Source organism: Chlorocebus sabaeus, chromosome 7, assembly GCF_047675955.1.
Source record: "Chlorocebus sabaeus isolate Y175 chromosome 7, mChlSab1.0.hap1, whole genome shotgun sequence".
Lineage (NCBI taxonomy): Eukaryota > Metazoa > Chordata > Mammalia > Primates > Cercopithecidae > Chlorocebus > Chlorocebus sabaeus.
Genome location: NC_132910.1, coordinates 55,105,933 through 55,250,111, shown reverse-complemented (window position 1 = coordinate 55,250,111; position 144,179 = coordinate 55,105,933). Strand labels below are relative to the sequence as shown.

At 35.0% G+C, this 144,179-nt stretch overlaps 1 protein-coding gene and 1 pseudogene across 1 annotated transcript; one reads left to right on the top strand and one right to left on the bottom strand.

Moving 5' to 3' along the window:
• The first annotated feature begins 28,524 nt into the window (after window positions 1-28,524).
• On the top strand, window positions 28,525-129,430 carry TACR3 (tachykinin receptor 3). Its single transcript, XM_007999433.3, has 5 exons — window positions 28,525-29,436; window positions 72,519-72,707; window positions 74,556-74,706; window positions 125,510-125,706; window positions 127,202-129,430. The coding sequence occupies exons 1-5, from the start codon at window positions 28,889-28,891 to the stop codon at window positions 127,506-127,508; spliced, it is 1,392 nt and encodes a 463-aa protein (XP_007997624.2). The 5' UTR covers window positions 28,525-28,888; the 3' UTR covers window positions 127,509-129,430.
• A 12,979-nt stretch (window positions 129,431-142,409) lies between these two features.
• Window positions 142,410-144,179, bottom strand: part of DDX3P3 (DEAD-box helicase 3 pseudogene 3) — a 1,989-nt pseudogene continuing 219 nt past the window's right edge.

Below are 144,179 nucleotides of genomic sequence, written 5' to 3'. Positions count from 1 at the left end.
AGGCGCTAACTACAATAAGAGCTATAACACAAAAATATCTTTTAAAATACCGTGCAAATTGGAGAGATAAGGTTGGTAATAACTAATGCTAAGGATAATGTGCATTCTGAGATCATAGACTCTAATTTCAAGAACACTTATTGTTATTTCTTTTCTTCACAATTTGACAGATGGGTCCCTCCAGTGTAGCTATTCTAGCAAGTTAGTATGTATATGATTTTGTTTAATATACTACTTAGTTCCAATTTTATGGATCAAAGAATATTTTAAAATTAGAGTTTAAAAATTATTCAAATGAATAAAATTTTTATATATTCAGTTCATTGAAGAGTATATTGAAGACTTTCTTTTGATTCACATTCAAATATCAATTTAAACACAAAACATATATTTAAATCACACTTTTTCCACATATTTTCTGTTGTGCTTTGAAGGAAAATATCAGAATATAAACTATGTATAAACAATTTATATGTACAGGTTCCTTTGAACTTGTTCAACCTCTCATAGAGAAGAAAGGCAACATTAAAAGGGATAAACATGATATGAGGAAGAAATTCAAGTTCTGATAGCAGTGGCTTAATAAGCGATTAAAAAAATAAAACATAGAATAATGTTCAAGGATTTTGTTTTGAAGTGCTGGTTAATTTAGCTTTTATATTGTATACTGTATCTCCCATATTCCTAATGCTGAAGAGATTAAGTTATAGAGCTCACTGTCTACCCTCAGAAAGATTATAAGCATATTCTTAAACTTATATTTTATGCTTCATTTATAAATGTACTATTGAGGTAGATGTTAAGGTATTCTGAGAGCAAAACTATCATAACAAGTAGGTCTCCCTTCTCTGTGCTCTCTCCATGTCATCTTTCTTTCCTGAACCACACACTTTCTGAGGCCTTCAGAGTGCTTTGTTCAGGTAGGCTAAGGTCTCTCGGAGTTTCTACTGAGAATAAGTGCAATACTAATCTATGGGAAGGGGTGGTTGTATCTGGAGACCACTTTGGGAGAGAAATACATGGCAAAGCCACAGTTCGCTATCTGAACATGAATATGGTCTGAGATCTGCAGGTGTCCTTGGGAATAGAATCATATCAGGAAGCTCAACTATGCCTAGTCTAGCCCTAAGAAGCCAATTAGCAGTTGGAAGGAGTTACTGTGATGTTCCCGCTCCTCAGAATGGAAAAATAGGAAATAATCTTTTTCCTAGTGCCTCAGAGAAATCCAGTTGCCACAGGGAGAAAAAGGTAAGTAAAAACAAGAATATTCAGCAAAGTAGATCTGATGTAGGAGGCAAATATGTGTACTTAAAAAGATTTAAGAAAAATCTATGGATTGAAAAAAGTCAACCCATCCAAAATAAAAAACCCAAAAGACATAATTTAAGTGTTAATTCAGTGCACAAGTTAATCTAGAAGATGGGAACGTTAAAAGTTGAGTTAGCAGCTTGGGAAATCAAGATGAAGAAATAGCAGTATCATAAAATAAAAGTATGAAGAAATAGACACAAAAAAAATGAGAGTTTGGGTAATACATTAATGACATCTAAAGTACAAATAGTAGATAAATATTAATAAAAATAAGAGGTACACATACAGAGAGGTGAAAATTAAGAATAAAAAAATTTCCTTGAGATAGAGAAAATAGACTTGCAGATTGAAAATACTTGGACTAAATTCATGAGAAAAGTCATATCCAGTTATGTCATTTCTAGCTATAAAAATTATTTGACTGTAAAAAAAAGTTAACAGAAATAAAAATCTTATCCACAAAAAAATTAACCAAAAGAAAAAAAAAATCAAATTGACATTTGGATTCTTTACTTATCATAGTGGCAGTTAAAATAGATAACTGACTACCATCTACAGACTGTTATGAATGTAGAATGCAAACATGAGATAAGATGGAGGAGATGGAGAGAAAATAAAATTGTGGTGAAATAATTTTACAATATTTATAAAGCTAGATCAAAATATTCAAAGATAAATAGTGTGCACTAAAATTGCTAAATTATGTTTCTTAAAACAGAGCTATTGTAAACAGTGCTGCAACACACACAGGAATGCCTAAGTATCCAGCAACAGATGATTGGGTAAAGAAAATGTGGTACATATATACAATGGAGTACTACTGAGCCATAAAAAGGAATGAGATCCAGTGATTTGCAACATGGATGGAACTAGAGACTATGTTAAGTGAAGTAAGTGAAATAAGAATGACAAATACCACACCTTCTCACTTATTTGTGGGATGCAAAAATCAGAACTATTGAGCTCATGGACATAGAGAATAGAAGGATGGTTTCTAGAGGCTGGGAAGCATAGTGGGGAGCTGAGGCTGGGGGGAGGTGAAGATGGTTAATGGGTACAAAAAAGTTAGAATGAATAAGACATACTATTTTATAGCACAACAAGGTTACTAGAGTCAATAGTAACTTCAATGCACATTTTAAAGTAACCTCGAGTTTGTAACTTAAAGGATAAATGTTTGAGGAGATGGATACCCCAATTCTCCATGATATACTTATTACACATTGTATGCCTATATCAAAATATCTCATGTACCCCATATATACACACCTACTACATATCCACAAAAATTAAAAATAAAAGAATTTTTTTAAAAAACAAACAGCTATTCTTCAGGGAATATTTAGATTAAATAAAAGATAAAAATTACTAAACTACCTCAAACAAGAAGTTGGAGTGATGCCAAAGAGGGGAGAGTAAATTATAAAAGATCTAATACTGAGGGTGAAAAGGAGAGAATGAGGAGACAAAGACTGCATCACACCTATAGTCCAGTGACAGTGCCAGTCCCCACATAGCTTCCTAGATGACAGAAAGATGATCAGATATATGTGTCACCAAACACCAGGGGTTCAATGTAAGTCTCCTTGCTCACCACAGAGAAAACCAATTACTGAGACGATGTATATTGCTAAGAAATAAAGTTTTATTATATTTCCAGTGACATAAGCCAAACAGACAGGAGTCCAACCTCAAATCCATCCCCACTCTTCAACCAAGTTAGGTGTTTTTATAGCAGGGAAGGAAAACAGGAGGAGCAGGGTGAAGAGTTGATCAACAGGCAGCAGATGATCAATTGTAGGGTCAAGCACCTTATTGCAACTATTTGTCGTAAGACAGGAATTAGTAGGGTGAAAGGAAGAGAAATTGGTCAAACAGACTACAGGCACATCTCATTGAGTGTAGTGATCTAAAAGTCTAAGCTCCTTGATATCATACAGAAGGCCTGATGGTCAGTTTCCTGAAAAAAAGATGTAAGGTTAAAATTGGGCTGGTTTCCATCTCCCCTTTTATTTATCAATTTCTCTATCATGGCGAATAAGGTCATCAACTTTTTTGCCTGCTTCATGCTGAGGATGGGTGTCATGGGATAATGAGACTTACCTAGGGTCCTTGTCTGAGTTCTAAATATCAATTTAAGGCCATTTAAGGATTCACAAGACCATGGCTATCCCCTGGAGGAGTCCCAGAGGAGCAGGTTTTACCCAAGTGGTGAATCCATGGCTTAAAACTGCCTAACTTGACAGATGAGTTGGTGATCAGCAGCACCTAAAAGGGGCTGACCCTGTCGTTGCAGATGACCTTCAGCCTGGTGCATTTCCAGGTCTTCAGCAGGACTTGGTCCCCAGGTTTCAGAGTGAAGAGGCACATCCATAGGGAACTGGAGCCTTTTGGAAGCAAACTCAGAGAGACTAATTAATGTGTTTCATAGTTGTTTTATATATAATCTAGCTTGTTTCAGAGGAAGAAAAATCCTTAAGTGATAGCTAGTCCAAGAGACAGAGAAATGATCTCTCATACAACATTTTAAAGGGGTTAAGAGCCAACCCACTTCTGGGTGCTACTCATTCTCAGCAGGGCAAGAGGCAAGACTTTTACATGTAAGATTTGTCTCTTGGCATATTCTAGAAATATTTCTTTAATGTCTTATTCATTCTTTTAGTCTTTCCAAGAGACTAAAATCTCCAAGATGAATGTAGTTTTTAATTAATACTCAATAGCTATGATAACTCTGGAGTTACTTGAGTTATAAAAGTGTCTCCATTATCACCTTGGAGACAGGAATAATCTCCTTCATTAAAGGCTTTACTTTGATGGCTTCAGTAGCTTTCTCAGTCCTGATAGGGTAAGCCTCAACCAGGCCTGTGGAGGTCGAGTCAGTTGTTGTATCTAATCCCAAAGAAAGGGGGTGTAATGAGGCATGTTTGACCTCTTATCCCATCATGGCTGGGAACTCAGTTTTAAGGTTTTTCTGGGGTTCCCTTGGCCACAAGTAGGTCCACTCAGTCAGTGGCAGGGGGGACCCAGGATTTTATTTTTACTTTGTATTTCCCCCTCTTGGCCAAGATTTGCCAGAGGCATCAATGACTAAGCATTTATTTTGTCCCATATCATTGCCAGGTGGTGTGGCTCCCTCCCCCGGGTCGATCCTGTCTCTTAGTAGAACCACTGTGGCCAAAGGACTTATCCCAATTAAATGTCCTAGGTCAGACAAGAATGGAGATGGGCAGGTACTTATTAACCCTTAAAACCTTTTAAGCAACATAAAAGCCAAAACACATAATACAAAAAGTAAGTTTATAGAATTGAATTCTGGTCTTAGATACTGACTTGTAGCAATTATCTATACAAAACATAAGCATTTTGTTAGACTCATTGGAGTTAAGGAACTTAGATAGGCAAACTTCCTTAATTTGTCAGCTGTTTAGGCACTTGTGTGCCCATCCTTGATTTGGAGGGTCTGAACTAATTTTATCCCTCAAAATCAGCACTTAAGATCTTCCATGATAACCTCTTCCGATGGGCCTAGAGGGATTGAAAAGTTTTAGTTTCTGGCTCTGTGTCTCATGAAAGTAGTTTGATTGTCATCTTCTCCTGGACTTGAAGAAGAGGCTTTGGCTGGTGTCAGTGTTCAAGATTTAGCAGGAGTTAGTGCCATTTTTCAGACCCAGGAATTAAATCCTATAACAACACAAGGATTAGTTGATAAGATGTTTATCAAAGATGTTGAAAGCCTCAAAACATTTGCTCAAAACAGAATCACATGTCATTATAATATTCATTTAACCAAAGTAATAATCAAAAGACTGTAAGAGCAATACAGAAATAAAATTATAGTGAAAGGGCCCTCTATTGATAATGTGTGAGTAGAAACTTATCTTACAGCAAAGTAGTCTATCTACAATATAAATGATCAAGTATAATATATGCACTTATGCTAAGAACCAAAGCCAATGTTCGATGAATGTTTAGACATAACATTTAGAAATTAGTGGTATAGTTTACTAATACTACAGCAAGTCCTGTTATTCTAATATGTCACAAATTGAACACTAGTTTCATATCTAGTAGTTATTGCCTGCAGCATATCAAACCACTGTATTAAAGTGGTTAGGTTACTCTTTGCTTATGTCCAATTGCTAGCATTCTAGTAACAGAACTGTGCTTTTATTTTTGGCCAGAAGCATTAAAGCTCTTATGGCTGTCTGTATTACCAAAAGTAAACCAAACCAATCCATTTTTAAGTGGCTAGTACGCTCTATCATTTATTGACAAAAGTAGCTTATGTTTTAAATGAACAGAAAATAATGAATTGTTAGAAATTATTAGGAAACAAAATGACTATTCAGAGAACCAAATAAAAGTCTTCCACTGGAAACTAAACAGTTACTTTATGTATGTATACGCAAGTAAAACTGAAAGAAGAGCAAATAAATGTGAATTAAAAGCAAAAAACAAAGTCAACCTTAAATTTTCTTCTCCTTAATTTACCTTTGAAGCTAGTGTTACCCAGAACTTTACACACATACACACACATGCACACACACACACAAACACACTAAAGATTAAAGATTAGTATCTTTAAGTCTACCAACACCATCATACATTTTGCGCAATTAAGATAATCACTTTAGGCACATAACCAGTAAGTACCTTAGTGTTAACACTATTTGTAGAATAGCGAATATCATGTGAAACAAAGAAATGCAAGCATTTGTGAAATTTGGCTCCATGCTAAATCTGGGTTCAAGCTCAACTATTTTAAAGAATTACCAAACTGCCAATGTATTTCTTTACAATGTCTACGTCACCTTCATTTTTAACTATGAAAAATATTGTTAGCCAAATTTCTCCAGTTTTCTATTAATATTTTGTTAACTTTTTAAATGGTTTATTTTCCCTGTATGTGCATGAAGAAAAACATACAGAAAAACAAACAAAAAAAACTACGTATGACTTATGCAGACCATCTATAACATGTTTGGGTCTTCAGTTCTGTCCTGAATTTTCTCTTCATTTTTCTTTAAGATAAGAATTTACCAAGATTCTTATCCTTTCTCCTACAAAATTATTCTCCTTTCTTTATAACCTTCCTTACCAAAAATACATCTTCATATATCGATAACTTTCTTCATCTCTCTCCCCTACTTACTGGTTCCTTTCTAGCTTATTTCACAAATAACCTTTCAAAGTCCACTGTTTAAATTTGCCTTTAGTAAATTCTCAATGAGACAAAGTTATTCTTTCAATAAAAACACATTTTTTGGCACATTTTATTTACAGGATTATGTATAAACTATGATTCTTAGTCTCAGTGACCTTAAATTTCAGTGAAGACCTGGGAAGTGAGAAATTCTGAACTATCAATCTCATATTAGCATTTTATAGATGAGAATATTGCACAATTTTTGAAAACATGTTTCCCCATGTCACGATCCTTTCTTAAATGGAAATGACCTAAACATTCACTAAGCATCAAAAAATAACTACAAGTTTAAATTATAAAAGTTCACATACAAACATTTCCCATCTGCATGTACTCAATTTTTCACTTTTTAACAGTTTATCTAGATTACTTCTGAGAACAGATATTAGACAAAGCTAGTCATCATTTCAAGTTGTTTCCTTGTTAACCATTTTTATAGCCTGTGAATATCAGGTGGTCACCTAAGTATCAACCTTAAAGTTAAAGGTATTTTCACCAATAACTCAGAAGATTCAGCTGTTTCTATGAAATCAACAACATTAGTCTTATTGTCAAAAGATAGCACAAAGATCATTTTATTCCTGGCTGAGTTTACAGTCTTAGAACCTTTGGGGCCAAACCCTGACATCTTAAAATATCCAACAGAGAGAGATATAAAGTCCAGATAAAAAAATATTCAGATAATTCTGAAGACAATTCTATTTTTATTTTACCAATTATCTTAAAGCCAGCTTGTTTAAAGATATACTTAACTCATATGAGAAAAATACTTGTGCATATTTAATCTATGTGCACTCTTTTATTTGTAAGCCAATTTGGTGCCTTATGAAAACAACACATAACACCCAAACATATATGTACACACACAAAGCTCAAGTAGATTTTACCTTGGAACTCTAGCCATGAGATACTAACACAAACTCATTGGTTTATGAAAGTGTTCACCTGGCTAAACTTTATTTGCCTTGATAGATAATCAAATGAAGGCTGTGAACCAGAATTTCAGGTAAAGTTGTTTCCATGGAAATTTGACTTTTTTCAAGGCGAAACCTCCCCAGACTCCAAAGAACACTGGAGCCAAACAGCACCACAGAAGAACATCACCTACTAATCAGGTCTGGCCCTGCTCAGAACAGCAGCATATGATCTGGACACATGGAACTCCAACTTGCTTTTCCATTCAACAGCAAAATGAAGACGGTATTACAATTCAAAGACCTTCCAAGATTAGATGACACCGGATTTGTTCGGGGTGGTATGGCCTAGCCATGGCAATAAGCTACGTTCAGATCAACCCTGAAGATAGGTTGGATTTCTAGCCCAGCCAGCACTGTCAGAGAAAACTCCAACCCCCCACGACTATGCTGACACAAACACAAAAACAATCAACAAAATGCAATCCAACTGCTGCAGCAACAAACAAGCCCTGAGAGTGTCCACACTGAAATGGTCGGGGTGCTTCCTCTCTCTGTTCGTTAGGCTTGTTCAACTTGCAAACAGAAATTCCTTTAAAAGTTCCCAAGTTTTTGGGAACAGCAGATCCCATTGTCTGGGCTCACAAAAGACACTCACCTATCTAGATGTAGATGTTCTTCCGAGGCAATCAGGAATGTTGCTGGGGTCCTCAGCGGCAGGCACAAAGAGAGGCAGAAACACACCTCTGGCCAAAAATGATTGGGCCAGTTTCAACTCAATCAGCAATATTATAATACATAGAATGAAACATATAATAAATAATACTTACACATTAAATACAATAATATGCATTCTATTATATATAATTTGTCATGCATCACATGACTACATAACATGTATATCTATTTAAAATATGCATACATATAGTTTTGTGTACACATATATATGTGAGGAGTTACTTTATGGAAGAGAAAAACAATTTTATTCAATCATGCTTAAGTACACAAAATAATAATAGTAATGAATATATATGTCTGGATGGACATAGTGTTTATAAAAGCCTAGCATTTAAGCCATGTTATGTCTATTGCCATTCCATAAATGCAGTCATTGAAAATTTCAAATAGATACAAATTTCTCATATGTAAGGAGATGTGGTCTGTTGGACTGTGAACTGTGAAATAAACTCTTACATTAAAAACAGCTTCCAAATGGCTATTATAAACCAAACATTTTTAGTTATAATATTCAAGCTGCAATAGGAATCTCATTGTCTAAGTGTTTGCTAGATTTGGTATCAAATTCAGAGTGATGGTCACTGCCCTTATCTATTACTTTTCTTCTACACAGTTATAACATTTTTTTTTAAATCTTATTTTCCTACCTAATGCCCAGTGTTACAAAAGAATGAATGATGATGACAAAATTTTCCTTTGTGAGACCATGTTAATTTAATATTTAAGTTTTATTTTTTAAATTATATTTTAAGTTCTGGGATACATGTGCAGAACATGTAGGTTTGTTACATAGGTATACGCATGGCATGGTGGTTTGCTGCACCAATCAATCCATCATCTATATTAGATATTTCTCCTAATGCTATCCCTCCCCTAGCCCCCCAGCCCCTGACAGGACCCAGTGTGTGATGTTCCCTTCCCTGTGTCCTTGTGTTCTCATTGTTCAACTCCCACTTATGAGTGAGAATATACAGTGTTTGGTTTTCTGTTCCTGTGTTAGCTTGCTGAGAACGATGGTTTCCAGCTTCATCCATGTCCTGCAAAGGACATGAACTCACCCTTTTTTATGGCTACATAGTATTCCATGGTATATATTGTGCCACAGTTTCTTTATTCAGTTTATGAACAGACACTTCTCAAAAGAAGACATTTATGCGGCCGGCAAACATATGAAAAAATGCTCATCATCCCTGGCCATTAGAGAAATGCAAATCAAAAACACAATGAGATACCATCTCATGCCAGTTAGAATGGCACTCATTAAAAAGTGAGGCAACAACAGATGCTGTAGAGGATATGAAGAAATAGGAACACTTTTACACGTCAGTGGGAGTATAAATTAGTTCAACCATTATGGAAGACAGTGTGGCGATTCCTCAAGGATCTAGAACCAGAAATACCATTTGACTCAGCAATCCCATTACTGGGTATATACCCAAATGATTATATTTAAGGTTTTAAAATCAAGCACGTACTCACTGTTTTTCCTTGTATAAGTATCTGCAAGCTAAACAGTGATGGCAAAGGAAGTATCTCTTAGAAAGAAGGTATTAATATTGTTTCTCTCTATTGTTTCTGGCACAGCATAAGCGAAGCAATATTTACAAATATTTATTCAAGTTTTTGGGAAGAAGTAGAAAACTTCTTGGCAACTTACATTCATTTAAATAAGTGCATTTATTTTAGCTCAATTCTAAGAATCTTTTCCTGAAAGTTAAATTTTTTATTGAAAAATCTATAAGTAGTAGAAATAGTATAAATTTGAGTAGATAATTATATCATCCACCAATGGGAGAATAAATACATATGATATAGTTATAGCACTGTGGAAATTTCTACACACAATAAATAGAAAAATATTAAATTTTTGTGAGAAACTAAAAAATACTGGCTCTCTAATTGAAAAACAGCAAATCGCAGAGTGAAATATACAGCATAGATCCCATTTTTCAGGAAAATTAAAATGTATGGGAAAGACTATATAAGTGAATATATATTTGTAATTCATTGCAAGAACATACAGAAAGATGTGAAATTATCTCACAGATAGTGAGATGGGCAAGATGGGGGGACAGGAATATTACGGATATGATTTCCTCTGACAAATTTAAAGGAACTATTAAACAATAGAGAAAAAAATAGAGTACATAAAAGTGATAATATACTTAGCACTAAGTTTAATAAAATGTTTTATTTTTCCTATTATCCTTCTTCAGTAGGATACAGTTCATCGAAGTAGTTTTATGTATATTCCTAAATGCATGTCTACTTAAGCCAACTGAACATTTGAAATCATGATAAATTTTTTAAAAATTATTTGGCAAATCAGAAAGTCAAAGAAATGTATTAATATAATCAATAACGTAGAGGAGTAAAGAATTAGCTTCAGCAACAATATAGGCAATGTGAGATTATATATATATACACATATATATAGCTTTAAAAAACTGTCATGACTTAAGAGGAAGTTCCTTTAAATGACTATTTTTTTTTCTGTTAGCTACTGTTGATCTATTTTAGCCACATTTTGGTGAAGTGATGTGGAGAGATTAGTTTTATATTTAACAAGTACAATAAAATCATAAATGTTATACTCTACAATACAAACATTTATATTACTTTCACGAATGTAGCAGAAAACATTTGTTATTGCCTATTTGTGCTCAGTAATCTTCCAAAATATTTTTTCTGGAGAATATTTAAGCAGAAAGAAGCTATACATATGAAAACCAGGGGGAATTGTAACTCTTTTTTAAAAGAAAGCTGCTGCAGGGCATATTGGATCATACCTATAGTCCTAGCAACTAGGGAACCTGAGGGAGACAAATCATTTGAAGTCAGGAGTTCCAGATCAGCCTGGGCAACACAGTGAAACATTGTCTTAAAAAAAAAAAAAAAAGTGTGTATTTATATATTTTAAAAGGGTTGTTTTGTTTTGTTTTAATTAGCCAGGTGTGATGGTGCCTGCCTGCAGTCCTAGCTACTTGAGAGGCTGAGGTGGGAAGATCACTTGAGGCCAGAGTTTAAGGCTACAGTGAGCTATGATCATGCCACTGCACTCCAGCCTGGGTCACAGAGCAAGACCTGTCTCTAAAATCAAAAAGAGAGATAAAGAGAGATATAATTGTAGGATGTTTAAAGAAAAGCCCTGCCAAAACAAGTCTGTTAATTTTTCTAACATCATTCAATAACTTTCATAGACATTTAAATATTTATGTAATTGTTTTATGTAATCATTTAAAACAATTTATTGTTTATTTTCCTAAATGTACATAGCATTTTCATTTTTAAGCATTATTGCTGCCAAAATTTGAAATTCTAATTAACTGGCTAAAATAAACATGTTAGGTTTTTAGATCTGGTTTATAAATACACACATGAGAATTATTCATTAACATTTTATTGTGGAAATGGTTTCATATATACAAAAATAGAGAGAATTGTATCACAAATTCCCACGGACCAGTTTTAATATTTACCAACCTTCTAATTTATCTGGAATATTCACAAAATCACAAACTATGTCATTTAACTAGTAGATTCTTCAGTGTATATTTCTGATATAAATCTTTTTTATATATCACAACCATGCCACTATCATACCTGGTAAAATGTACAACTCTTTAATATTACCCACTATAGAGCCCATATTCAAGTCAATTGTCTCAAATATAACTTAATTTATCTAAATATTTAGAAAAGCCCACACATTGCACACAGTTGTTACGATTCTAAAATTTTTATTATTCTGTATTAGTCTCCTCATCCCTCTCCCTCAATCATCTCTTTTTATTGCACTCCTTTGTTTGAGAACTCAAGTAATTTGGTATGTATTAAGTTCTGGAATGTTAGCATTAAAAACACATTTTTCTTTATCATATTCAGAGTTCTTTTGGATCATGTTTAACAATTGCTTCCTTTGGACCTCATACTTGCAATCCAGGTTCCACAATAATCATGAACAAACAATTTTCTCATTGTCATCTTAAACATTTAGCTTGTTTGCATAATTTAATATACTTTTTGCTTACAACCACACCTAATAACAGTTTTTTATAATTGCTTAAGTGTCCAAAGTAATTATTAAGAAGATTATGCATAAATAGATGACAGGAACAATATTATTTAATATCATTTATGTTCATAATTGTCTGTGGCCTTTATACTTTGGTGGGATATAAAATCTTTGCTTCCTTGAATATCTTAAATAAATTGCTCCACTGTATTCCATTATAAAATGTTATTTTCAAGAAACCTTGTACCTATTTGCTTTTCCCCTTAATAAGTAACTTAATTTTTTCCCTGGATGATTTTTTTAAAATCTTTGACTAGAGTAGTTTCAGTGGTTTATACCTTAGCATTGCTCAGTATTAGTCGAAATTCCCTTATAACATTGTACTCTTTCAATACATAGGTTTAAGTAACATTTTGTTTCAGAAATATTTTCTTTAAATCGTAATTGTTAATCTTTGTTCTATTTCATCTAATTGTTTTTTACTTCAGGGAGGGCAAACATATTGTATTGGATCATCTTCGCCTGTCTCCTTTTTCTAATTTTCTCTTGAAGATTTATTTCTTTTATCACTTTTAACTTCATTTTCATTCAGAGATATTGTCATGGGTAATATTTCACAATAACTCCTCCCTTTGAAACTCATAAATGTGATCCAGTTCCCATAATGAAGAATCAGGGACAAAAAGGAAAAAGAAATGTTAGAAATAGGGGAAAAAATCATGTATGTTTCTACACCATCCCTCACGCTCTGTTTTCTATTTTCCCCACTGTGTCTCAACAATCTGTCCAATTATGAACTTCCTTTATATTTGCATATATTAAGGTTTAACACATTATTCAATTGCACAAGCCATTCCTTTAGTCCTTTATCACCTCTCAGTATAGGAAGCAGCTGCTTCAATTGTCCATTTCAATTTTTTATTTTCCCTTTATTTTGTGGGTAATAAAGTGTGATGTTTCTCAGTCCATTCCCATTGCATCTGCAATAAAATGTGCTCCTTGATCAAATGCAATGTAAGCTGAAGGTTCATTTTGAACTATCTTCTGCTGTAGGCATTTAACGGTTTTTTAGAGGCATTTCTTTTTCAGTTCATGGGTGCATAAATCCAAATCTAGATTGAGTGTTGAACCTGATCAAGGCCATTTGGTGTCCACCTAGCATCATGGGTAATGGGTCAATGTAATCCCCCTACAAGCTATGAGTCAGTCTGGATCTGCTCCAGACTTCTCAATCTCTGATGGTGCTGTTGACAAACAAGGCAATTGTTAGTAATATCATGAGCTTCTGAGAGAGACAGTATGAAACAATTTTTTTTTCTGTCAATAGTTTATTGCTTCATGCCTCCATGGCCATTCATCTCGTGTATCCAAAAGACCACTTTCAAAGAGCCAACATGAGCATTCACTTCTTGGTTTCAGTCCCTCTTTTGCATTTGGATGGAGTTGTCTTGATTCTCTTGATGGGCATCAATATGCCTCATATTGTTTTCTTAAATCCTTAAATTTGTCTGTAATCTAGCACCTGACACTGAGGTTCCTTTTATCTTCCAATTGTCTCCAGCTCATTTTCTAAATATATTACTAGTTTATTGGCTATTGCCTTTAAATAGTAAAAACTCATACCATATCATTATTTCTATAATTATGTTTTATCTGATGCCATAAGGAATGCCCCTTACTTTTGCCTATTAAGTGAGTTGATCATTTCCCTTTTTTTTTTTTTTTTTTTACATATAATCATCAACTAGTCACGGTACTGATGTTTTTGAGATTGAGTAGCACCGCTACACTCTTGAGACAACATCTGTAAATGATGTTGTATTTTTAGTGTCCCCAAATAATTAATTATTGGAAGGATCCCGTTTAGCCAGGTTGTTAGGTAAATCCTCAGGAAGACTCAAAGAAAGACCCAAAGACATAGCAACTACATGTTCACTTGTTATTGCTACCTTTATTAGTAGGAATTGTTGCACATTCTTGAATATACCATTTCCGTTTAATGAGGAAAACCGGTGTATAGTACTTCTCTCCCAGTTGCAATGATAGTATAATATAACCCAAGCCATGATGAGCATTTCAGGCCTCAAAATAACTGTATGCCATTCAGCAACAGAAACACTTTAAATTAAAACCCAATAATCAGCTAACCTTTCAAATGATATGTACCTTGAAGATATATCACATTATTTCCTAGTCCAAAATCCCAGTAGTTGCTGCTGGTTGTCAGTCACAGACTTTTTCCAGATTCCAGTCAATGTGGCTACACAATGCAGGCACTTCCAAAATCATTTAACTCTGCTGGTTGTGAGGCCATAACAAGCTTGATTGCATTCTGGCGTTTTGAAGCACAAAGGAAGCCTGTTCTGCTCAGAGCTCCATTCAAAATTATTGCTTTTCCTGGTAACTTTATAAATACAGGGTAGTAACATTCCCAGATGTGATGTGTTTTCTCCAGAAACTAAAAAACAAAATCACTCTCTCTGCCTTTTGTTTTATTTTGGCATCTGTCAGAGACAATAACTTATTTTTTGTTGTCTGAAGAACATCTCCAGTTGTTCCTGTGCAAGTGGGGCCTAGGATATCTTCTATTTGCTATAAGCATTGTACTTTAGTCAGGTTGATCATCCTCTGGTGGTCATATGATTATCAAACATTTGTAATTCCTTCCTAGCTTGGTCTCAAATTGAGATAGCAACATGGCATCAGTATAATGGATAACAGGGTTTTTTTATTTCAACTGAATCAAATCTAAGTCTCTTTACAGATTTTGGTATAAGTAGAAGAATTTGTATATTCTTGTGGAGCATAATAAATGTGCACTAGAGGCCATTCCACATGAATAAAAATTGAATTTGCCTTCTTTTTAAAATGTAGATGGAAAGGAAAGCATTACCTAAATCAATAATCAAATACCAATTTTCTGTACCTTGCTCCACAAACATGAATTGTTGGTATCCTATTGTGCACAGCTAATGCTATGTGAAACATCACTACAGTTTTCTATAAACTATAAACTCTAGAATCCATCAACTTTTCTTACCATTCATATTGAACAAGGAATTGGTGAGTACTGATATCTGCATCAAATAGACCTTCAATTAAAATGAAATTTCTGTATGCCCTCCATGTATTCTATATTGCTTTAAATGAACCACTGAGTAGGCTTAGGTAATTGTAAAGATTTCAATCTAGCATGCCCAATTAAAACAGGATGAAAAAAAGACGTGCACATTCTTTTTCCAAAACTTTGGGCAAGGAAAGCTTTTTTCCATTTGGATATCACATTTATTTCAATAATATATTCTAGTAAGCATGCGGCAATGACCATAACTTTCATTCATAAATTTCTACCTTGAGCCATACATTTACCTGAAAGCCGTAATACAATCAAATTGCCACAGCCTGCTGATTCATTACATAACTTTTTAACTTTTTCTTAGCGATTTTAGGTAGGACAGTACGTTGAGCACCTGTGTCCAGCAGTGCTATTTAAGTGTCTTCACTAATCCCAGGCCGTTTTACCTATACAAATGCAAATGACTCCATGTCAGTTCTTAATGATTCTATTGCTCTGTCTCTGAGAAATACGGATTAAGTGATCTTTACAGTTTCTCCAAAAAGGAGACTTCTGCATACTTTGAGCTAACTTTTTCTCTCCATTAATTTTATTTCTTCAGCCATCCAAAGAAATGATTTATGCAGATGAAGCAATTAGTTTCTTCTAAGCTCAGGGAGATCAATAGAGTCTATAAACCATTGTCTGAAGCATTAGCTCTATAAATAAACTGCATCTTTTTATCAGTTTTCTCTCTAAGATTTCAGAAAGACAGTCTTGTTTACAGGACAGCAGATGATATTTTTTAATGGTCAGGTAACAAAATGTAGCAACCAAGAAAGGGCCAGTGGTAAACATTGCAAAGACTAGGATCAGAAATTTTTATTTTAATAATGATTTATTCAAGATTTTTTTCTTCAAAATAGTTTTACTTGCCCTCCCCTAACATATCAATAAGTCTATTAGTCTAGTACTTCCAGCAGAATAATTTTAAACCTCTGAATAAAGGATTAATACCTGCTAGATGGAGTAAAAGACACTGAGCTTGGATGAAGAGTCTGCCATGTAAAGTGGAAACTGTAGGCATGATTGTCCAAGGTCATATATATTTAGTATATATAAAATGAAACCCCACTTGTCTCACCACCACTGGAACTCAGAAAGATGGTACAAACAAGAGTAGATGCAGTTTTGTGTCACCCCAGCATCATTGTAGTCCTGGTAATTGATGCCAACAGGGGAAAATTTGCTAGGGACAGAAAGCAACATGCCCACTTTCTCTGTGGTTGGGGAATGGTGGTAGCAGTAGCAGAAAGGAAACAGGGCAGTGAAGCACAGCGTAAAGATCTTTTATAACAGTTCACCAGTGCAAATATCAATGTATGTACACACATACATGCATATATGGTTATTATGGTATAAATTATACATTTGTTCTACTTTACTAATATATCATGTAAATTTTTAAGATATGCACCAGTAATATAGAACATGTAGAAGATAGCAAAAATAATGAAAGAGTTCCAATATGTTCTTCCACATCCTAGTGACTCCTCTCCAGCACTACATGGAGTATCTATACGTCACTGGAGACCAGTGTTATAAGGAGGAGAGGCTAAGGTTAGACTCACTTATATTCAATTAGATGAAATAATTCCCAGCTTTTAAAAGCTTTATAAATGTAACTATCCATGTAGACTTTTAACATTTTATTTTTTCAGCATTTTCAAATTTTCATATGGTTTTATTTTACATAAACCATTTTTGAAGCCCTAAAATAATTTTAAATCTAGAGGTTCAACTAACCTGGGAATTTAGTTTTTCCACAGAAAACCTCAAAAATGAGGTCATGAGGGCTGTTTCAAAATTAATACAATTCTCTCATACCTCATTACTAAACGAAAACCAATTTACTCTATAGATTGGAAAACAGATTTTTCTTAAAATAAACCTATTAAATTAAGACTGCAATTTCTGTTGAGAGGGAGATGGAGGACAAGGGAGAAAGAAGAGAAAGAGACTGCTTGCCCTTGATCACATAATTATGTAAACCCTAGACTATATTACCATTAGGTATTTGGCTATAGTTTACTAGAAATCTTTCATCTTTTTCTATTAAGCAATTTGATTCCTATTAGAAATCTGATTTTCGGGTTACTAAGGAAGCCATCAAAGGAAATACCCTCATAGGTGTTTTGTTTATAATATGGAACATAAGAACCCATTTCCTCACAATCAGTGATGATATTCAGAATACCTAATTAGTATGGAATATAAATTAAATATACATTGAAATAGAAATAATTTTTTAAAGTATTATCTTTTATTTTCCATTTTGTTGATATTTTAGAAACTGTTGGTGGTTTTTTTGTTTGTTTCATCCTGTTCTACCCTGTGTGATGATTCAACATAGAAAAACCACATTGGCCTCTTCCAGTGAATTCTCAATTAAATTGATGCCAGTGAGCATGGTGTTTAAGACTATAGCCCCTGCTGTTGAAATACCTAAATTTTAATCCTGGCTCTGCCAATTAAGGTTCAAATTACTTCTGTGTTATTCAGTTTTCTCATTCACAAAAAAGAAATATTAGTAATAATTATGCACAGGCATTTCTAATATGTCATTATAAATTTTTCTGAAAGACTTCCATCCCAGAAAATACATTTTTAAAAAAGGGGCATATGGGGAAAATAGGATTAAGGACACCTCTCAAAATGTATGCAACTTAGTGATAAGAGCACTGACAATAATTATGATTAGTACTTGGGGAGATGTTTAGCATGATTGGAGACAGCCTCAGCAGATAATAAAAATGCACCAACTTCCCAGTAAGAAGGTCATCATTCCCTAATTTCCAATCATAGGTGCACTAGCACCTATAGGTGCTTCAGTATCAGATGTTATCTTTTTAGTTAAACTTGTGTGTGTGTGTATATATATATCTACACCTTTTTTTTTTTACTTTTAGCAGAGACGGAGTTTCACCATGTTGGCCACGTTGGTCTTGAACTCACCCACCTCAACCTCCCAAAGTGTTGGGATTACAGGTGTGAGCCATCACGCCCAGCTTAAATTTTATCTATTTTCTATTTAACATAATGTTACTCTTCTAGAACTTATGCAATGATCATAATATTTAAATGAAAAAATATACCAACCACAAATGAGTCATATGTAAGGAAGATATCAGCACCTTCAGTGCACACTAATTTCTAATTCTTCTTTCAAATGATAGCAAATTAATATGTAGCACAGAAAGTATACACCAATCATAGAATCCTACAATTTTAGGGATTAACTTGATTTAATTAGCATCTGAGGAGCTCTTATTTCAAGGAATGAAAACAAACTGAATAATTCCATTCCCCAACCTCCCTACATAAACCAGCAGTTCTTACATTTGGTGTTATATACTTTAATGAGTTTTGAAAAATTAATTTTTCTCTCAATTACATCACCTGTACCTATTGAATCAATATGGAAAATCCCATTGTTTGCATATAATCAACTACCACCCTATAGTTACTTGAACAGAATTGTGTCTTATGAAAAAAGCAAAAAAAAACAAAAACAAAAACAAAAACAAAAACAAAAAAACCTAGTTACTGGGAATTGAGAGATCGAAAGAAAAGGAAGACAGGAGAGAGAGAAATAATTTACATTGTACAGATAATATCCTTCTCATTTCCCTTCTCATTACCTTGATTTGTCCTAGAGAGGAGGAAATTGGAGACAAAACTCTCAATTGGTCATTCATAGTGTAAAGATCTTTACACTCTCATAGTGTAAAGACTTTTCATAACTAAGCATGATTCTAGTGTTTTAAATGTGCATTTTTATACAAGCTGAACTCAAAATACAATATAATCTTTATCTTGAGTTGAGCTGCAGAAGCAACAATACATTCCAAAGTTTTAAGACCAGCTATTTCATTCTTTAGGAAATATGCCATGTGCACAAACTATATTTTATGGTGGATATAAAGGACTTTCAAGGGAAACTTTTGTGATATGACGTGCTCTTGCACAGAGGCTATACAAAATGCTCCCCATGAAATTTGTGACTATGTTTTGTGTTGGTGTTTAGAACAATGTGGTCAGGATGTCAATCAATCACCTTGGAGTCAGCACAGTGGCTCATACCTAGCCCTTGCTCATGGGCTCTATCTTTAAATTATAGCTTCTCCAGTTCTCCCTTTGTTGGCTGGGTTTTAATTCCAAGGAAATTATCTGATGTTTGTTTGTTTGTTTGCTTGTTGGAGTATTTTTTTATTATCTTCTAGGAAACATTCATCACTGCTATAAGACCTGATTCCTTGCATATTTGAAGATGTCTTTCTGTTATCTTTATATTGGAACATAAGTTTAATCAATGGATAAAAATTCCTTGCAACACATTATTTCCCTAAGAAGTTTGAAGAATTTCTCAACTGTCTTCCAATGGATATTGTTGTTTTACAAAACCAAGGCCATATTAATTTATTAAACTTATGAGTAATTTGATATTTTTAACCTGTTACTCATAAAATTATTTCCTTATCCAAAGACCTACTATCCTTGTTTGAATATATATTGACTTTATTCTTTTGAGTAAATTTTGATTGTGACATTATTAATCTTTCTGAATCTAGATTTAGCTTTTCTTTTATAGGAACAGTTTCTTTTCATTCATATATCGCCATTGAGCTGGGGAGTAGGGGATAGGGCCACGGTATTTTAATATATTGAAAGTCAGCCATTTTTTTAATTAAGTATTGTTCTCGTTGCTGTAAGTTTTTGTTAGTTTCCAGAATTCTAAAAGCTGATTCTGATAACTTTTGTCCATTTATTGCTTTTGTGAAGGGATAGAATTTTGGAATTCCCTACTCCATTTTTGATGACATGACTCTCTTATATTGTATTTTCGTGTAATTTTTCTCATGACATTTATTTGATTCCTTTTAGAAACTCTATGAATGTGTTGGATCACTTATTCTATGGCTATAATTTCCTTTATAATCTTGTTATTTCATTTTTTGTTTGATTCCTTTCAGACCTATCCTTCATGTTCTGTTTCACGTAATAGAAATTTTTTATTTCTGCATCTAATATGATTTTATTTTTATAATATTTTTTATTCTTTGGGTTTCATGTAATTGACTATTTCTTTAAATTTCTTTAGTTTTCATTCACTAATTTTATTGGCATTTTAAAGTACTTATTATTTTTCTGACATTTCTTTATCATGTCTCTTTTTTCTTTTGTATAAAATCTTTACATAGGTTTCAGTGATTTTTTAAATTGATTTTTGTTTATCTTTGAATGTGTGTGGATGCAAATTGTTCTTTCTGGCCAGCTATTTCCCAAAACAAAAGCCTAAATTTTGGTCTTGGTGATAGGAGTCCGGGTATAGTTCTGTTGTTCTGTTACCACTGAACACTTTCTGATGAATGTCTCCTCTGGCGTGTGAACTTCTCATGCCTTATAATGAAGCTCCCACCTTTTAATTTTTATGTAATAAGTTGTCTCTCAAATTTCTTTGGCTCTCTAGATCAGCAACTGCAAAACTGACAACTAAATTTTACCTTTACTCTAAATCATCACAGAATCTATTCTGGTGAAATGGCTTCAATTCCAATGTCTTCATTTAATTTTATTTCTCTTGCCACCTTTTGTTGTTACGTAGGACTCACAAATGTTCACACAGTCCTTTGGAGCAATCATATAATTAGAGTCTAAGTGCTATGGTTTGAGTTTGTCTCTACCAAAACTCAGATTGAAATTTGATCCCAAATGCAGTGATATTGGGAGATGGGACCTAGTGGGAGGTGTTTGGGTGAAGGGCATGGGTATCTTATGAATGGTTTGGTAGTGAGTTGGTTCTTGCTGTCCAAAACTGGATTAGTTCTCATAGAAGTGTTCCTGCAAAGAGTGGTTATTCTACAGCCAGGGCTTCAGCCCCTAGGATTTTCTTTCTCTGCATGTTTCCACTTCCCCTTTTACCTTCTCTGTCATGTTATGACACAGCACAAACTTGCCAGAAACCAGGGCTATGCCCTTGAAGTTTTAGCCTGGAGAATTGTGAGCTAAATAAATCTCTTTTCTTTATAAATTAGTCTAGGGCATTCTGTTAGGGCAACATAAAACAGACTAAGACACTTAGCAGAAAATGATTGATTCAACTCCTTTGAGTATCCCATTTATTAGGAAAACTATGAACTCTACCAATTTATTCCCACTTGGCAGCTATCCCCCTTGGCATTAATTCAATTTGATTGGATGAGCCAATGCTGCTCTGTTTATTGTAATCTGGAGTTGAAATTACCCACAGGTTCCACTGAAGTTTTCTTTTGTATTTGTACATATTTTTATTGTTTTGTGTTTGTTTATTTGTTTGTTTCAGACAGAAAAGCAGAATGATGACATCTTTGAACCATCAATTTTAACTAGAAAATGTTCATGCTTTACTATTTGACAGTTTTTTGTTTGCTCCATTTGTTCGGTTTTGTTTTGTTTTTCTCTTGAAGATGAGTTGATTGGGGTAGAGCTATTTGAGAAAAGAATAATGTATTAAATTGTATTTAGTTGTAGTTCTAACTTTTTATGTGATTTGTTTGCCAACCTTTACATGGTTTGCTTGCTTGTTTTCTTAGAAAGATTGTTTGATAGTGTGACTAAGATCCTAGACTCTGGTACCAGATTCTGGGTACAACTGTGCCTTCCACTATTTCCTAGATATTACGTGTAACTTCAGATAACTTCTTTAATCTCTTTTGCCTCATTTCCTAATCCAAAAATGAGAATAATAATAATATCATTTGTTTAGGACACTTAGGACATATAAATAGGTTAATTAATGTAAAGAACATGCTTGGAAGTCTAGAACATACAAGTTGCTTTATGAACATACAAGTTGCTATTATTTTTATAAAATCATTTTCTATACTTAGGGACTAAAACTAATATAGAAATTATAAATTCAGTTCCCATTTAGTAAACATTTTATACAAAAGATATATGGTTAAATATAAATATCACAATTTTACTGAGGATGAAATGGAGCCTAAGAGAAGATAGGGTCAGTAAATTAAAAAGAGTGAGAGTTTCCAGTAAACCTTAATCAATCAGTTTCCAAAGCTTATGCTCCTCACAGTTTCCCAGGAACAGTCAAAAATAAATAATAAAAGATGAGATGTTTATTGGTTGATTCACTTCCTCAAAGCCACAACTTACTAAACTGTAGAACACTAATTTGATAATTAGTATGTAATGTCTGATTTTGTTAAAATGTCTTTTGATATTTTTGGAGCTATTACAGTAATATCATTTATATGTCATCAGATTCAATTAGCTAGTCAGTTTACTAGCTGACTAATAATCAGTTAGTAAACAATACCAAAGCATTATAAATCTTCATGTGTGATTTTTGTTTAGTAGACCACATCTTCTCAACCATAGTAAAAAGGATATTTCTTTCAACTAGCCGTTCAGATTCAAAAAACATTTTCCATTTGTCCCCTTCTTTCTCACCACCAAGGAGTTTCTAAGCCAGGTCATTTTTCTTTTTACAATTTATTTATTTTTTTTTTTTTTGTATTTCACTTTAAAAGATTTAAAAACAATATAAATGTAGAAACACAGAAATGTGTACAGATAAAAAATCAAAGTCATGAACACAATGGTAACACTGATATATATCAATGGAGTCTTTAAACATAAAAGTAATTTATTTGTTATGTAATTGAGGCCAGGGTGAAACCTCCACAGACCCAGAGGACAAAGCATCAAGCCAACAATGATAATTCTCAGGCCCTGATATTAATAATTTTTTCCTCATGGGTTGCAAACTTGTTTTAGACCAGTGATCCCTTGATTCCTTTCATTATCTCCCTTTTGGAATAGGAATGTCTATCTTATGCCTGTTCCATCACTTATTTTGGCAAAAGATAACTTGTTTCCTAGTTTCAGAGGCCTGTGCATCAAGAGCAATTTTGCCCAAGGATGGACAATACCCAGAGTCTCATGCATATCTCATTTAGATGATGAGACTGGGGAATTTTTGAGTGGATATTTAAATAAAATTTTGGACCTAGAGTTCGTAGTGGAGAATGGGTTAAGATTTTGGGGGATGTTGGGTAGTGTGAATATACTTTGCACATGGGAAAGACATGAATTTTGAGGAGCCAGAGGGTGGACAGTTGTGGGAAGAATTGTGTTCCCCCTACCGCCAAAACTATGTTCTAATACTAGCACCCAGTACCTGTGAATGTGACCATATTTGGAAATAGGATTTTGAACAAGAAATCAAGTTGAAATTAGATTTGGAGTTGTCCCTAATCACATGTCTGCTGTCCTTAAAAGAAGAAGAAATGTACACACAGAGAAACATACAGGAATGATAATTTGAAGGACACAGGGAAAACACCACGTAATAACAGAGGTAGAGGTTGGAATGATGCATCTATAAACTAAGGAACCCCAAAGACTGCCAGCAACCAACAGAAACTAGGAGAAGGGAATAGAAGATGTCCTCCCTCAGAGACTCCACAAGGACTAACCTTGCCCATGACTTGATTTCAGACTTCTAGCCTCACAAACGGTGAAAAATAAATTTCTGTTGTTTTAAAATACTTGGTTTGTAGTATTTTGTTATGATACATCTGGGAAAGTAATGCAAATGTCAAATTATACTGCTACAGAAAGATCAAGAAAGTTAAGGAGGGGAAGTGACTATCTGGTTTCGCATGCAGGTAATTGATAGGAGAGTACATTAACTGAAGAGTATAACATTTAATACCTAAAAATTTCATTTTGAGTAAAGGAAAGAAAATATTGAATTTACATATGTCATTAAAGTAGCTCATCTAGGAAAGTAATAGGAGGTAAAAGTGGTAATTATAAGGGAATGTAGTCAAGAAAGGTTCTTTTAATGTAGATTCTTAGATATGTTTCATTACTAAAGAAAAAGGGAAAAAAGAATGAGATGTTGAAGAGAGGGAAAAAGAGGAATGACTGAAAGAAAAAGTAGCACAGATCAAAGAACAGGTTTTAGGATGGGAAAAACCACTGTAATTGAGACAATAACAAACAATGAAAAGATGGCTAAAAATTCTTGGCTGATGATTTTTAATTTTGCAGATACATTGGAGACAACATCACTTGCTGAGTATGAGAAGGAAGGTGTAGAAGAAAGAGATTTGAAGACATGATGGGAATACTGGAAATAGGAAGTGATTTCAACTCCACATGGAAAGAGTGTCTGATGAAGTACAAGAATTTTTAAGGAGGACCTGTCAGCATAATTAAGTGGAGGTACATTAATTGATTGGTTGCCAGCAATGCTCAGTAGCTTGATTGTAGGACCTCAAAACTCAAAGGGTGAATGGACTGAATAAAATTGCAAAACTAAACTGATGAAATAACAAAGGAAAGAAGTATAATATAAGGGTAAAAGGGCTAGACTATGATGATCTGAAATCGGCAAGGAAGAAAAAAGTATCTCAACATGGTAGGAAACAATGAACATACTAACACTAAAAATGTGAGAGAACTGTCAAGTAGAAGATTGCTGTCAGAGACAGAAATCTGGAATTTTGACAAGCTCTTCATCCCCAAAATAACTCCTCCACTGGCCAGCAACACAATCTGAAATTTTACCCTATTATGTTTATCTTTGGGAGGCCTGTTATAATAAAAATTCAAGTATGAAATATACCACACTAAGTGCCCTGGAGAGAGAAAAAAATAATCAACACATGACAAGTATCCATTCTCTTCATAATAGTTAACAAATAACTAAGGCATATTGCCAGTAGGTATTCTAAGCAAAATATGGGGAAGAAATAAGGGTTAGAAGTAATATAATTTTCTAAATATAATACTTCGTAATGAAATAGACAAACTTATTGATCATTAGGAATGAATAGTAAGCAATAGTTAGCATTAGGAATAAATAGTAATAGTAAGCATACAAATGATCATAATTTGTATTATACTTATGTAGTTATCTAAAACCTGTTAACATCTTCTCTCAAGTTGTATATCATGGTTGACTCATACATCCTCATACATTTGCATAAGTGCACGCTCATACCCACTGCCAAGTTTTAAATGCCAGAATGTAGGATACTACTCTAACAATCATTTTCTGATGTTCTACCATTTCTTTTGCCTTCTCCGCTCCTTCCCTCAGTACTCTAAGGCTAAGATTTTGGATATCTTATAGTAAGAGAAAAAGCATGAAGAATAATTAGGAAATCAACTGAATAGGTTCAGATAGGAGCAGGATTCAGAACCTAGGCTACAACAAGCAGATATTCCACCAAATTGTCTTAGTCAGAAAATCTCATCTTGAGGTATGATCTCCTCAACGTTCTAATTCTCTAAGGCGTACACTTAAGTTTTTCTTTTTGAAAGACTTTTTCACACACAATTTTTTTTAATTGGATATTGAGGATGACTGTACTTTTACTTTTTATTTATTTAAAATATTTTCAAAATTTTATTTTTTTATTAACAAATAATAATTTTACATATTCATGGGGTACATATTTTGCTATGTACATATTTTGATACGTACAATGTATAGTGATCAGATAAGGGTAATTAGCGTGTCCATCTCAAACATTTACAAGAGAAGTTGGCACAATCCAGAATCCAGTGGGCACCACATTCTCTTACACAGTTAAACACTCCCATTTTTCTCTGTACCTTCCTATTTCTGTTTCTGTACCTACCTTAATGTGAAAAAATACTGCTAGACTCTAGGCTTCATGAGAATAGAATTCATATATAACCGCTTCATTGCTATACTCCCAGTACCTGGCATAGCACCTGGAAAGAAGTACACTAATACATAGCTAAGAAATGATAGACAATGAATTATCACTGATCCCTCTTGGGTCAAGGAAGATTCTCTGTAGATAAGGCAAACTGAGAAGGAAAGCCATGTCCTGAATCCCTCCCTTCCTCTGAAAGGAATAAATTTTTAAACTTCTTTCATTATATCTATTTCTAATTCCATCATTATCCTTTTTTTTCTTGTAATATCCCCTTTACTTTGTACAAACCCAATGAAGGCAAAACTGAAAAATTAAAATGTTAGTTGTAAGTATTATAAGGAAAGCAACAGTAAAATGAGTGTATTTCTACACAACTAAGTAATTTTTCAACTTTAAAAATCTGATCAAAACATGCTTAATTAGCAAATCACCACATAACCTGTTTTGTAATCTTGAGTAAGCAGGTGTGTCATACAGAGATATATTTTTTAATGTGTTTTTAATTGCATTGGGAAAGGAAGAGGCTTTCATTTGTAACTCAAGTAATTTCTAGATGATGAATTAGAAAAATGAAGTAATCTTTCAAAAGAAAATGGTTAAACAACTGGAATTAGTAAGCAGAAAGTGCTAATCTTATTGACTTTGTCTATGATTTATCACATGTTATTACAGGCCTCTCAGAAGAAAAGGGAAATAACATTTGATAATTAATCATGGTCAGCATGCATTTATTTTGGAGCAGGATTGTGTCAAGGTTGTGATAATAACTATCAGGTTGCTTAAAATTATTTTTATACGCTAGCCACTTAGTCGTAATAACTGTAAGAAGGAAAATCTATTCATCACTAGGCACCTTAAGTCCATTTGTCCAATCATCACAGCAGGTTCTTTGAAGAGTATATTTTAAACTAGAAAGCTAAAGAATGCAGAAGGGCCAGGTACAGTGGCTCATGCCTGTAATCCCAGCATTTTTGGAGGTCCAGCCCTTTGGGAGGCTGAGCTGGGAAGACTGTTTAAGGCCAGGAGTTGGAGACCAGGCTAAGCAATATGGCAAGACCATGTCGCAACAACAACAAAAAAAAATTTAAAATAGCTGGGTGTGGTGGCACTGGTGGCACATGCCTGTAGTCCTAGATACCTAGCTACTCAGGAAGCTGAGGAGGGGAAGGATCGCTTGAGCCAGGAGTTGAAGGCTGCAGTGAGCTATGAATGCACCACTGCATTCCAGCCTGGGTGACAGAACTAGGAAGAAAAAGAAAAGAAAAGAAAAAAGGAGAAAATGTACAAATCACAAGTTACCTTCTCTTGTTAAACTTGTTGATCAAATCCGTTTCACCTAAACATGTTTAGATGTAACACACAATGATAACTAGAGGGAAGGGGGTTTCCTCTGGCCTGCTGTTGTTGAAGGAAGTCTGTAGAAACTATCCTGTAATTATTCTGTAAGTGAGATTTCTTTAAAAGCTCATTTTTAAATGACAAAAGAGAGGTTCAAACAGTTTAAGTATATCCAGTAGGTTGCTAAATGTATGTTTAACCCTAAATTTATACACAAGCCCCTAGGATGCTAACAAAGGAGTTTGGACTCTGCAACCTCTTGATAAATTTTGTGAGACTGGTCAAAGCACAGACTATGTCCTTCCAGCTTGCACTCCACCGAGCACTTTAGTTACCTATTCTCAAACAAAGCTCAGAAATCAGGTCCTGCCCGTCTTCCCGGAAAACCCAGGTATGTATTCAGTTACGGTATTCTCATCAGTGTGTCCTCATGGTCAAGCCCTGAAAACTAAGGCACCATATGTTCAGAACCCTGTAACCAAGAGAGTGTATTCACAGTGCTTATTAGATACGTTCAACCCAGGGAAATGTAGAGATCTGTCTCGTTGTCATGTTTCAAGAAAATATACTCCTTGGGATTTGTGATTTACCCTCAGTGTGCTATGACATTCCATCCTGAGCAGAATCCTCCAGGAGAATCTGGAGTCTCCAACTGCCTGCTGGGAACGGGGTCAAAGGGACGGATTTCTAGTGATAGAGATACAGGAAGAGGGAAAATGGGTGGATATGGAAAGTGGGAGCGAGATGAAAAGGGATCTGAGACGAGAGAATATGAACACCAGAGCAGAAAGTTGAATGAAATTCAAAACTCAGAGACACCTAAAAACGTTTGCGGCTGACTGTGCCCACAGCCTGCAGCAGTCTACACTCATGCACACTCCGAAAAATCAGCAGAATCTTGCCCTTGCCTCATGGGTGAATGGTTCATTTGTGCAGGAAGGAACAGCCCCCAATACGTGTTTGAGAACAGGGACCTCAGCAAAATATCCTGAAGTTAAAAGGAGGCAAAACAATCTTGGAAAGATTTTGATTACAACTGAGGGAGTGCAGCCCTCCCTGCGCGGGTCAGCTTGCCAAGCTCCAGCTGCTTGTAGCGAATGAATGAAATGCAAAGGGCGGGATGGAGGGAGGGAGTGCAATTACAGCCAGCGAAGGGGATAGTCAGCTCCGCAGACCCCGCAACGTCACCGAAGCGTGGGACTCCAGGAGAGTATAAAGCGCGCCTGCAGCGCAGGATGCTCAGTTCTCCCGTCTGTGCCGGGCAGCTGGCGCCCTCGCTAGGTGTGGTGTGACGCGATAACCCTTAATCTCGGGAGGATCTCATTCTTTCTGCCTGCCAGAGCCGCAAGTTCCTCTGAGAAAGTGCGACTCTTGCCCCCTAGCACCTACTGCATCCTCTAACCAGCAGGGATTGCAGTATCTTTCAGCTTCCAGTCTTATCTGAACACCCCGGCACCAAAGTGACCAGAAGGCAGAGAAGAACTTCAGAGGAGTCTTGTCTTGGGCTGCTCGTGGGTGAGTGGGAAGATCCGTGACTGCAGATCGGTGGCGATGGCCACTCTCCCAGCAGCAGAAACCTGGATAGACGGCGGTGGAGGCATGGGTGCAGACACCGTGAACCTGACTGCCTCGCTAGCTGCCGGGGCTGCCACGGGGGCAGTTGAGACTGGGTGGCTGCAACTGCTGGACCAAGCTGGCAACCTCTCCTCCTCCCCCTCCGCACTGGGACTGCCTGTGGCTTCCCCCGCGCCCTCCCAGCCCCGGGCCAACCTCACCAACCAGTTCGTGCAGCCGTCCTGGCGCATCGCGCTCTGGTCCCTGGCGTATGGTGTGGTGGTGGCAGTGGCAGTTTTTGGAAATCTCATCGTCATCTGGATCATCCTGGCCCACAAGCGCATGAGGACTGTCACCAACTACTTCCTTGTGAACCTGGCTTTCTCCGACGCCTCCATGGCCGCCTTCAACACGTTGGTCAATTTCATCTACGCGCTTCATAGCGAGTGGTACTTTGGCGCCAACTACTGCCGCTTCCAGAACTTCTTTCCTATCACAGCTGTCTTCGCCAGTATCTACTCCATGACCGCCATTGCGGTGGACAGGTGAGGAGAGGACAGACAGAGAGGAAAGAGGGAGAAGGGAAAGAAAAGAGTTGGGTGGTGGGATAAGATTACAAAGGAAATGGTAACGTAATGGGGTCTACAAAAGTAAAGAGACTAAGAATTTTTGCTGAAAGGAGGACCCTAACCCATTTGTAGCCCTCGAGTGACTGAACAAGTTTCTGCTTCCGTGGCTTCCGACACTCAAGCCCTAAATCATTGAGCCTTACTAAGGATATCTAGAGGGACTGAAGAAGGTGAATGAGGGAGAGGTTAAAATGCCATTCCAAGTAGGGCAAACTTAGCCAGAAAACTTTAAGTACCAGCAAACTTTCTCAAATGACTTTTGAACAAAATTTATGTCATCTGTAAAGTGCACTTTTTGGCCTTCCTTCTCGCTGTCGGTCACTATTCTGGGCAGAGAAATGGTAAATGAGTCGCCTCTCCACCCTTCCTTCTTCTATCTGTTCCCCATCCTCATCCTTCCCTGTTCCCTAGTCTTGCCCCAAGGCCAGCACTGGTTTGGTCTCCCAATCACCGAGAACTAGTAAAGGCCACACACACTCTCCCAAAACTACTCTAATCTAGCAGTTTCCACCACATCTCTGATTAGATTTGATTTCCAGTAATCTGCAGAGGCTATGAACTGAGTAAACCCTGTGTCTGCAAGTGTGTAACCAAATTTTTAAAAACTGTGTGCACTTGCCTTCTCATATTGAACATTATGAAGTATAGGTATTTGTGGAAATACAATGGTGAATCCCTACCTGTTACTGAAGGCTGGCTGCACATTAATTCAACTATGTGGTGAAAATGAACCACAGCAGTTGATTTAAGTCTCAGCTTTGTGAAAGGCAGTTGCATGGAGGATACATGAGGGTGATCTCACTTTAACTTGAAGTCTCAATGCTCTTATTCATGCAAAGATAATTTTCAAACATTAACAAAACTATATCAAAATAAAAGGGAGATAGATATTAATTCTTATGACATTTCAGCTGCCATTATAATTTTAAAAATAAGAAAAAAAACAGATTATCTCCATAAGTTCATCTAAGTTCATCCTCCGTGTTTACTATTTTGAAATACTGAGCACTGAGGTATTAGTAACATATATCTCTAGAAAATATTTTCTTGTGCCAGGCCCAAAGGATTAAATTGAAGGAGTAGAGGTTAGTAGCCACTAACTAGAATAAACACAAAATCACACTTTTTAAAAAGCCTCTAAAATTGTCAATCTTCCCTTTCTCCTTTATCTCTGATTATCTACACATGTGCACCCCTTCATTTCTAGTATGTATAGGAGTGCAAAGAATGAAAACAAATCAGACTCCAGTTGGGAAATAAGTGAAATTGCCTCTAATCTTATTACACCAAGATAGAAATAAGTGTTCCTTTTGTTTGAGCAGCTTCCTTGCTTGTTTTGCTTTGGTTTTTTTTTGTTGTTGTTTGCTTGCTTGTTTGTTTTCTTTTTATTTCTTGTAGTATATGTTTTTTGATGTTTTGATTGGGGGAGAGGTATTAGCATATAATGTTATAAAATTCTTACAATCTTCTTGAAAGGTCAATGATGCAATATAAACTTTGAAGAAAATGTAAGTGCATGTGAAATCTGTATTTCAATTGTGAAGGGGAAAAAAAGGTTATATTTTTCTCTTTCCAATTTCTTCCTGCCAACATTTATGGATGGTCTTGGAGTTATTTTGAATAATCATTTAGTGCTATCTTATTACAGTCATTGGTTTGAATTAATGAATACTTTATTGTTAGTCTTTACTATTTCTTTATGTAAAACATTAATCACTAAAACTATTAACAAATTTAGAGTATACAATACGCTATAAAATCTGAAGCATACTCAGTTCTTGTACTGAAAATCTCTTTTAAAACTATTATTTAAAAGAACGTTCTTATTTGAGCAGTTGACAAAAAATACAGAAATAGAGAAAAGCTGGTTTAAAATAGTTTTTAAAAATAAAAAGTATACAAAATATAACAATTATTAAAACTCTCAATAGTTTGCCAGTTCAATAGTTTACCAATCTTTGTGCATTGGTGTCTTATCAAACATGAACTGTAAAAACTGACCCTGTGCTGTTCTCAGTCATTTTATAGGTTAAAGAAAACCCTTCTGAGGTTGACACCTGAATGACGTGGTATTTTCAATCATTTTATAGGATATATTTTATAAGTTAAAGAAAACCTTTCTGAGGTTGACACTGAATCATGCTGCCTTCTTCATGGACTTACTGCCTCATTTAGCTTAGAATATACTAAACAGTATATATTTCCCAATTTAGACTACAATTGAAGTGTGAAAACTTCAATTAATTAATTTTGAGTGTTTTCTATCCCCACTTAATATAAACTGAATTATATCAACCTACCCTAAATGGAAAATATATTCAGTTCACTTTGTTCCTCTGCCTAAAATCAAAAGACCCATGATCTTGAAAATAATTGCAACTTTGACTTGGGCACATATGGCTTTTTTTTCAGCTGTAGCAAAATGGTTGCAGCCTCTTATTGCTCTGAGAGATATTAGACCTGAAAAGAATGACAGATATTCCCTCAGTGAACACCCGTACCTTACAAATGGAGAACCTTAACCTAATGGTCACACAATTGTTATAATAAAAGGCATTGAGTTTTCCTGGAAGCATTCAGCACTCACTTTGTACTGGAAAAATTACTTACTTTCTGTTTTCACGATTTAAATAATATTAGTAAGTTTACTAGATTTGAGTGTAAGATCACCAGTTCTGGTCTTATTCTGAAGCAGATTAACTTCTGATTTGCTACAAAGTCCTGCAAAACTGTTTTCTAATTAGCCAGTAATCCATCTTCCAGTTATACACATTTCCTTCTTCCCTGGAAGTCTACTTTACCACTACCAGTATCTGTTGCCTCACCCCTATACCTCCAACACACACACACACACACACACACACACACACTCACAAGATGAAATTATTTGTCAATGAAGAGTTGATTTTCTCTCCACTATCCTTCCCAATTTGCCATTTTGAAAAATAACATTTAAATATAACACTTGCCTCAAAGATGATAAGCTTGTCCAAGATTATGCAGTAGAGCCAAGATTCAAATCACTGCACTTTGCTCCAGGGCCAGTGATTCTCTTCACCTCTACACTATTATGACACCTAACAAGTTGTGATGACTACAGGGTTTGATTAGACAAAGTCATTATCGTTAATCAAATCAGAATTTAGTACTTGTTTAAACTGTATATCTTACCTGTATATATAACATAACTTACAAATATATATATATATCCTATGTTTTACTTGAGAAAGTAGAAGCTAGAAAATCATTAATAGAACAGTTATTACAATACAAATATTGTGCTTTCTATTCATTTACGGCATATAGTACTTGATGTATGGTCATGTTAGAAAATAGTTACATATTTTCTTTCATTTTCTAAGCACATGCTTTGAGATTAGGTTAGAAATTATAGGAAGTTTTATTATAACATATAGAAATGAAAATTTCAGCACATATGATCCAGTATTTTCATGAGTATTTAATAAGTATTTTTTTAAAATCACATACACTGTTTCTTGTAATCCTTAAGGGAATGTGTTAGTCTGTTCTCACGTTGCTATAAAGATATACCTGAGACTGAGTAATTTATAAAGAAAAGACGTTTAATTGGCCCACAGCTATACAGGAAGCATAGTGGCTTCTGCTTCTGGGGAGGCCTCAGGAAACTTACAATCATGGCAGAAGACAAAGCAGGAGCAGTAGTGGTACATGGCAGGCACCAACAGGACCAAGAGAGAGAGGGGGAATGTGCCACACACATTTGTATAACCAGATCCCACAAGAACTCTATCAGGAGACAGCGCCAAGAGGATGGTGCTTCACCATTCATGAAGGATCCAACCCATGATCCAATCACCTCCCTCCAGGCCCCACTTCCAACATTGGGGATTATGACTGGACATGAGATTTGGGTGGGGACACAGATCTAAACCATATCAAGGAGTAATTACTGTTTTATCTAATTGTTCAAAAGCTTTAAGAAAGATAGTAAAAAAGATGTTATTGAAATCCAGTGGCATACCTTACATGAATAATTATTAAAAGGAGTGTTCACCGGGAGGCGGAACTTGCAGTCAGCCGAGATGGCGCCACTGCACTCCAGCCTGGGCGACAGAGCGAGACTCCGTCTAAAAAACAAACAAACCAAAAAAAGGAGTGTTCAAGAAAACTGCGTAAGAATAGTAATGGCCAAGTAGATAAAAATTGACCTTCTATGCTACCCTTTGTTGTTTTAAATTTATTTGGTAATCTTCTATCTTACTTTTTCATAAACCTGATTTATGCAAAGTACTCAAAGATCCCCTAGGAAGAGTTTTTGAAATTTATTCTGAACAAATACAAATATACAGTCATGAGAAATACTGCGGCCTTAATCTAGTAACAGGTTATCTAAATGTATTGTGGTAAATTTTGCATCATTATCAACATTATTGATATAAACTCTTTGCTAAATCTTTAAAAAATAATTTTTCAGTCTTTAATTTGAGTTCCCAGTGCAATATCCTTCCTCTGCACCCTAGGAAAAGTCACTGTCCATGCAGTTAACACTCTTTATTAGTGTTATAGTTATACTTGACTCACTATCACTAGTTACCTCAAATGATGAACTTTTTAACCTAAGATCAATTGTCACATATTTTTGAATTATTTACAAAATAGTAACTATAACTGTGGTAAAATTAACTTTCAGGAAACTTATCATAACTGTTTGACTTTTTCTAAAATTTGTAATTCTCATTCAAGAGTTTAAAAATATCCCATTTGCATCCACTAAAATTACTGCTCTAGTGAGTTGTCAAAGTTCAGTTAAAATTATAATGCCAAATCTTATAAAATTGTGAGCAAATAGTGAAAACAATAAATATATATTAATTGAATGGGTAATAAGATTATCACAGAATCATATATAATCAGAGGTCATTCTTTTATAACTAGCTGAACTCCGGCTGATATCAAGGTTACATTAACCTCAACGGAAAAGTGTATGTCAAACAAAAATTTACAGCATATTTAACAGGCATAAACATCCTTAATATATAATGTATTCTTATTTATTAAGGTAAAATAATAAATGTAAAATAACAAAAGACATAAACAAAATCCCCATTAAAAAAAAAAAGTCTAACAAGCATGAAACTATCATTTGCTTATATCCCATATTTTCATTTCCTTATGTGCTATTTGCTCTTCAAGCCACTCAAATCTCATTACTTTTCCCAACACTGTTCAAAGAGCCACTCTGAGAAATCCAGTGTACATTTCAGTCCTTGACTTCTTTGACCCGTGGGCAATATTCCTCACAGGTGGCTACTGCATGGAAGTCTCACCTCTTGGCTTCCAACTTTTCTGATATCCTTCCTCCTCAGCCTCTCTTCTATGGCTGTATTTCTGAATCTCTGCCTGTACATAATGATTAAATGCAGAAGTTCCTTTATGCTAAATTCTGGGCCTGTTTTTCTTCTTCTTTACTTCCTGTTTCCCCAAGCAATCTCATTCAGAATCATTTTATTTTCCACTGTGATTGAAGAGCTCCCTTTTTTTTTTTTTTCTGTCTAATTGATTTTCTTCTGGATTACAGACGCATAAGAATCTATACAATGAACAGACAAATATAAATGAATAAAAAATTAAGATTGGAGAAAAAGTACATAAATATAAAATAAGACCAGGTTGTTATATATATGAAGTCATGCCAGAGTAAATTTGTAAAGTAGACATTCTGGTCAAGCAGTCTTAATTTCTTATAAAAGTTAAACTTCAAATATGTCTCTGAGTCTCTTGATAATTATACAAAAAAAGGAAATAAAACTTTTAATATGCTTTACACTGTCTGTAAAGACAGTACATATACATTCCTTAAGTGCTAAAGAATTTCTGATACTTGAGTTTCAAGGAATTATTTGTATGAGTGAAAAGAAAACAATATCCTCAAGCACACTGTCATAAATGCAAAAGCAGGTTTCCTGTGGATTTTTATTTAGCATTCCACCGAGTTGGCCAAAGGCATGGTATGGAAGCAGAACTCAGTGAATGACATTTTCAGGTACTAAACATGTATCTGAGCAAAGTTTCCAGATGGTCTGGTTTGATACAAGGATAAAACTGCAAGAAAGGATAAAGCATATTTTCTACTGAAGTATCTTTTTTTCTCATTTGAAATTTGGATATAGCTTGGGAAGCAGATAACTCAAAGTTGTAATATGTGGCAAAAGGTCTTGGAATCAATTTTATCTCAGTCCCCAGTCACTGATCCTGATTCATCCTCCTTCCCAGTCTCATACTTAAACATATTTTTTCTTATTCATTGTAAAAGCCACATATTCACAGTGAAAAAACAAAAATATGTAAGTATTAGAAAGTTAAATTTAACTGTTACTCATATTTATCCTACCCCCTAAATATCACCAACTTATGACCGTCACATTCACATTGCAATGCTCACCCCGGCTTTTTATTATATATACTTTCTTTCTCTCTCTATGCACTCATGTATAGTACATTATATATATGCATATATACACATACACATACAGATACATTTTCTGTAATTATTAAAACAATATAACATTATTATGTCATATAAATTAACACGCTGTTATTAAACATTTATTTGACAAATTATAAATCTTAGATATACTTTGGCATCTGGATGTAGAGATTTGTTTTATTCTATAAAATTTAGTTCCATTTTTTAATAGATAAGTCATGTATTTGGCTTAAAACTCAAAGAAGCAAATAATTCACAAATATAAAATTCCATTGGTAACACTTCTTCGATGTGTGGTCATGTATACTCAATAACCTCCTTGACATTTCTACTTGGATGCCTGAAAGGCCCTTTAAATTCCACAAAACCCATCATCTTACCTCCAGATATTTTCCTCTTTCAGTGTTTCAATAAAAAGGGCAAGCATTCATCCAGTTCAAATAACTCACAAATCTATTACATTTTTTCTGCCTTTACTCCCACTTCCCTACTCCAAGCCATCCTCATATCTTTTCTGGTCTACTAAAATAGCCTAATTGGTCTCCCCACATCCAGGCTTAACCTACCCTAATGTGTTCATATGGCAACACAGAATTGTGTTTTCAAAACATACATGAGAAAATATTTTCCACACGCCTATTTAGAATCCTACAATGTTTCCATTGCACTTATGAGAAGAATAATATTCTTAATCCAGTACAATTTCATTAGATAATTCAACTGGCCTAAATCTCTGTTTCAACCACTCAGATCCTCTTTCAAGTTCGTAAATGTATGATCTTATTTTTTTGCCATAAAAGCTTTGAATACACAGTTTTCCTTCTCCCTCAAATTCTTTTCTTCCAATTCCTCATTAGCTAAACGTACTCCTCTTTTAGATAACTGTTCAAATGTCACTTTTACAGAGACACCTTCCATGATCCTCCCAATATAAATTAGCTGATTCCTTATAGATTCTCATAGCACATGACAATCATAACATTTTCATATTTATATTTATTTATTAAATACAAATTTTATGTTTATTTTTAAAACTATTTGATTGATAATTTGCTCCAAGAGACTTGTAAGTACCATAAAGACAGGCCCAATGTTCTTAGTCCCCTTTGCATTCTTATGCCTGTCATACTGGTTTGAACATAGTAAGGATGCACTCTGGATTGGTTAATAAATGAATTATAAAAGTAAATAAATGAATGAAAAGGCAATGAAATACCACTTTTTATGTAAGCAAAATGATAAGAGATTGGTAAGCATGCAATGAAACGGGCATTTTTACACATATTTTTATGAAATTGCAATTTTAACAGTTTAAAATTATCAATTACTATTTTATATAGTTTATCCTAACATTTGGGTATAAATTGGTAAAAATCTCTTAGGAGGGTAATTGTCAATTCATACATCCTTTGAGTCATTTGTTCTACTCAGGATTTCATTTTTAGGAAGTAATAATAGATTTTTAATAAAAACTCATATTTAAAGATAGTTTTCAAACCAAAATGCCAACAACTGAAAACAACTACAATTCCCAAGAAAATGATCTAACAAATTATAGAGCATCCAAAAATGAAATTTTATGTAGAAATAAAAAATTACATATTTGAATATAACCACAATTCTCCCAAGTCTCTGTGCCCTTGTGTATAAATATGGTAACATTAACATGAATATTTAAATTTCTTTGATTCATAACTTTTACTTATAAACCATTTCTTGCTATAGTGTCCTAATTATTTCAGAGTCCCTAGTGAGGATAGTCAGGCAGAGGATAATGATAAGAGTTTATCAGTAGTCTTCTTTAGCACTTGATATGGTTTGGCTCTGTTTCCCCACCCAAATCTCATTTTGAATTGTAACCCCCATAATCCCCATGTGTCAAGAGAGGAACCAGGTATGAGGTGATTGGATTATGGGGCTGGTTTCTCCCATGCTGTTTTTATGATAGTGAGTGAGTTTTCATACGATCTAATGATTTTATAAAACAGTTTTCCCTACTCTTGCTTGCTCTGTCTCACCTGCAACCATGTAAGATGTGCCTGTTTCCTCTTCCGCTGTGACTAAGTTTCCTGAGGTCTCCCCAGCCATGCAGAACTGTGAGTCAATTAAACCTTCTTTGTTTATAAATTACCCAGTCTCAGGTAGTATCTTTGTAGCCTTGTGTAAACAAACTAGTACAGCACTTCTACAGCAATGTCAACACTTCCATAAAGAGTATGACCATTTCACTGGAATAGGAAACCATCTCCTTTTCCATATTGCTGTTTTTAACACATTGCTTCCAAATCTGCAAGATTCACAGGTTACAAACTTTGCCCTCAGCATGACATTTTTGTGAAGCTTGTTTTATTCCAAATAGAATGTGGAAAAATATCTCATCCCTACATTTTGCTAAATGTATTACCAATTTCCTTTTTTTTTTTTTTTTTTTTTTTGAGACAAGAGTCTCGCTCTGTCGCCCAGGCTGGAGTGCAGTGGCGCGATCTCGGCTCACCGCAAAGCTCCGCCTCCCGGATTCACGCCCTTCTCTTGTCTCAGCCTCCCAAGTAGCTGGGACTACAGGCGCCCGCTACCACACCTGGTTAATTTTTTTTTTTTTTTTTTTTTTTTTTAATTTTGTAGTAGAGGCAGGGTTTCACCGTGTTAGCCGGGATGGTCTCGATCTCCTGACCTCATGATCCGCCCACCTCGGCCTCCCAAAGTGCTGGGATTACAGGCATGAGCCACTACGCCCGGCCATGTATTAGCAATTTCTTAATACCCAAAGTTCCTTCATCTTCTACTTGCAATTCTCTCTTCATAGGGTTCAGTTCTAAATCAAATGTCCAACATGAGAAATTATGCATACACGTTCTTCCCTATGCCTCATCACTCTGAGCATAAATCATTTTTATTAAGGTTTCCTCATTGATATATCAAATAAATACTGTAGAATAGACAACTGGGGTTTGCAGCTCCACCACTTCATTAGACATAGTCAGATTCTTAATCTAATTCTAGACTCAACAGGATTTTTAACACGTGAGAAATTTTTAGACCATGGATTTAACAGTCTGATATAATTTTATATATGCCATAAGGTGGATATGGATTGAATTTTCTCTGAATGTTGAGACTTTGGGTAACTTTATTTTCTTGTATAGTTTTCTTTTTTTAATCATCTACAACGAAATGCTGTTCTTTTTACACAAAACAAAATAACGTCAAATAATTGTTAATTAAAGTTCTGAGATGAGTGGTGGTGTGGTTGTATAATAGTGTAAATGTACTTATTGCCATTGAACTGTACACTTAAAATGGTTAAAATGGCAAACTTTATGTTATATATATTTTACCACAATAAATTTTAAAAACAATATTAATTAAAATGAACACCTTTAAAATATGATGACTGAGATACATGCAAAACAATCTGGACCCAAAAATAGGACAAATTGATTAAACTTTGTTTAAATACTTTTGAGGTATATGTTTTACAGGAACATTTTAAAAACACATTTGATGTCTGACATAGATTGTAAAGACAGTTCTGGCAAGAGAGTCCTGGTAACATCATAATATGTTGCAAGCAGTAAAATAATTTTCCCCAAAATTGTATAAGGAGACATCACCTGTTTGGAGTAATAGAAGCCTGCCTGGAGGCTACAGGGATAAATTAGCACAGTGTTTGTAGTGTTTAGTGTGCTATGTGATGCAGGATTTTAATATTTGCTTAAGTTCACTATTTTGAGCTTGTATTATCATCTATAAGATGTTTTTCCTTCACACCTATCCAAGTATCAAGACTACTTAAAATGATCTGTTATACACTCCTATAAGTAAGGGAAAATATGTCTATAATTATATCACTAAGCAACAGTGGGCCTAGTTGTGTTCTAGAGCCTGTTTAAACCAGCTAGAAGGAACCAGTTGTGCACATTTCTTCCCAACTGGAATACAAAGTAGTATTCGATGATACTACTTTGATAGCTTGAAGTCGTGGGAGAAGTATTTACACCACAGAAATCTGGAAATACTACAATCAGGAGTTGTGTTTTTTGTTGTTTATCCAGGAGTACCTGTGGTTAAAAACATTTACAGCATGTGACTCACTGTTTGTGTATTCACTCATTCAACAGATATTTCTCAAGTACCTTGTAAGTACTAGATGTTGTATAGGTATGGGGCACACTGAAATAAACAAAGTAGATATGGCTCATAATTCCATGAAATTGTATATAATAGTTAATACCTCTAGTTTAAAACCCTTGTCTGTAATCCAGAATTTTTAATACAACAACCTACTCAACATCTCCAGCTGAGTGTCTGAGGGTCATCTCAGATTTACACATCCAAAACAGAGTTCTTGATGTTCCTCTAAAATTTACTCCTACTGCCGTCTTCTGAGGTCAAAATATGAGCCTCAGGTCAAAACTCCAGGAAACATCCTTGGCTCATCTCATCTTTCATACATATCTAATCCATCACCAAATCTAGTCATGTCTACTTTCAAATTATATGTTGAATCTAATCACTTAAGACTCCTACTGCTGCCATCTTAGTCAAAGCCAATATCATTTTTCACCTAAATTACTACAATACTCACCTAACTGGTTTTCTTACCCCTACTCCTGTTCCCCTTTAGTTTGTTCTCAATGCAACAGCCAGAGTGAACCTATTAGCAATGGACTTATAATATATCTCCTCTACAAATCATTCAATAGCTCCTTAGCTCTCTCAGGGTAGAAAATGAAGTTCTTACACTGACTTACAAGAATTTAGACTAGTTGGTCCTTTGTTACTCTGTAATCTTTTCTATTACTACCACTTCCCCACTGTGCTCCACCATCACCATTCTCCATCATTTTATCAGCATACTAGGCAAGTTTCCACCTCAGGACCTTGCACTCTGTAGGAAATATTCTTCCTCCAAACAGCTATGTTGTTCATTCCCTATATTGCTTCTGGACCCTGACTATCATATAAAATTGCTTTATTTTTATAACATGTATCACCTCCTAAAATGCTATGTAATTGGACTACTGTAATACTTTTGCCTCTCTCCCCTATAGTGTTAGAAGTTCCATGAAAACAAGGCTTGACTTGTGTATGAACTAAATGAATGAATAATAAGTAGAGTGCATGGTAACTATGAGAACACATAACAAGGGAGAGTGTATTTATTGTGTTAGAACAGAAAAACAGAAGTTGTAAAAGTGTTTTTGTTTATTTTTAATTTTTAATTGTATGGGTACATAATTATACATATTTATGGGGGTACATGTGATTTTTTATACAGTCATATAATGTGCAATGATCAAGTCAGGGTAATTGGGGTATTCATTACCTCAATTTCTTTGTCATTTATTTGGTTAGGAACATCTCAATTCCGCTCTTTTATTTTATTTTAAAATATGCAATGGATTGTTGCTAACTATAGTCACACTGTTATGTTTTTCAGCTTCTAGTAACCATCATTTGACCAGATGAGTTCATTATTAAAAATTTTTAGTTCTCACTTATGAGTAAGAACACATGAAATTTGTCTTTTCTGTGCCTGGCTTATTTCACTTAACATAAAGTCCATCAGTTCCAGAAGTGTTTTTAATGTTCTTTATTTTACAAAAAAAAAAAAAAAGAAAGAAAGAAAGAAAAGAAAATATCCTCTGATACATTGTCAGTGTTGCTAATATTAAATTTTAAAAATCATATAAATACTCTACATAATCTCATGGATAATGATCACCTTCAAATTAAGGTGAACCATCAATGGAGAAAAAGATTTGAGACTTTTCAAATGAGCATAAATAGCAATTTTGAGGAAATCAAACAAAAGATGCTAGGCACTTATGAAATTGAATATTTTTAATGTATAAGTACTATTAATCCAAATCCCAGGTGTATAAATGAATTAAATTTTTAAAAGTCATAGTACTATGTGTATTGACTTTTATACTTTCAAAATAAATGCATATGTAAAAGTTTTTTTTCCAATAGCTAACTACATGATGTAAAATACATTCAAATTTCTTTAATTACTAATTATGATTTCATTAGCTTAAAATGCTATATTTGTTAAAATTGTAAGTTAAATATATCTTCCACAAAGGTTTACATAATCTAGTTTCATATTGAAGACAGCAGTATTTCAGAATCAAACAATAGTAGTATAATTCAATATTATCTTTTAAAATAACAGAATGTAATATCTTTCCTACATAGGAAATTACTGGCAATCCCCGTTCACCATTCACAGAGCAATTGCTGATGAAACCTTGAAAGAGCAGGAGTGAAACAGGACTCCTTGGAAACAAAAAGATACTAGTTTTAAAATTTTAGTTCACAAATAGAATACTTATACTAAAGATAGAATAAATATTTATTTGTATTAAAAGTTATCAAGTTTAAACATATACATCTCACTGCACACAAATTTGAGTTACCAATGTTTAGTTAAATAACACAAGTGCCGGCCAGGCACAGTGGCTCACACCTGTAATCCCAGAACTTTGGGAGGCCGAAGTGGGTGGCTCACAAGGTCCAGGAGACCAAGACCATTTTGGCTAACACGGTGAAACCTTGTCTCTACTAAAAATACAAAAGTTAGCCGGGCATGGTGGCAGGCGCCTGTAGTCCCAGCTACTTGGGAGGCTGAGGCAGGAGAATGGCGTGAACCCAGGAGGCGAGCTTGCAGTGAGCTGAGATTGTGCCACTGCACTCCAGTCTGGGTGGCAGAGCAAGACTCCATCTCAAAATAAATAAATAACACAAGTGCCCCCAACAACATAGCTCACATTTCAGTTACCATGTCATATTAACTCACATTTCAGTTACCATGTCATATTAACTCACACATTAACTGTGAGTGTTTGCATAAAAGACAAACTTAACTGCTAGCTTTTCAGTCTATGAACCCCTCTACAAATAACAGATTAACATCATAATCAGTGAGCAATCACATTCCTTCTTTCAAAATCTGTCACCGATTGGTTACTGATCTGTTCATTCAGTTCATGCACAAACAGAAAAGCACATAGTTGTATTGCCCAAGTGCTTTCCAGTGATAAACTCACATGCCATTTTTAAAAATGACTCATCAAGGCCTGGAGCAGGGGCTCACTGCTGTAATCCCAGTGCTTTGGGAGGCAGAAATGGGAGGATCACTTGAGACCAGGGGTATAAGGTTACAGTGAACTATGACTGCACCACTGCATGCCAGTCTGGGTGACAGAGCAAGAACCTGTCTCAATAATAATCATCATCATAGCTAAAGAAAGAGGGACTGGTCAGCAAGATGAAAGTAGAGTGAAGAAATTAACAGAATTGAGAAGTGATAATGCTGAAAGTAAAATTTGAATCCAATGTAAACGCAGTTATGGAAGAATAACTGATGGAGGGAATGTTGATACTTTCACTCTTCAGATTCTAGATTTTCAGACTGAGGGAATTATGCAAGGTGAACTTATCAACCTAAAAGAAGAAACTGGTAGTAACAAACGGGTGAAGCTGTCATAGAGGAAGTGGCATCAGCAAAAATCTTCACATAAAAAAAAAAAACTCTTCAAGATAGTTCACCACTTTGAAAGTGCAAAGGATAAAATGTTGGAAGATAATTCAAATTTAGAAAAAAGGAGAATGCTTTGCCAAAGCATAGAAATGATGCTTGCTCTGCATAATTTTATATGGCAAGAAGGCGGCAAATTCTATTCAAACTATTTGTGATACATTTTTTTACAGAGAAATGAAACATTTTATTTCTCATTTTTTCTAATGTTTTAAAATTATATTCTACAAAAATGTTTTTCTGTTTTTCATTTCTCTGTGTATTTATAACTAAGAGTAAGAGAGTTTTTGATATTTTAACAAAAATTTTAAAGATTACAGGAAAATTATATCTTTTCCCAGTGATTATTTAGATCACTTTGCACGGTCTCAGTTTATATGATCATTTTTATTTCCAAGTACCATTTTGCAAAGCAAAGACTACCTATAGGTAAAAAAAAATCACAGCCTAATTGCCTAAGTTTGGTAATTAATAGATACTCTTTTCTCAGACTTCCACACCATTTAGCTCATTGATATAGATCATTCTATTTACCAAACATTGTAACTTACTGAAAATACCTCTGTCAGAGATATAATTATATAGGTTTCTAAATAGAATAAAAAAGAAAACAAGGGAGAAAGAAAACAGCTACCAGAAAAGGTAACCTAGAGAGTGTGGATGGCTAAATAATGAAAACTATTAACACACAATTTCAAAAAATAAGCATGGGATCATCTAAGTGGATTCTGAAATAATTTGTGATAACTCAATACCCATTCCTGACAGAATTCTTGGCGAACTACAATATACGGTATTTCTTAAGATAATAAACAATATTTATCTCCAGATATAATATGTGAGAACTATATGAAGTATAGTTCTCTCTCACAGAGAGAGAGAGAGAGAGACAGACAGACAGACATATCTATATCCTGTGGACCTTTGAGCAATGCAGGATTTAGGGGCACTGAGCCCTGCACAGTAAAATAAATTGTGTATAATTTTGAGCCCCATGACACTTTACCATTTACTTCACTGGAAGCCTTACCAATAATATAAACAGTCAACACATATTGTATTCTTATGATAAAGCAAGCTAGAGAAAAGAACATATTATTAAGAAAATCATAAGGAAGAGAAAATACACTATTCATTGAGTGAAAGTGGGTCATCATACAGGTCTTGATTCTCATCATCTTGTTGAAAAGGCTAAGAAGGAGGAGGAAGAAAGGGGATTGATCTTGCTGTCTTTATTCTCATCATCTTGTTGAAAAGGCTAAGAAGGAGGAGGAAGAAAGGGGATTGAGCTTGCTGTCTGAGAGGTAGCAAAGGGAGAAGTGGAGGAGGTGGAAGGAGAGGCAGGAGAGACAGACATACTCAGTGTAATTTTACTGAAAACAATCCGTGTATAAGTGGACCTGTGCAGTTCAAACTCATGTTGTTCAAAGATCAAACATACTAGAAAATAGAAAACATATACTGAAAAGATTAAATGGTAAAAGTATACCAGTTATTTTTAGTTTCACTGTAATTCCAGTAAAACCATAGTAGAAGTTTCATAGAACTTAAATTATTGTCTAAAAGTTTTCTGATTATAAGCTACTGAGATTAACCAAGAAATATTTACTACTAATAAAAAATAATAATGAAGAAAATTGTCCAATGAGTTAGGAAAATACTATAAAATTATAATAAATGAAAACATTTGGAATTTGAAAAAGAATCCACAGTCAGATTGATTGTTGATATCAATAATTATATGTAAATATGTAAGAAGTTCAAATCTAGGATTATGTCTTCCTGTGAATTGATCCCTTTCATCATTATCAAATGTCCCTCTCTATGTTTAATAATACATGCCTTAAAGTCTAATTTTTATGCTACTTACATAGCAAATCTTTTCTTCTGGTTAGTGTTTACATGTTAAACACCTTTTTACATAAACATCTTAATACCAAGTTCATTACACATGAACTTCTTTGATATACTATAATCAAAAGCAAGGTTGGCTGCTTGCTATGTATAAAGCCGGTAAACAAGGGTGAAGTGCAGCAGAAGGAAAGTGACCTTAATCTAGACTCATCCATAGGGAAATTTCCAGGGCTAGTGCCTTAAAGAAATCATTTCAAACTTTAGGTTGGGGAGAGGGGCTGAAAAAGGGAACTTGGAATGGGAAGCATGTGGGAGTTGTGCTGGGTACAAAGTCTGTGTGTCTTATTCCGGTGGCTATCTTGAGTTGCAGTCCACCTGGAACACAGGCTGGCATTATCTCAACAATGGCTGGGTTGTTGACTAACTATCATGAAGTAATCTTCAGAATTTTGCAACTGGGTCTCCATGCTTGGTGTGTCTCAAGATTAGCCCCTGGAACTCCCAAGTAAGCACACAGATAAGTGTGCATGGTGTAAGCTTCACAAGCATACAGTTAGATAAATGCGCATGATATAAGCTTACCAAGCATACAGTTAGATAAGTGTGCATGGTGTAAGCTTCCCAAGCATACAGTTAGATGAGTGTGCATGGTGTAAGCTTCCCAAGCATACAGTTAGATAAGTGTGCATGGTGTAAGGAAGTGTATGGTGGGAAAGGGAGGGACGTAGAGTTTTAAAAAGTACACTTCAAGGCTATATTTTAAGACTAAGGAGGGAAAAATAGGTTTCCGAAATTTGCTTCAAGTCTTGAGACTAGGAGGAAAGGAAAAAAAAAAATTTAATGTGTTTTGAACCTAAGCTGCTTGGTTGCAGTATGAGATAATTACAAAGTAAGTACCACAAACAAACAAGAAAAGTATAATTTCCCAAAATATGAAATTTGGAATTTAGCTAATTATTGGAAATAAAGTTAGAATCCTACTTTTAACTGAACACTAATATAAATATCTCATAGAATAAACTGTAGTGATAAAAATCATAAAAAACAAAAATATTATCATTAAACTCTTCATTTTACCTAAGAAAAAAATCTCTAAACATAAGAGCATCAGAATACAGGGAAAAACATTGATTAATCTGACTATATAAAACTATATAACCAAAGCATTATATTAAGCATAATTAGATGATAAAGCAAATCTTTAAGTATTTATGATTAAATGAAATACACAATTAATATTTTAACTTATAATTAGTTCTTATGAATCAATATGAAAATATCAATAGAAATATGCAAAAGATGATAATTTTAGAAAAATAAAATGGTCACATAGACAAAACATTTTTACAATAATTAAAGAAATGCACATTTACCTAAAAATAGGCAACCATATTTTATGGTAATGCAACGATGACGAAAGTCAGAGAAGTGAGTATTCTAATGCTCTGCTGGAGGAAATAGAAATCAGAACAACCATTTGAGAAATTATTTGGCAATTAGTTCACTGAAATACTAATTCTTTTTGACACGGCAGCTTCACCTCTGTGTCAAATAAAATAAAAATAAAGATGTTTGCCCATAAAAAATAAAGATGCAAAGAAATATTGTATTGTTTGTAAATTTTTAACAATACAGTTTCAAAATAGACTTCTATGTACATGTTTTAAAATATACATTAATCAGTGATATAAAATAATGTTTTCAGGATGTTGATATGCAAAAAGACATACAGTAAAATGATATAATGATATGCATAATATTTGCATATGCAAAAGAAAATAGTGAAAGGAAATGAAAAATGAACCAGGATGTTTAGCAATGCTGTCCTTTAGTGGCAGTATTATGGAGAACTTGTATTTTCTTATGTATATTTTTCTGTATTTCAAAAGTATAGATTTAATAATGAGAAGGAAAATGTAACTTGTTTGTAAAGCAGGATGAGAGTAATCCACTGTTGCATTTTGTACAATGACCTGAATGTTCACATGCTTTCTTATTAATATGTTATTCTATTGGTGATTTACTCATAGAAGCCTGGTCAATAGCTCTCCCTTAGCAGTAACCTGGCCCCTCAGAACTCACACTGAGGCTCACTGCATGTATTCATTTCTGTTAGTCACTGGAGTTATGTAATATACCATATCTAATGACACAGTATTTTCTATTTATTTGCTATCTGGATATGGCTCTACTAATTGGATTTGTAAATGTTTAAGGAAAAACACTTTGGCAACACAGGTACACATAACATTTCAAAATAAATAGAATTGTTGCCATTATCTGATGGTGATGAAACTCTCCTCTTAATTACAGCAAGTTGGTTAATCATGTTGTTCAAATCTTCTTTATCTTTACTAAGTTTCATTATTATTGTTATTTTGCCTTCCTGTTTTACTGGCTACTGAGAGTGGTATGTTATAGTGCAACTATGATTGTGGATTACTTCTCATCTTAATTCTGTCAAGTTTGCACTGTACATCTTGAAGCAACATTAATTAAAATCTAGGATTGTTATGTCTTCCTGTGAATTGATCCCTTTTATCATTATCAAATGTCCTTCTTTATATTTAATAATACATGCCTTGAAGTCTAATCTTTATGATATTTATATAGCAAATCTTCTCTTCTGATTAGCGTTTATGTGGTAAAACTTTTTACATAAACATTTTAATATCAAGAACGTCTAATATAAGAAATCACAAATTTGATTTCATGGTAATGAATCATGTAAATTCCAATCACATAATTTTATTTTTTCATTCATACACAGTAAAATTTATTTTGATTGATGTACAGATTTAAGATTTTTTTTATTATTATATACTTTAAGCTCTAGGGTACATGTGCACAACTTACAGGTTTGTTACATACATATACATGTGCCATGTTGGTGTGCTGCACCGATTAACTCATCATTTACATTAGGTGTATCTCCTAATGCTATGCCTCCCTCCTCCCCGCTCCCCACAATAGGCCCTGGTGTGTGATGTTCCCCTTCCTGTGTCCAAGTGATCTTATTGTTCAATTCCCACCTATGAGTGAGAACATGCAGTGTTTGGTTTTCTGTTCTTGTGATAGTTTGCTGAGAATGATGGTTTCCAGCTGCATCCATGTCCCTACAAAGGACACGAACTCATCCTTTTTTATGGCTGCAGTATTCCATGGTGTATATGTGCCACATTTTCTTAATCCAATCTGTCACTGATGGACATTTGGGTTGATTCCAAGTCTTTGCTATTGTGAATAGTGCTTCAATAAACATATGTGTGCATGTGTCTTTATAGCAGCATGATTTATAATCCTTTGGGTATATACCCAGTAATGGGATGGCTGGGTCAAATGGTATTTCTAGTTCTAGATCCTTGAGGAATTGCCACACTGTTTTCCACAATGGTTGAACTAGTTTACAGTCCCACCAACAGTGCAAAAGTCTTCCTATTTCTCCACATCCTCTCCAGCACCTGTTGTTTCCTGATTTTTTAATGATTGCCATTCTAACTGGTGTGAGATGGTATCTTATTCTGGTTTTGATTTGCATTTCTCTGATGGCAAGTGATGATGAACATTTTTTCATGTGTCTGTTGGCTGTATGAATGTCTTCTTTTGAGAAGTGTCTGTTCATATCCTTTATCCACTTTTTGATGGGGTTGTTTGTTTCTTCTTGTAAATTTGTTTGAGTTCTTTGTAGGTTCTGGATAGTAGCCCTTTGTCAGATGAGTAGATTGCAAAAATTTTCTCCCATTCTGTAGGTTGCCTGTTCACTCTGATGGTAGTTTCGTTTGCTGTGCAGGAGCTCTTTAGTTTAATGAGATCCCATTGGTCAATTTTGGCTTTTGTTACCATTGCTTTTGGTGTTTCAGACATGAAGTCCTTGCCCATGCCTATGTCCTGAATGGTATTGCCTAGGTTTTCTTCTAGGGTTTTTATGGTTTTAAGTCTAACATTTAAGACTCTAATGCATCTTGAATTAATTTTTGTATAAGGTGTAAGGAAGAGATCCAGTTTCAGCTTTCTACTTATGGCTAGCCAGTTTTCCCAGCACCATTTGTTAAATAGGGAATCCTTTCCCCATTTCTTGTTTTTGTCAGGTTTGTCAAAGATCAGATGGCTGTAGATGTGTGGCATTATTTCTGAGGGCTCTGTTCTGTTCCATTGGTCTATATCTCTGTTTTGGTACCAGTACCATGCTGTTTTGGTTACTGTAGCCTTGTAGTATAGTTTGAAGTCAGGTAGTGCGATGCCTCCAGCTTTGTTCTTTTGGCTTAGGATTGTCTTGGCAATGCAGGGTCTTTTTTGGTTCCATATGAACTTTAAAGTAGTTTTTTCCAATTCCGTGAAGAAACTCATTGGTAGCTTAATGGGGATGGCATTGAATCTATAAATAACCGTGGACAGTATGGCCATTTTCACAATATTGATTCTTCCTATCCATGAGCATGGTATGTTCTTCCATTTGTTTGTGTCCTCTTTTTTTCACTGAGCAGTGGTTTGTAGTTCTCCTTGAAGAAGTCCTTTACATCCCTTGCAAGTTGGATTCCTAGGTATTTTATTCTCTTTGAAGCTATTGTGAATGGAAGTTCATTCATGATTTGGCTCTCTGTTTGTCTGTTACTGGTGTATAAGAATGCTTGTGATTTTTGCACATTGATTTTGTATCCTGAGACTTTGCTGAAGTTGCTTATCAGCTTAAGGAGATTTTGGGCTGAGACAATGGGGTTTTCTAAATACACAATCATGTCATCTGCAAACAGGGACAATTTGACTTCTTCTTTTCCTAACTGAATACCCTTGATTTCTTTCTCCTGCCTGATTGCCCTAGCCAGAACTTCCAACACTACATTGAATAGGAGTGGTGAGAGAGGGCATCCCTGTCTTGTGCCAGTTTTCAAAGGGAATGCTTCCAGTTTTTGCCCATTCAGTATGATATTGGCTGTGGGTTTGTCATAAATAGCTCTTATTATTTTGAGATATATTCCATCAATACCGAATTTATTGAGAGTTTTTAGCATGAAGGGCTGTTGAATTTTGTCAAAGGTCTTTTCTGCATCTATTGAGATAATCATGTGGTTTTTGTCTTTGCTTCTGTTTCTATGCTGGATTACGTTTATTGATTTGCATATGTTGAACCAGCCTTGCATCCCTGGGATGAAGCCCACTTGATCATGGTGGATAACTTTTTGATGTGCTACTGGATTTGGTTTGCCAGTATTTTATTGAGGATTTTTGCATCGATGTTCATCAGGGATATTGGTCTAAAATTCTCTTTTATTGTTGTATCTCTGCCAGGCTTTGGTATCAGGATGATGTTAGCCTCATAAAATGAGTTAGGGAGGATTCCCTCTTTTTCTATTGATTGGAATAGTTTCAGAAGGAATGGTACCAGCTCCTCCTTGTACCTCTGGTAGGATTCGGCTGTGAATCCATCTAGTCGTGGACTTTTTTTGGTTGGTAGGCTATTATTGCCTCAATTTCAGAGCCTGCTGTTAGTCTATTCAGGGATTCAACTTCTTCCTGGTTTAGTCTTGGGAGAGTATAAGTGTCCAGGAAGATTTAAGATTTTTAATGCATGGGTAGTTCATATAACAACCATCACAGCCAGGACACAGAACAATTTCATCACAACAAAGGAAAGCCTTTATGCTCTTCTTTGTATTCACAGCCTCATTCTGACCTAAAACCTGGGAATTACTGATCTATCTGCTACCACCGCAGGCTGATCTTTTTGGGAAAGTGTTATATTAATATAACTATTCAACATGTAACCTTTGAGACTGGCTACTTTCACTGACCACAACATCTCTGAGATTATCCAAGTTAATTCGTGTATCAAGAGTTTGTTTCTTTCTATCCCTGAGGGTATTCCATTGTATGGCTGCCCCACAGTTTGTTTACAAATGACATTTGGGTTGTTTCTAGTTTTGTGCAATGAATAGAGTTGCTGTAAGTGTTCATGTATGGGTTTTTTGTGTGAACAGAAGTTTTCATTTCTCTAGGGTAAGAATATAGGAGTGAGATTGCTGGATTGTATAGAAAACATATATTTAACTTTATAAGAAACTATACTACCATTTTGTATTCATACCAGCAGTGTGTGAGAGTTGCGCTTGTTCCAAATTCTAACCGTCAACTGATACTGTCAAAGTTTCTAATTTATTTACTTTTTAGTTGACGTTATAAAATTGTATCTACCTATCGTGTGCGACATAATTTTTTAGTTGACATTATAAAATTGTGTGTACCTATCGTGTGCGACATAATTCTATATACCCTGTGGAATGGTTAAATATAGCTGTAGAATGGTTAAATATAGCTAATAGACAAATGCATTACCTCACATAGTTGTCATTTTTGTAGTTTCTCTTCAGAATAAATACATCTTTGATTGTTTAAAACGTTGAGACTTATTTTATAGCCTAGAGAGGCCTATCCTGGAGAATGTTGTATATTCCCTTGATTAGAATATGTATTTTGGTGCTATTAGGTTGAGTGTTCTATAAATTACAGGGCTAATAGGTGAATAATGTTCACATCTCCTACACTCTTGCTGATTTTCTAATTGTTCTATTAGTAAAAGTGGCTTATTGACATGTATAACTATTCTTGTTGAATTGTCTATTTCCCTTTTGTTCTGGTTTTGCTTCATGCATAGTGATGTATATTGAAGGTCTCTTGTTAGAGGCATATATGTTTGTGTCTGTATATCTTTCTAATGAGTTCCTAGTTTGTCTCTAGTAACTTTTTGTCTTAAAGTCTATTTTGTCTGATATTAACATAGCCACTTCATTTCTTGTATTTTTACTCATTTACTCTCATTTAATGTTTGCATGGTATGTTTTACATTCAACATACTTGTGTATTTGGAGTTTAATTTATGTCTTCATATGGATTTGAGAAACCATTTGATGTTGCTTTCTTTCTGCCTGAAGAACATCCTTTTTAGAGTGTAGTACAAGGCAGGTTTAATCATAACAAATTTTCTCATTTATTTGTCTTGGAATTCTTTATTTCAACTTGTTATCGAAAGACATTTTGACAATTTTCTCTTTTATACTTTTAATATTCCATCTCATTGCCTTTTTCTTTTGGCTTTCATTGTTTTCAATGAAAAGCCATCTGTTAATTTCATTATGGCTCCCTTGCAAGCAATTAATTACTTTTCTCTTGTCAGTTGCAAGGATGTTTTGTTTTGTGTTGTTTATTTTTTGTTTCACTTTCAACACTGCAATTGTGATGTGTCTAGGAGTGAATCTTTGCATTTATAATAATTTGAATTTGTTGAGCTTTTGAAATTTGTGGATTATTGTTCTTCATCAAATATAGGGAGTTTTCAGTAATTATTTTCTAAAAATATTTTTGTTCCTTTCTTTTTCCTCTTCTTCTGGGACTCCCATCATGCATATGCTTGTGTATTTAATAGAGTCTCACAAGTCTCTTAGGCTTTGTTCATTTTTCTTTAAATTTTCCTTGGTAAATTTTTTTCCTGTTTTCAGATTGAAAAATCTCTATTGATCTACCTTTAAATTCCTTGATATTTTCTCCTGCTAAATCAAAAATATTTAGAGGTTTTGTTGTTGTTATTGCTATACTTTTCAATTGCAGAATTTCCTTGTAATTCTTTTTGTAATTTCTATATCTTTAATAGTCTCTATTTGATGAATCATTGCATTATTGGTCTATTATTAATTTTTAAAAAGCTTTTCTTTAGTTCTCTAAACATATTAATGATAACTGCATTGGAGTATCTGTCTGCCAAGTCCAACTTCTAGGCCCTCTCAAAAATAATTTCTAATGACTGCATTTATCTCTGCATATGGGTCATATTTTTTGTCTCTTTCATGTGCCATAATTTTCTATCAAAAACTATACATTTTATATAATATAATGTAACAACTATGAATTCTATTTTTCCCACTCCACCTTGGGGTTTACTGTTGTTATTTTTTGTTTGTTGTTTATTTATTTAGTGACTTGTGTGTACTAATTTTATGGAGTATTTCTTTGACAGTTTGTTGTCCATGGTACCACTACTCAGATTTTTTCTTGTGTTTATATTTAAGTCTGGTTTCTAAAGGTTTACCTCTGAGTCAGCTTAGTTAGTGGTTGTTCAACCAGTCGATGACTAGTCAGAGATTGTGATTACATATCTTGAACTAGTAAGACTCTACTATTTGCCATTGGATCTGTGTCATGGGAATGCTTATAAAATTCAGAAAGTTTACAAGTCTGCCTCACATTCATCCAGGGTCTAGTACCTCTGAAGACTTTTTCTGTCTTTCCTAAGTGGCACAGCCCTGTGCATGCATCAACCTTCCAGATCAGCAGGGAGTCTAACAAAGCCTTACTTGACTGTCTCTTCCCCTGAATTATCCTGTTAAATTTATAAGTAGACTGCAGATTTGTTGCTTTCTCCAACTAACAGTGTTATATTTTAACCACTGATTGTTTTAACAACTGAGATGAGATCTCTATTATTTTCAACAAAAACTCTAAGTAAGAGTTTTTCCATTCTTTTCACTAAACAAAGTCAGCCCCCTCCAGCAGGGCAGCAGAGCCAGTATTTCTCACAGATGTCCCCACCCACACAGGGCAGAACTTTCACACTGTGGACCTGGGGAAGGGAGAGGTAGACATGGAATCTACTTGCTCTTACAGAGATTCACTAGCTTTAATGAATGCTTGTTAACTTATATGGTCTTTGTTTAATTTTCAGAGACTTTCAATAGTTAATTTTGATCATTTTGTCTTTTTTGGTTTTGGGGGAGAAGATATTTGGAGTTCCTCACACCATCATTCTGAGAGTATACTTTATTGTGAAGTGTTTAGAGTTATTTATATATTCTGCATATGAGTACGTGATTTGTCAGGTATGTGATTTGCAAATATCTCCCAGACTGTGGCTTATTTTTCCACTCTTTTCACAAGGTATTGTGCAGAGCAAAAGTTTTTTAATTTTGATAAAGATTAATTTGTCAATATTTTTGCTCATATGAACTGTGTTTTTGTTGTCATGTCCAAGAACTATTTGCCTATGTCCAGGTTACAAAGATTTCCTCCTAGGTTTTCTTCTAAATAGTTTGTTGTGTTAATTTTTTACTTTTAGATGTATGATACATTTTGAATTAATTTTTGTAAGTCTTAGCTTGAGCTCAATGTAAAATATTTTTAGCATACACATATCCAATTGTTTTAAAATATTTGTTGAAAAGACTATCAATTATTCATTTAACTGCCTTTATACCTTTGACAAAAGTCAGTGGGCTATATTTGCATACATCTGTTTCTAGACTCTAGATCCTGTTTCATTGTTCTATGTCTTTACCAAATCCATACTGTATTGTTACTGCTGCACAGAAGTTCTCAAATGTGATAGAGTGATTCCCCCAACTTCAATCTTCTTTTGTAAAGTTATTTTTTTCTGTTCCACTTTTAACCTATTTAATATACATTTTATTTTATTATTTATTTTTTTAAATTTTTTTTTTACTTTTTTGAGATGAAGCCTTGCTCTGTCACCCAGGCTGGAGTACAGTGGCCCAATCTCAGCTCACTGCAGCCTCTGCCTCCCAGGTTCAAGTAATTCTCCTGGGACTGCAGGTGTTCACTACCACACTAGGCTACTTTTTTATATTGTCATAGAAACAGGTTTTTTGCTATGTTGGCCAGGCTGGTCTTGAGCTCCTGGCCTCAAGTGACTCTCCCACCTCGGCCTCCCAAAGTGCTGGGATTACAGAGGCATGAGTCAACACAACCAGCCTTAATAGATATTTTACAATGAGCTTTTATATATCTATAAAAATATCTTGCTAGAGTTTTTAATGTAATTGCATTAAATATGTAGATCAGTTTTGAGATTATCAACATCTTTACTAGGCTGAATCCTTCAAACTGTGAACATAGGATGCCTTTTTATCACCTATTTAGGTCTTTATTTTTTTTATCAGCATTCTGCAGTGTTCATTATGTAGATTCTGCATGTTTTGAGAGCTACATGCCTATTTTATTTTTGACCTAGTATTAGTGGTAGCTTTTTAAAATTTAGTTTCAAATTGTTTATTGTTGATAAATAAAACTGCCATTGATTTTGTCAGTTAAACTTGTATTCTGCATCCTTGTCAAACTCATTTACTAGTTCCACGTGAGGATTTTTGGAGATTTATTGGGATCATCTACATAGACAATCTTCTATTGTATGAATAGAGACATTATTAAATTTCTTTTGAATCTGTATGCCTATTCATTCTTTTTTATGACTTCCTGTACTTTTAGCACAATGTTAAATAGAAGTAGTAAGAGTGGATATCCTTGATTATTCTGATCACAGGAAAAAAGTACATAGTTTTTCATCTTTCAACAGAATGTTAGTTTTAGGTTATTTGTAGATTCTCTGTATCAGATTTAGGACATTCTCTTCTATTTGAATGTGCTGAAAGTTTATAATAAATTGATGTTGAACTTTACCAAATGTTTTCTCTGTTATCAATTAATATGTTTAAATTGGTTTTTGGGTTAAATTGATTGAATTTGTAATATTAAAACCCATCTCAAATTATGTAAACAAATACCATTTTTGGATAATGTATTTCTCTCTGTCTCTCCTTTCTCTCTCTCTCTCTCCCCTCATTTTTCTGTCTCTCCTTTTCTCCCTCTCTCTCTTTCCCATCTCTCTCCTCCCCCACTTCCTGTCATGAATTATAAAGTGTTCTCTACTTTTCAATTATGTAGCATTTTGTAGCACTGGTGTTATTTTTCTTTAAATATGTGACATAATTCACCTGTGAAACCATCAGGTAATAGAGATTCATATTTTGGAAATTTAGTAGATATATAACGCATTTTGGGTAGAGTTTTGTAGTTTGCACATATTAAAAAACTGGTTCATTTTATCTATTTATATATGTGTGTAGTATTATCTTACACTTTTTTTGAATGCTTGTTTCTCTGTAGCAGTATCACTTATTTTTTAAAGATATTGCTGATTTTTGTCTTCTCTCTCTCTCTTTTTTTTTTTTTTTTTTTTTTTGGTCAGTCTTCCTAGTGCATTATCAGTTTTAGCAAGCTTTCCAAAAAGTCATCTTTTAGATTCATTGATTTTCTTTCTAGTGTCACTCCACTATGACTTATATTGATTTCCTCTCTTATTTAATTTCCTTTCTTTTTCTTGCTTTGGGTGCATTTTGTTCTTATTTTTTCTAGTTTTCACAGATGGAAACTTAGATTACTTATTTGAGGACTTTTAAATATTGTATGTAAGCATTTAATTCTGTAAATTTACATCTAAATACTGTTTTAGTTGAATCTCACTGGTTTTTTAATTTTGTATTTACATTTTCATTCTGCCCAAAATATTTTCTAGATTTTCATAGACTTTTTATTTGATCCATTGTGTGGTAGACAAATTTTATGATGATCCTTGGGATCTCTGCCTCCTCATCTTCATTACCTTTATATTAGCCTTCCATTGAGCCTTCCAAAGACTGGACCTATGATTTGCATCTAACCAATAAAATGTGGCATATGTGATCAGATGTCACCTTGGTGATTGAATTATGTTATCCAAAGTTCTATCTCACTATTATATAGCTCTAGATTTTCTCTTTCTTCATTGCTGGCTTTAAAAACTCAAGTTAACATGAATTCTACAGCCACACACACAACAGACTCCGATAACCTTAGAGAGATGGAAGTGGATCCTTCTCCAGTCCAGCCTCCAGATGAGAAAACAACCCAGCCAACATCTTGGCAGCACCTTATGAGCTCCTAAGTAGAGGACCCAGCTAAGTTGTCCTCATTTCTGACTCAGAAACTGTCAGATAATAACTGTTGTTGCAGGATGTGATAGCTCACACCTGCAGTCCCAGTGATACAGTCTGGCTCTGTGTCCCCACCCAAATCTCATCTCAAATTGTAATCCCCATAATCCCTATGTGTTGAGGGAGGGACCAGGTGGGAGGTGATTGAATCATGGGGGTGGCTTCCCCCATGCCGTTCTCATAATAGTAAGTGAGTTCTCACGAGATCTGATGGTTTTATGAGGCAGTTTTCCCCACTCTTGCTCAGTCTCTCTTGCCTGCTGCCATGTAAGATGTGCCTGCTTCTCTTCCACCATGACTATAAGTTTCCTGAGTACTCCCCAGCCATGTGGAACTGTGAGTCAATTAAACCTCTTTTGTTTTTGAATTACCCAGTCTTGGGTAGTTTCTTTATAGCAGTGTGAGAACAGACTAATACACCCAGCTACATGGGAGGCTAAGGTGGAAGGATCACTTGAACCTAGGAGTTTGAGGTGGCAATGAGCCATGATTACACCATGCACTACTGCCTGGCCAAGAGAAAGATTCCATCTCCAAAAATAATAATGACAAGAATTTAAAAGGTGTTGTTTTACAGACGAGAATCAGAGTGGGTGAATAATAATAAATTTTAAAAGTATTAAGCTACTAAGTGGATGACAAGTTATTACACAGCAAATAAGACTAATAAACATGAATTATTTAAGAGTGCTTTGTGTAATTTCCAAGTTTGGAAATTTTTCTCTTTCCTGTTATTGATTTCTAGTTTAATTCCATTATTATCTAATAATATATATACAAATATATATATATATATATATATATTTGTTGTAATTTTTTACACTTTTAAAGTTTTGTTTTCTATTCTAGGATATGGGTCATCTTGGTAAATGTCTAATTTGTACTTAAAAAGTATATATTCTGGGCCAGGCATGGTGGCTCACACCTGTAATCCTAGCACTTTGGGAGGCCAAAGTGGGTGGATCATGAGGTCAGGAGATCAAGACCATCCTGGCTAACACGGTGAAATCCTGTCTCTACTAAAAATACAAAAAATTAGCCAGGCGTGGTGGTGGGCGCCTGTAGTCCCAGATACTCGGGAGGCTGAGGCAGGATAATGGCATGAACCCGGGAGGTGGAGCTTGCAGTGAGCGGAGATCAAGCCACTGCACTCTAGCCTGGGCAACAGAGTGAGACTCCATCTCAAAAAAAAAAAAAACTTTCGTGGCATACAGCAAAAGCAGGACTAAGAGGGAAGTTTATAACAATAAAACCTATATCAAAAGATCAACACAACAAAAAGTTGCTTTTTGAAAAAGACAGTCAGAACTGACAAACCTTTAGCCAGACTAAGAAGAAAGGAAAGATAATACAAATAAATAAAATCAGAGTTGAAAAATGAGATATTACAATTGATAGCTCAAAAATGTAAAGAATCATCAGAGACTACTATTGTGCAACTACAAGCCAATAAATTGGAAAACCTAGAAGAAAAGGATAAATTCTTGAATACATGCAACCTCCTAATATTGAACCATAATGGAATAGAAAACCTAAATAGGCCAATATTATGTAATGTATAGAGCCAATAATAAAAAGTATTCCAACAAAGAAGAGTCCAGGACTTGATGGTTTCAATGCTTAATTCTACCAAACATTTAAAGAAAAGATAACACCAATCCTAGTCATTCTATTCTGAAAATATTGGGAAGAGGGAATGCTTTCAAACTCATTCTCTAGGGCCAGCATTACCCTGATACCAAAACCATACAGAGACACAACGACAAAAAATTAAAAACTGCAGACCTAAATTGTTTAATATAGATGAAAATAATCCTCAACAAATACTAGCAAACAAAATTCAACAACACATTAAAAAGATCATTCATCATGATCAGGTGGGATTCATATCAAATCAATAAACGTGACACATTACATCAACAGAATGAAGGACAAAAAATAGATGAGTATTTCAACAGAAGCTAAAAAAGCATTTGGTAAAACTTAATGTCATTTCATGATTAAAAACTGTCATCAAACTCAATATAAAATAAATATACCTCAGTACAATAAAGGCCATATATAAGAAACCTACAGTATCATACCGAATGGGAAAAACTGACAGCCTTTTCTGTAAGATCTGAAAGAAGACAAGGATGACCATTTTCACGATTTTTATTCAATATAGTACTGGAAGTCACAGCCAGAGTAGTCAGACCACAGAAAGAAATAAAGCATATCCAAATTAGAAAGAAAGAAGTCAAATTACTCATTTGCAAATGATATGATCTTATATTTAGAAAACCTAAAGACTCCACCAAAAACAAAAAACTGTTAAAACTGATAAACAAGTTCAATAAAGTTGGACAATACAAAATCAACATACAAAAATCAGTAGCATTCCTATATGCCAACAATAAACATCTGAAAAGGAAATCAAGAGAGCAATCCCATTTATAATAGCAACAAAAAAAATAAAATACTCAGGAATAAACTTAACCAAAGAAGCAAAAGAGCTCTATATTGATGAAAGAAATTGAAGAGGACACCAAAAATGGGAAGATATTTCATGTTCATGGCCTAGAAGAATTAACATTGTTAAAATGTCTATTCCACCCCAAGCAATCTACAGATTCAATGCAATTCCCATCAAAATACTAATGATATTCTTCATAGAAAATTTAAGTCCTAAAAGTTGTATGGAATTATAGAAGATCCCAAATAGCCAAAATAATTCCAAGCAAAAAGAACAAAACTTGAGGAATTACATTATCTGACTTCAAGTTATACTGCAAATTTATAGTTACCAAAAAGTATTGTGCTGGCATGAAAACAGACACGTAGACCAATGGAACAGAATAGAGAAGCAATAAATAAATCCACACATTTGCAACCAATTCATTTTCAACCAAGGTGCCAGGAACATACATTGGGAAAATGACAAGTTTGACAAAAAATGACCATTTAACAAATGGTTCTGGGGAAACTGGATATCCATTATGCAGAAGAATGAAACTAGACCTCGATCTCTCACCATATGCAAAAATCAAATACAAATTAATTAAAGACTTATATGTAAGACCTAAATTATGAAACTACCACTAGAAAACTTTGTGGAAAAACTTAAGGACTTTCGTCTTATCAAAGATTTCTGGAATAAGGCCACAAAAGCTTAGGCAATCAAAGAAAAAAATCCGTAAATGGGATAACATCAGTGAAAAAAAACCTCCTGCACAGCAAAGGCAAAAATAGGAGGAAATGTTTTCAAAGTATTCAACTGAGAAGAAATTAGGAACCAGAATATATAAGAAACTCAAACACCTCAATAGAAAAACAAATAATCCCATTTTTTTAATGGTCAAAAGACCTGAACAGACATTTTTCAATGGTAAACATACAAATCATCAAGAAGTATACTTTAAAAAATGCTCAGCATCACTAATCATCAAAGAAATGTAAAATAAAGCCACAATGAGATATCATGTCACCTCAGTTAAAATAGCTTTTATCAAAAAGACAAAAAGTAATAGATGCTAATGAGGATGCAGACAAAGGGGAACGCTCATGAACTGCTGGAATGTAAATTAGTACAGCTACTATAGAAAACAGTGTGGAGGTTCCTCAAAAAGCTAAAATAGAAATATCGAATCATCCAGCAAGCCCAATGCTAGGTATATATTTTTTAAAAAGGAAACTGTATATTGAAGGAATATCTACAATCCCATGTTTATGGTAGCACTATTCACAACAGCCATGATATGGAATCAACTTTACTGTTCATCAGTGGATGAATGGGTAGAGAAAATGTGGTATATTAGATTGGTGCAAAAGTAATTGTGGTTTTTGCCATTACTTTTAATAATAGATACACAATGGAATACTATTCAGCCATGAAAAAATGAAATCCTGTCATTTGCAACAATATGAATAAAACTGAAGGACATTATGTTAAGTGAAATAAGCCGAGCACAGAAAGACAGATATTGTATATTCTCACTCATACTTGGAGCTAAAAAACTATATTTTGTATTCCAAAATAACTAGAGGAGTGGATTTGGAATGTTCCCAACACAAAGAAATGATAAATCCTTGAGCTGATGGATATTCTAATTATTTTGATCAGATCATTACACATCATATGATTGTATCAAAATATCACATATACTTCATAAATACATATGACTTTTTTTTTTTTTTTTTGAGACAGAGTCTCGCTCTGTCACCTAGGTTGGAACGCAATAGTACAATCTCAGCTCACTACACCCTCCGCTTCCCAAGCTCAAGCAATTCTCCTGCCTCAGCCTCCTGAGTAGCTGGGATTACAGGTGCATGCCACCATGACTGGCTAATTTTTTGTATTTTTAGTAGAAATGGGGTTTCACCATGTAGACCAGGTAGGTCTTGAACTCCTGACCTCAGGTGATCTGCCCGCCTTGGCCTCCCAAAGTGCTGGGATTACAGGTGTGAGCCACCACACCTGGCTGAAACAACTGTTAAATACTCAAAAAAATTAAAGATTAAAATAAAATTAAAAATGCAAGCATTCAGGCCGGGCACGGTGGCTTAAGCCTGTAATCCCAGCACTTTGGGAGGCCGAGACGGGCAGATCACGAGGTCAGGAGATGAGACCATCTTGGCTAACATGATGAAACCCTGTCTCTACTAAAAAATACAAAAAACCAGCCGGACGAGGTGGCGGGCGCCTGTAGTCCCAGCTACTCCGGAGGCTGAGGCAGGAGAATGGCGTGAACCCGGGAGGCGGAGCTTGCAGTGAGTTGAGATCCGGCCACTGCACTCCAGCCTGGGCAACAGAGCGAGACTCCGTCTCAAAAAAAAAAAAAAAAAAAAAAAAAAAAAAAAAAAAAAAAAGTAAGCATTCTTACATACTAACAAAAATTGCAAAAGCCACCTCAACTTTCAGCAACCACCACCCTGATCAGTCAGCAGCTACCGACATTGAGGCAAGAATCTCCACCAGCAAATGATTATAACTTGCTGAAGGATCAGATGATCATTAGCATTTTTTATCAGTAAGTAATTTTTAATTAAGTTATGTACATTTTTTAGATATAATTCTATTGCACACCTGATAGACTACAGTACAGTGGAAACATAAGCTTTAAATGTGCTGGGAAACCTAGAATTTCTGTGACTTGCTTTACTGCAATGTTCACTTTATTGCAGTGGTCTGGAACCAGACCTACAACATATCCAAGGTACTCCTGTATGTCAGTGAAGGAATTGCTTTCAAAAAAATAATCTTCTGGCCAGGTGTGGTGGTTCACCAATTTGGGAAACTGAGGCAGGCTTGTCGTTTGAGCTCAGGAGTTCAAGGCCAGCCTGGACAACATGGTGAAATCCCACTATCTCTACTAAAAATATAAAAATTAGCCGAGGGTGTTGGTGCACACCTGTGGTCCCAGCTACTCAGGAGACTGAGATGGGAGATCACTTGAGCCCAGGAGGCAGAGGTTGCAGTGAGCCAAGATCACACCACTGCACTCCAGTCTGGGTGACAGGGACCCCATCTCAAAAGAAACAATGATAATCTGCTAAGAGTTCAAAAGTGTTTTCATAAGGAATTAAACCCTCAATAAAGTTGTTTTAATAAAATTTGTCTTAATCTTTGTTATTTCTTTCAAATATTGTACAACTTTGAGGGGGTTTAAGTGCAGATTTCTCACATTCATGTAAGGTAAGTGGTAAAGTGTGGTCTTTTAGTGTACCAGTATTTGTACCTTATTATAAATACATAATAGGTGTACATATTTATGGGACACATGTAATATTTTGATAAAAGCATATAATGTGTAATGATCAAATCAGAGTTATTGGAGTATCCATCACCTCAAGCAGTTAGCATTCTTTTGTGTTAGAAACATTCTAATTCAAGTCTTTTAGTTATTCAGTTATTTAGAAATATAGCTGCCCTATTGTGATACTGAACACTAGATCTTATTTCTTCTATCTAATTGTATTTTTGTACTTATTAACTGTACTTTCTTTACCCTATCTTCTTTAGTACCCATATGTGGGAGCTAAAAATATTTGAGCCCAAAGTTTTTTGGTTTTTGTTTTGTTTGTTTGAGACAAAGTCTCACTCTATGTCCAAGCTGGAGTGCAATGGCGCAATCTTGGCTCACTGCAACCTCCGCCTCCTGGGTTCAAGTGATTCCCCTGCCTCAGCCTCCCGAGTAGCTGGGATTACAGGCATGCGCCATCACGCCTGGCTAATTTTTGTATTTTTAGTAGAAAAGGGGTTTCAACATGTTGACCAGGCTGGTCTCGAACTTCTGACCTCAGGTGATCCACCCACCTCAACCTCCCGAAGTGCTGGGATTACAGGCATGAGCCACTATGCCGGGGCCTGAACTCAAAGTTTTTAATATGTAATTGATAACACTGAAGTGACTTTATGAAGCAGCTCTTTTGAAGTTACTAATGGAAGTGGTTTTTGAGACAATATAGAAGTAACACAAAATGTCAGTAAACTGGACTTCAAAAGAGTGATTTAGAATTTTATATCTCATAGGTGAAATAATCAAATATGTTCTGATTTTAAAACTACTTATTACAGAGTAGTATAAGTAGCAAAAAAATTAGCAAGTTTTATATTGCTTCTATAGAGTACTACTTCTAAATCTGTATCTGAAATTTTGAGTAGACATTGTTTCATGTAATATTCTTTACTGATGCAGCATTTTGATACAAATCATTTTGTAATTACTATTTATATAAAAAATTAAAATTTTAGTATTAAATGAGTTATATATAAAGTTCTTAGAAGAGTGCATGGTACCTAAGCATTCACGCATTAGCAATTATTTTAATGTTAAAATAGAAAATTTATATTTATAATCAATATATTAATGAGGTCATGTTTAATACCTACATCTCTAGCTTCATTCAGCACCACCTGTTTTTTCCCTGTCCTGTATGCTGTAGAGCTGGCCTTCCGTAGTTCCCCAGATGCACTCTGCTTTCTCCTACCTCAGGACTTTGCTGTTCAACTTTCTTCTCTCATCCCCACCTTCATCCTAAATAAGCCCCCACTTATTTTTCTAATCTTAATGTTGCTTTCTTGTGGAATTTATACCTAATGTCTTTACCACTGTGTCGTCTTTAACCAAGACGAGGTCAAATTCCCTATTTTATGCTTCATAATTACTTGTACGTATCTTTATAACATCACACTGTAAACAATGAGGAAATTTTTATTCACCAGGATTTCCAAAAGGTTGAGCTAGGCCTACCAGTTTAATGAGGGAGTGAGGGACTGGGTTAAACTTCACAAGAGGTTGTAAATGAAGAGTCACCCATGATGTGTGTAGGGTTTTAGAAAATTGGGTGAACATTACAAAGAGAACAAACTCAATGACAAACATCAGGTCAAAGAATGGCAGTGTATTCTCCTCTCTCATAAACCTCTAAGTTCAATATAATTTTGAAATCTGAAATGTTTTATATAATTAAATTGCTTTTGGAAATCATATGTATATTTTATACGGATTAAGAATAATGACAGAGGGAACTTTAAAAGTCAGACTAGTAACTTTAAAACTCATGGAGTACGATACTGAGCACACAGGCCATTACATTAAAGCCCCAAGGAACATTTAACCAAATACCCAGGAGGCAACATTACTTCAAGGGACATTTGTGTGATAATTTCTAACCTATTTTGTGACTACTTGAGTAATATATTTCTTCTGCATTAGACTGTGAACTCCACAAGGGCAGGAGCTACTTCTATTTTGTTCTCCAATATTGCCAAAGAAGATAACAAAATCCCAGAAGATAGTTGGTATTCAAGAAGTTGTTTAAAATAAATACATAAATGAGTAGATAAACCTAATTCTAAATTTAAATTGAAAACCTATAACATGGAAACAAATACTTTCACTATTCTGAAGCTGTTTTAAATATAAATTTCCCTCAAATATCGGTATATACATTTTACTTATAAAAATCAAAGAATTTGAGTAGATGAACAAGTAATATTTTTCTTGACAGATAATATCCTATTATATGTATATATTCATATATACCTATATGAATAGTCATATTCATATATGATTGATACATGAGTCAGCAAATATAGATTATTTTAATAAAAGCTCATTCACTTTGAAATTTATTAAGACAACATTTATAATCACCTGATTGATTCATTTACTCTTAAGTTTGTCTAAGATAGTTATGGGCCAGGTTTGCTGGTTCATGCCTGTAATCCCAGCACTTTGGGAGGCCAAGGTGGACAGAACGCTTGAACTCAAGAATTCAAGACCAGCCTGGGCAACGTGGCGAATCCTCATCTCTACAAGAAACACAGGAAAAAAAAAAAAAAAAAAACTAGCCAGGCAATCACCTGCAGTCTCAGCTACTCAGAGGGCTGAGGCAGAAAGATCGCTTGAGCCAAAAGTTGGAGGTTGCAGTGAGCTGTGATCACACCTCTACACACCAGCCTTGACAACAGAGCAAGAGGCCCATCAAACAAACAAACAAACAAAAGAATAGAAAAGACAGTTATGTTCTTGTGATAGTTTGCTAAGAATCATGGTTTCCAGCTGCATCCATGTCCCTACAAAGGACACAAACTCATCCTTTTTTATGGCCGCATAGTATTCCATGGTGTATATGTGCCATATTTTCTTAATCCAGTCTGTCACTGATGGACATTTGGGTTGATTCCAAGTCTTTGCTATTGTGAATAGTGCTGCAATAAACATACATGTGCATGTGTCTTTATAGCAGCATGATTTATAATCCTTTGGGTATATACCCAGTAATGGGATAGCTGGGTCATATGGCACATCTACTTCTAGATCCTTGAGGAATCGCCATACTGTTGAACTTAAAATATAATAATAATAATAATAAAATTAAAAAGACAGTTATGAAAAAAATCACAAAATGAAATGTATCTAAAAAATGCAATTTTGACAAAGGTCATGTACCTCTCAAATGATTTGTCAAAGCGGAAAATACTCTAGCACTGAAGGTCAGAAGTTGAAACTTTATGGGTCATGAGCAGCTGTTGCAACTAATCTTTATTTTGCACAGAGAGTGCCAGACCGCATTTTGTGTTTGGGACTTAACAGACTAGAACATATTCTACTATGACCAGGTGCAAATTGATTGGAAGACAGTAAAATTCATATCATTTTAGGCAAATTATTTTTTGCGTAGTTTCTACAATCAAATAAATATCTGAAGGCTGCACTCTGTCTTTACTGCAAAACTTGAAAATATGTAAAAGCACATGGAAATCCAGAAACAACTTAATAAAAATGCCAACAAAAGGAAGAATTATAACAGATACAAATAACAGTTACAAAATTGAAAAGGCTTTCTTATTGACAGCAGGCAAACAAAAGTTACATCCAAAATCATCTGCTTTTCAAAGGACAAGTAAACATAAAAGACCACCTCAATTATATCAGAAAAATAGTAAGTGGTAAAGCAAAGTGGTCTGGTATTAGAGTGGAAAGGAAAACTGTTAAGAGGTGTCTTTAAAACTATTAGCTTTCAATAGATGCCTCTGAGAATTTCAGCTTCTATAAAAGGTAATAAAAAGTGACTTTAAAACATGTTTAGGTGATATGCTAGTATGAAGAGTAAAGAATCAGCTCTTAGCTGTTACTTATGAAATAATCCTACTAAGGCGATTCTAATGTCTTTAAGAATCTGGTGAAGGAAGAATGGTGATGAGCAACTCAGCAAAAACCCTTGGAAAAGCTGATGTGATCACATAAAATATTTTTTAAAGGAATAAAGTACTGACAATTATTTGGGTGAAATTATATCTCAGATCTGACTATTTCTTCTCAAGGTCCAGAAAATGTTTGTTCACGTGAGCCTAAGTATCCATTCTCTCCATGCAAATTATTTTGGCTGAAGAAAGTTACGGCATAGAAAATATTGGTGCCCAAATGCATTCCAAATCAACAATTTCACATAAGTTTTCACTAGAGCCTGGCAATTCTCCCTATTTCTTTGGCCAACAAAGTGTCCCTTTCTACAACAGTATTTTGGTATTTCTTTACTTCCCTCAAACCATTCATTTAATTCAGCCTCCAGTGTAACGCCCTCTTCTAAGCAGCAATTGTCTCTGACCCAAATCAGAACATAAGTTAGATAACTTACTTCCCTGCTTCCATTCTTTTTATATATATATATATTTTTTTTATTTTTTATGAGACAGAGTCTTGCTCTGTCACTCAGGCCGAAGGGCAGTGATGTGATCTCTGCTCACTGCAGCCTCCACCTCCCAGGCTCAAGTGATGCTCATACCTCAACGTCTTGAGTAGCTGGGATTACAGGCATGTGCCACCACACCAGGTTACTTTTTGTATTTCTAGTAGAGATGAGGTTTCTCCATGTTGGCCAGGCTGGTCTCAAACTCCTGGCCTCAAGTTATGCGCCCACCTTGGGCTCCCAAAGTGCTGGGGTTACAGGTGTGAGCCACCATGCCCAATCTTTGCTTCCATTCTTTTCCTCTTCCACTCTCCAGATTGAAGCTCGAAGCTCTTTTCTGGAGGAAATCTGATTATTCTACTTCTCTGATAAAATTGCTTCAATTACATCCCACAGGAAAAAAAAAAAAAATCTACCACTTGTACTATAACTTCATCTTAAACCACCTTCCCTCTTTACTTTCTGTGTATCAATTGCAGTATCCTGTAATTACTAAAGAATATGATTCTTCTCCCACCTGTACCCACTATCTTAGTTTGTTAGGGCTGCTATAACAATGTACCACACATTTGGGTGCCTTTAAATAACAGTAATTTATAGTCTTATTGTTCTGGAAGCTGGAAGTTTGAAATCAGTGCTCCATGATACATGCTCCCTCAAGAACCTGTATGGGACTCTTTCCTTGTCTTAACCTAGCTTCTGGTGATTTGCTGGTCATCTTTACTGTTTCTTGGCTTGTTGATGCCTCATTTCAATCTTCTGTCTTCACATAACATTCTCCCTATGTATCTGTTTCCAAATTTTCCCTTTAAACAAGGACACTAGTCATATTGGGTTAGAGACCACCCTAATGACCTGATTTAAGCCCAATTACCTATGTAAAGACTCTGTTTCCAAATGAGGTCTGTGATACTGGGTGTTGGGTCCTCAATATACCTTTTTTGGAGGGTCACAATTCAAACCATAAAAACCCACCATCAGGCTAGGGCGGTGGCTCACGCCTGTAATCCCAGAACTTTGGGAGGCTGAGGCAGGCGGATCACTTGAGGTCAGGAATTTGAGACCAGCCTGACCAATATGGTGAAACCCCATCTCTACTAAAAATACAAAAATAAGCCAGGCATGGTGGCGGGCACTTGTAGTCCCAGCTACTCAGGAGGTGAGACAATAGAATTGCTTGAACCTGGGAGGCGGAGGTTGCAGTGAGCCAAGATTGTGCCACTGCAATTACAGCCTGTGTGACAGAGCGAGACTCAGTCTCAAAAAAATAAAATAAAATAACATAAAATAAAATAAAATAATTTTAAAAACCACCATCAACACAGGAGTTTTTCACTTGCTATTCATTCTCCCAGAAGTCTTTGCAACCTTCACTCTTCTGCCACCTTGCCTGGTTATCCTTCCAAGTTTCAACCTAGAATGACTTTTCTTAGGGAAAATTGAAGTACAATCTAAATATATTTTTCTCAGTTCATGTATACAGTTGGCCTTACCTTCGTAACAGTAGTCACATCTGTAATTTACATTTACTGGTGAGATTATTTGATTAATAGTTGTCTGCCTCACAAATGGTACAGACTTCACAATTTGGGAAGTATTTTTCTACTTCACAGAAAACCGTTTTTGCCCAGTGTTGGATCACTAGCATTTGGAATACCATAGTAGGCATTCAATAAATGTTTTATTGAATAAATGAATCATGGATCAGATCAGCTATGACAAAAAGGTATGCTAGAAGTTTCAGTATCTCTACTATCACTAACATGTTCATGAGAACATAAATTGATTATTTCCATATAATTCAAATAACACAGTATTAATTTCTAACAGGTACAAATTATTTCAGAAAATAATTTCTCTAGCATTAGACTAATTAGACTAGCCAGAAGACTAGCCAGAAGAATCAATGTGCTTTGCAGTTTACTTTGAATTATCTGTGCTACAGGAGTTGGACAAGGCTTTAAGCCTGCTTGTGTTATTCCACTTCTCCTTTTAGTCACAAAAACTCAACTATCTAAATATCTAAATCACAATCATTAGATGCCAGAGCAAGCAACAAACAAAAGATTATAATGAGGTTTGAGGGATATTCAGTTTAGTACAACAAATTTATTGACAAGTACTTGGCTTTGAAACACCAATACAGAAATAATTCCTATATGGAGATAAATGCTATGTGAGTTATAATCAACATGAGCAGGAACATAAATGCCCACATACAATTTCTTTATATATTTTACTTTTGTTTTAATGTTACACATAAAGCCTTTGAGATTCAAAAATGCAAAATGGCAAAATTCTACTTCTGATTCTTTGATAGGTATCTCTAACACACACACATATACAATATATAAGTATCTAACACATATATATTGTGGAGGAGAAATATATATATTTCTCTTCTAAAATAAATGGTCATATTTATTTCTCTAAAATAAATAGTTATATTCAAAAGCTGTAATCTGTATCTATATTGTCTCTGAAGACTGGCATAATTGACTTAAAATTCTAGCTCTTTCTCTTATTATCTGGATCATTATGAGCAATTCCCATAATCTTATAAGTTAGTTTTCTTTTCTGTAAAATAGAGGTAATAGTATTATTCTAGTGGTTGGATTATTATGGCTATTAAGTATATATGATGTAGGTAACCCTATTACATACATTATGTACCCTAGTTACGGTTAATAATCAATAATATTTTTATTATTATCTTCACCAACATAAGCATGAGAGATGAATTTTAAAGTCTCCTATTTGAAACATACGCATTTTTTTCTTTGTAGAGTTCACATTGTTTTCCTAAACTTAGGTACTTTTTTATCATTATTTTTTCTTTTCTCTTTCTGTAAGCTTTACTGAGGTATACTTGATACACAAAAAATGCACATATTTAATGTATACATTTTGATGAGTTTGGACAAACGTGATATCACCACAATCAATGCACTAAACATATCAATCCCTCGAAAAATGTCCTTGTATTCTTATGTGTGTGTATTTATTGTGTGTGTGTGTGTGTTAAGAACACTTAACATGAGATCTATCCTTTTAACATAATCAAGTTCATGATACTTTATTGTTAACTATAGATACTATGTTATACAGCAGACATCTAGAACTTCTTTATCTTACATTATTAAAACTTTATACCCATTGAGTCCCCAGCAATCATCATCTGTTCTATACTTTCATAAGTTTCACTCTTTTAGATACTACATATATTTGGAATCATGCGGTGAATTAAGCCAGTCACAAAAGGACAAATATGATTATTTTTTAAATCTAAGTTTCATGTTTACCTAATAGCTGTTATACATGATGAATTAAGACTATTTTCTTTAGGTAAATAATGACTATAGTTAGTATTAAGACTATTATATAGATAATTTTCACAAAATCTTCTGAAGATATAATTCTGCCCAGTAATTATAACAGCAAAGAGTTACAAACATATTGATGAAATATCCTTATTTTAAAATATTTATTCTTAAGTTAACATTTTTTGGCCTATGCGATATTCATTCTCTGATGAAAGTATTACCTCTGAAAATTTTTCATAAATCAAAATATATTTTATAAACATAAAATGACCAAAAGTAGAATTGAAACAATATAAAGATTGTGTTTTATTAAAAGACAGAAATCTAATTTGTTTGGTACATATTATTTTTGCCTCTGAATGTTAGCTAGAATTTGGCAATTAGCCATGCTATCTCTAGTTCAAAATTGGAAGTTGCTTCTTTCAGCTATATTGTTACTACCTGTACTAAGTTAATAAAGCATGACTTTACTTACCATATTTACAGAATTCCTAACTTCCCCAAGAAGTTGCCCTCCAAAAGTCGTATTTAAGTGTGCTTCAAACATACTTTTTAGAGACTCAAATATATTTTTCCGTTACAACAGTATTATATGTAGTTACACAGATAGGCACCATGAAGACGTTCATGATGCAGTATGAATTCATTATGAGGTATAACAGGAAGGCATAACCTCAATCAAACTTGATTTATTAATCATGGAAATTCTGAACTTGTCTCTTGCTGCTCTTAAACGGGTTTGTGGACCATATCTTTTATAGGAGTTTCTCATCTTTGTCAAGTATGTCATATAATCCATATTATTTCTCCAGAATTATATTTTTTAAAGTTAAACATACAGAGGAGACATGAAGGTTTTGAGCTGTGAAACCAGTATTTGTAAGCACTTGTTAAGTGCCTTTCCAATTCCATTCAACAGACATTTATGGATTCTAATGTGTTAGGTACAACACCAAATCATTAATATCTTTCACTTACATCAGAGGTCCCCAGTTCCCTGGGTCAGGGACCAGTACCAGTTCCTGGCCTGTTAGGAACCAGGCTGCACAGCAGGAGGTGAGTGGTGGCTGGTGAGCTAGGGAGCTTCATCTATATTTACTGCCATTCCCCAGGGTTCGCCTTACTGCCTGAGCTCTGCCTCCTGTCAGGTCAGCGGCACTAGATTCTCATAGAGAGCGAACCCTATTATGAACTGTACGTGCGAAGGATCTAAGTTGAGTGTTCTTTATGAGAACTTAATGTCTAATGACCTGTCACTGTCTCCCATCAACCCCAGATGGGACCGTCTAGTTGCAGGAAAACAAGCTCAGGGCTCCCACTGATTCTACATTATGGTGAGTTGTATAATTATTTTATTATATATTACAATGGAATCACAACAGAAATAAAGTGTGCAATAAATGTAATGCCCTTGAATCATCCCCAAACCATCGCTCCTTCACCCACTGCCAGTTCATGGAAAAAACTATGTTCCATAAAACCAATCCTTGGTACCAAAAAGGCTGGGCACCACTGACATATCTGTTGATCCTCACTTTACCTCAAGAGATGGGTGTTCTTATTTCGATTTTAAAAATAATAAAGCTGAGGTTCAAAAAGTTCAAAGAAGTGTCAGAATAGAATTTGAACCTAGATCTGCCTGATTCCTAGACTACGCCATGCTTACCGTTCTACGCTGCCTCTACTCAAGCAGTCCTTATCAACTGGTTTCCCAAAAGAGCAATGACTGTAACTATTGAAATGCCTTTAAAATACCTTTGAAATTCCATTTCAAACTGTTATAAAGAAAACCAACAAAATGGTTTTGTTTGTTTTTTATATAGGTATATGGCCATTATTGATCCCCTGAAACCCAGACTGTCTGCCACAGCAACCAAGATTGTCATTGGAAGTATTTGGATTCTAGCATTTCTACTTGCCTTCCCTCAATGTCTTTATTCCAAAACCAAAGTAATGCCTGGCCGTACTCTCTGCTTTGTGCAATGGCCAGAAGGTCCCAAACAACATTTCACGTAAGTTAATTCTCTATTATGATTTTCAATTCAGTTTATCAAACACTTAGGAAACTACAGATTAGGAGCAACAATTAAACAAATAAGATAGACATTTCCCCCAGGGTTCATACATTATTTGGAAAAGGAAATATATAAAAATACTGTAATATAGTATTATTTGTATGTGGTCAATAAGTTTGTGTAAGTTACTAAGGTTTTTCATTGGAAATATGAGAATGTCTATGTGGGATGGTACTGGAGAGTTTCCTGATGGAAGTGATAAAAGATAAAAGCAATGTGCAAAGAAAAGCATTGTGTTATTGATTGAGAAATGAGCGAGAAGAAAGAAATCAAAGCCCAAATGTGTTGATTGCTCTTTTAGGGAGCTTAGCTGAACGGAAGGAGTGCTCTAGTAAGTTATCTAATTTTATTTTGGTTTGATTTGGTTTATGTTCTTTTGCTTACAAGCAAAAAGCATTAAAAACCCTCAACACTAGATTGAAAAGGAAATATTAATATTATAATATATGGTAAAATTTGGTTCATATTTTATACCCATCTCAAATCAAGCAAAAAGGAATAATAATGTAATTGTGTAATTGTTTGCATTTTATTTTTAAATTATAGTCATTTAAATTTTATTTCAATAAAATGCTTATTTTTCTATTTTACTCATCAATTTGTCCCTTTAAAAATAGCAAATAGTGCAAATAATGGTTGTCTTTTAAAGCAGTCATTTTATCTACCTTTGCTCTACCCAAAGTTCAGATTTTTGAACAAAAATATTAAGAAGTACTTATTTAAGGAAAATCAGGCAGCGCATATTAAACTGAGTACTATATGCTACTCATTATTATTAATACATCTTAATTGTATGATAATGTTATCATCTTCAAATTATTTGTTGACTGAATTACTTCCTCATTGACTTTAAATCAATACTTAGTAATCTACTGAGAAACGGAAAGGCAAGGATATTTAAGATTCACTTTACAAAGAAAAACCACTGGTATGGAGAAGACTGTTATAACAAACTTCTAAATTACTTTAAAGCTTTCCAAGACAGTGAAATCCACACAAAAGATTGTAAAATTCTATTTGGGCTATTGTAATATGGTTTACTCTCTTTTTCCTCTCTAATTGAATTCTTATAATTTTGATTGAAAGCTACTAAATACCAGAATTTAATTTGATAATTTACAGCAGCATACTTCTGGTTTGACTACTATGTCAACATGTTTTGTTTTGTTTTGTTTTGTTTTTACCAAGTTAATAATGCAATCAAATGGACTGTGGCTCTGGAAAATTGCATGTAAATGTCTTTACCTGATTTTTAAAAATTGTAGTAACTTGTGGATTCATTATGGCTCAGAGTATCTACTTACTTTTTTCCTCCCATTTGAATGAAAAACAATTTACGTATGTCTGATGTTGCAGCAATATAGAAGATAGTCCTATGTAGGAGAAAATATATGCCAGTTGATTTGTTTATTCTATCCCTTCCCTTTTCCTCCGATGACACATTTAATTAGTTTAGCTAAACAATTACCAAGCAGAATACAAAGCAGTGGAAAGTCGTTCATCCTCAACCTCTAGGCAAGGAGAACATGTGTTTAACTAAGCCCTTCAACCCAGCTATAGTTTTCATATACCAAGTAAAGATTGACAAACATCAACTGGCAGCATTTGAAACATAAATATAAGTGACAATAGCATGATATTTTGATGGAATTTTGAGATGAATGTATAGAAATAATGTAGAAATAACTCTTGGTAGTTTTAATTATGATTTAAAACTAAGCAAACGCAGTCCCCACTATTTCATTCCAATATGGTTTCAGCATGTGTGTTTCTTATTTTTTGTAGTTACCACATTATCGTCATTATACTGGTGTACTGTTTCCCATTGCTCATCATGGGCATCACATACACCATTGTTGGAATTACTCTCTGGGGAGGAGAAATCCCAGGAGATACCTGTGACAAGTATCATGAGCAGCTAAAGGCCAAAAGAAAGGTACCGGTCCATGTTGTTTACCTAGCATTTGTATAGGTTATGGTACATCAGAAAGAAAAACAATCTAGTCATGGCATGTTAATACAATATGATCTGATGCTCTACTCCTATTTTTAATGTCTTTGTTTTAATTTTTTTCTTTTCTTTTTTTCTTTTGGTTTTGTATAAGTCACTGTCTACATACTACATCAGTTTGCTATATAATAGTTACTTCATTACAGAAATACTTCTTAAAAAGTATCTTTTGTAAAGTATTCTTACTCTGCTGAAATTGCTAAAATTTTACCAAATTTCACTGTTCCAGTTGATTGTATTTTTGCAACTCTGTCTTTCTTTGTCATTTATTGAAAAGAATGCCTCTGGTGTATTCTATAATCTACTCAAAGCTTCTTTTATTCCAGGAATGACATCTCTTCTAGAAAGTCCAATAATTTTCTAATAGATATCTAACTTTCCTCCATCCCTTCTTGTCTCTCTTTATTTCTCTCGCTTTCTCTGTGTGTTCTTTCTCCTGATAAGACATTTTATATATATGTATGATTAAAGGATAAAGATTGTATTAATGCTATTCTACAATTTATTGAGTGACATGAAAAAGGCTGTTTCTAATTTACATGAAACAAAAACATCTCTAAAAATATTATGTCTATATTTTACTATGATTATTTTTATTAAGATTTTTTCTACTACCATTATGCGACTAAATAAGTTAGATTTTTCATAAATGTGTGGAGTTAAAAGGAAACACATTCCATCCTTTTCTCCACAGTTGGTGTGTACCTAATGCATCTTGGAGAGGTTTTATCAAAGATAAATGAGTCCTATTGATTATGTCAATCATTATTATTTGTTCAATTTATGACTAATTTATTTACATATTACTACTAGCAACACATGAGCATTTCCTTTAAAAAACACTCAACAGTCTTAAAAATACTTAGCTACAAAAACTCACTTAACAATGATCAATCAGGTTTTAAAAATACAATGTACAAAATAGATTGCATTTTAATAGTGTGTTTTCTCTGATATTGACAAATAATACTAGACCATGTTTATGTTTGGTTAACATTTACAATGATTTCTAGTATTTGAAAACAAAAAGTAAGAATAAGCTTTTCCAGATCAATTTACTCATTTCAGGTTGTACAAAAATGTATCTACTATGTATGTAATTCAATTTTATTTTTCTTTCAAAAAGCTTCCCTTAAAAATAATGTGCATGAACAACCAAATGGCCTCTGGCACCTACAAATGAATCCTAAAGTGAGGAGAGTTTCAAAAACATGGCCCTCTTACATGAACAGTATCTCTTTCCCCTTTGTAATTTCAACCTGCCTTATATAACATCTTGCTCATGTTGAAAGATACTCTCTTCTTGGGATAATTTCTTAGAGCTGTATCTTAGGTATCATCACAGTAAATAACTGGTGTTATGTTCTGTGTATTTCAGAATAATTTCTCTATAGTACCTGCTTAGTTTCTGTCTTTTATTTCTTTCATATTAGTTCAGATTTTTTTAAACATTTCACTATGCACTCCTAAACAAATTAAAATAAACTCAGTTATTGTAGATTATAGTTTCTCTTCATATGCATGTAATATTTTTCTAGAAAGAGATAAAAATTTAATCTGAGTGTTTCTTTTATTTTTGAATTCAGTGTCCCAGAGGGAACTCAAAGGAAGAGGGATTTTTTTAAAATTTTGTCTCTATATAAATGGTGAGAGTAAGGCAAAACATTTCCTTTTGATTTCATTACTCCACAATTTCAAAGTAGAAATACTAATTCAGACTGAGAGTGTAACCCTTCTAGAATATTTCAAAAAAGTAAGACATTTTAAAGTTCCAGTATATATGTCTTCCTCTTGGTTTGTATTCTAGGCTAAAATAATATGAAATGGCCCTTTATGTCATGGACTTCTCAAATATATCTCTTTGTCCTTGGATTTCTTTTTACAGTCAGTTATTGGTATGACCGTTGATATCTAGGCACTAATACGCATATTGCTGAAAATAATAAAATTTTAAAATATAGCTGGCTCTTCTCTAAATTTTTTTCTTTTTATCTAAAATCAGAATATTGGTCTGGAATTGTTTACAATACAGCTATTACTAGTAATCATGTTATTTTGGATTTTTTCATATGATTACTTAAAACACAGAAGTTTTACCTTGGATGGGCTGTTTATTCATATGTTGTCTCCTAGAGAATACACCTTTGATATTACAGATTGGACATGAGACATTAAAAAAAAAAGGCTCATGGCTACATGAGTGCAAACTAATCATGACTATTGGGAAAAACCATTCTATATACTACTCTGAGCCAGACTCTTAATTATAAAAGACTACACGGGGTGGAGCAGGATGGTCAAATAGAAGCCTCCACTGATCATCACTCCAGAAGGACACCAATGTAACAACTATCTACACACAAAAAATAATCATTTCATAAGAACCAAAAATCACGAGAACTCTCACAGTATCTGATTTTAACGTCATATAGCTGAAAGAGACGCTGAAGAGTGTAGTAAAGACAGTCTTGAATTGCCAGTGACACCCCCATCCCATCCCCAGCAGCAGCCATGCGGCATGGAGAGAGGATATGTGCCCTTGGGAGAGAGAGCACACAACAATTGTTAGACATTGCTTGGAATTCAGTGCTGCCCTGTCACAGGAGAAAGCAAAATTGACCTGAATCTAGCTGATACCTGTGCATAGAGGGAATATTTAATCCAGCCCTAGCCAGACGGGAGTCACCCATCCCATGGGTCAGAAGTTGAGTTCCTCTACGCCTCACCACAGTGGGCTAAAGTCCCCTGGGGCTCTAAATGAACTTTAAAAGCAGTATAGGCCACAAAGACTGCAACTCCTATGTGAGTCATAGTGCTGTGCTGGACTCACAACCAGTGGACTTGAGTGGTGCACAACCTACTGAGACATCAGTGGGGCTGACTAAGGGAGTGCACGTACCACTTCCCCACAATCCCAGGCAGCAGGACTCATGGGTTCAAAAGGGACTGGCTCCTTCCACTTGGGAAAGGAGAAGAAAGAGTAAAGAAGACTTTGTTTTGCATCTTGGATACTAGCTCAGCCACAATAAGATAGGGCACCAGTCAGAGTTATGAGGCTCCCTTTCCAGATTCTAGGTCCAGCATGATATTTCTAGACACAACCTGGACTAGAAGGGAACTCACGGCCTTCAAGGGAAGGACTCAGTCACAGCAAGACCCATCTCTGGCTGACTAAAAAGCCTTTGAGAGCTTGAATAACCAGTGGCAATACCTAGGTAGTACACCATGGGCCTTGGGTGAGCCTGAGACTTGCTAGCTTCAAGTGAGACTCAGCACATTCCTAGCTGTGGTGGCTACAGGGAAAAACACCCTCTGCTTGAGAAAAGCTAAGAGAAAAGTAAAGGGGACTTTGTCTTCCATGTTAAGTAACAGATCAGTCACAAGGAGGTAGAGCATAAAGTGGGCTCTTAGGGTCTCCGATTACAGACCTTGACACTTGGACAATATTTTTGGACCTACCTGGACCAGATGGCAGCCCACTGCCCTGAAGGGTGAATCCCAGGCCAGGCAGCATTCACCACAAGCTGACTTAAAACACCTTGGGCCTTAAGTGAATATAGGTGGTAGTCTGGCAGTACTCCCTTGGGCCTGTGGCAGTGGTGGCCACAGGAAGGGTCCTCTGCCTTTGAAATGAAGAGGGAAGAAGGGAAACAACTGATTCTTGTGGTTTGAATGTCAGCTCACCCACAGTACAATAGAACACAAAATAAACTTCTCAGGTTTTTTACTCTAGTCCCTGACTCCCAGACAGCACCTCTGGACCCACCAGAACACCTCTGGATCTACCTGGGAGAACTTACCACCCTGAAGGGAAGGACGCAAGCCTGGCTGGCTCCGACACCTGCTCATTATAGTATGCCAGCCTGCAAGCATAGATAGTAGCCAGGTGGTGATTAAAACAGGCTTTGGGTGAACCCCAGTGCTGTGTTTGCTTAATGTGTGACTCAGTGCAGTTCCAGTGGTGGTGACCACAGGCTGCTTGTGCCACCCCACCCACACCACCCAGCTCCAGGTGGCTCAGAACAGGAAAGGGGACAATATTTGGAAGAAAGTGAAGGAAGAGAACAAGAGTCTCTGTCTGGAAATCCAGAGAATTCCTCTGGATCTTATCCAAGACCAACAAGGCAGTATCTCTGTGAGTCTGCAAGAACCACAGCCCTACTAGGTATGTGGTACACCCTAATGCAGATATGACCTAGATCACAACACCCAAGTCCTTTTGAATATCTAGAAATCCTTCCCAAGAAAGATGGGTCCAAATGGGGTTAGACTGCAAAGACTACAATAAATTACAAACTCTTCAATGCCCAGACACAGACAAACATCCGTGACCATCAAGACCATCCAGGAAAACATGACCTCATGCAATGAACTAAACAAGGCACCAACGACCAATTCTGGAGAAACAAAGATATATGACCTTTCAGACAGAGAATTCCAAACTGCAGTTTTAAGGAAACTCAAAGAAATTCAAGAGAGCACAAAGAAGGAATTCAGAATTCTATCAAATAAATTTAACAAAGAGATTGAAATAATTAAAAAGAATCAAGAAAAGCTGCTGGAGTTGAAAAATAGAATTTATATACTAAGAAATGCATTAGTCTTTTAATAGCAGAATTGATCAAACAGAAGAAAGAATTAGTGAGCTTGAAGGCAGGCTATTTGAAAATGTACAGTAAGAGAAAACAAAAGAAAAACAAGGCCGGGCACAGTGGCTCAAGCCTGTAATCCCAGAACTTTGGGAGGCCAAGGTGGGCAGATCATGAGGTCAGGAGATCGAGACCATCCTGGCTAACATGGTGAAACCCCATCTCTACTAAAAATACAAAAAATTAACTGGGAGTGGTGGCGGGCACCTGTAGTCCCAGCTACTCAGGAGGCTGAGGCAGGAGAATGGCATGAACCCAGGAGGCAGAGTTAGCAGTGAGCCAAGATGGTCCCACTGCACTCTAGCCTGAGTGACAGAGCAAGACTCTGTCTCAAAGGAAAAAAAAAAAGAAAGAAAGAAAGAAAGAAAGAAAAACAAATAAAAAACAATGAAGCATACCTACAGCATCTAGAAAATAGCCTCAAAAGGGCTATGTAATTTATACAAAAATCAAATCTAAACTATGAAACTACTACACAAAAACATTGGGTAAATGATCCAGGACATTGAACTAGGGAAAGACTTCTTGAGTAATACCCCACAAGCACAGGCAACCAAAACCAAAATAGACAAAAGGAGATCACATCAAGTTAAAAAGCTTCTGTGCAGCAAAGGAAGCAATCAGCAAAGTGAAGAGATAACCCACAGAATGGGAGAAAATATTTGCAATCTCTCCATCTGACAAGGAGTTAATAACCAGAATATATCAGTAACTCAAACAACTCTGTAGGAAAAAAAATTCTAATATTCCAATTAAAAATGGGCAAACGATCTGAATAGATATTTCTCAAAAGAAGACATACAAATGGCAAACGAGCATAGAAAAGATGCTCAACATCATTGATCATCAAAGAAATGCAATTCCAAACTACAATGAGATATCATTTTACCCCAACTAAAATGGCTTTATTCAAAAGTCAAGCAATCACAAATCCTGACAAGGATGTGGAGAAAAGGGAACTCTCATACAGTTGATGAGAATGTAAATTAACACAAACACTATGGATAACAGTTTGGAGGCTTCTCAAATAAAAATAAAAATAGCACTATCATATGATCCAGCAATCCCACTCCTAGGTACATAACCAAAAGGAAGGAAATCAGCATGTCAAAGAGACATATCCATTCCCATGTTTATTGCAACATTATTCACAATACCAAGACTTGGAAGCAACCTAAATGTCCATCAACAGACGAATGGATAAAGAAAATGTGGTACATATACACAATGGAGTACTTTTCAGCCATAAAGGAATGAGATTCTTTCACTTGCAACAACGTGGATGGAACTGGAGGTCATTATGTTAAGTGAAATAAACCAAGCACAGAAAGATGAAGTTTATATGGTCTCACTTACGTGTGGGAGCTAGAAATGAAAATAATTGAGCTCATGGAGATAGAGAGTAGAAGGAAGGTTCCAGAGGTTGGAAGTGTAGTGGGAAAGTAGGAGTGAAGTGAGGAGTGTTATTGGGTACAAAGAATGAATAAGTTCCCATATTATATAGCACAACAGAATGACTACAGTCATCAATAATTTAATCGTATATTTAAAATTACTAAAAGAGTATCATTAGATTGTAATACAAAGGATAAATGCTTGAAGTGATGGATACCCTATCCTGATATGATTATTATACGTTGCATGCCTGTATCAAAATATCTCATGTAACTCATAAATGCATACATCTACTATGTACCCACACAAATAAATAATAAATAATGAAAGACTAGCAGATGTGGATTGAACTCCCAATTACTCACGTACAAGACTACATAAGAGCTGAAAAAATTTTAGGCTAGTCACGAGTAGACCTTTGTAAATATTGAAGAGCATTGCCTCCATTTCTCTTTCTCCCACTGTTTTTAGAAATTGTGGTCAATTTCAAGCCTTGTGAATTATATTCTTTGAAGTATAGCCAGTAGAAATAGCTCACATTTTTACGTTATATAGAACCTAGCATATTTAAACTTTGAAGTAATATGAAACTTTTAGATAATTTTGGATTAACTACTCCCACTCAATTTTTATTATGCCCTGCCTAAGTAGCAACAGTTTAAAAATAACGACACTGGTTTTAACTAGCACTAGGTAAAAAGACTAAATATTACCCTTGAGAAATAAGTTAATACTTTTAACAATATTTCCTCACCATTAAAATTAGAGTGTTGAACCTCTTAAATGTAGCTGAGTATTTAACTTAAGAATCTCTATACTTTAAAGAAAAGTATATTCAACTAATTTCAAAATATAGAATATTTTGAAAGCCTAGGCTAAGTTTAGTTCAATTTTTTCAATGATAATTGGTTACTAATCTTGTCAAAGCTCTCCTTCAAGAAATATGTACTAGTCAATACATTACTGTGATATTCAAGTTGGAAACTGAAATTACAATACTTCTATAAATTTTAAGAATGCTTTCTTAACATTATCCCGTTTGCTGAGAAAGTTATATTAATGCTTACATTCCAATTTGAGAATAATTTAGTACTAGAAAAGGAAACTGATCCTTGTCAACTTTATTCTACTTATTAGTAGATAGTCAAAGATTTTGGCTACCTTTTAAAACGTTGGCTAAAATGCCATGTATGAAAATCATTATTGAAACTATCTGTTTAAAATTATAACAATTATACAACAAAATTTGAAACTTTATGTCTTTACTTAATACACCATACATTGGCATATGAAAAGTTGAATTTTAAATATCTAGTGTTCAACTCACAAACTGACTTAAAATACACTTACAGCTTTAAAAAGCTATTCTAGATTGATAGATCTGATAAGAATCTAAAATTTAATGAATCCTTTGCCTTGCTCTTATTCTGTACTAAAATCAAAGACCGTGTAAGGAGGAGATGAGTAGAGGGGCTAACAGATTTCATATTTAGGATATTTGGTAAAAGAAATTAAACAGACTATTTAATTGTCTTAGTCTTGCCAATATCATACTGTTTCCTAAGTAAGAAAACGATCGATATCTTCTCAAAGTCATTTGTAATGCTTCTTAGAGTTAGCATCTTATTTATAGCTCACTAAATCCATATGACTACAATTTGAACTCATTCACTTTGGAAACAGAAAATATTTGCTATCCATCTCTTCTACATAGTATTTTCATAAATAAAGACTAGTTACATCTTTCTATCTCAGGTTGGAAGAAAATGTAGTCACATTCTCCTATAAATAATTTTAAAATCCTTGGCAATGACAAAATACATCCCAAAATATATGTGTGAGGGAAACAAATGAATCTCTACTGGCATCTTTGAGTAACTATCTATAACATTGGCCTTATACAACATAAATGCTACAAGATCAATGATTAATTAGCAAGATGGAAAAAGAATAAATTATACTAATCAAGAGTTATGTGAATTGGACATAAAACATAATATTTAAATGATTACAATTATAAAATGCATCAATAAGAAAAAAGAAGTGGTATCTATATAGGGAATGGGAACAATGTGAATAGTTATACTATATCAGATCCACCTTCATTCATCAAAGATAATTTATTACAAATTCCTACTGTGGAAATGGAATAGACAAAGTTCATCTGAATTCAGGAAAGATGTTTTCTAGTCTTCTATTAGCATTGTGAATCAGGTAAAGAAAAATGAACTGGTTTCAAGTTGCATTAGTGTTGGTTCAATGCCAAACCTCTGCATGTGTTGATAAAGAGAATTATCTCCACCTGAAGGAAAGGTTCTAAGAACATGCTGCAAAGCTTTGCCCTCAGTACTAGTATGTTCAAATTTAATCAGTAACAAAAATATCAATTCTTGGTCATGAAAGTAATTCTGTAGATACAGACAGACTATTAAATGACTGAATTAGGAACTAGCAAAGCCAAGAGCTCCGTGCCATGTGCATGACAGGTTGTGCATGCAGTGCCTTGGCCCCACAGCTAACTAGAAAGAACAGGGTCTTGGATGTGAAAGATCCTTGTATTCCTTTTCTTGCCCTGTCTAGGAGTAATCTTGGTCACATGTATTTAACTTTATTATGCCCTGTTTGCTGAAAATTGTGGAGGTTTAAATAAGGTTGTGTGTAGGGAATTTTTGGAATTAAAATTGTGGTTCTAGTGCCTAGCACTGTATCTTTCACACAAGAGGCATTTAGTTCATGTGGATATTTGCCTTTTCTCCCGTCACTACGTATCTTTTCCAATATAAAGAATCTCAAATTGGATGCAGAACTCATTTCCAGACATTAATGTCTGATTCTCCTTTTTTTCTTTTAATTAAGAATTTGTTCAGATGGCTGTAGATTTTGTCAAGATTTATAGTCAAGATAATTACATTAAAGATAAAATCAGTTTCTAAGTGTCCTAAGATTTTCTCTGGTTTTCTGTGCATTAATTGTAACAAGAAATATAAATGTCAAATTTCCTGTGGCTATATTCACCACAGTGACAACAGCAGCAACAGCCACAGAGGAAATGGAGTCATTTTCCATTTTTCCTTCTCAGATTAAGCCTGTAAACTAAATCTCTTACTCTTGGAGAATATCCATTATAGCAAGTTGAACCAAGAATTTGATAGCACATTTCCTTCTCTGTGTTTTAGTATTTACATCATATTTTATGCTATTAATCTGAACTTCTGCTTAACAGTTGTCTTCCTTAACTACCCTGCTTAGTGATCAATATAACACAATGTGTACACATTTTCACATTTTTCTAAGAGACAGCTGGCTGTGCAGTATCAGCAGTAAATGTTCAGGGTAATTGAAAAACTGCTAAAATGCTGGCTTTGTAAAAAGACTGGAACTTTTGTCTGACTCTTTTTCCATACCAATTTATTTATCTTTATGTACTTTGTTGTAATAAAAAAAACTTGAAATTACCCATATGACTTAGACTTCCAATGTTAATACATCATGGAGGTGTTCAAGCTCATATATAATATAGTTGTGATTTACCTATTTTTATGTCCCTCTCTCATTTCTACATTTTCAGGACACATTTTGATTTATTTCCATGCATCTTTCCTTAATAATTTATCATAATAATTATTGTTATTCATATTATTATTAATCATAAAACCATAATATCTCCTTTTAAAAACCAATGTATTCTTTCTTTTAAAAAGGCATGTTATCATCTTGGTATAAAGCTAACGTTTTAATAGTAAGTTTTCTAGGGAAATAAAAGTCAAGAACTAGAAAAAAAATTTAAATTTCTGTTATGTATTATGAAATATCTTCCCAAAAGAGAAAAATATTGTAAGAATTGTATATAGAAATCCATGATTATTTATCAATTATTTTTCATTCAGATATTTTGAGAAAAGTTTTTATTTTGACTAATGAATCAATGAATATCATTAGAATATATCTATCTCATCTCGTTCTGAAATTATATAAATATTTTAACCCAGCAGTGCATGATGAAAATGTATGCAATTGGTTCTTTAAAAGTTTTTGCTTAAAAGAAAAATAGCTAAAAACAAACAAAAAAAGTCAGAAAACATCTGAAACTTCTGATGGGCTTGTATAATGTTACCATATACACAATTCAACTAGTATTTCTAACTGAAACAATGAAGCTTAAAGAAAACTAATAGCTCTTTGCTAATTCTAGTAACTTTACCCCAACTCACGGTACAACTTGCAATCAGGAGAGCCTTCTACATCTGAGTTGTACATTGATTGCCAATACCACATGCTTTAAACCCTTTGATTAAATATTCCTCCTGCTCTCTATGTGTGGCAGTAAATGTGAAACATTTTGAAAAGCCTAGAAAAGTTTTTAAATTTTTTTTTGTGGTTTTCCAGTAGTACTGAAGAAGTGGAAATGATTATTCCTTTTTAAAAAGATAAGAAAATATAAACATTTAGGATGAAATATCTAAAGCATTTCAGTGCTTGGCAATCATTTGAAAAAGTTTCTCTGTGGATTATCTGTTAATACTACTCATTCTGCAAGTACAAGTTCGGGAGGGATGGAATCAGGTTCAAGCATCATGAACTTCTAGCAGGAAAATGAAACTCAGCATATGAAATCTATAACAATTGCCATCATTATCAATACTTCATGAAACATACACACAGGCACACACACAATTGAGAATTATGTCAATTATTACAGATTTTATACAACCATTATATAGAGCTTTGACACATATTGTTGTACTCATCCTCACAAAAATCCTAGGAGTGAGGCCTGGTAGAAATTGTTATCCCTCATTTAACAAATCAAGAAACTGAAGCTCTGGGAAGTGAATGTTGCCCAAACTGACAGGTAGTGGAAGTAGAGTTCCTTCCTACAGAATGCAAAACAACTGTTATCTCTACTACGTTGAACTGCAAAGAATTGGTAGCTACCCTTAGGCAATCTCTATCTCTCTTATCTCTCTCTCTCTCACACAATGTCTCACTCTGTCGCCAGACTGGCAATCTCTCCCCCTACTGAAATTTCCTGTTTATCATTCCATTCTACATCCTGATTTACTCCAGAAAAGTGCTGTCCAATAAAAAGTTTTTCAGTGATAGAAATGTTCCATATCTGAACTATCCAACACAGTAGCTGCTAGCCGCATGTAGCTATTCAACACTTGAAGTATGGCTACCACAAAGGACTAAGTTTATTTTATTTTACTTTATTTTATTCCAGTTATGTAAGGTTAAATTTAAATAGCCACATGTAGAAGTGGCTATCATATTGGTCAGCACTGCTCTAAAAAGGCATAAAAACAATGAAACAAATCCAGTAGTTATTACAAAACCAGTGTTTACTCTCATTTATTGTGATAATGTAGTACAACATGAATACAATCAGAAAGTGCCATTAATTTTAACAAACATAGAAATTCACTTGCCTTTTTGAAATTTTGTGTTGATACATAATTATTGTATATATTTTGGGGGTACATGTGATATTTTGATACATGAACACAATGCATGGTAATCTAATCAGTTAGTATATCCATCAGCTCAAAAATTATTATACCTTTGTGTTGGGAGCATTCCAGATCTTTCTTACAGCTATTCTAAAATGTGCAATAAATTACTGTTGCATATTTTACCCTAGTCACCCTACTGTTATTAAACACTGGAATTTATTCCTTATATCTACCTGTATGTATGTATCCATTAATCAACCTCTCCTTAATCCCCCCCTACCCTACCCTTCCCAGCCTCTGGTAATCACCATTCTACTCTGTACTTCCATGAGATCAGTTTTCACATAGCTTCCACATATGGGTGAGTACATGCAATATTTATCTTTCTGTGCCTGGCTTATTTCTCTTAGCATAATGTCCTCCAGTTCCATCCATGTTGCTGCAAATGGCAGGATTTCATTCTTTTTTATGGCTGAACAATATTATCTTGTAGATATACCACATTTTATTTAGTATTTGATGTTTCCTTTTTATAATTGACAAATAATAATAATTTGTTTAAAAAGCAACATTTTTTCTATTTTTATTCATTTTTTAATTGACAAATAATTGTATTCTCTATTCCTTTTTAAAATTGACAAAGAATAATTTTATACACTTATAAGGTACAATGTGATTATATATGTATTTACATATATAAATATGTATATCCATATTTTAGGATGATTGAATCAAGCTAATTAACATATCCATCACCTCACATATTTATCATTTTTTGTTGTGAGAACATTTGAAATTTATTCTCTTAGCAATTTCAAAATACATAATATAGTCATCATGCTGTTCAGTAGACCTTGAAAACTTATTGTATCACCTATCTAACTGAAATTTTGTACCCTTCAATCATCATCTCCCATTCCCTCCCAGAATCACCTCTGGTAACCACCATTCTACTTTCTGCTTCTACTAGTTTGACATTTTTAGATTACACATCTAAGTGAGATTATGAAGTATTTGTCCTTCTGTGCCTGGCTTATGTAACTTAGCATAATGTCCTTCAGTTTCATCCATGTTATTGCAAATGGTAGAATTTCCTTCTTTTTAAAGGCTGAATAGTATTTCATTATGTATATATGCCACGTTTTTTATCCATTCATCCACTGATGTATACATTGGTTGATTACATACCTTGGCTATTGTGAATAATGTTGCAATAAACTGGGAATTGCAGATGTCTTTTGATATACTGATCTCAATTCCTTCGGGTATGTATACAGAGGTGAGATTGCTGAATCATATAACACTTGTTTAATTTTTAGCTTTCTGAGTAACCTTCCTACTGCTTTACACAATGGCTGTACTAATTTACATTCCCAACAACAATGTACAAGGAAGGGTTCCCTTTTCTCCACATTCTCCCCAGTACTTATCTTCCATTTTTTAAATAGCCATTCTAACAGGTATGAGGTAATATATCATTGAGGTTTTAATTTGAATTTCCCTCATGATTAGTAATGTTGAACATTTTTTCATATATCAAAAGAATAATCTAAAGGCATCACACTATCTTATTTTAAAATATATTACAAAACTATAGTAATCAAAATGGCATGGTACTGGAATTTAAAAAAAAAAACCACATAGACCAATGAAACAGAACAGTGATCCCAGAAATGAACTCACACATTTACAATCAATTGATTTTAACAAAGTTACCAAGAACACGTAATTGAAAAAGAACAGTTTCTTCAATAAATGGTGTTGGGGGACCTTGGATATACACATGCAGAAGAATAAAATTGGACCCTTATTTCATAGTATATAAAAATCAACTCAAAATGGATTAAAGACTTAAATGTAAGCCTTGAAACTATAAAACTACTAGAAGAAAAAATAGGAGAAAAGCTTTATGACATTTGTCTGAGTAATGATTTTTTGGGGGGTTGGCCTCAAAGCACTGGCAATAAAAGCAAAAACAGACAAACAAGATTTCATTGGACTAAAAAGCTTCTGCACAGCAAAGAAAACAATCAATAGAGCAGGGTTGTCCGATCTTTTGGATTCCCTGTGCCACATTAGAAAAAAAAGAATTGTCTTGGGCCACACATAAAATATACCAACACTAATGATAGCTGATGAGCTAAAAGAAAAAAAAAATTGCAAAAAAAAAATCTCATAACATTTTACAAAAATTTATGAATTTGTGTTGGGCCACATTCAAAGCCATCCTGGGCAACATGGTGGCCTGTGGGCCACGGATTGGACAAGCTTGCAATAGAGTAAAGATACAACCAGTGGATTAGGAGAAAAAAATTGTAAACCATACATCTTATAAGAGGTTAGTATCCAAAATACATAAGGAACTCAAACAACTAAAGAGCAAGAAAACAAGTAACTTGATTTTAAAATGGGCAAAAGAACAGACATTTCTCAAAAGAAAGTATGCAAATGGCCAATAAATATGTGAAAAAAAAACTCTCTACATCACTAATCATTAGGGAAGTGCATATTTTTCTCTGTTCTTATTACAAGGTTAGGAGTATTTCAACTGAATTTTGCCACAAGTAAGATTTCCTTTGCCAAAAAAGCCTTTTTAAATTTCTTGCGTTTCTGACATTGTACATAACACAGCATATATACATACATATCTTTGCAATATTTTATAATGGGGAAAAACATAAACCACAGGGTCAGACAGCATAATTTGATTCTTGCATTGTCAGTTACTGGTTTACTACATCTTAAAATCTCACCCTCCATTTTCTTATTTATAAAATACTAAAATAATATTTTTCTTGCAATGTTTTGATGAGGGTTAATCTAGATAATATATATGTCAAAGTGTCTGGTTCCTAATGTCCATAAATATGCAAATCCAATCTGCAGTTACTATGCCATATTCATGAAACAAATATAAACCTAATTATGATTATTAATTAAAAATAATGTTTATGATAGGTCTAGAAACACAGCTAGCATTGATTGGTACTTATTATGTGCCATACACCTTATTTAGGTTTAGATAGATTAGACATTGAATCCTTATAACTGCATAAGGAAGAAATCACTGTTATTTTCATTTTACAGATAAAGAAAAAATTAGAACAGTTGAGTAACTTGCCTGTTTTATTTAACAATAGAGTCAGGATTTGAACCCAGAAAGTCTGATTCTAGAGAATGTGTTCTTTATCTCCGTATTACACTGATTATTTCTGTACTTTACTCAAGAAGGAAACAAAAAATAAGATAAAGTATTTCTTTATGTATTTAATTACCAGTACCATTGAATTATATTATTGTATTATTTACATATTCTGAGAAAAAAGGTTTTTGTGTGGTAAACTAACCAAAATGTATAACATCATTTCTAAAGAGAAAATATTTTCCAGTATCAGCAATCAAAATTCATCTAAGTACTAGCGTCAACTTAAAACTTAATTCTCAGAAATAAACTCATGAGTAAGCTGGGTCTGCATATACCTAGCAAAGTGAGATGCACTAAGGTAAAATCTGTGTTTTGATTGATTAAAAATTGTAAATCAGCTCAATACATAGTATTTTGTGGTTTTTAGTTGAGATGGGTTTGTTTTCTAACATTCAACAGGTCTTTTGCTACATACTAAATTAAAACAATACATAAACCCCCTTAGCAAATTCTCCTCAGTTAATTAACCTAAATCATACTGAGAGTAATTAATGGTTGTATTACAATGAAGACAACTCTACAGCAAATACATTGCTGTTGTTAAATCTTAGTAAACACACATAAATTTAACTGTTTATTTTTTTAGAATATCTGGATTCTTAGGCAAAATGAGCACAAAGTTTTATGTGTGCATATGAGAGAGGAAGAAGGATGAGGGAGGGGGAGAAAGAGAGAGAGATTGTGTTAGGAAGGAGAATGATGATACAAAGCAAAAGAAAGGAAAAGTTTATAGTATAATGGAAAGAGAATTGAAATTCAGGACTGCTGGGTGCTAGACTGGTACTGATTCAGTAATATGTTGGTAGGATCATCATTTTTCTCTAGGCTCATTAACTTATTTGTAAAATAATAAGACAGAACTACCTCTAAGTTCTCTTCCAATTATAGACATCAATGATTGAGATTCATCAAATATTTACTCAACATCTAATGTGTACCAGGCATTGTGCACAAGTGATTTTATTTAAATCTTACAAAAGGGTTTATATTTCAAGCCATAAATATTAGTTGGCTAAGCTCACAAAAAATTCTTAGTGGGTTCCGTGCACTTGATTTTGGTTAGAGCCGAAGTTTTCTGTCACACCATTGACGTTAAGCAAGTCACCAAAGCCACCCACTTTATATTAAGCATGGGAAGGCTTAGAAGAATCCTTCACTATCAGGCTCTGAGTTGTCTGCAAGTTATGTTTTGCGCAGGGGTAGGAGTGGGAAGATACACACCTAAGTTCAGTTTAGCATGGAGACCTCTCCCTTCAAAAATGGAAGTTCTTCTTTCAGTTGATAAGACTCCAGTCCCTATACTTCTTTCTCTTCAATCTCAGTCATTGCTCTACCTCATTCCTTACTCTTCCACCCTTAGCCCTATCTAGTTGTCAGAAAGAAAATATATATGTGCTTTGATCTACGTTTCGCCAAATATTTTAGTGGGAGATAAATCATTGATACTGAGAGTATTAAATCATACTTATAGTACAATGTCATGTTTATATGTAGTAGTTTTGTCTCCATTACTCATATAAATATGTGTATATATGTGCATATATAATGTATGTAATATATTTGTATGCGCAGACCCAGCACATCAAATGGTGAAGCAAGCAAGTCACAATGGAGAATGAAACTAGCTCAGAATCTTCGATTTAAAAAATTCCCAACTCTAAAACCTTTTGTAGCACAGCCTACATATTATTTTATTTTACACTCCAACAACGCTCTGGATTAGATAGAAAAGGTATTATCTTACTTGAGGGATGCATAAGCAAATAAGGAAGATGAAGCTGGAGAAACTAAAGGTGAAATGGAAACAGATAAATATGAAAACCTTTTAAAATAATCACCAGAGTTGGGTTACCAATAGCTATGGATATTGAGAGACTGGAAGTGAAAAAGTTCTGTTTTAAGATGAATTGCTAAGAAAATGAGGACACTATTGACAGAAAATAGAAAGCAATTTCTGTGCAAAAATCCAGCAATTGTTGAAGAAGGTGAATTCACTTTAGGAAAATCCAACAAGATGAAATAGCTTATGTGCAGCAAGAGGTACTTTACAGTTTATGCTGATGAAGATGACAACTGATGGCCATTTATGAACAGAGATTCATATTAATGCATTCTGTACTCTGATTATAAATGTTCATGAAGAGAACAGCATTCTATTACACCCTTTAAATGGCAAAGTAATAGCTAGCATAGCTGCACCACCTCTGGGTACTGTGAGCACACATTTTTCTTCTCACTGTTTATGTTTCTTCCTCCCAACCTCATTCCCCCAACCTCCTGGAGGCCAAGTCAGAGGAGCAGAGAAAAATCATTTTGTCAGAACTATTGGTTTCTATTTACATTTATCTCATTTGAAATTTTTATTTCTAATTCAGTAAAAGAAAGATTTTTGAGCAATGCAGAAAATTCCATTGATATCATTGTTCCTCTTCATTAGAGGTTACTAGTTAATAACAGATTAATAAAATAACCTTTGGGAAAAAAACAAATTAATGACTAATAATTTACGCAGTGGCTTTTGTGCTCTCAAAAGTAAAAGGGTAAATGCCACCTGCCTTCTAGTCCTATTTAGTTTTGCATTATATGTATAACCAGCTTGTATTTATAACTACGTGTGATCTCTTAGCTTCTGACCTTTTGTGAGCAGAAGATGAATTTCTAGGTGCTTATTTGACATGGTGATAGATCTATTGGTTCTGACTCATATTTATGTACTTTCTTCAACTTCTATTTTGAAAGAATTGCTTTTTTTAAAAAAAAAGAACTAACTAAAGTTGGGAATATTTGTGGTCATAAAACAGAACAAATGCAACAAACCTATGGAGGAATTAAACCCCAAGACAATGGGCTTGGGAAAACACCTGGCTATTTTTTAAACGATTCAACTGAAAATAGAAATCAGCTCATTTAAATTGCAATGACTTGGATAAGGTTAGAGACTATCATTCTGAGTGAAATAATTCATGAATGGAAAACCAAACATTGTATGTTCTCACTGATATGTGGGAGCTAAGCTATAAGGACACAAAGGCCTAAGAATGATACAGTGGAGTTTGGGGACTTGTGGGGAAGAGTGGGAGGGCTGAGGGATAAGAGACAATAAATAGGGTGCAGTGTATGCTGCTTGGGTGATGGGTGCACCAGGGTCTCACAAATCTCCACTAAAGAACTTACTCATGCAACTGAATACCAACCGTACCCCAATAACTTATAGAAAAATAAAATTTAAAATAATAAAATTAAAAAAATAATTTGCAGTAAATAAGCTACCCCACGGGACTCTGTTACTTTATTCATTTAGCCCTTAGGATTATAAAATCTGCATGCATTTCTTTCAGATGCTCAATGTTTCTTTATTTAGTAAATTACTTTTAATTATAATAAGACCACATATTTAAGCATTGTTAGCCAAATACATTATCTCATTTAGAAGTGTCATCAACACTAAAAGATATTATTATACTCAGCTATCTGAAGATATAACTAAGGCTTAGCAGGTGTGTCCAGAAAGCAGAGGAATCTAGTTTGGAATCCAGTCTAACACTAAGGTCTAGGAACTGCACTGTAGTTAATGTCAGTAAAAGAGGGACAAAAAGATGTCAGGAAAATAATTAATAATATAATAGGCCGGGCGCGGTGGCTCAAGCCTGTAATCCCAGCACTTTGGGAGGCCGAGACGGGCGGATCACGAGGTCAGGAGATCGAGACCATCCTGGCTAACACAGTGAAACCCCGTCTCTACTAAAAAATACAAAAAAAAAAAACTAGCTGGGCGCGGTGGCGGGCGCCTGTAGTCCCAGCTACTCGGGAGGCTGAGGCAGGAGAATGGCGTAAACCCGGGAGGCGGAGCTTGCAGTGAGCCGAGATCTGGCCACTGCACTCCAGCCTGGACGACAGAGCGAGACTCCGCCTCAAAAAAAAAAAAAAAAAAAAAAAAAAAAATATATATATATATATATATATAAAATAATATCATCATACTAGCACTTTTTAATCTTTTTTACAATGTGTACTCAATACATTAGTTTTAAGAGAACAAATTTATTCTTCCTTCTATAAATTATATCCCTCTAGTTCTGTTGTCCATGTCACTTAGAGTTATCTTGCCCCCTTTGATTACGAATATTGTGGTTAAATTTACAGGGCACTGTTAGATTTTATATTTAATGCTAAAATGATCTTCTGCCTTTCTGTATAGATTCTCTTTTCTGGAAATAGATTGGTCCTTGCTCTTCAATGTATTGATTTATTCTTTCTTCATAAGCTTTCATCCAACTTTCAGTGCACTTTTTAAATGACAAGATTTCTCTTTTTTTTCTTTACTTCATCTAAAAAAAAACAGAATACATGTGCAGAATGTGCAGGTTTGTTACCTAGGTATACGTGTGCCATGGTGGTTTGCTGCAACTATTGACCCATCCTCTAAGTTCCCTCCCCTCACCTCCCACCTGCCAACAGACCCTGCTGTATGTTGTTCTCCTTCCTGTGTCCATGTGTTCTCAACGTCCAACTGTCCCTTATAAGTGAGAGAGAACATATGGTGTTTGGTTTTCTGTTCCTGTGTTAGTTTGCTGAGGATAATGGCTTCCAACTTCATCCATGTCCCTGCAAAGGACATGAACTCATCCTTTTTATGACTGCATAGTATTCCATGTGTATATGTGCCACATTTTCTTAATCCAGTCTATCATTGATGGGCATTTGGCCTGGTTCCATGTAAAATGACAAGATTTCTATCAGAATTTGTTTCAATGTTTTCTGTCTCATCTGATAAGCTAAATTCATACAAACATTATTGTCTTTTCCCTCTCCTAAGACTAATTCACATTTCTAAATGTAGTCCACGTTTCCCTATTTTATCTTGATTGAGTATTTTTAATATACAGTTAAAGAGTTTTAACTAGGCTGTTTGTGAATATTTGGAGTATTCACTTTAGCAAATGATAACATATTATCTAATAACCATTTATGATTCTTTAGTTTACAATTATACCCCATGTAAAAATAAGTTCACGTAGCTATTATAATAGACTTAAAAAATAGGGGAAGAATAAAAGACGCCAAAAATAGGTTGAATTGAAATGATACTTGGTTAAAAAAAAAAAAGGAAAATATTTTATCACAAGCAAATTCTAGGGTCTACTGTAGAGCACTGAACAAGAGCTGTGCTTTACTCACCATCGTCTTCTCAGTGCCTAGCATAATGCTGAATGGATGGAGTCTTGTGAATCAACCAGCTTCTCATTTTACAGATGACATAATGTACAGTCATGTGATGTGATTTGCTTAAGGTCAGAATTATTATAAACAGGAAGAGCCAATTCTGGATTCTAGACTTTCTAAGTTCCAACACGGTACTCAGCTCTTCGTCCTAGCACACAAAGGAAAGATTATAATCTGAATCTTCTAGACAAAGTTAATGTCTTCAGGACTCCATTAATTCCCTCAGGACTGAAAGTAAGGTCTATTTATCTTACTGCTAAATGAATTAAACTTTTCTGGAAAGTTTCCGTAGTTCACTAAATATTTTATTCAATATTTATTTGCTCTGCCACAAGTAAAATAATACATAGTAAGATTTTTATTATATAGATTATTGATATAGTATGCAGTAAACTAAAAATTCTAATCAGTGTAAAGGAATTATACCATGCATTTATTATTCATTTTATTTTTTTGTTATACTTCAAGTTCTCGGGTACATGTGCACAACATGCAGGTATGATACATAAGTATACATGTATCATGTTGGTTTGCTGCACCCATCAACTCATCATTTACATTAGGTATTACTCCTAATGCTATCCCTCCCCCAGCCCCCCAGCCACCCGACAGGGCCCGATGTGTGATGTTCCCCACCCTGTGTCCTAGTGTTCTCATTGTTCAATTCCCACCTATGAGTGAGAACATGCCGTGTTTGGTTTTCTGCCTTGTGAAGTTTGCTGAGAATAACAGTTTCCAGCTTCATCCATGTCCCTGCAAAGGACATGAACTCATCCTTTTTATGGCTGCATAGTATTCCATGTGTATATGTGCCACATTTTCTTAATCCAGTCTATCATTGATGGACATTTGGGTTGGTTCCAAGTCTTTGGTATTGTGAATAGTGCCACAATAAACTTACATGTGCATGTGTCTTTATAGTAGCATGATTTATAATCCTTTGGGTATATACCCAGTAATGGGATTCCTGGGTCAAATGGTATTTCTGGTTCTAGATTCTCGAGGAAGTGCCATACTGTCTTCTACAGTGGTTGAACTAATTTACACTCCCATCAACAGTGTAAAAACGTTCCTATTTCTCCACATCTTCTCCAGCATCTGTTGTTTCCTGACTTTTTAATGATCACCATTCTAACTGGCATGAGATGGTATCTCATTGTGGTTGTGATTTGCGTTTCTCTGATGACCAGTGATGATGAGCATTTTTTCTTGTATCTGTTGGTTGCATAAATGTCTTCTTTTGAGAAGTGTCTGTTAATATCCTTTGCCCACTTTTTGATGGGGTTGTTTTTTTTTCTTGCAAATTTGAGTTCTTTGTAGATTCTGGATAATAGCCCTTTGTTAGATGGGTAGATTGCAAAAAATTTTTCCCACTCTGTAGGTTGCCTGTTCACTCTGATGGTAGTTTCTTCTGCTGTGCAGAAGCTCTTTAGTTTAAGTAGATCCCATTTGTCTAGTTTGGCTTTTGTTGCCATTGCTTTTGGTGTTTTAGTCATAAAGTCCTTTCCCATGCCTATGACCTGAATGGTATTGCCTAGGTTTTCTTCTAGGGATTTTATGGTTTTAGGTCTAACATTAGGTCTCTAATCCATCTTGAATTAATTTTTCTATAAGGTGTAAGGAAGGGATCCAGTTTCAGTTTTCTACGTATGGCTTGCCAGTTTTCCCTGCATCATTTATTAAATAGGGAATCCTTTCTCCATTTCTTGTTTTTGCCAGGTTTGTCAAAGATTAAATGGTTTTAGATTCATGGTATTATTTCTGAGGCCTCCGCTCTGTTCCATTGGTCTATATACCTGTTTTGGTAGCAGTACCATGCTGTTTTGGTTACTGTAGCCTTGTAGTATAGTTTGAAGTCAGGTAGCGTGATGCCTCCAGCTTCGTTATTTTTGTTTGGGGTTGTCTTGGCAATGCAGGCTCTTTTTTGGTTCCATATGAACTTTAAAGTACTTTTTTCCAATTCTGTGAAGAAAGTCATAGGTAGCTTGACGGGGATGGCATTGATTCTATAAATTACCTTGAGCAATATGGCCATCTTCACAATATTGATTCTTCCTATCCATGAGCATGGAATGTTCTTCCATTTGTTTGTGTCCTCTTTTATTTTGTTGAGCAGTGGTTTGTAGTTCTCCTTGAAGAGGTCCTTCACATCCCTTGTAAGTTGGATTCCTAGGTATTTTATTCTCTTTGTAGCAATAGTGAATGGGAGTTCACTTATGATTTGTCTCTCTACCTGTTATTGGTGTATAGGAATGCTTGTGATTTTTGCACATTGATTTTGTATCCTGAGACTTTGCTGAAGTTGTTTATTAGCTTAAGGAGATTTGGGGCTGAGACGATGGCGTTTTCTGAATATACAATCATGTCATCTGCAAACAGGGACAATCTGACTTCCTCTTTTCCTAATTGAATACCCTTTGTTTCTTACTCCTGCCTGATTGCCCTGGCCAGAACTTCAAACACTATGTTGAATAGGAGTGGTGAGAGAGGGCATCCTTGTCTTGTGCTGGTTTTAAAAGGGAATGCTTCCAGTTTTTGCCCATTCAGTATGATATTGGCTGTGGGTTTGTCATAAATAGCTCTTATTATTTTGAGATACGTTCCATCAATACCTTGTTTATTGAGAATTTTTTGTCTGAAGGGCTGTTGAATTTTGTCAAAGGTCTTTTCTGCATCTATTAAGATAATCATGTGGTTTTTGTCATTGGTTCTGTGTAGGTGATGGATTACATTTATTGATTCGTGTATGTTGAACCAGCCTTGCATCCCAGGGATGAAGCCGACTTGATTGAGGTGGATAAGCTTTCTGATGTGCTGCTGGATTCGGTTTGCCAGTATTTTATTGAGGATTTTCGCATCGATGTTCATCAAGGATACTGGCCTAAAATTCTCTTTTTGTGTTGTGTCTCTGCCAGGCTTTGGTATCAAGATGACGCTGGCTTTATAAAATGAGTTAAGGAGGATTCCCTCTTTTTCTATTCATTGGAATAGTTTCCGAAGGAATGGTACCAGTTCCTCTTTGTACCTCTGGTAGAATTTGGCTGTGAATCCATCTGGTCCTGGACTTCTTTTGGTTGGTAGGCTATTAATTATTGCCTGAATTTCAGAGCCCATTATTGGTCTATTCAGAGATTCAGCTTCTTCCTGGTTTAGTCTTGGGAGGGTGTATGTGTTCAGGAATTTATCCATTTCTTCTAGATTTTCTAGTTTATTTGCATAGAGGTGTTTATAGTATCTCTAATGGTAGTTTGTATTTCTGTGGGATTGGTGGTGATATCCCCTTTATCATTTTTTATTGCATATATTTGATTCTTCTCTCTTTTCTTCTTTAGCAGTCTTGCTAGCAGTCTGTCAATTTTGTTGATCTTTTCAAAAAACCAGCCCCTGGATTCATTGATTTTTTTAGAGGGTTTTTTGTGTCTCTATCTCCTTCAGTTCTGCTCTGATCTTAGTTATTTCTTGCCTTCTGCTAGCTTTTGAATGTGTTTGCTCTTGCTTCTCTAGTTCTTTTAATTGTGATGTTATGGTGTCGATTCTAGATCTTTCCTGCTTTCTCTTGTGGGCATTTAGTGCTATAAACTTCCCTTTACACACTGCTTCAAACGTGTCCCAGAGATTCTGGTACCTTGTGTCTTTGTTCTCATTGGTTTCAAAGACATCTTTCTTTCGGCCTTCATTTCGTTATTTAACCAGTAGTCATTCAGGAACAAGTTGCTCAGTTTCCATGTAGTTGTGTGGTTTTGAGTGATTTTCCTAATCTTGAGTTCTAGTTTGATTGCACCGTGGTCTGAGAAACAGTTTTTGTGATTTCTGTTCTTTTACATTTGCTGAGGAGTGCTTTACTTCCAATTATGTGGTTCAACTTTAGAATAAGTGCGATGTGGTGCTGAGAAGAATGTATGTTCTGTTGATTTGGGGTGGAGAGTTCTCTAGATGTCTATTAGGCTGCTTGGTACAGAGCTGAGTTCAAGTCCTGGATATCCTTGTTAACCTCTGATCCATCTAATATTGACAGTGGGGTGTTAAAGTCTCCCATTATTATTGTGTGGGAATCTAAGTCTCTTTGTAGGTCTCTAAAGACTTGCTTTATGAATCTGGCTGCTCCTGTATTGGGTGCATATGTATTTAGTATAGTTAGCTCTTCTTGGTGAATTTATCCCTTTACCAAAACTTTTTTTAAAAATTTATTTATTTATTTATTTATTTATGTATTAGACCGAGTCTCACTCTATCGCTCAGGCTGGAGTGCTGTGGCATGATCTCGGCTCACTACAACCTCCACCACCCAGGTTCAAGTGATTCTCATGCCTCCGCCTGCTGCGTAGCTAGAATTATAGGCGTGTACCACCACACCCAGCTAATGTTGTTGTTGTTGGGTTTTTTGTTGTTTTTTGTTTTGTTTTTGTTTTGTATTTTTAGTGGAGATAGCGTTTCGCCATGTTGGCCAGACTGGTCTCGAACTCCTGACTTCAGGTGATCAACAACCTCGGCCTCTCAAAGTGCTGGGATTACAGGTGTGAAGCACCAAGGAAGGATTAGCACAACTGAAATATCTAGACGGTGTGTTGTTGTTGTTGTTTTTGCTTTTGTTTTGTTTTTTGCTTTTTTGAGATGGCGTCTCACACTGTCACTCGAGCTGGAGTGCAATGGTGTGATCTCGGCTAACTGTAACCTCTGCCTCCTGGGTTCAAGTGATTCTCCTGCCTCAGCCTCCCAAGGAGCTGGGACTACAGTCGCCCGCCACCACGCCCCGTTAATTTTATTTATTTATTTATTTATTTATTTATTGGATTTTTAGTAGAGATGGGGTTTTGCTATGTTGGCCAGGCTGGTTTCGAACACCTGACCTCATGATCTGCCCACCTCAGTCTCCCAAAGTGCTGGGATAACAGGCATGAGCTACCGCGCCCAGCCCCGCCACAAGTAAAATAATACATAGAAACCTTTGGAAACTGTTTATTATATAGATTATTGATGTAGTATGAAGTAAACTAAAAATTCTACTCAGTAAAAAGAAATTATGCCGTGCATTTATTACTCATTATAAAGTTACAAATTCCCTTAACCTTAGACTATACTGAAAACAGCAACAAACACAATGCCTGCTTTCTTTCATACTGGAGAAAACTACTTCAATGTTTTGTAGTACTATATTTATCAACATCAAATATAAATTACCTGGTCATGTAAAATAATTACTAAAGAGGTACAGTTAACAGAATGATGAATAGCAAGGGGTATACGCAGGTTTAAGTGTTGCATATCACCATGGCATATTTGCTAGCCTACATATATTCCCACAAGCCTCCCATTCTGCTCCAGGCCCTTAGCTGGTTACACCAGCTATGCGTCTTTTTCCTAAACACAAAAATTCTTTTTAAAAAAATAATAAAAGCCCACATAAAGAACAGGCTTTTTTGTCTTAGTGTCCTTTTGGTTGACAGCTAAGATCCAGGGGTAACATATGACAAGGCTCTCTCTGATTAAGGTAATTGGTAAAAGATACCAGATTAAATTAGTCCTTTCAGCTACAGAAGCACCTATGTAAATTACACATGTATATGACTCAACATGGATCTACCTAGGTTGAATAACAATACAAACGTCAGTTCATATCTGTCCCATATGATTTAGAGGGTGATGAGGTGATAGGGAGGGAAAGGTAAAAAAGAGAGTTTGTTAGAGCTGCCATAACAAAGTATCACAGACTGGGTGGCTTAAACTACAGAAATTTATTTTTCCACTGTCTTGGAGGCTAGAAGTCCAAGATCAAAGTGTAGACTGGGTTGATTTTTCCCGAGGCCTCTCTCCTTGGCCTGTAAAAGGCTCTATCCCTCTGGAATCTTCATGTGGCCTTCCCTTCGGGTCTGTGTCCTAATCTCTTCTGATAAAAGCACAGTTATTTTTGGATTAGAGCCCAGGTATGTGATCTCATTTTACCTGAATTGTGTCTTTAAAGGCCGTATCTTCAAATTCAGTCACAGTGTAAGGTACTGGAAGTTAGGACTTCAACAAAAAAATTTTAGGAGGATGCAGTTCAGCAGGTAAGACAGAGGTTATTTAAAGTCTTTAGATATTGATCTCTTTGATCTAAGTCACCTCATAGATTCTGGCAGCTTCCTGGCACCAAGGAGGAATTCTGCTCTGATATGAAGATACAGGTTTCATGGCAAGTGAGAGTGCTTCTAAATGAAGGTAGAATTACAACCCGTCCCCCCAACTCCCACATCATTCTAACAGGTTTATTCTTTAGCTGAAAGAAAATTGAGGAAAGTATTTTTCTGCTGGCCTGACTTTAATATTTTACTCCTTTTGTTCATCCCTACTTGGCATTTTGTTTTCCACTTTCCCTTGCATTTCTATTTCTCTTTGTCTATGCTTGCCTTAGAGGAAACAGTTCATTACCAAATTATTTCACTTTTTCATTTGTACATAATCTTTGTAACAAGGGACCAAGTTTTTAATGTGCCTAGCACGACACCTACCTCCCACCAAGGGAGCACTCTGTAAATGTTTCATAGTCCTTACACGTTTTATACCATTCAATTCCCAGTAATATTCTGTTTTCATTTATCATTATCTATGTAAACCAGATTTTAGCAGCCTTCATGTATATAACTTTTAAATTTTTTCATATTTCCTTAATGAAAAATGTAAATTTACTGAGGATTTTGTAGATTAGTCCAAAAGGAGAATTTGTCTCTTGCAGCATAAAATTCCTTTCAACATTTCTTCTGAAGTCAGTTCTGAGGCAATTGCGTGTTTCTCTCTTTTTTAATATCCTTCTCTGTTTTCTTCTCCCTCTCTACCTTTCCCTGTCTTGCTGCTCCCCCTTGATCCATTTCTCTGATCCAGAAAGACCATTCACCCACAATTTTTAAAGACAAATTTATAATTTTTCTGACAATTCAAACTGTAGCCTTGTTCCTATAACTCAAACAATTCCAAACTTCCAAATACCTACCCACATCCGTTACCCTACTCAGAAAACAAAATATCCTCCATGTACCCACATTTCACTCTCCTTCAAGTCAAAAGGGAATTACAAGTAGAAAAATAATGTTTTGTCTTACAAATCGTGTTATACAAATGCTTTACTTCTGTAATTCCAATTACATGCTGTAAATCTTTTCAGATTTCTTTCTAATACTAATTTCATTTTTATTTCATTTCAAGAAAGATTTCGGGGAGACTTTCTTCTACTACTTTGCTTAAGTTGCAAATTCCAAAGTACTATGATTCTCTATATACCTATATACTTTACTCGGTATATTTCCAAATTCATGGCTTTGTCGAAGTCATTTGTATGCCTCTAAAACCTGTGTTTAATCTTTTCTTTTATTTGAAAACACTTAGAACTAGTGGAATAATGCATTGTGATTACTTTATCCCTTTTGATTCTCAGGTATTATCTTCAGATTATTTCTGCCTCATTATTTCATCATTCTCCAGAAAGATGTGGGAGCCTTACATAAATCTCTAAAATAGGAATTTCTAAAGCCTCTTGCTGTACCTTTAAGCCCAGACGAGGAAAATCATCTTTGCTAACACCCTAAAGGAACGTACATGCTTTATATACTGAATCTGCCAAGAAAAACAGCATCATAAATGAGAACAACATAGAAAACAGTAATTGCATAACTAAAGGGAATAGGAACACAAATATTAATTAGAATAAGCAGTGGGTCCTTCAAATGTTATCTCTGAGGATTAAAAGGCAGAAGATCAAGTATGAAATAATTCTCTTCATATAAAGTTTCTCATTAGAAATTAAAAACTGATGAGTGATGGTCACAAGTTGATATATCACAGTTAACCTAGCTTGAAGAACGTAGTGTGTTTTATTTTAAAACAAGAAATCCTGGAGAACTAGAAGTCACTGTTTTATTTACATTATTTACATTATTATTTACTCCTAGGCTCAAGCGATCTATCTGCCTTGACCTCCAGAAGGTCTGGGATTACAGACGTGAGTCACTAAACCCGGCTGAGATTTGGTTTTATATTTTGTTAGGGAAATCTATCTTAGTTTTGCCTTTGGTTTTAGGATTAATCTTTTAATCTTAGGCATAGCATTTAAGCATACACCTGGGAAAATCAGGGTTTTTACTGAAAACTGAGTTTTTACTGAGGATTTTTCTCTAGTTTGGTGGGACTCAAATGTATACATACAAGTACATACATATATACACACAAGTATAATGTATATGTGTGTGTCTACAGAGAGATAAATAAACAAGCTACTCTTTACATATGTACAATACCATATATACTATATACTCCATATATTCTATATGTATATGCTCTATATATACATATGTAGATACATACACACATGCGCGCGCACGCGCGCGCGCACACACACACACACACACGTACTCTGCCATTATTGGAAGCCAGAATCCCTTAAAGTCTTATATTGGAAACATCTTTGTAATATGTCCTGTCTTTTTTTTTTCTTTGGTTGTCTCTTTTGTGCTGTGTAGTAACCCACAAACTTGTATTAATGTTTCACTTATAACTTTGCGTTCTTCACTCTCCTGTCTAGGATATTCTCATTCTCTCTCTCTCTCTCTCTCTCTCTCTCTCTCTCTCTCTCTCTCTCTCTGTCCTCTAGCACAGGCCATCAATTTCTGACATTACTGACCTGCAGGAATCCATAACATTTAATTTTCCACAACACCTGCAGTTTTTCTGACACATTATGGGAAACACTTGAATGCAGTTTTAAAATGTATTTCTGGGATTGTCAAAGCAGAGGATATTATTCTTTCTCAGAAAATATTTATGATCTAAAGGAGTACATATAGAGACAAGTTTTTTTCCTTTATCTCAGATGAAATTTATGAGCCAGTACAAATTGAAATCTTAAATACAAACAGAAAAATATACTGAGATTTCATGCTTTGGTTAATTTTATGCTGTACATATTACAGTTAAGAATTAAATTGCCATTAGAGTCTGTGTACTTTTTTACTGTTTAAGAACATGTATTGTCTTTTCATTGTGAAACATATTTTATTGTTTTATTTTTCTAATTTTCCAGTACAACTAAGACAAATATCAAGAACAAGACATTTAGTTTTTTTCTTTCTCCGGTAATCATCATAATAGTTTGTTAATAGGAAAGCTATTCAAGGAATATCTATCATCTTGTTATTTTGTGGAAATGTGCTATGTTGGAGAAGTAATAAAGCCATTATAACTATCCAACAACTAGGCTTGCTATTTCTTAAGTTGCAATGAGAAACATGAATTTGAAGCCACTTCCCAAAACCAACCCAACCTCCTCTCTCTCTACCTTTTTTCCCTTTCTCTTTTCCTTTCTCTCTCTCTCTCTCTCTCTCTCTCACACACACACACACACACAAACACACACACACACGATAGCAGGAAATATAGTAAAAGGAAGAATTGTTTTAACTGCTTTAACTCCTACTAACTGCATACTTGCTATTATGAAATTTGACAGAAGTATTTGGCTCTCCAGTTCTCAGTCTTCATGTTACCCATGGTCCCTCAGCTCACCGTCATGGTCTTCTCTTGCCTTTATAAATACATTCATAATCAACTTATATTACAGTGCTAATAATTTAAAATATGCTTATAAATTAGCAAGATCATGAAAATGAAGTAAAAATGAATATCTTACTGAATATTGAATATTGAATGAATATCAAGTCCTGAGTATGTTATGAGTTTGGCATTCACATTTTCATTTAATCTTCATAATCCCCTGAGTGATGAGTGTTCTCATCTCTTCTTCGCTAATAAGACTGTTGTGTCCTTGGGCAAATTACTTAATCTTTCTGAACATCAATATTCTTACTATATCCAATATACTAACAGAGTCTAGATTTAAATCAAATTTTGTAACTTTAATGCTCTTAGCACTGCAGTACACTACTGTGCAATGAAGATGGCAAGGTTTGACAGCAACTATTCCATGAAGAGCATGAGCTTAAACATATACCACTGCTCAACCATTTAATGATTCGTTTAAAGTCTTTGCTTCAACACTAAATGGAACCAAGTTAATAAAACTTAGACCTTAGAATATCAAGGAAAAAAATTCTGTCAGCACCACCTTAAGTAAGTTGTATATTTTGTCTTTCTCCCAATATCCCAGGCCAAAGATTGGATTGTGGTGTTTTAACGTATATATTAAAACTAATATTGAAAGAAAAATTTTACTTTCTGGTAAACATCAATAATAATTATTAACTCAAAGGGCAAGTCTAGAAAGTAATAGAAATAAACACATTCATAAATGAACATTTGAGAATATATCTTAAATTTATTTTTGCTAAAGACTAAATTGTACATCACCAAAATTCATATGTTAAAGCCATAACACCCAATATAACTGTGTATAAATGAGGTCTATAAGGAGGTAATTAAAGTTAAATAAGGACATAAAAATGGGATCCTTATACAATAGAATGAGTATCCTTGTAAGAGGAGATGCCAGAGTGCTCACTCATTCATTCTCTCTCTCTTTCTCTCTGTCTCACTCTCTTTCTCTCTGTCTTTCTCTCTTTCTCCTTCCCCTTCTCCCCTCCCTCTCCTCCTGTACCAAAAAAAAAAAAAAAAAGAGGTAACACGAGTACATAGTGAGGTGGTAGCCACCTACCAGCCAAGAAGAAAGCCTTCACCAGAACGTGACCATGCTGGCACCCTGATCTTAGACCCGCAGCCTAAAGAACTGTGAGAAAATAAATGTCTGTTGTTTAAGCCACCCAATCTATATTTTGTTAGACAGTCTAAGCTAAGACAATTTTCATTTTATTACCAGTTATTAAAATACAATATTAGTCTTACACAGTGGCTCACACCTATAATCTCAGCACTTTGGGAGGCCAAGGCAGGCAGATCACGAGATCAGGAGTTCAAGACCAACCTGGCCAATATAGTGAAACCCCGTCTCTACCAATAATACAAAAAAAAAAAAAATTAGCCAGGCATGGTAACGCTCGCCTGTAATCCCAGCTACTCGGGAGGCTGAGGCAGGAGAATCGCTTGAACCTGCGAGGCAGAGGTTGCAGTGAGCCGAGATTGCAGTTTTCTCTAAGTGATGCTTAAAAGCATTGTTTTAAATAATTTTCACACAACCTTATGAGGTTAGCCTCATTTTATATGTATGTGAGAAAGCTGAGGCTTTATCACACAGATATTTACTAGCAAGGTTGGGACTAGAATTCTTATCACCTGGCTCTTAGTCCTTCTTTTTAATCACAACACCTATGTTATTATACAAAAAAGTAAGCACTTTGCCTATATGAAGACTCATTTTCACCAGCACTATCTATCACTGCTAAAATATAAGTAGCATATTGACCATTTTTGCACAATGCAAAACTATCCATTTATTATTAATCAGATTTGCAATATAGAAAGAGACTCTAAAGGGAAACTTTATAACACTCTCTCAGAAGCCCATGTGATGTTAAAGCTGTTTTTTATCTAGGGCATCACAACTCCAAACCATATATGAGAAAACCAGTCTTTCACTTTGGACCATTCGTGTATTTATATATTCATTTATTCAAAAGAGGGTTATCATGTGCTCTAAGTATTCTTCTAAGCACTAGAGAGAGAGAGAGATGCAAAACACAACTTCCCAGGCCGGGCTCTGTGGCTCATGCCTGTAATCCTAGCACTTTGGGAGGCCAAGGTGGGCGGATCACCTGAGGTCAGGAGTTTGAGACCAACCTGGCCAACATGGCAAGATCCCAATCTCTACTAAAAAACACAAAAATTAGCTGGTGTGGTGGGACACACCTGTAGTCCTAGATACTTAGAAGGCTGAGGCACGGGAATCACTTGAACCAGGAGGAGGTTGCAGTGAGTCGAGAGCGAGCCACTGCACTCCAGCCTGGGTGACAGAGTGAGACTGTCTCAAAAAACAGCAGCAGGAAAAAAAAAAAAAAGAACTTCATGGGATTTGCATTTAAGCAGGGCAAAGATACTCCCTAAATAAACAAGAGAATAACAAATTATACTGGAAAAGCTGAAGGAAGTAAGCCATGAAAGAGAATAATTGCAATCGGAGTTGTCTTCAACTAGGGTGGTAGGAGATGACTGTTGGAGTGAACAGAGAACAAACAATAGAATAACAAGAGAATAACAAGTTATACTGGAAAAGCTGAAGGAAGTAAGCCATGAAAGAGAATAATTGCAATCGGAGTTGTCTTCAACTAGGGTGGTAGGAGATGACTGTTGGAGTGATATTCTAGCAGAGTTCTTATCAATGAGAACAAATAAAGCACACAAAGAATTAGGAGAAGAGCACTCCAGGCAAGAAAAACAACATAAACAATGCCTGAAGTAGGAAAATGATTGATGTTTTAAAGGATCAGAAAAAAGTCAGGATGCTGGGACATAAAGAACCAATGGGAGTATGTAATGGGTAAGACTGGAGAACACGGCAGCAAAATATAACAGAAGCTTTGAATGTTCAGGTTTTTTTCAGATACAATAAGAAAATTACTTTAAGTAGAGGGTAATCTATTTTATGTTTTTTAAAAAGTTACTTTATCTGCTATTTGGAGGCAAAGACCAATTAGATGATTATCGCATTTGTTTAGGAGAGGGACAACAATGCTTTCTCAGAGGCTATAGTAGGAGAGATGACAAGATACTAAAAGACATGAGACTTATTTTGACGTCTTGGTCAATAGGATTTGCCAAGTGATTGAATGGGGCAGTGAGAATGAGGAAAAGCAAAGAAACAACCATGACTTGTAAGTGTCTGTCTCTGGCAGTCAGATAGATGATTATGCCACTTACTGAGGTGTGGATGTTCACAAGAAGAATGTAGCTTTTAGAGGGGTGAAAAAATAAACTTTTTTATTAGCCTTTTGCTCCAGTATCATTCTCTACTTCTTGATGACACATTTGTGTTAAAAAAGGAAATGCTTGTCTATTAGACAGTTTAACTGTAATTGGAACATAATCAGCTGGCACCTCCAATATGTACAGATTGCATTAGTTCAAAAGAGGTAATGCATGTGGCACAGAGCCTTGCACATAAAAGGTCTCCGACAAATTTTACTCCCCCTCTGCCTTAGGAGGCAACTGTGTGTACCTTACTTTTGCTCTTTAAGGTGTTATTTAGTTGTCAATTATCACCAACAGCAAACTCTCTAAAAAAGAAATTAAGAAATCAATCCCACTTACAATAGCTACAAAAAAATAAAGTAACTAGGACTAAACTTAACCAAGGAGATGGAAAATCTCTACAATAAAAACTATGAAACATTAATAAAAGTAATTAAAGAGGACACTAATAAGTGGGAAAAAATCCCATGTTCTTGGATTGAAAGAAGTAATATTTAAAATACCCATACTACTCAAAACAATTTACAAATTCAATTCAATCCCTATCAAAATACCAATGAAAATTTTCACAGAAATAGGAAAAACAATCCTAAAATTTTCATGAAACTGTGAAAGACCCTGAATAGCTAAAGCAAAAAGAACAAAGCTGGAGGCATTATACTACCCGACCTTAAAATATACTAAAAACAAAAGTAGTGAAATCGCATGATACTAGCATAAAAACAGACACATATACCAATGGAACAGATTAGAGAACCCAGAAATAAAGCCACACTTTACACCCGACTGATTTTTAACAAATGCACCAAGAATGCACACTGGGGAAAGTACAATCTCATTAATAAATGGGGCTAGGAAAACTGATTATGCATATGAACACAAATGAAACTAGACCTCTGTTTTACAACACTTACAAAAATTAACTCAAAATGGACTAAAGATATGAATGTAAGGCCCCAAAACTACAAAACTACTAGAAAAATATATGGGAAAATGCTTTATGGCATTGATCTGGTGAGGATATTTTGAATAAGACCTCAAAAGCAAGAGAAATAAAAGCAAAAACAGGCAAATAAGATGATGTCAAACTAAAAAGCTTTTGTACAGCAAAGGAAATAATCAACGGAGTGAAGGGACAATCTACAGAATCGGAGAAAATATTTGCAAACTATGCCTCTGACAAGTAGTTAATATCCAGAGTATAAAGGAACTCAAATAACTCAATAGAAAAATAATACTAATAATAAAATTTTAAAATGGGTAAAGGATCTGAATAGACATTTCTCAAAAGAAGACATACAAAGGACCAACAGGTATACGAAAAAAAAAAAATGCTCAACATCACTCATTATTTGAGAAACACAAATTAGAATTACAATGAGATATAATCTCATCCCAGTTAGAATGGCCATTATCAAAAAGACAAAAAATAACAAATGCTAGCAAAGATTCACAGGAAAAAGAATTCTTATACACTATTGGTGGGACAGACTGTAAACTAGTACAGCCTTTATGGATAATAGCATGGAAGTCCCTCAAAAAACTAAAAACAGAACTACAACATGATCCGGCAATTCCATTACAAGGTACATACTCAAAAGCAATGAAATTAGCATGTTGAGATACCTGCACTCCTATATTTATTGCAGCACTAATCACAATAGCCAAGAAGTGGAATCAATGGTTAAAGAAAATATGGTTATATACGTAATACAATGCTAGTTTAAAAAATATTTTTTATTATTTATAACAGTATGCATGAACTTAGAGGACATTACGTTAAGCCAACCACAGAGGAACAAATATCATAAGATTTCAGTCATAAAAAGTGGAATCTAAAAAGTTTACCTTATAGAAGTAGTGAGTGGTTACTTCTCACTAATCACTAGTAGAATAGTGGTTAACAGGGGCTGGGGAGAGTGGCAGGAGAGGGGATGGGGAGGGGCTGGTCACCAGGTACAAATTTACAGTTTGATAAGAAGAATAAGTTGTCATGTGCTATTGCACAGTAGGCTGTCTATAGTAAACAATAATGTATCGTACACTTCAAAATAGCTAAAAGAAAGGATTTTGAGTGTTGTCACTACAAAGAAATGACAAATGTTTGAGATAAATATTCTAATTACCTGATTTGATCATTTCATTATATATGTATTGAAACACACTACCCCACAAACATGTACAACCATTACCTGTTAATTATAAACAAAATAAAACATAAAATTAAAAGACCAAATGTACTTTTATGTTGCTCCTTTTTGAGTTATTTCTTACAACAAAAAGCAATTTCTTTCTTTTGTTTTTTTGCATTGCTGATATTGAGGGAAGACAACACGAGCTTCTAGAATATATATTTTGAATTATATTTGCTTTAGGGTGTAAATAAATCTACACCGATGCAATATTACATCCTATAAAAACATTTGTGTATGGAAATAATTTTATGGTCACTATTGAAATAGAATGCAGTGAATAAGGCCAACAAATATCTATCTTATTCTATTAGTAGCTTATCACTAATAATTCCACAGCACAATGAAGCCTGTGCTATGATATTCGTTGTACTGTGCAGTTCCCTATTATACACTTCATATTTTTGGCCACCCGAGAAGCAGCCCAATTTCTGAGCACTTTCAATTTTATATAAAATATATATGATTTAGGGAGGAATACATTATTTTATCAAATTAATTCCTCATCTATTTAGCTAATGACATTGCCTCAGGCTCTATTAATGTATTGATTTTACAAATATTTATTCAGCATGTTTTATATGCTATCTTGTTCGTAGGCACACTGAGCACTAGTTATTAAGAAACTAGGAGACAATAGATGAAATTAGATTTCTGACCAGGTAACTTACAAATCCATTTGATATACGCTCTACAATAATATCTTTTTACTACAATGAGGAAATGTCCACCTCCCCAAAGTTTGCAGAATCCATTTGCTCATACTCTGTTAAAAAGCATAAGTCTTCAGTTGTACTTGATGACCTATAGGCTTATTCCAATAGTATTCAAACACCTTTCAGCATGTTTAATTTTAGAAAATTATCTTTTGATCCTCCACCCAGCTTCCAATCTATGTCCTTCCATTACAATCAACAAAAACATCCTTATTTCTTTTTTTATTTCAACTTTCATTTTAGATTCACGGGGTACCTGTGCAAATTTGTTCCATGGGTATCTTGTGTGATGCTGAGATTTGGGGTCTGGATTCTATCACCCAGGTAGTGAGCACAGGACCCAATAGGTAGTTTTCCCACCTATGCTCCCCTGTCTCCTGCCTGTAGTAGTCTGCAGTATCTATTGTTCCTATTTTTATGTCCATGTGTGCTCAATGTTTAGCTTCTACTTATAAGTGAGAACGAGTGGTATCTGGTTTTCTATTTTGGTTTTAATTCATTTAGGATTGTGGCCTCCAGCTGCATCCATGCTGCTGCAAAGGACATGATTTTATTCTTTTATGGCTATGTAGTTTCCCATGGTATACATAAACCACATTTTCTTGATCCAATCTATCATTGATGGGCACCTAGGTTAATCCCATGCCTTTGCTATTGTGAATAGCATGGTGATAATGAAGATATGAGTGCATGTGTCATTTTGATAGAATGATTTATTTTCTTTTAGGTACGCATCCAATAATATTTCATTCACACTTTAAACCTTTCCATTTAGATTTTGACTCTACAATTCCACCAGAGGTGCTCTGGTTCAGTTCAACACTAGTCTCCATGGAAACTGTCATTTCTTATCTTACTAAAACTTTGAGCAACATTCTACAGGACTGGCAATCCTCCCTCCTAAAGGAGAGGAAAACCCTTTAGTGATGTTTTTGACCACGTTATAGTAGTTTTCTTGCTAAATCTTTAACTGCTTGTTCCTCATATCCTTTCCAGCTCTTTGTCTCTATCTGACTTCAAAATGTCTGAATTAGTTGGGGCTTAATCTAGACTACTTCTCACTCTTTATTCTCTGAGTAATTTCATTCATTCCCGTGGCATTAAATATCATCCAAAATGTATGTTTCAAGCCAATATTCTCTATATGTACTATCTAAGTATACAATAGATTAAGTAAACAAAAACAATTGTATCTCTTTCTTAAGATTATCACATGGCTCAAATAGCTATTGTTTCCAAACATCCATCCTGCTAGAGACAAAAACTAAGAGCAATAAAGATTATTTTAATTTAAATGTAAAATATTTAAAAGTATTTTTGTTTTATTTGCTTTAAAGAGTATTTTTGAATTTTTATTATGAGCATAATAACACTAAACACTGGTAAGATAAAAATATATACATAATGCTCCCTGCAATTAAAATGTTCATAAACTGGGTCTGAAAATCAGATACCTTCAAAAGTCAAAAGATACCTTCAAAATTCAAATATCAAGACCTATGCTAATTTCTGGGGGCACAAAGATAAATAATGCATAGGCCATGATATGGACTAAAGGAAACAGAAACATGCTTAACAATACCACATATCTGTGTTACAAAAGATAGATATAACTTGCTAAGTCTAATTAAGAATTATTATCTCTCTAATGACCAGTGATGACGAGCTTTTTTTCATATGTTTGTTGGCCTCATAAATGTCTCTTTTGAGAAGTGTCTGTTCACATTATTTGCCCACTTACTGATGGGGTTGTCTTTTTCTAGTAAATTTGTTTAAATTCTTTGTAGATTCAGGATATTAGCCCTTTGTCAGATGGATAGATTGCAAAAAAATTCTCCCATTCTGTAAGTTGCCTGTTCACTCTGATAATAGTTTCTTTTGCTGTGCAGAAGCTCTTTAGTTTAATTAGATCCCATTTGCCATTTTGGCTTTTGTTGCCTTTGCTTTTGGTGTTTTAATCATGAAGTCTTCGCCCATGTCTATGTCCTGAATGGTGTTGCCTAGGTTTTCTTCTGGGATTTTTATGGTTTTAGGTCTTACATTTAATTATTTAATCCATCTTGAATTAATTTTTGTATAAGGTGTAAAGAAGGGATCCAGTTTCAGTTTTCTGCATATGGCTATCCAGTTTTCCCAACACCATTTATTAAATAGGGAATCCTTTCCCTATTGCTTGTTTTGTCAGGTTTGTCAAAGATCAAACAGTTGTAGATGTGTGGTTTTATTTCTGAGGCCTCTGTTCTGTTGCATTGGTTTATATATCTGTTTTGGTACCAGTACCATGGTGTTTTGGTTAATATAGCCTTGTAGTATAGTTTGAAGTCAGGTAGCCTGACGCCTCCAGCTTTGTTCTTTTTCCTTAGGATTGTCTTGGAGATATGGGCCCCTTTTTGGTTCCATACAAAATTTAAAGTAGTTTTTCCAATTCTGTGAAGAAAGTCAATGGTAGTTTGATTGGGATAGCATTGAATCTATAAATTACTTTGGGCAGTATGGCCATTTTCAAGATATTGATTCTTCCTATCCATGAGCATGGAATGTTTTTCTGTTTGTGTCCTCCCTTATTTCCCTAAGCAGTGGTTTGTAATTCGATGATCATTAAAAAGTCAGGAAACAACAGATGCTGGAGAAGATGTGGAGAAATAGGAACACTTTTACACTGTTGGTGGGAGTGTAAATTAGTCCAACCATTGTGGAAGACAGTGTGGCAATTCCTCAAAGATCTAGAACCAGAAATTCCATTTGACCCAGCAATCTCATTACTGGGTATATACCCAAAGGATTATAAATCATTCTACTATAAAGACATGCACATGTATGTTTATTGCACCACTGTTCACAATAGCAAAGTATTGGAACCAACCCAAATGCCCAACAACGATAGACTGCATAAAGAAAATGTGGCACATATACACCATGGAACGCTATGCAGCCATATAAAGGAATGAGTTCACGATGTTTACAGGGAGACTGATGAAGCTGGAAACCATCATTCTCAGCAAACTAACAAAGGAGCAGAAAACCAAACACCGCATGTTCTCACTCATAAGTGGGAGTTGAACAATGAGAACTCATGGACAAAGGAAGGGGAACATCACACACCAGGGCCTGTCAGTGGGTGGGGGGCTAGGGGAGGACTAGATGACGGGTTGATGTGTGCAGCAAACCACCATGGCACGTGTATAACTATGTAACACCTGCACATTCTGCACATGTATCCCAGAACTTAGAGTATATATAATTAAAAGAATTATTATCTAACAGTTCCTGTCTGAAGAAATGAACGGAAGTGCCAGTTGTGATGTCAGAGCCCCGGCAACAGAAATTGGTCAGCTCCCAGGTAATAAGAAGAATTTACCAACTGTCTAGGTTAGAAAAGGAAAGTTTTATTAAATGGAAAATAATGCTGCAGCAGAGTGCAGAGGGGCACTTCAGCAAGAAAGGACTGAGCACACAGTGGTGGATTTTCCTTAGGAATATTAATGAACCTAAAAGAGAGAACTTACGGGTCATTTGGACCACAGTAGTCACATAGTTCATGGTAACTACTTACATTTGCAGATATTTTGGTGCCTTGATGTCAGTAAGGGTTGCATAGTGAGTTTAAACATACATGCATTCTGGAGATGTATGGAAGTTCTAGCTACTTAAAAATTGTGGGGAATGAACCCTTGCACCAGATGCCAGCTTTAGATAATAAGGAATTCCTCAGATGGAGTTTTGCCTCCACATAGTCTGCTTGATGGCCGGTCACCAGGTGATCTTTGCTGTCCTCAGGAATTTTAGAGAGGTGAACCTGAGTTGACGTCCCAAAGAAGGGATAGAGTATTTTGTAAGCAAAAAAAAAAAAAAAAAAAATGGTAACAGGACATTCCAGGCAAAGGCATAAGTATATTCAAATCATATAGATTTATTTCATTGTAACTACAAATAAGGACATTATTTATACATCATGCTGTCTTAGTTTTCTAGATATTGTAGAGAATATATCTATGCTTAGTGATTTATCTAATTTGCTACTAGGTAAGTACAGAAAAGTATAATTTCAGATATTCTAGATTTATGCTATCTCAAAGAGCAAATAAAGTATTTACGCTTTTAAGGTTTCTTTTAAAAAAAATGCAAAGGAATCTTAAGACACCGGTAGATTCAACATTTCATACTACAGTACATAAATACCACCGAATTTTTAAAAGGATGAGTTGGCTGGTGCAGTGGCTCATGCCTGTAATCCTAGCATTTTGGGAGGCCAAGGTGGGCAGATCACCTAAGGTCAGGAGTTCAAGACCAGCCTGACCAACATGGTGAAACCCCATCTCTACTAAAAATACAAAATTAGCCAGGTGTGGTGGTGCATGCCTATAATCCCAGCTGCTCAGCAGGCTGAGGCAGGAGAATCACTTGAACCCGGGAGGCGGAGGTTGCAGTGAGCCGGATTGCTCCATTGCACTCCAGCCTAAGCAACAAGAGCGAAACTCCATCTCAAAAAGTAAATAAATAAATAGTTATGATGTGAGTTACAAAAATATGAGTTATGTCAACATATATTAAACATATCTGTTGGTCTGACAAAGGGTGTCAGCCTGGCCTTTTCTACCAGGCCAGTCATACTTTCAAAATACAAGATCTCTCCCTGCAACTCCTGGGCAGAGAGGAATAAGAGGGATGAGGTGACCCAATGACATGTTGCCAGCAGGCTGGCAGTAGTTTGCAACTGTTTTCTCATTTGTACCCTCTTCTCCAGTAAAGGTAATTGAGGCAGAAGTCCTCTTGACTTTCTCCCTTTCCATGGATGTCAAAGGATCTTAAATTAATTAGCTACTGAGTTGGGACTAACATAGTCCTTTCAGCAGACCTGCTTCATTCTGGGTGGCTTTGTTTGACTGTTCTTTATTACTGCATGCAGGGAGATCAGTTTTATTAAGATTGTAAGGCTTGGAGGAGTGACACCGTTACCTACTTACTGGAAAAAAAGTAGTTTTCTTCTTGCAGGGGGTGTTTGTGGTTAATTTTCTCCCTCCTGCCTCCTCCCCTTCCTCCCCTCTTTTCACGTCCTCTGGTGTAATCTAGTATAATCTAATGAATATGTGAGGTTGTCAATGATTTATACTAATTATCCATTTGTCTTTAAATGTATTTCACGTAAGTGAAGAATGTGGAAGTTGATTGTACCATATGGACACATAAAATATTAAAAGTGTCATGTCCCTATTTCACAGTTTTCAGTTCAGATAAATTTCTCGGTATTCATGTAGTTAGATAAGTGACTCTTCAACCTTAAGCTGCCATGCTCACTCCACCATTTCAACTTCTTTTCTTACTCTTTCACTTTCCTGCTGTAGGAAAGCCTCTGTTCTCACAAAAACTGAAGGTGTGGCCTGCCCCTCCACACCTGTGGGCGTTTCTCGTTAGGTGGAACGAGAGACTTGAGAAAAGAAATGAGACACAGAGACAAAGTATAGAGAAAGAAAAAGTGGGCCCAGGGGACCAGCGCTCAGCATACAGAGGACCCACGCCGGCACCAGTCTCTGAGTTCCCTTAGTATTTATTGATAATTGTCTTTACCATCTTAAAGATAAGGGAATGGCAGGGCAATAGGATCATTTTAGGGAGAAAATTAGCAGTAAGACATATGGATAAAGACCTCTGTGACATGAATAAGTTCAAAGGAAAATGCTGTGCCTTGGTATGCATATGCAAACATCTCCATAAACCTGTTAGCAGCATTGCGCCAGCAAGTCCCTCCAGCAAGTCCCACCTTATGCCGTAAGGCGGTTTTCTCCTATCTCAGTAAACAGAGCATACAATCAAGTTTTACACCGAGATGTTCCATTGCCCAGGGACGGGCAGGATTTTTAACCACCAAGCTGCCTTGAGGCACTTGTTTAACAAAGCACATCCTGCACAGCCCAAAATCCATTAAGCCTTGAGTCACCATAGCACATGTCTCTTGCAAGGACAAGGTTGGGGGTAGGGTCACAGATTAACAGCATCTCAAATACAGAACCAAATGGAGTCTCTTATGTCTACTTCTTTCTGTATAGACACAGTAACAGGCTGATCTCTCTTTCTTTTCCCCACGTAAACCTTAAATGAGCTGTTCCTTAGAGAAATAAGATTCTGTGACTGCCCTTTCACTTAAACATCCCATAAGTATAAAATGACGAAAGAAGAAGGGACTATTTCTAAGAGTCTTTAGAATCACAGTGGACACAAAATGAGTTTTAGCTAATCAGAAATTAAGAAACCTGCTCATCCTAGCACTGAACTTGCCTTGGGGATCTTGAGAAATCACTGCACCTCCTTAGTGTTAAGTTCCTCATCTGTAAAATGGAGAAAGTATTAATATATTAATATAGTCTAAAGTTTGTTTTAAAGATTAAATAAGCTCATGTATTTTAAAGTTTTTAAATGAATATAAAAATATCACAAGACTTTTACTGAAAGCAATGATAGACATGACTCCACTGACTCATCTATCAGTGCTTACCCTCAAATATGCCTTTGACTTTACCTCTCTCAAAGAATAATGTAACTATCCACGTGATTTTCTTTTGATGATTCTCAAAATGGATATTAGAACCACCTGGCCAATGCATAGAGTGTAGAACTCCAAAGTGCTGAACATTGTATTCTGTAATATAGAATCAGTATCAACAGAAATTGGTGACAGGAAGGTAGTAAAGAAAAAGATATAGAAATTGATGTTTGAAAAGTTGGGTGAGAAAAATTTTTAAATAATGTACAGGAGGGAAAATTTGAAAACATTGTTATACCTTGTAGAATTTATAAGACAGAAACTTAAAATACAGAGGCTAGAGCATTGACAACAACGTCTCTATTGTTGCCAAGTTACAATGTAACAACCCAGCCCACCCTCCGTGTATAAGAGCAGAAGACATTGAATAAAAAATTTCAGACTCATCCCTTCTCAATGTTTTGGCTAAGATCCAGGGTACAATATTCCACATTCCATTCCTGTTAAAAGACTACATTACTACTTTATTGTAGTTCATTATGAATTAGTACTCTTACATATTTGTCTATACATTATGAATAGTATACTTTTATTACATTTTTGTGTTAATTTGCTAGATGTATACCTTTAAGGTAAACCACATTTAATTTCTTTAAAAAAATTCTTTTTGAAATTGGTCTTGATTATTTGAATGCCTGAAATACTGGTAAATAAATCTGTTTTTTTAACCGATATTTCAGGTATCCAAATAACCTATTATTTTTCCAAAGCATAGAAGTTATTTTCTGGCTATTTTCTGTTTTAGTTCTCTTCTATAAACAAGTGTAATCAGCTCTGCTCCTTTAGAGGTGAATACCTAAGTGTGATAACTGAGAAGGCTTTGGCTTTAATCAAAGGGACTACTCTTCAATGTAAGTCCAAGTGACAGATTCAATTGGATTATTGAACTGTATGAAACCAAGACAAATCTATCACTTCACTCAGCAAGCACACTTTCTGTGAGCTTGTCATTTTTTTCTGCTGCAAAGGAATTAGCATGAAAAACAGTGCTTGTGAGGAAGACCATATATAATGTAAGAAAGGCTCAAATAAAGGAAATACTAATCTTGATCTATCCCTTACATTACTGAAAGCAATTCCAGGCAATCCAAACCATTCTGGAAATCTTCATTTTTACTGGTACTCTGTACAGTATTATGCTTTCTACTTTGCTGGAATGAAGCCCTGTTGTGTACTGTCCTCGGCATCTCAAACATTGTATTTGAGATGTCTGTTCAGGTTGCCATAACAAAATACCATAGACTAAGTGGCTTAAACAACAAAAACATATTCACAGTTCCAAAGCCTAGAAGTGTGAGCTCAAGGTATCAACAGAACTGGCCTGTTCTGAGACCTCTTTCCTTGTTTTGCAGATGTCTGCAACCCCATGTCTTCTTCCCTTGCTCTTCCTTCTGTGTGTCTGTACTAATCACTTCTTTTAAACATACCTGTCATATTGGTTTAGTGCCCACCATGATAACCTCATCTTAAGTACCTCTTCAAAGATCCTGTGTCAAAATATAGTCACATTCTCAGTTACTGGGAATTGGGACATCAACATAGGAATTTGGGGAGGCTGCAATGCAACCTACAACATTCTGTCCACTCACCCCCTAACATTTCTGTCCTTCTCATGTGCAAAATATATTCACCTCATCCCAAAAGCCCCAAAAGTCTTCACCCATTCCAATATCAAAGCTAAATTCAAGTCTTATTTATATTATCATCTAATGGAGATATGGGTGAGCCTCAAGGTATGATTCATCCTGAAGCAAAATTTATCTCCAGCTGTGAACCTGTGAAACCAGAAAAGTTACTTCCTTCCAAAATGGAAAAGTGTGAAAGTCATAGAATAGACTTTCCTATTACAAAAGAGAAAAACCAGAAAGAGGAAAGTGGTGATGGATTCCAAGCAAATCTGAAATCTGCCAGGACAAATTCCATTATATTTTAATGCTAAAGAATAATCTTTACTGGCTCAATGTTATGTCCTCCAGGACCATGAGAACAATAGCCTACTCTCTTGGTCCTGGGCAGCACTCCAGCCACTCTGGACCTGAAAGAGGAGACAGCCCTACCTAACAGCCTGTGTGCTCTGGACCCGTGGTGGCAGCAGCAGCCCTGCCAACCTCTGATTCAACTTTAGGGTCATTGTCCTTTTTTCTTGAAGGATAATACATGTTTGTAGCTGGGTAGCTCTACTGACCTGTCTGATAGAATCACAGAAGTCTGGCTGCCTTCCTTAATTTCACCCTGTATCTGTCCCCTTCAGTCAAAATCTGGCAGCATTTCTACTAGTATAACCCCGTAATTTTTCCTGTCTTCTGCAGAGATACCTGATTAGATCCATAGGTCATATTCCTATAATCTCTTTATCAAATGCTTATCCACCCACACCTTTAGTGTTTGCTCTAGAACATGCTTTCTCATTTTTTACAATGTGGATCAGCTGAAAATTTTCCAGATCTTTAAGTTCTGGTTCCTTTTTGCTTACAAATGTCTTTTCAACTTCTTTCTTTCCTCTAACAATTTGCTACAAGTAGAAACCAGGACATACCTCCAACACTTTGCTTAGAAAATTTCTCAGCTAAATATCCAAGTTCATCTCTTAAAAATTCTACTTTCTGCAAAATATTAAAGCACAATTTGGCCAAGTTCTTTGTTGCTTTATAACAATAACTGCCTTTTTTTTTTTCAGGGTCCAATAACATGTTTCTCATTTCCATCTGAGACTTCACAAGAAGCACCTTTAATGTTCATATTTCTGTCAACATTCTATTCATGATGATATCTGTATATCTCTGAGACTATAAAAATCTTTCTCTATTGCTCTCATCTTTTTCTTCTGAAACCTCATTAGAATTGCCTTTAGTGTTCATCTTTCTACCAGCGTTCTCTTCAAAGCAATCTAGGCTTTTCCTTACATCTCAGAATTTTTCCAGCCTGTATCAGTTACCCAGTCTCAGAGCCTCTTTCCCATGTTTAGGCATTTGTTAGAGCAGCACCTCGCCTCTCATTACCAAATTTTGTATTAGTTTTCCAGGACTTCCATAAGAAAATACCACAAACTGGATGGCTTTAAGAACAGAAGTTTACTTTCTCACAATTCTGGAAGGTAGAAGTCCAAGATCAAAGTGACAGTGGGGTTTGTTTCTTCAAAGACATCTCTCCTTAGCATACAGATGCCTGTCTTTCTCCCTCTCTTTACATGATCTTCCCTTTCTGTGTCTATTTCCTGATCTCTTCTTCTTAGAAGGACACCAGTCATATCAAATTAGGGTTCACCCTAATGACCTAATTTTAACTGAATTTCCTTTTTAAAGACACTATCTCAGAGGTACTGAGAATTAGAACATTGACTTATGAATTTTGTGGGGGCCACAATTCGGGCCATTAAAAGCCTCTATAAGTTTTTATCTCTAACCATGATGCCATAAAATACATCTTTATTTTTTCTGATTTAATGTACTTACTTTTTTAATGCCATCAATCTTGTCTTCCTTTTTGTGGTTGCATCTTTTCCTTTGGTTTCACACCACTATAGGCCTGAAATCTTATAGTGCTCTCAAAGATCAAGTTTACAATGAAAACATAAAATTACTTTAAAAAGGAAACATGACCAATGAAATATAAAGAAATAGAGTGCAAGCACAACGCAACACAATACAACACACACACACACACACACACATATTTTCCATAATTGCATATACATGCATACAAGTTTTTTCATTTGCTTGGGCTTGACATAATTTCTTATAGGCATTGCTCTAGACTAATGTTAACTGAATGTGCATGTTAGTTGGATTTGGCAACAGTGCCCAATTTCTTAGATGACACATAAAATGCCTATATTCTCACCCAGTCCTGAAATTACTGGCCAAATTTATCTTCCGAGCCATCCTGCACTCTGCAAAATATCATGTGATACTGAAATTCTTTTGTCTTTGAAAGTGAAGCACCAAAAGCCAAACCTAAATAGCCTATGAAGTAATACTTTCAATTTTGATGCTTTTTATTAATTTTTAAAACATCTTACCCTTTAGTATATTATTTTAGTCTGCTGATTTGTGATTAGAAAAAAAATGGCCTGAAATTTTTACTTAAAGGAAAATAATGATCCATTTGAGAACACTTGTGCAGAGGACAGATATGAACAAGTGGTAGGGTGTGGTCCATGGGATGATTCTTCAAAACATATGCTCTAAGGAGATTCTAATCAAAACAAGAAGTTTTGTTTTGTTTTGTTTTTTGTCACACCAAGCTATTTTTATTCTAAGCATTTAGAAAGAATCAATCCTGTACCAAAGAATATGACCCCTAGAGTTTTCTAAATAGTTGTCAGCATTTTAGTTAATTTCCTAAACTAATTTTTGCTTTTACAACCCAAACCTCAAAATCATCCTTCCTACACTAATTTAATGTGATAGATAAGAACAGCTGTAGGCATTTCAGTCTAATCTGTACAGTATACAAAAATCTAAGATCTTTCCCCTTTGATACATGAAGGAGAGGTATCCAAAGTTTATTCTCACTAATATATGAGGACATGCAATTCCATCCTGCCTATGTAGTTAGATTCTTAACTGCTAAAAATAGGCACTATAACTTTGTAAGGGCTACATTACATGTCCCCACTTTCCTCCTTCATCCTGCTTGCAAGTTTCCAAGGATAATGGGTGGCTACCCACTTAATAACATTATTAAGACATGATGAGAGATTTGAACCTTCTCTATCCCAGATTGTCATCTTGATCTTGCCTAAAAATCTCAAGATTCTGAAAGTTCACCACCTGATTCTTTTTTCTCTTTAACAGTTCATAGCCTGTCTGCCCTGTTACCATTGTTCAGCCATGCAATACAGTGGTAATTGCTCATAGTACCTGCACATCTATCATTGCTCAAGCTTCATGCTTCAAAGAGTTCTTTTCCTTGGCGTTTTATCAGGAGGGTGATTTCAATTTTGTGATTTCAGCATTTCACAAAGCAGACAATTTCTCCCACCCAAGAGCCTACGTTTGCATTCACCTCAAAACTAGGGTCCAGAGAGTTCATCATCTGAAATAACACTACAAGATTTTGTAAGCAGAGAGCCAAGGTAACAGTATTATATGGAAATAAGTACAGAAAATATATTATAGCCGCTGTTTCACTTTTAAAAAATGCTGTAGGGTATTTTAAACTTTTCTTAAAATTTTAAAAATGTTTATAAATCTTTCACAACAAGTCCTAAAGACCCTCTGTATGTGAGTTAGAAGCTATCTGAAGTCTCTGTTCCATTTTCCACACGCATTTTAATTTTTGCATGTTTTTCTAATTTTTTGCACTTTGAAAATGGAAATTTATCTAAAAAGACTCTGATAGCCTTAGCAGGTTTTCAGCAATTGTCAGAAAACAATTTTGTGCATAGGGAGTTTGTAGTCAGTCTATATAAAATGATTCAAATATAATTTATGTTAACATTCTCAAAGATATTTTACTTGCTCTTAACATTTGCTTAGAGTGAAATCTAATGCTTTCATGTGCCCCATAAAAATAATTATATTAGGCCGGGTGTGGTGGCTCACACCTGTAATCCCAGAACTTTGGGAAGCCGAGGTGGGTGGATCACAAGGTCAGGAGTTTGAGACCAGCCTGGCCACTATGGTGACACCCCTTCTCTACTAAAAATACAAAAATTAGCCAGGCGTGGTTGCGCACTCCTGTAATCCCAGCTACTAGGGAGGCTGAGGCAGAAGAATTACTTGACCCCGGAAGGCAGAGGTTGCAGTGAGCCAAGATTGCGCCACTGCACTCCATCCTGGGTGACAGAGTAACTCCATCTCAAAAAAAAAAAAAAAAAAGAAAAAGTTATATTATTTTTGGACTCATTCTCTTTTTAAATTTGTTTGCCTTGAAAGCAGAAATAGCAGTAAATTCCATGCTCATTTTACATACTCATGGTCATCTTAAATGAAAAACAAATGATACTAGTAATTGATGACTGAGTAAAATCTTAGACATTACTTAACTGTCTGTGTCTTTCAGTTTCTTTTGTTTTATAGTCACTTTCACTTGTTCATTTAAAAAATTTCTGAGTACCCTTTATGTATGAAGTCCAGTCTAGGTGCCTGAAATACAAATGAACAAAACAAACAGAAAATCCTTGCTCTTTTACAGCCCAGCATCAGGAGACACAAAATAAAGAAAAAACATAACAAACTGAAGAGAAAGAGCAAGTTAAGAGGTTCTGGGAGGGCTGAAAGGGCAGATTGCGATTTTAAATCAGTTGGTCAGAATAGCACTCAAAGAAAAAGTGACAATTGTGCAATGACTTGAAGGAGGTGAGGTACTTAAACCCTGGGAATCATGGTTAGAAGAGTGTTCTAGGTAGAGAGAGGAGCCAGGGAAAATAATCTATGGCTGGAGCTTAACTACCCGTTCAAGGAATAGTAGAATGCTCACAAATTCAACAATGAAAACATCAATAGACCCATTTCATTTAGTCTAATATCCTCTGAACCTACAGTTAGTAGGCATGTATTGAGTCAGTCTTTGTTACAATAAGCTAGTAGATTCTCATAAATATTATTTTAAATTTTATCTGCACATGTTCATACTCAACATTTCAATGCATGCATTTTTATTAAAATTGTACATTTTCTTTTTTTTTCATTATATTGTAAACTTCTGGATAAAGAATTGGTCCTCAACCACTATTTTTCTCGATGTTATTTTCTAGACTCCAGATATTCGACAGATGTTTTTATCTGTAAATAGAGGGTAAAAAGAAAAGAAAGCTCTTTCTTAGTTACACGAATCACAGTAGTCAGAGCTTTGGGTTTTTGCCTCAATTTGCTAATGTGCAATTGAAAGATAATTAATTAAATATGTAAAATATTGCATAAATGTAAATTAAATTATATCACTTGTTTTTCACAAATATATGAATTATGAATAGGAAATTTGAGAAATAAAATGCAGAAATACAAAAGCAGTTCCTCAGAAGAAAACAATGTGCTTTGAAGAACACTGGGAAAATCAAAAGATGTTATATGGTGTGGCCAGTGATGACATTTCGTGAACTGGTGACCTGGATTTTCATCTCTGATGGCCAATTTCCATCTGCTCAGTGCTGGTCACCTGGATGGTACAGTGGTTTGGCCCTTAGGGAAGAGTTACCTTCTACATTGATCCATTTCATGCTTTGTCTGTTTCTAAAATCATGTCTCTCCTGACTGAACCTTGCCAACCTTCATCTGAATCCCTAATTTGCAGTCAAATGACAAGTCCATTTTATAAATACTGTATCTTCCTAGTTCTGAGGTGCCTCATAGGCCCTTTACATCAGAGCTTTCCCTGATTTGTTTTAATCTGACTGCAGGTAAGCTTCAAAATTATTTAGCTTAAAGTATCTTATTTTAAACTTTTTACTATTTCCAAATTCCCAAAAGAGACATGAACGTATTTAGCAGATAGATTGATTCTGAGAAATATCAAATGAGATACTCATAGAATATTATTTTCAATGAAAAGCCAAGCTGCTCAGTGTTTAATATCTTTGATTCTACCTTTCTTATAAACACAGACAATGGAATAGATTTTATTTTATTTAGAGACACACAAAACATCCTTCATTTCAACCTCCTGCTACAAACTATACATTGCTATTTATTATTCATTCGTTCTATATCTATTTGTCTCAGCTATATACCAAGGACTGTGGTAGATGCTGGGAGTAAAAAGATAGTTAAGACATTCTGTCTTCAGGAATTTTAGGCCTAGTGGAAGAGAAATAATAGCTGACATTCTAGTTTGATTAGAGCTGTCCAGGGTATTATCATTCACAAGTATACAATCAAAGGAAATGGCCTATGCTTACCAAAGTCATAAAAGCTAATGCATAAAACAGTTGCATAAACCAATAACTTATTTGCAAATCTGAAGTTAGTATTTTCCTCACACTAATGTGAATATTTACATATAATCACTATTTGGGGAAATCTTCCCCAATATCAGATTATAAGAGAAACCAAATTAATATTCATAAAGTTGCATAGTGAGCAGTCTATTAAAGAAATCTGAATAGTCTTAAGCTATAGTCAGGCTATAAAAGAGTACTGACTTGAACAAGCCCAGCCCTAGCAGCCTAATAAACCTCCATAGTGACTTAGTTGATTTCCCGGAGATAATGTCTCCACTATTGTACAATGCAGGCTACACAGCCACATCCTAGTTCCTATCTCTCTCTGTTCCAGGCTTTCTGGGTTTTTGTAAACACTTATTTTCTTCAAGCCAATCAAAATATATTTGTCTGTGTTTGAGTTAGCACTACCCATTCACTTAGATAGGTAGAAATGAATAGTGACATAGCATACTTTCTTGAGACTTACCTTAGGCAACTGTGCCTATATTGCTTCATCATTTTTTAATATATTGACTATTCCCTAGGCATGATGTGTTGGATGATTTGCAATAAGCATGATTTGCAATAAGCTGTTGGAACTATTATATTCAATGAGTATTATGTTTGTCAAAAATGACTTTTTTTCTTTATAGGTTGTCAAAATGATGATTATTGTTGTCATGACATTTGCTATCTGCTGGCTGCCCTATCATATTTACTTCATTCTCACTGCAATCTATCAACAACTAAATAGATGGAAATACATCCAGCAGGTCTACCTGGCTAGCTTTTGGCTGGCAATGAGCTCAACCATGTACAATCCCATCATCTACTGCTGTCTGAATAAAAGGTAAAAACAAAACGAAATGCAAGTTGCTTGTCACACCCGCCTTCGCTGGAAGCATACAATGTTGTTCCATTTTCTCGGTGCAAATTCAAAATGCAGAAGGAAGGGAAAATTTAAGAATTCTCTGAGAGAGGCACAGGCTTTATCTTTTAAGACCCCCATATACACTTTATAAAACATCCCTCATTAATAATTAGATGCCCCAAACAATGTTCTTGGGGTTCTAACTGGATGATTCTTCTATGGGCCAACTTCTTCCTCCAAAAGCGCAGAATTTTACCTGCCAAAGAAAAAGAAGTACCCTGATGATTGAAGGAGAATTGAAAATATGCTCAGATCTTCAAAGAAATAAAGATACTTCCTAGAAATTCTTGAATAATTTCTATAAGATGGAGAGATGATGGCATATGTGAGCAGACTTTGTTATAAAGGATATGTTGTAAATAAATAAACTTTGAAGTAGAAGGTTTTGTAAAAACAAGGGGAGCTCCAATCCTTCCTGCATGGTGAGGTGGGGTGAGTAAGAGAGCATGCAGCCTCCACGGAGATGGCTTGTGAAGAAATCACGGTGCTCAAGGGAAAGATGTTTATAAAGTTAAAAAATGAAAAGTGAGAATATTTATAGTCAAATGTAAAACTAGAAAAAAATGATAAAATCTGCTTTCCAGATATAACCACCTTGGTTTTATTGGTCAGCACATGAAGGGGTAGGGTTGAATTTCATAGGGTGGGTAAGTCCTGCAATAAGTTAATGTGGTTTTTTTGCAAGTAGAATTGGGACTTTATGTAAGTAACTGCATGAATTAAATCCTAAGCTCTCTCCCCCCAGTTGGGGCTCTACCACACTGTGCCTTAAGTTTGTTAAATACTTAATTAATTCTTGCCTTTTTTTTCACTAATTGCATAAGCCATATCTCAATTCCCGCCACCCCACAGCATTACATCCACTTTTAATCAACTTCATTTAAAGGTTTACAAAGATAAGGATTTTGTACTTTCATACATGATTAGATAAAAACCATCAAGATTAGCAATTAATTCTAACATTAAATGAGACTTTATAAATGTGTAATCATTTCTGAAAGGAGCTATTTTGAAATATATTATTTTTAAGTGCCTTAATTAGCCAGCCTAATTCAATTATATTTATGTAAATGTATAAAATTATTTTAGAAAAATATGCTGTTTCTTTACTAAATTGGTTACCTGATGCTATGTGTTTGCTATTGATGACTTCTCACTGGTGGGAATGAGATGCTTTTCATTGCTGGGAATCAATGCTTCTCATTAATGGGAAATTAATTTCCATTCAATTCAATTCAAACAAGAACTAAAAGACTAACAACAATACTGTGACACAAATTCTAAGTTTGGCTAAAAACCAAACTCAAAAACTGAGTTGTTATAACTACCTTAAGTAGAATTTTCTGTGGCAGCTGAAAGACATATCTGCTTGAAAAAAAACAACTTTTTCTTTCCGTGGCCTGCTTTTCCTCAGATTTCGAGCTGGCTTCAAGAGAGCATTTCGCTGGTGTCCTTTCATCAAAGTTTCCAGCTATGATGAGCTAGAGCTCAAGACCACCAGGTTTCATCCAACCCGGCAAAGCAGTATGTACACCGTGACCAGGATGGAGTCCATGACAGTCGTGTTTGACCCCAGCGATGCAGATACCGCCAGGTCCAGTCGGAAGAAAAGAGCAACGCCAAGAGACCCAAGTTTCAATGGCTGCTCCCGCAGGAATTCCAAATCTGCCTCCACCACTTCAAGTTTCATAAGCTCACCCTATACCTCTGTGGATGAATAGCCTTAATTTCATTTCCTGAGGTAAAAGATTAGTGTGAGTCCATCATGGTGCCAGTCTAGGCCCCCATTCTCCTATTTATCAGTCCTGTCCTATATACTCTCTAGAAACAGAAAGCAATTTTTAGGCAGATATGGTCAAATTGAGAAAGGTAGCATATAAATGTGACAAAGACACTAATAAAATGTTAGCCTCCACCCAAAATAAAATGGGCTTTAAATTTATTCTTTGAAAACTCTAAATTGTTATATGCAACAAACAAAAATATGTCAGAAAAATACTATCTCATTTACAAATTGCAATATACATTTGTGACATTAAAATGATATATAGTTTTTCCAAGAGATTAAAGAATCTTTAAAACATAATATCATAAGCGAAGGGAAACAAAATCTATATAAAATGGACTTTTTTTGCCTAGAGAAATAAAATGGGAAAAAAAGTTAAATGATTCATTTTCCCACTAGAGTAACAGAAAATTAACCTCAAGAAAAAGGAACTGAAAATCTTTGCTCAAGAAAACTCATTTTGTAGAATGTAAAGGTTTAAAGATTTAAAGATTTCTTCCATGGCATTTAACTGAAAAGGAAATCTAGTTAAATCATTAGGCAAATGTATATTTCATTCTCTTGATTTTTTTTTTGTGAGAGAGTGAAATTTTTAAAAATTATATACTTTTTGACCATTACTTATTTTTGAATGCCAAGCTAAAAAGTAGTCAAAGTTAGGACTTTAAAAAATATAAAGAAAATTCCTATCATTCTTTTTATTTTTCACAGATTTTTTAAATAACTAGATTGTAAAACAGTAAAGGTACATTCCAATAAATAGGGGAAGAATACTATTTGTGTTCTCTTCCTCTCCCCTCACTGGAAATAGAATAAGGACTAGGAGAAATTATCAGAAAATATCTTCAAAGGCAACTCCTTAGGGAAAAAAAAGTCATAAGTGTGACAAAAGAAAATATGGTTGAAAAATACCAATATATGGTACATATGAGCAAACCAGGCAAGGTGTGGAAAGGTGAGTTACCTCTTGGAAAACAAACCTGCACAATAGTTCGGATATATGTGAACTAATACCAGCTGAGCAAGAGGGTGAGTCTAACACACCTCCTTCCACAGAGAGACCTTTTCTTTCATTTCCTTAGATTATTCAGAAGTTTATCAGAAAGAAATGAGATAATAGTCCTAAGAAAGTATCAATTTTACTACAAGAAGATATATACTAGCACATTTCTAAGACTCATAATATAATAAGAAATACTTTTAAGTGTAAAAAGTAACATCCAGACCTCAGTGCTTATAGATCATCTTTCCTTGAATTAGGGATACCGTCAATCCTGCTCAAGAAAGCAGAAACTTTTTGAGAATGTGAATGTGTAGTACAAACTTCTCCTTTAAACTATTCAGTTTGATTTTTACAGATATTTGTCTAAAATAATACTCTCTAACACTTTATTGTTGTGCCTCCACCAATATTAAAACAAAATATTTTTGAAGAACAGAATAAAAGCAAATATTCAACGGCAAATCATGGTCTATTTCTCAAACCTCTTCCCTATTTTGAAACCAAAACCAGAAATGTCCAATTGTTACAAAGTGTTCAAAGTCTAACCAAGCTAAACATATGTGTTCCAGCTGAATTTCTTCTGATGATACCAATAAACAAAGAGACACACACACACACAAATGTGCCTACACATTCAATCATTTAATGAATGCAACAACTTCAAAGAATTAAAATCGAATACTGAAATAATAAGTGGTCATTACAGCATTCCCATATGCTCAATAAAGTCTGTGAAGCTTGTGTGCATGTTTTAAATAAGCAAATTTATTATTATATAGTATCTAATTGTTTGACTGTAATGTTTTTGAATGTTCATTCTTAAAATATATGAATGTTTACCATACAATGTAAAAGTGTCAAGAAAAAGCCTAACATGTAAAAACAGTTATCATTTTCTTAAATTTGTGAATGGCATGGTACTAACATTAATTAGTGTTTTAGACATATGGAACCATATTCAGCTGTAAAATAAGAATGTAAAGTTTAGCCCTCAAATTTAATGTCATCAGCCACTACCCAAGTATCATACATTTGAAAACTGTAACTCTTGGCCCTCACATATTAGAGAAATTCAGTAGAATTTTCTAAGACATTTATTTCTAAGGAAAAATATTGGCCTCGTCAGTTGGACTGTTGGTTTGGTTTGGCTTCTGTGAACATATTTATTGCTGTGTTGCTTACCAAACACCTCGATTCTAGTGTGACAGAAATACTCAAGGTTCGGACAGTATTTTTTCAATGCTCTCCAGAAAAAAAGCTGGCATCATTCACTCACTGCTCATGGCCCTTAAACTGAGTCGTATAGGCAGAATTTTTTAAGTTCAAAAATTTAAACAGTAATAATAAAATGAGTGAAATACAAAAGAGAAGATTTTCACCCTTCTGTCTGAATTTTGACGGTAAGAATTACAGAATAATGCACAAAATCAAATTCAGTGGGATTCATTTTTAAATAAAGTCATGCCAGTGTTTTCATATTTGCTAAGCTTTGAAAGAATCTGCCTTCAAAATTTACTCTACCCTCTGATTCTAAAGTTCAGTGTGAATCTTTCCATTGTTTGGAGGCAAACACTGGCTCAGACTACTAGGCAGATGGTAAAAACAGCCCAGGTTTTTTTATTTAGATCAGTATCAGAGAACTTCAAAATATTTTTTAAAGAAATATGAAAGAATCAAAAAGGTTTACATCATTGCAAGGATTCTCTTTTAAACAAAACACATTAAATCAAAAATAAACATTGCTTACTATTTTGCATCTGGACAAAGTACAAGATATTGAAATTACCTGTATGGGAAAAGATTAAAGCAGACATAATTATTACAGAATCCACTCTCACACTTTTTTATTTTTTACCAAGTATAGTATACTGTTGCATTATTCAGGCTTCTAACTTTATGATGGTGACATTTCTGACCCAACAGCCGAATTCATGTCCTTTTCCAGATCATGCCAATGTCTTAGAAACAGCGAACTGAGCAATTTCAGAGTGAATCCCACCCTTATAAAGCACATAAAGAATACCTAGAAGCTTGGTATCAAGCCTATGAAATACAAAATGAATGTGAAAAATAAATGCTAGCCAACTCAACATATGAATTTAGTTTTTGTATATGCAAAAGTTTCCTCTAAAATTTTCTGATTAGTACCTGGTAAACTATTTCATCAAATAGAAAAGCAGGAGAATTACAAACATTTCTCACACTTCTAACAGTAACAATTTCCTACTTGTCATTGATAATGTGTCAAAAGCTAAGGAAATCCAGAATGACAGGGACCATGTAGAATAATAAGGTTGGAATAATTTCCCTTAAGGTCAAGCAGGAATAAAGAATAAAGTTCAGTAGGGCTGCACAAGGTCATTAGTTTTGTGTTTTAATACATATATATAGAGGTGAAAAATCTGTTTATATAAGAAGTCAATGTATATACAGTTTGTAGTGAATAAAGTATTTTCAAGTTGTGGTAATTATACTGAATATGTTTAACATAGTTACACTCTTTGCATATGTGATAATGTGACAGATTTAATTTCTATTTTTTCTTTAAAACCATTAAAACTAATATTAAAACTAAAAGAAGTCTTACTATTTTCCTATTGGCTAGTAAAATATATGTTATGGAGGGTCCTCTCTTTTCTAAACATACTCACCCAACCATTCCTCAAAAACTACACTGTGCTTCCTTGTTGATTTTTCCTCATAGAAATGTCTAATTTTCCTAAGTTATTGATTCAGAAAAAAAATTATGGGGACAAAATTCTCAAAATATAAAAAGAAATTCTGCTTAGAGAGCCAGTGAATTGGAAGGGAGGGCCAAAACTGCATGTAGCTGGGTAATGAAGCATAGAATTTTAGAGTTGTGACAACCAGGATAGTCCAATCAACAGACATGGGTTACATCCGATCTTCACTAACAGTTTACTGGAGGACTTCAAGCAAGGGGTTCTCTGCTCTGAGCTTCACTTAATTCATCAGCGAAGAAGGGAAAAATAATAATTTCTTCAAAGTACTGATGTGAGAATTAAATGAGCTAATGCATAAATAGGGCAAAGCCAAACAAAAAAACAAATGTTCAAAAACATTATTACAATAGTCTCCACCCCATTTCCTTTGTACAGCTGATTCTCAATAAAGTAACCAGAAAGATTATTTAAAAACAGCATCACATCATCTTGTCCCTCTACTCAAAACCCTCTACTGCCTTCCCATTTAACTCAAAGGAAAAGCCAAAATTTTTACAATGGCCTAGAAGCACTTTTATGATGTGGCCTTTTCTACCCTTCCTCCGTATTCACCTGTTCTTTCCTGTGCTTATTAGGATTCAAGGATCCATCTACACTGGCTTCCTTATTGGTCTGTAACTTTGCCAACCATGCTACAACCTCAGGACCCATACTGACTATTCCTTCTCTATAGAATGCTGGCCACCAAGATAGTAGCATGACAAACTTCTTCATTTCATCAAATCTTTTTCCAATAAGGCCAATCCTAATTACCTTATTTAAAATTGCATATCTCCTCCCCCTCAACAACACACACAATTTTTCCCTATCCTCCATCCTGATGTTTATTGTTTCATAGCACATATCACCTTCCAGAATACTATATAATTTACTAATTCATTATATTTATTGTATATCTCCTCAATTAAAATGTAAGCTCTATTGGGGTCTGGATTCATTAATAGTTATTGAATGAATGAATTTAAAAATAATAATAATCTGAAAATAAATTTTAAAATAATTGATTTCTTATCAGAAATTATGAAGGCCAGAAGGCAATGCGATGACATATTTAAGGTGCTGGAAAAAAAAATTCTAATCCATCATAACTACCCTTCAAAAAATGAGGAAGAAATTAAGATGTTCTCAAATAAACAAAAACCAAGAGAGTCCCTTATCAATAGGCCTGCCCTACACAAAATGCTAAAGGATGTTTTTAAGGTTGATATTGAAGCACACTAGGCAGTAACTCAATGTCATTGAAGAAATAAAGCTCTCTAGTGACTACATGTGCAAATATAAAATCCAATGTTAATGTATTGTTGCATTTTTTATTCATAATTTCACTTTTCATTTACAACACAATTTGAAAGACAAATGCATAAAAATAATTATGATCTGTTGTTAAGAACATGATGTATAAATATATAATTAATGATAACAACATAGAAGTGGGAACAGAACTGTCTTAGAGCAGAGAATTTTCTATGCTATCGAAGCTAAATTGATATCAATTAAAACTAGATTGTCATAAACTTAAGACGTTAAAGTATTTCCATGCAACTGCAAATAAAATATCCTTAAAAAGTAATACAAAAAAGGAAATGAAAGGGCACACAAAATGGTTTAAATACAAAAAATAAATTGAATACAAAAGGAGTCAATAAAAGAGGAAATTAGAAACAAAAATGGCTTAAGGCATACAGAAAATAATTGCAAAGTGATTGAAATGACCCCTTCTTCTCAGTAACTGCTTTAAATGTAAACAGATTAAAACTATCCAACGAAAAGGCAAAAACTGGCATAATGAATAGAAAAACAAAATGTGATCCAACTACACGCTTTCTGCAAGAAACTCACTTTAGATCTAGAGCTACAAATAGGATAAAATATATTTCATGTAATATAGTAACTAAACAAGAACTGAGTTAGCTATACCAACAGACAAAATAGATCTCAAGTGAAGAACTATTTTAAGGGACAAAGAAGAATATTACATATCTCTAAAAGGCTCAACTCATCAAGAAGATATAACAATTGTAAATGTATAAGCACCTAACAACAGAGCTCCAAAATGTATAAAACATATATTGACAGAAATAAGGAGAACAACAGTTCTACAGTAATATAATACTTGAAGACTCCAATACCCTCTCCTTTCAATAATGGACAGAACATTTAGAGAGATAGTTAATAAGAAAATAGAGAACATACACAATACTACGAACCAACTAGTCATAAATACACATATAGAAACCACGGAAAGTGAAACCACAAATAAAGAGGGACTACTGTACACCACTGTCTTTTCTGGTTCCCCAGCTTGTGGATAGCAGATCATGAGACTCTTCAGCCTCCATAATTGTTTGAGCAATTAGGGAATTGGAAATCAAAACCACAATGAAATACCACTTCACACCTACTAGGATAACCATAATCAAAAAGACAGACAATAACATACTGTGGCAAGAATGTGGAGAAACTGAATGCATTGAATGTGGATACATTGAAATGGAAATGAGTGTAAAACGGTGCAGCCACCATGGCAAACACTTCATTAGTTTCTCAATATGTTAAACACAGAGTTACCACTGGACCCCAGATATTCTACTTCTAAGTATCTACCCAAGAGAAATGAAAGCATAAATTCACACACAGCTTATACATAGATGTTCATAGCAACATTATTTATAACAGCAAAAAAAGTGAAAGCAACCTAACTACCTATCAACTGATGAATGGATAAATAAAACATGGAATTTCAATAAAATGAAATTTTATTTGGCAATCCATAATAAGAAATTAAATACTGATTTGTATATTTGTATTATGACATAGACGAATCTCAAAACCATTATGCTAAGCGAAAGAAGCCAGCTACAAAAGACAGTATACTGTACAATTCCAATTCTATGAAATAAATAGAATAGGTAAATCTAACGAGAAAGAAATTAGTTCTGTAGTTGCCTGGTTGCCTAGTGCTGAAGGGGAGAGGAAGGAGTCCAAAAGGATAATGGTTGTGAAGAGGCACACAATTTCTTTTTGGAATGATAAGAATGTTTTAAAATTAGATTACTGGGTTGGCTGCACAACTCTGTAAATATACTGAAAACTACTGGATTGAACATTTAAACATGTGTAAATTATATATCAATAAACCTATTTTTAAAATAGGAGTTTTATTAAGCAAAAGTCAATGACCTATGTCTTTTAAAGGAAACCTAAGGAAAAAAATTAACAAATCACCAAGCAAAACAGTTGAAGAAACCTTAAAAAATAACTTACAAAATAGTGAAAGAGTCAGTTTCTGTCTTTGCAAATGGAACTGGCATTTTTCATTAATATTTCCTTTAATTATGAACATAACTCTGAAACCATACAAAAAAAATTTCCTTCAGAAAATTCCGGTACATAGGTAGAATTTACCCCAGACTAAGAAACATGGTAAAATAGGATTCCAACCACACAATAAAAAATAATCCACTGATTCGGTATTTTTAGTTGTGAGCAATATAAACTAACTCAGATAATCTTAGTAAAAATAAATTTTAATTAATTTATTTGTTTGTTCGTTTACAAGAGGGTTCACTCTCTCGCCCAGGCTTGAGTGTAGTGATGTGATCATAGCTCACTGCAGCCTCAAACTCCTGGGCTTGAGTGATCCTCCCACCTCAGCCTCCCAAATAGCTGGGACTATAAGCATATGCCAGTACACCTGGTTTTCTTTTTTATTTTTTATTTTTTACTTTTTTTGTAGAGACAGGGTCTTGTTATGTTTCCCAGGCTAGTCTCAAACTCCTAGCCTCAAGTGATCTTCCTGCCTCAGCCTCCCAGAGTTCTAAGATTACAGGCATGATGACTATATTAGGAAACTTGCAAACTTTGAGAGCTAGAAGAACAAGTGTGGGGCCTGGCAGTCACTGGCAACACACAAATCACACCTCAGAACCATTAAAGTAGCTACACTGCCACAAGAACTGCTGGGCGTAGTCACTGTCACTCAAAAATGTTTTATCACCAAAACCATGTAAATGATGCTGACGCTGAAACTGTTGCTTCTTCTCCCTCTGGAAACGGGATATTGGTGCTACTGCCTCTCCACCCCATGGGAATACATTCTCCTGTGTCTCTGATGCTTTGCCTCAGGAATTCTCAATCCAAAGCTCAGAGTGTGCTTATCAAATTGGGATAGCCGAAGTTAATGTGCTTGCACTTAGCTATGAGACCAACTGAACATAAGCCTTGGGTTTTCTGCTTCTAAAATGGGAAGTAAGATCGGCTTCATAAGCTGGAAATTCCCCACACACACATGCTAAGAATTCAACAAGAATGGCAAATATCTGTTATAGATGCCTTGAGAAAAGAAAATATACCTAAATGTTATGTACATGTCTTTGTTTAGTAAAATTACAGTTTACAATTTTCCTTTTATTTTTCTGTGTTAACCATATTTTCCTTAATAAGAATGTACTGCATAATAAAAATTTTAAAAGCATTATTCTGAGGAAAAAGTGAGCATTCTATTTTAACTGAATTCACAGGAAATGTCTCTTTTTTTCCAACGTTATTGTTACTTTGAGTTTCGAGCATGAAAAACAATTGCTACATGTTTTAAAGTTTAGGATAGGTGGCTATTGATAGGCAGATAATATCACAATTAGGGAAATTAACATAACTATTGTCTAGATACAATGTCACACTCACAAAGGTTTTGTATGAGTTAAAAAGGAACTGACAAGTCACATAGGCAATTATGAACAGCCCAATCTTTCCCTAACTGACTTGAGCCTCCACTTTGTCTGAGTCTTCAGGAGGACAAAGTGAAGACCTCTTTTGATTACCTATATCTTTTATTTTCATTGATTTGTTCTTCTCAGTTTGCAGCAAGAAGCCCACAGTTTATTCTAAAATGTACTGGAAAGGCTATAGAAAAGGATACTAGTGCATAAATGCGAAGTCACCAGAATATTGTTATACGTTCTAAATCATAAATCCTCTCTATACTAGAAATATCCATTGTTGAGTGCCCTCTTCCTCCTATTTTTAAATAGCCTGAGAGTGGATGTATGTGGGCAACCCTAAGTGGCCTGAGAGGACAAGTGCATTTTAATGAATTCATCTCTGAGCACATGTTTACACATGAAGCTATGGAAATCACTAAAATGTTTAAAGCTTCAGTTTTGTGCTCTTAAAAGGCAGTGACCCCCAAACATAATCCTTTATTTAGCAGAGCACCATGAATTCTTGGATATGCAAGTGTAGTGAGAGGAGAGAATTGGAAGGATGCAGGACTGAATTCATTGATTTCAGCATATGCAATCATGGTAACAGCAAATTCTGAGCACTCAAGAAGTAACTGAGAACCTGAACTAGGGAAGGAGAACAGCCCAATGGTGGTTAAGTGGGGACGCTGGATCAGTGAAGAGTAGTACGTAGGCTTTAGGCAAGAAAAACTAACTCAAAATGTTGGGTACTAGTGGCAGAACCCAGGCGTCTCAAAGAAAATTTTGCATACTTAAAAGTTGTTTACATACTGAAAGAAGGGGTGCTAGAATGCAAATCTTGACTAATATGGCTTATTATTAAAGAATAAAATGATTTGGCTAAAGTTAAACTCTCTCTGCCTATACAATAAAGACAAGAGAGAAAACAAAGAATGTAAATTCCCTAGCCAACACTTCAGCCTTTTAATCCAAAGCCAGGCCAGAATAACATTGTTTCTTTCTGTTTTTTTTTTTTGTTTTTTTTTTGTTTTTTTTTTGATGAGAGGGAGTCTCCCTCTGTTGCCTAGGCTGGAGTGCAATGGCGCAATCTCGGCTCACTGCAAGCTCCACCTCCTGGGTTCACACCATTATCCTGCCTCAGCCTCCTGAGTAGCTGGAACTACAGGGGCCCGCCACCACGCCTGGCTAATTTTTTTGTATTTTTAGTAGAGACAAGGTTTCACCATGTTAGCCAGGATGGTCTCAATCTCCTGACCTCATGATTCGCCTGTCTCGGCCTCCCAACATTGTTTATTTACTTAAGAATAGTCATCTAGGCTAATGTGGTCCAAAAATTTGTGATACTTTTGAGTTACTACTACACAGTTATTCCATGTCACCTTACCTCATTACTCTGTGTTGCATCTAATCCATCCCATCCTATCCATCCCACGCCACCCCTTGTCAAGTGAGTGCTCTGCTTTTACCCTACCTTGACACTATCCCAGGGTTGCGTCTGCAGTATTAATAGTAAGAACAGCAAAGAGATAGTTGTCTGCAAGCTCATTAAAAGCTTTAAAAAGAACACGAGGGACAAATAATTTCTTAGTCCTCTGCAATTTAAAGATCAAGGTGAGAGCACAGAAAACACAGATCTGTGAGGGAACTACTAAAGTTGACAGTTTAAATACTTCAATAAAAAATGAAAAATAATTTTAAAAATCAAATGTGCCATCTATTTAAAGACAAAAACTGCAGTGCCACTTCAAAGCCACCAAAAAATGAAAGTTAATTTTAAGAAATTGACTTTTAAATGCCAAACATATTTTTCAATAGTTATAATCATTTAAATGTATGATACTAAAAATGTATAACTCCTTAAATGGTTTATTTTTCACACTAAGCTTCAAAATAAGATTTTTGCTTTTGGAGAATGTTGTTCTCCTCCAAGCTATGAGTCAATGAATTGAACTCTATCCCTCCTGTGGTTTTGGTACTGCCAAAATCCAACAGTCAAAGTGTTTTCTTGCATCAAGGCTTGAGAAAAAAAAAAGTCTTAGAAAAGATACATCTAATTCCTAACTGCATTCCACTGACAATACTGGATATATGATACCACCTAATTGCAAGGGATCCAGAGAAATATAGACCCTGACTAGGCAGCTACTTGCCAGCAACAACTTAGCACTATGGGTGAGACAGCATAACTGGTGAAAATGTAGCCTTATGCTACAGATTACCTACCTGGCTACCACATATCTATGAGTACCATTAGTGCCCAAGACAGAACATACTCTGATGCATCCCGCTGTTGACATTCCCAAATAGCTTCCAGTTACTTCATCCTATACAATCTATTATCTAAAATGCCAAGGCATTTGTCCTGCTCTACATCCAATATACAATAGAGGAGAAAGGATAACATAAACATAATTACAAACTCAAATTCAGAAAAGGGAACAATGGAAAACACACAGCAGGCACTGGTCTATAGCAATGACAAAGTTCTAGGGGTTAAGTATTGTGTGCACGTCCTCTCCTGTATTTCAATATCTGATTTTAAATGGCTGTCATATCTGTAAACACATGCATCGCAAAGATATATGAAGATGCAAAAATGTATATCATCAGCTTCCCTTACTGATAATGGATATTTAAACATAAAATAAGTAAAAACGTTCCTTATATGGACATAAGCAGAAAAATGATGTCAAATCCTAATTATTTTTCACTATGCAAAATTTTTCTTAATCTTCTGGTCTGTAATGTTCATAATTCAACATTCAATCACTTATACTTAAATGCTGAAAGCTGCTCTATTATTTTAGGTGTACGAATATTTTAACATGCCTTATATAAACTTGGAAAATGAAACTCTTTAAAATAGAATGTTTAAATATTTCTGAAAAAAGTCTGTGTTTAGGTTTTATAAATATGCACACAAGAAATTAAAATTTTAGAGAAAGTTTCCTCTTTTTTCTATGAATTATGAGAAACCTTCTTTTAGGCTTAGAGCTCCAAATTCATAGTGAAATATAATCAGACTGGGTGCAGTGGCTCACCCCTGTAATCCCAGCACTTTGGGAAGCCGAAGTCGGGGGATCACCGGAGGTCAGGAGTGCAAGACCAGCCTGACCAACATGAAGAAATACCATCTGTAGTAAAATCACAAAATTAGCTGGGCGTGGTGGTGCATACCTGTAATCCCAGCTACTTGGGAGGCTGAGGCAGGAGAATCACTTGAACCCAGGAGGCGGAGGTTGTCATGAGCCGACATCATGCCACTGCACCCTAGCCTGGGCAACAAGAGTGAAACTCTGTCTCAAAATAAATAAATAAATACAATCAAGCAACTACTTTGAAAGTTCTTTTGACCCTGAGTATGACAACTAAAGAACACATGTTAGCTGTTCTCAGGCTGAAAGACCTGTCATCCCATCTTAATTTCAAAAAGATAGCTGCCTCCTCTCGATGGCTTAACATTTCTTAGATTTCACCTCCTGATTTCTCTCAGGAATTGAATGAACTTCCACAAACACAAATCAGCCATTTCTATTTTATGCCTGTCAAAATCCATGGAATTCATGGTCCAATACACAATGTAGTTCATCTATCTTGTATGATAGTAACCTACCTCACATAATCTTGTGAACTATGGTTATTAAGGACAACCCCTTATAGATAAGAGTGAACGCAACTAAAAATAAGCACTATATAATTGCATTGCAAATACTCTTAAATTATCACATGAAATTGCATTGCTAAGAATGGGGTTGAGATCATTGTGATATTTCAATCTACCATTATGATCATTCTCAGAAAACAAGAGTATATTAGAATACAAAGTCCATAAAACATTCGCAGTGGTCCATAATATTATACCAAGAACAAAAGAGTTTCCTATCCATGCAGTCTTAGAGATCGTTCAATTTATGCATTTTATCTATTTTTTGTAGTTCAATTTTATTTTCATAAAATCAGAATATTCACAGCACATGCATTGTTAGCATCTGAACTAACACAATAAGCAATTACTAAAGCTATAGTGACTTGAGGTGCAATCTTTATATTCAGCAAGTTTAAAACCTTATGTGATTTTGAAATCTTATTAACTGAAAATATTGCCTGCTGATAAAACTTGCTCAAACGCTATCACTGAATGTACAGGTCACTGATTATGCCAACTAAATTGCCAACTAAAGATAACCACATGTTTGAGGATTGCAATGTGCCGGACATCCACTGAAAAAAAATACACAAAACTAAACAAAACTCACACAACAAACATCTGAGAATCTGGACACTTCATATCAGTGTTGTGAAGCGTTTCATTAATATCTTTAGACAAGTGTATCAAAACCGTGGCATGATTTAATTTCAAGTCGCTAATTCTGTTTTTACTAACATCAGAAAGTTATAGCTATCGTACCATGCCAGGTCTGCTTAATTTGACTTAAGAGTTTAATATGACTTAACATTAAAAGCTCACACTACCCCAAAATAAATAATTTCATGAATATGGTGACATTCAACATACAAGTGCCATCGTGTTTGTACTGTCTTTAGTCAAGTTTCTTTAAACTTTCAAAGAATCACTTTTGGGCTTACAAATAAATATTTGTCAAAATGTTCAATAAATATTACATAAAACTAACAGCAAACAGTATCTAGAAATCTGTTGTGTGCAAATACTTTTCTTCCCAATGGTCCCAGATAAATTTTAGAATCTATTTCCATCCCCTTCCCAGACAAGCTGTGTTCAACAATCTCCAAGAGACAAAATAAGGTTGGAAGTTTAAGGACATGCACACAAGACAAGACATATATACATATGTTTGTGTATATATATGTGTGTGTGTGTGTGTGTGTGTATATATCTGAATGTGCAATAAAGTAAGTACTTTGTACAAATTATGGGCAATATATACAAGAGCCTAAACTTAGACTAACAGAAGTAACAACATGACAAACGACCTCAATCCTGTCAAGTGTACCTACTTAATAAAAGTTTTAGAACAAGGCACAATACACTTGAAAATCTATTGCACTTTAGGAAATTTTTGCCATCTTCCTACACCACTGTAAAAAGATTGAGCGCTTTAATCACCGCATTCTGGCCACAAAATTAGAACAGAATTCAAAGTGGCAGAGGCATTTTAGTGGTGAACAATGCTCATCTTTGGCCAGATTTAACTTAAACAGACTATAAATACAATGGAAACCTATGCAACTAAAACTGCGCTGTAGAGCAGAATTGACACCTTGTGCAGTTATGTACATATTTCCAACCTGTGTGATCTTAAAGATTTCAGTTACTCTTCTGGAGCCATTTTTACAAAGTCTATAGTAAGCCAGTTTAGCAGCTCAACTCAGCTTGAACAGTCATGTGAATCAGCATTTAAAGTAAAGCCTGCTGCGTAATTCTTCTTGTTCCTACCCTCTTGACCAAAAAACATCAACACTAGCATCTGTTACTAGATCAAAAATCATCCAGGACCTTAACGAGGGTTGGTCATCGCTGTGGTCCCCAACTACCATTTCAATTTCATTTACGGCAGGCATTTAAAAAGTCTAAGTAGATGAGTTCTCCTAAAATCTCATTTTAAGTTTCCAGACGTTTAAGCATTCCCTGTAATAGTATGCCCACATTTGGCTAGCTCATAGTTAATAATCTGCCTAAACACTGAAAGAGGAGTTGCTGTATTTACTTGTATTAACTTTGAAGACAGTGTTTGAATGCATGCACGTATTCATACATCACCTCATCATGACTGGAATGGCTTGTTTAAAGGCTGTGAGGTTACAAATACCTATCCAGGATACAGTGAGCAAATCAGAACTTTAACTTACTACAGTTTGCCACACTGGAAACTAATTTCATCAATATGCTCTACAACATTTGTTGTTTGTTTTCCTCCAATTTTCAAGTATTAAAAAGTCCTAATGCAGGCTACCAAATAGGTTTATCCTTAAAGTATTTTTGGATGAATCGATGGCTCCGGTTAAGTTGTATCATACCTGTATCCCAAGGTTTGACTTTAGCCTAAGTTCAGTAATTTTGTCAAAACAGTTGATATATTGAGCCAACAGGACATCAAAATAAAAAGTTATCTAAAGTTAACATTAACAAACAAATAATCCTCAGTCACAAAATTATAATTGCAATTTGGGATGGAGGTAAACAGGAGGGGAATTAATCCAAACAATGGCAATTGAGTCTTCAAACCACCTTCCGAACAAAGTTGTTAATTGTTCTTTTCATTTCTTCTTGTAGAACCTTGAGCTCCCTTAAAAAAAAATAGTGGAGCATCACAGCTGGTAATATAGTGTGAGTTCTCTAAGCTATACAAGGTATCATCCGGCTAAGTTACATATGGTTTCCATATTAACTTGTTTGGCAGGGTGACCTACTGCAAAGCAGGCTCAGTTACCCACCAGTCAATCCCCTGGGAGTTATAATTTCCTCCATATCTATTAGTGTTGCAAAAGCCTCCATAGCCACCTCCACCAAATCTTCTGCTGCTTGTGTGGCTGCTGCTGAAGCTGGAACTGCTGGCACCACTATTTTGTCAGTAGTCTCTGGCACCAAATCCTCCACTAAATCTGCTACTCTTAGAACGTCCACAATTACTACCCTGGTAGTGGTGTTCATAAACCATATTTTCTAACCAAGATGGCACTTCTTGTTTAGTTTCAACAAGAAGAAGATGCAACAAATCCTTCGTGATATTTATATTCCTCTCATTAAAGAATGAGGTGGCCAGGCCAAGGTTTCCTACATGTCTTGTATGGCCAATGCCATATACATATTCTTCAATATCATTTGGCAAATCAAAATTGATAACATGTTTCACATTTGAAATGTTCAGTCCTCTTGCTGCTACTGCTGTAGCCACTAGCATTGGGCTTTTTCCTGAGGGTAACTGGTGAAGAGCCTCTTCCCTATCCCTCTGAGAATGGTGTCCATAGATAATGGTACGTGACTATCCTTCATGGTATAAGACATTCTCTAAAGAATAAAAACCCTTTTTGGTCTCCACAAACACTAAGGTTAGTGCATACTTGCCTAGGATCAAGTGGATGTCTTAGGAGGTCAAGCAGAAACAACTGTTTGTCTGATTCTTCCACCCAAACTGCTTTCTTTGTGATGTTCTCAGAGGTACAGCCAACTCCTGCATAGAGCTAAGAAGATACTAATATATTCATCGAAGAAGTCATGAGCCAGCATCTGTATTTCCTTAGGTAAAGTAGCACTAAACATCATAGTGTGGTGGACACCCTTTAGAGGCATAGTATCTTGTTCAACTTTTCTATGTACCTGAGGCTCAAACCCCATATCCAACATCTGATCAGCTTCTTCTAACACGAAGTATTTGCAAAAGTTTAATCCAATCTTCCCTCTTTCCATCATATCCACTAGATATCCTGGAGTGGCTACTAACAAGTGCCATCCACCTTCTAAGACTCAAATCTGCTGAACAATATCGGCACCACTATAAATCATGCAAGGAGGAACTCCAGATCAGTATGAAAATTTTCCTGCTTTCTCATTGATCTGTACTGCCAATTCTCTTCTTGGTGCTAATACCAAGAAGATTGGGTATTATTTGCTGCGTCCCCACCTTTAATTTTCCTTCATGGCCCCCAAAGCCTTCTTTGGACCATCTGAATACATCTGACTCAAGATAGGCAAGAGAAATGCTGCAGTTTTCCAGACTCTGTTTGGGCACAAGCCATCGAGTCTCTTTTCTCTTTTATAATAGTAAGAGCATGCTTTTGCACTAGAGTCAGGCGAGTATAATGAGTAACTTCCATGTTTCCCATGATAGTTTCTCCCATCTCAACATCACTGAAACTTTCAACATGTGGAGGACAATTGCTGCCTGTTGCCTCAACTAGAATGTCACCATATTTCTCAAAATTAATCCCAGCGTTGCCTCCAGAAAAGAGTTCCTGTTCCAAACATTCACTTGGGGGGAGTGGTTTTGACCAGTCCTCTTCATCTTATTTGTCACACCAGTGACTGTTCCCACCATGTTCTAAATTGCCAAAACCACTTCTGTCACCATGACTGTCAGTGCCATCATGATCACTCCATCCATGATTATCAAACCTTCCCCTCGATCCACTTCCATGATCACTGAAGAAGCTAGAATTAGCACTTGAATCATTAGGAG

Bases quoted from the DNA above. Each gene is read 5' to 3' on its own strand.
- TACR3 (XM_007999433.3), top strand. From the start codon at position 28,889: ATGGCCACTCTCCCAGCAGCAGAAACCTGGATAGACGGCGGTGGAGGC. The intron at 74,707-125,509 runs GTACCGGTCCAT...TTTTCTTTATAG, and splicing joins AGCTAAAGGCCAAAAGAAAG to GTTGTCAAAATGATGATTAT. The intron at 125,707-127,201 runs GTAAAAACAAAA...GCTTTTCCTCAG, and splicing joins TACTGCTGTCTGAATAAAAG to ATTTCGAGCTGGCTTCAAGA.